This window comes from Natator depressus, chromosome 14 (genome assembly GCF_965152275.1).
Source record: "Natator depressus isolate rNatDep1 chromosome 14, rNatDep2.hap1, whole genome shotgun sequence".
NCBI lineage: Eukaryota > Metazoa > Chordata > Testudines > Cheloniidae > Natator > Natator depressus.
Window position 1 is genome coordinate 15,119,569 of NC_134247.1, and position 103,978 is coordinate 15,223,546.

Consider the following 103,978-nt stretch of genomic DNA (forward strand, 5'->3'; position numbering starts at 1 on the left):
GTGAGCATGTGGTGAGTCATGCCGTTTTTCAGGAGTGCGAAGGGATGAATGTATCCATCTGTGAACGTGCATGCAAAATGTAGTTGTGCAAATCATCGTGTATGAGGGTGCATGACATGGAGCCTGAGATGCCTTTGTGCAGGACTCTGTGTACTGTGAATGAATGTTCATAGATGAGTATAAGCATGTTCATAGATGAGTATAAGCCCACATGTGAGCGTGAGCCAAAGACACTAGCATGCTCGCCTCTAACCCCCCATCCCCAGCGCTCCCTGAGATGTGGGCTCAGTGCAGGGGGTGGTCAGGGCCAGAGGGGCCAGTCCAGACTAGGGGGGTTCTGTCTGCAGCTGAGGGTCTTGGCTCCCTGGAGGATAGTGTTAGGCTGTGGTGGCTCCCACAGGGGGCACCAGTGAGCTGGCTCGCCCCGCTTAGGGGCGCTCTAAGGCCGGCAGCCTGGCCACTGCGACCCCCAAGGCCGGCCCGGCCTGGCTCTTGGTAAAGCTCAGGAACTTGGGCCGCACTAGGACCCAGGGGAAGCGCCTCCTCGCCCGGTACCCGTGCCGCACTAGGACCCCGCGGAGCTCTGCCGGCTTGCAGGGGAAGACAGAGCGTGGCCACGCCGAGGTGCCGGATGGAGCCCGAGCGGGAGACCCGCGCGGGCCGCCTCTTCGGGTACAGGCAGGCGGGGGCCGGCCTGCGCTGGGCAATCGGGCTCCAGGGGCCCTTAACGGGGCAGCACCTCAGCCCCCGCCCCCGTGCTGCGAACGCCCCGGCACTGCGGGGAGGCGGCGGGTTAAAGGGCCAGTGTCGCGTCGCCCCCTCCCCGCCCCCGTGTGTGGACGTGGGGACCAGATAAAGGGGCAGCGCCCCTTCGCCCCCGCAGAGTGGGGCCCTGGTGGGGGTCCCCCAGAGGCCTAGGTAGCCCATAGAGCAGGACCCCAGTGCGGCGGCGCTGCCAGGGGGAGCGGGGGAGGGAGGGAGTCTCCTGCCCCGTGACACGCTAGTTTGTTTGGACCTTGGGTGAAATCTGTTGCCCCTTGGCAGTGGGCCTGGCCGAGGGGCCTGGGCAGCCCTGCAGACCGTAGCCCCAGAGCAGGTGCCCAGCGTGGGCAGCTTCCCCCTGCCAGCGCGCTTCAACCACGATCTGTGTGGCCATAGGCTAAGCTCAACCTCAGTGGCTTGGCCTCCTGGCTCCCAACGCCAGCCAAGGGGCCAGGTGCCAGGTGTGAACACTGTGACACAGACGTCTGCCTGCTGGGCACTCGGCTGCCGCACCCCCTTCGTGCACAAAACCCTTTCCCAAAGAGCTGTCACCTGGGAGCGTTTGGTTCCTGCTAGTCCCTTGGAGGAGGAAGGCAAGCTTGTTATCAACCTCCTGAGCCAGCCAGAGCGAGGTGGCCAGCATTCCCCTGCCCCCCTTTTGGGCCTGCAGCCTCAAGCAGCAGGAGTTGTTGGAAAGGAACTGCAGCCTAGATGTTCGCTTAACATTTAATCTCCCCCAGCCCAGCTGAGCTGCTGGCGGCTCGGACGCGTGACCGCAAGGTTCCTCAGTGCTCACACGGCCAGAAGGACTTCATCCCCGATAGCTCGGAAGAGCAGGCAGAGAGGCTACACCGGTGCCGGGAGGAGCATTGGCAGCTCCTGGCAGAGGAGCGTGTGGAGAGGCTGTAAGTTCCTTCATCTGGGCTGAGATCCTGTTCCTCAGTGGCAGCACTGCCCTTGGGGCTCTTGCTGACTCTCAGGATGATCAGAGTGCATCAGGGAGAAGTCGTGCCCTGGATGCTAATGATCTGTTAATGCTGATAGTACAGTGGGTTTCTATAGCACTGTTCATTCAAGGCTCTTGCAGGAATATATTAAGGCCTTCTAGCATCCCTGTGAGTTATCAACATCTTCCCATTTTACAGATGGAGTAGTTGAGACAGAGAGGTGACATGATTTATCTCTGCACACATGGCAAGCCCATGATAGAACCCAAGACTCCTGTCTCCAAGTCACTAAAAATGCACTTCCTTTTAGAGCCACACTCCTCTTGCCAAGTCGCTCTTTGTTCCCTCTCTGCAGTTCTAAAACGCCCCCCACAAGAGCATGTGCTTTGCTTTGTGTGTTGGAGACCGCAGTATAGAGTGATTTCAGGAACTGCAGAATGTTACTGTACATTGTACTGTGGGCTCAGATGGGCAGCCTTTCTGACAGGAGCGCTTTTAGCCTCAGAGAACTCCCTCTGGAAGTTTGCAACTTCCTACCCTGCTGCCTTCTCACATACTGATGGAGAGGAAGATTTGTTAAATCATTACATTGAGGGGGAAAAGGAAGGGTGGGCTGATGTCTACTGATATGTGTTGGTTTTTTTTTAACTTCTCAGGGGAAGTTTGGTGAAAGCTGAATGGAAGCCACGAGAGGGCATCGTGGAGCTGAAATCCCCTGCGGTAAGTGGCGATGTTGTATGAGTTTGACACTGTCACCTCCTGCTGGTAAATGCAGATTGTCTGTCTGATTTTTAATTTGTGTCCCAGTGTGGGAGAAAGCCTGGCTCTGGGTAGGGGATGGCCCCAGCACATCACAGATTTATTCTTTTGTTCCCAGGGGAAGTTCTGGCACACTATGGGGTTCACAGTGCATGGCAAACAGTGCCTACTGCCAGAGGAAGCCCTCTATCTACTGGAATGCGTGAGTAGGATGCCCAGGCTTGGGGGCAGTGGATTCTTTTTGAATAACACTGTTGCAGGAGCAATAGTAGCTGGGAAGGCAGAGAGAGCATTAGGGAACCTGCAGTGGATCCCTCATCCTTCTCGATAGTTCAAGATCCTCCACTTGTTTATACTCTTAAGGACACAGTCTGAAACCACATGGCACATGTTGGTCTCTACTACAATCTGAATAAACGATTGTCCTCAAAAGGCCTAGTTCCTGAGGGACTGGCTGTAGGTGATGAGACACAAAACCTTTCTACTCTAGGCCACTGGTTCAAAGAAGAGCCAGGGGGCCTGTGCCCTAAAGTAGCTGCCAACCCTTTCATGCTCTGGTGCAACATATCTTTCATTATTAGGGTTACCGCCTGCAGTACAAGGAAATAAATAACTGTGTAAAATGCACAGGGCACCCCTTTGCTTAGGGGCCAGCACCGCCCAGTGCTTTATTTGTGGAACAAAATCATATATTTTTATCCTGATGCATAATCGGTTATGTGGTTTTGGAACAAAATGTGTCCTTTATTAACTATGTAGATGATGTGGGATATTAGGCACCAAATCAGGTCCTTCTAGGTGAGGCAGCTGAGGTGTATTAGTGTGTGAGATGCATGTACATGTGTTTCCAGTGCTGTACTTGCTCTGTGGTTAAATGCCTGGCAGCCCTTTCTGGCATATATTGCCAAACAGAAAGTCAAAGAGGGATGAGAGCAAAGAGACCAGTTTCTTTTCCTTTGCCCAGAGAATTCTCAGCCCTGATGCTCCCAGTTAAGGCTGGGTTGGCATTCTCTGTTCTTGAGGGACCTATGTGTTACCATTGAGAAATCCTATCAGCTCAAGACAGTCTATTCAAGTCTAAAGATGCTCTTGTTTTGTTCTGATAAACTGTTGGATTCAGGACAGCAGATGGTCTCATTCAAACTCTGATTTCAAGGGCTTTTTTGATTTGGGGTTGTGATTTGCCAAGGGCTAGAGATCATAAGTGGCCTGATTTGAAAATGAAATTGTGCAGTTGGCCGCTGGACACAGAATCAAGTAGGTTTTAGAGACAGAAAAGACCTGCAAGATGCATCTACCCTGCGGGAGGCATATTTCCTAGTGCTTGGTAACTTGGTATTTTGTGGGCAACCAAATCAAGGTGGGAGAGGTTTAGCTTAAAATTAGCTAATGAGCAGGCCCCGATGTTAGAGAGACTAAGGCTGAGAGAAGCTGAGTGCCCATAGCCACCTCTGAGGTCATTGGGGATTGTGGGTGCTCAACATATCTCAGGAGCTAGCCCAGGTTATTGCCAGTTATTTTTTGATTACACAGCAGTGTATAAACAGTGAATACACAGCTTATGCCCAAATACATTTATTAGTCTCTAAGGTGCCACAAGGACTCCTCGTTGTTACAGCAATGTGTGTGCTTGCATGGGAAGGCCCAACTTAGTAAGTTTTGTGGCAGTGCTGACCAATGCTAACTCCACCCCATTAGACCCAATATAGAGGGAGCGTGTCACTGTGCACTTGAGAATAAGTTGGCATCACAGATTTGTAGGAGAGAAGTTACATTAAAATAATTTGATACTTAAGAAGCACCAAGCTGGAGTTTGAGTCAAAAGCAGCTGGATGCTGGGACCAGCTATTGAGACCACAAGGAAGGAATGGGCCTGGACCCTGCAATACTGGTTTCCTGCAACCTGTGGTTCCTAAACCCCAGCTTCTGTTTTTCAGGGCTCTATTCAGCTCTTTTACAGGGACCTGCCCTTGTCCATACAAGAAGCCTATGAGACCCTGCTGTCCCAAGGGACGGTGAGCCTGCTGCAGTACCAGGTGTGCACAAAGGATTTGACGCCGGTAGTTATCATAGTAGTGGGTAAGGGGTGGTTACAGGTCACCTATTCAGATGGTGGTGGGAGTCTACAATTTAGGGAGGGGGGTGCAGTTTAGTTAGTTATTTATTTATTCCACCACTGTATCACTGGAGGCCCAGGAGGCATTTGGCACTTTTTGGGTGCTGTAGCAAGCTGGGCATTTGTGCCAGTCAGATTCTCCATGTGGATGATCACTCCCACAGCCATGCTGGCTCTCAAGCCATGCAGAGTCCCAGCTAGGTTTGTGGTGCTTTGGCATCTAATGAAGTTTTACCCATATGATCTCTCTTGTACTTTTTGTGGGGAGAATACTGGAGTCTAGGCACGCTCTATGCTTAGCTGTCTTTGGTCTGAATCAGCCATTCAGATAGTATCTAACTCAGCTTGCCATATGATACAAAAAGAGAATGCTGATTTTATTTTATTTTATTTTATTTTTTAAGGTGATCATTTCACATTCTTGGTTTTCTTTGCTCTTTTAAGGTGTTCAGCCACTTGAAGAGACTGGGTTACATTGTGCTGAGATTCTGCCCCAGGTATCTGGCTTTTCCTTTCCTCACCCCTTCTTGCTGCTGTCTTTCAGAAGCCATGCTGGAATGTCCCGGATGCAGGGCAAAGAGGAGGTGCTCTGCTCTCCTAGGCTCCCCTTTGCTATAGTGGGCTTGCTTCTTCAGATCCACTGCTCCGGCACAGGAGGCCTAGGAATCTTCGTAGGGATCTGGGAATCTCTAGATGTGATTCTTAGTTGGCAGATGAAGCCTGAGCTGAGCCAGTAATTCCCTTGTATGGTGGAAGCCATGATCATAGAGTCATAGAATATCAGGGTTGGAAGGGACCTCAGGAGGTCATCTAGTCCAACCCCCTGCTCAAAGCAGGACCAATCCCCAACTAAATCATCCCAGCCAGGGCTTTGTCAAGCCTGACCTTAAAAATATCTAAGGAAGGAGATTCCACCACCTCCCTAGGTAATGCATTCCAGTGTTTCACCACCCTCCTAGTGAAAAAGTTTTTCTTAATATCCAACCTAAACCTCCCCCACTGGAGCTCTGCTCCAGCTCCAGGCAAAAACCTGCAGCTCCACTGCTCTGGAGCTGCTCCGCGCTCCAGCTCCAGGCTCTGCTCCAAAGCCCTGCTTTAAACATTCAACGGCTCCTCAGCCTCAGGGAAAGTATTGTCGTTTGCTTGGTCCAGTGGACAGGGCGGTGGACTGGGAGTTAGGAGACCTGGATTCCATTCCCAGCTCTGCCACTGACCTGCTGTGACCGTAGACAAGTCACTTCATCTTCCTGTGCCTCTGTATGTTTGTCTGGTCTAGTTAGACTAAAAGCTCTTTGGAGCAGGGATTCTCTCTTGCTTTGTGTTTGTACAGCAGCTGGCATGATAGGGCCCTGATCTTGTTTGGGATCTGTAGGCACTACCATAATACAAATGATAATAGTAAGTATATTATGAGGTAGCATTTACTGTGATCTGCAGCACTTACATTGTAAGCTCTCTGGGGGCACTTTTTGTTTGCTGTTTGTACAGTGTCTAGCACTATGGGGCCCTCATCCATAACTACTAGTGCCCATAGGTTCTCCTTCAATACAAATGATAAATAATAGTCACTGAGACCTGCAGGTGGCTCCCCGCTTCTTCTCCTTATAGAGATGTCACAGATAAATCACCTGGATGAATTGAGGCTTTCCAGCCCTCAGGACCCTAGAGGGTTTTTTTCCCTTTAACCTCTTGGATGCTCTAATTCCATGTAAGCATCCCACACTTGAGTCCCGAGACCTGCATCCCCCAAGATCATTGGCTCAGATGAAGTGGAGCGGTCTCTGAGTGTGCCTTGCATTCCGGCACTTCAAGGGTTCTGCACCAAAAACGATACAACAGACTTTCTTATTGTTCAGATGGGAAGTGGGTGCGTGAGTAATGGGACTGGACAAGTGACTCGGGGTGGGGAGATTCTTTCTGCTGCCCTAGTCCTCCTTGCAGCAGTTTCCATACCCAGTGAGAAGCTTTTGCTGTTACATTTACCTATGGCTTTACTTGGAAGAGATTTTCTAACACTGCCAATCTCTCTCTCCCTTAATCCCTTTGTGTCTCTGCCTCATTACAGTGCTGTCCCATCTCAATACGAGAGGCAGCTGAATCTGGACAGTTTTTGCAAGAGCGCTGGAAAATGCCATCGCAAAAGGAAGAGGAGCTCCAGCTCCCGGTAAAGGAAAACAGACACGTTGTGGCAAGCCCTTGATGGACGAACTCATTCCCCATGTTCTGGGCCACAGATAAAAATGTTGCTCGCTGTCCATTCCATCGAAGGGCAAGAAACAAACAGGTCCCCACCAGCCTCAGCCTGTTGGTCCCTGCAAGTTGTCTCGGGTGCTGGTTCTGAGTTTAGTAATCTGACTGAATGTCATTGGAAACAGCATTCAGGTGATCAGATCCCGATCAATTCACAACACATCTTTTACAATGGATGCATTCATGGCTTTTCTTCCCCTCCCCATGCCCTCTGTTCCCCCAGTGTTGTGTTGGAGCCCCGGCTCATACATCACTATGTCACTACAACATCTCCTACCCCTCGTCCCCCAGGTAAATTGCCTGAAAACAGCTGGTGTTTCACTTCCACCCAAACACTTCAGGGGTTGTAGTGACCCTTTGCAATGTATCCCCCTTATCACATCCACTGTTACAAGGGCTGAACTGAGCTTGGGGGCAGATTGTCTGGTTAGTCCCATCTGCTGATGGTGGTCGGTTTGTGAGATCCTTGAATGGAAAGAGAGAGGTCTATATATGAGGAGCAAATTGCAGGAAACTCCTCTCTCTCCTTTTCACATCTAAAGAAATAAGGCACCATTAAAGGAGCTCTGAAAAAGGACTGATCAGCAGCCATGGAAGAACAGAAGCCTTCTAGTGTTAATTCTAGTATGGTTAAGCTCTTTAGGGCAGGGACCAGTTTTTTTTGTTCTGTGTTTGTACAGCGCCTAGAACAATGGCGTCCATGATGGCAGCCCTGAGGCACTATCACAATGCAAATAATAATACATTATTATTTATTAACACAATTAGCAGTAGGTGGCACCACAGACTTAGAAACAGAGAAGGGCAGAATAATCAGTCTAGGTTACTCCTGGTGCAGAAGTGTTTTTCAAACACATTAGTGCAGTATGGGTTATGATGCAATTTCAGAAAGCCATTCGAGGTAAAACTGTGGACTTATGAACTAGCCTTTCAGGTCTGGAGACCTGGGATCAAATCTTGTGTAACAGTTTCAGCCCAAAAAGAAAAGGAGGACTTGTGGCACCTTAGAGACTAACAAATTTATTTGAGCATAAGCTTTCATGAGCTACAGCTCACTTCATCGGATGCTTGCAGTGGAAAATACAGTGGGGAGATTTTATACACAGAGAACTTGAAACAGTGGGTGTTACCATACACACTGTAACGAGAGTGATCAGGTAAGGTGAGCTATTACGAGCAGGAGAGGGGAAAAAAAACCTTTTGTAGTGATAATCAAGGTGGGCCATTTCCAGCAGTTGACAAGAATGTGAGGAACAGTATGGGGGGGAAAATAAACATGGGGGAAATAGTTTTACTTTGTGTAATGACACATCCACTCCCAGTCTTTATTCAAGCCTAATGTAGTGGTGTCCAGTTTGCAAATTAATTGCAATTCAGCAGTCTTTCAGCCCAGTTCCTGGAGAATTTTATATCTTTGTTTTAAATCCACTCCATTCCATTGGTACATTTGTCAGTGCCTGCTCAGGGCTGGAATAGCAGAGGTGGGGGCTGCCGGACGTGCTTGAGGGCATGGGTAGAACAGTGTGAGGAGGAACCAAGATGGGAAATAGCAGGGGGTGCCCTAGGTCAGAACTGTGGTGTGTTTACAGAGCTGTGTGGGACACTTGCATTGCATTTCCTGCTTCTGTGTTTGTCTTTAGCCAGCACTATCCATCCATTACTCTGAGAAGCACCAAAATGGTGCAGAATACTTCACACAAGCAAAAAGACCCTAGTTCTAAGGAAGAGCCTGTTAATGAGGGTGTGTAGGCTCCTTCCTGGGCTCCCAGTATCCTAGCCTTCTCCCCTTCTCATGCTCAGGGACCACACTGTTTTTGTTACTCATGGAGGGGGGCAAAATTTGCTGAAAGGACTTCGAGGGAGCAAAATTCTGAATTTTAGCCCCTTTTTCTGTTTTAAGGTTACAAGATAAGAAACCAAAGGCATCTGGGAATCCTCCAGAAGGTGAAGAGACCCCAGAAAAGGCCAGTGACAGCTGTGGCGGTCCCAGTCATCCAGCCTCTGGAGGGAGCTGTTTGTCAGAGAAGTCAAAAGAGTCAGATCCTGCCAGTGGAGATGGGGAGTCAGCCCAAGTTCCCACTGATGCAGTACAACTCAACAAGCCCCCCAGTCTCTCAAAAGCTCAGGCTGGAGACTATGGGAAGGCTGCTGGGAACAGCTGCAGTGACACCCACCTGCCCCGCTGGGACTTCACCAGAATCGCCTTCCCCAACATGGCTTCTGACTGCCCACACACCTTCCTGCCAGAGCCTGATGAGAGACTGCTCCCGGAGAATGTAGTTGGGCGGGAGGCCGACGCCACCCGCTGGCGCAAGCTGGTCAACCAAAAGCGTGAGAAGTTGTCACGGAAGGAGCGGGAGCAGCGGGAGAGGGAGAGCAGATACAAGAGCAGCATCAATGCAGACAGGAAGGTGAGGCGCTGCTCCAACTGGCAGGAGTACAAGGAGCTTGTGAAGCAGAGGAGCCAGCGGAGGGCAGGGAGGTGGCCTTCGCACCTGTGGGACCAGCCTGTCACCCCGCTGGTGAAGCCGGATCAAGTGGCCTCAGCAGGTATCTGACCTGGAAGAAAAGCACTTAACACATCTTGGCCAATTGGTGACCCACATGGGGTGTCGTGACCCATTGCGAGTATGTGGGGGGAGGGATTGCTCACCACGGACCACCTGGGAGCAATTAGTGGGAACAGAAGGAAGGGAAATGTAGGCTGAATATCAGAACAAACATCCTAACTGTGAGGGGGAAGAGTTATCTATGGGAAGCAGAGGAAGCCTCATGGCATCGGCCTGGACAAGCAGAGCATGGAATGGCCCTGCACTGGCCAGGGGAGAGACTAGACAGCACTTTCCAGCTCTCTTTTGTGACCCATTAGGCTGTTTTCCATCTGGAATTAGGTGGGAGCAGGGCAGTCCCTGCTGGCGCTGAGGCTGTGTATTTGCCCTGGCAAGTTACGGAGAAGGGACAGGGGAAGTAAAAATCATTGAAGTAGCAAGAGGATGGGAGGGTGATGTGGCTGCCTTGTCGAAGCAGGGCGGCTCAGAGGGGAGGTGCGGAGCGCTCCGAGTCTCACCTGGACTGGGCATGAGTGTAGAGAAGATCTCACAGACTGAACTAAAGAGTCTGAACCTTTCCTGTTCTTTCTTCCACCAGCTGCTGTCCTCCAGCAGATCAGCGTGCTGCAGCCTTCCCACATCCTGGATGGAGCCTTCCGGTTAGTATTGAGCCAGCAGATTCTAGGGAAGATGGGTCTAACTCAACAAAACATTGTCCTTCCTCATGTGATTTGTTCTCCACAATGGCTTCAGAACTGCCTAATGTACCTGCCGCATGGGAGTAAAAAGAACTTCCCAGTGCTCCTCCCGTGGGCTGGGTACATCCTTACTGCGGGGCTGGCATGTACATGCAATGCCATATCACCATGCAGGAGCTGCAGCAGAGTCCATCAACAAATCAGTTACGTTCCAGGCTGATTACAGCACTGGTGTATAAGCTCTTATTAGACTGCATGGGCAAAGTCCATCATACTGCAGTGAACCTTTCATCCCTTACATTCCCTCTCTGCACTGAGGCCTACTAATGTCATAGGCTTTCAGTGCTCTATCAATGTGTGTTTTGTCCCTGGGATGCTCTTCCATCCCAGCTGCAGGCTGTGGAGTTGAATGAGATTTTAAAATCGAATCCCCCGACCTTCTGGCTGTGCTCCTATCTGGGAGGAGTTGTGTGATGGTTGTGCACAGGTCTGTGGTAAACAAACATTGCACACTAGTAGTTTGCACTAGTGCTATGATGCAGATGGGTATCCAAGCAGCCTGCTTTGTGTTTGGATCTATTGGAGTGTGCACCTCCGCTTGGGGTGCCTGCACCGTGGGGCACAGAGAGAGTAGCATGCAAAGTGTGGGTGCTGGAGCTGGCCTATCAGTGCACAGGCCTTGCATCAGGAAGCATGGGAAGCTGTGTGTGGTTCTCCACTTCACATGGAAATGGTGCTAGTTGGTTAAGGAGTTGCTCTGTAGTGGGGGCTTGTTCCCAAGGGGGCTCATAATCTTTCAGGATGAAGCACTTAGGGTCTTATCCAAAGCCCACTGCCATCAGTGGGAGTCTCTGCATTAACTTCAATGGATTTTGGATCGGACCCTTCCAGAATAACTCCAGGACTGGCCGTTTTGCCTAAGAAGGAAGATTCTAAATGGTCCCTGGGAAGCAAAGGACCTAGGGTTTTAGGTAGGCCGACTTAAAGACTTTGTCTCGCTCCTTGCTCTGATGCATCTGCAGCCTGGGAGGTGTCAGAGTCCCGTGATGTGTCATGCCAAGTATGCATGTGTATCTCATCCTACAGGCTGCAGGAGGATACGGAGGGTATGAAGATAAACTTCAGTGTGTATCAAGCAGATGCGGTTGCCAACTTCAAGAAGAACGACCCTGGGAAGCCGTATGCCAGGATGTGTGTGCGGAGGTACTGGCCATGTACCCTGGCTGTTATTAATGAGTGTTTCTGTGTGCAATTATTTGAAGTGCCCTGCATTGCTGCTATGGAAATTTAAACCTAGTGGAAAGTTACTGACTGCAGGATCTTGTGTATTTGCTGGATTATCAGGCAGTTTTCATTTAAAATTGCCCTGCCAAGATTTTCCCACTATTTTCTCCCCCACCTTGTTGGAATCTGTTGCCTGGTCACCCTCCACCCCAGCCTCGGACCCTGACCCTACTTTGGGTTGTCATCATATTGCAGCTTAAATGGTGCTGGTATTATTATTTAGTATTTTTATTACTATAGCACTTAGGAGTCCCGGACGTGGCCCAGGACCTCATTGTGCTAGGCAACGTACAAACGTAGAACAAAAAGACAGACCATGCCCCAAAGAGCTCACTATTTAAGTAGAAACAAGAAGTAACTTTATACTGTTTATCTGAGATACCATGTCCTGGTTCACAGAGGCTGTTGGTAACTGTCCTCCCAAAGCAAGAAGCAGCTGGAACATAAGGACCACAATATTGACCCTTTGGCCCTGGTCCTGCAATGAGCCCTGTGCAGCAGATCCCTCAGCCTGTGCAAATCTCCAAGGGCTATGTATGGATATAGGGCTGCACTTGCCTAGAACTTATTGCAGGATCAGTACCATGCAGATTGGTTGAAACTGTAGTAAAGATCAGAATTATCAAACACATAGATGAACACAACATGTTGGAGAAGAGTTAACATGGCTTTTGTAAAGGGGAATCATGCCTCCCCCGTGTTGTATTCTTTGAAGGGGTCAACAAATGTGGACAAGGGTGATCTAGTGAGTGTAATGTACTTGAGCTTTCAGAAAGCCTGAGACAAAATCCCTTACCAAAGGCTCTCAAGCAAAGTAGGCAGTTCTAGGATAAGAGGGACAGTCCTGTCATGCATCAGCAAGTGGTTAAAAGATCGGAATCAAAGGGTAGGAATTAGGGCTGTCGTGCGATTTAAAAAAATTAATTGTGCTATTAATCGCACTGTTAAACAATAGAATGCCATTTATTTAAATATTTTTGGATGTTTTCTACATTTTCAAATATACTGATTTCAATTACAACACAGAATGCAAAGTGTACAGTGCTCACTTTATGTTTATTTTTGGTTACAAGTATTTGCACTGTAAAAAAACCAGAAATAGTATTTTTCAATTCACCTAATATAAGTACTGTAGTGCAATCTCTTTATCATGAAAGTTAAACTTACAAATGTAGAATTATGTAAAAAAAAAAAAAAAAAAACCAAAAAAAAACCTGCATTCAAAAATAAAACAATGTAAAATTTTAGAGCCTGCAAGTCCACTCACTCCTACTTCTTGTTAAGACAATCGCTCAGACAAACAAGTTTGTTTACATTTGCAGAAGATAATACTGCCCGGTTCTTGTTTACAAGGTCACCTGACGGTGAGAACAGGCGTTCTCATGGCACTGTTGTAGCCGGAATCACAAGATATTTACATGCCAGATGCACTAAAGATTCATATGTCCCTTTATGCTTCAACCACCATTCCAGGGGACATGCGTCCATGCTGATGATGGATTCTGCTTGATAAGAATCCAAAGCAGTACGGATGACACATGTTCATTTTATTATCTGAGTTGATTTTCTTTCTTGGTGGTTTGGGTTCTGTAGTTTCCATGTTAGAGGGTTGCTCTCTTAAGACTTCTGAAAGCATGCTCTACACCTTGTCCCTCTCAGATTTTGGAAGGCACTTCAGATTCTTAAACCTTGGGTCAAGTGCTGTAGCTATCTTTAGAACTATCACATTGGTACCTTCTTTGCGTTTTGTGAAATCTGCAGTGAAAGTGTTCTTAAAATGAACAACATGTGCTGGGTCATCATCCAAGACTGCTATAACATTAAATATATGTCAGAATGTGGGTAAAACACAGAGCGGGAGACATACAGTTCTCCCCAAGGAGTTCAGTCACAAATTTAATTAACACATTATTTTTTTAATGCGCGTCATCAGCATGGAAGCATATCCTCTGGAATGATGGCCGAAGTATGAAGGGGCATACGAATGTTTAACATATCTGGCACATAAATACCTTGCAATGCTGGCTGCAAAAGTGCCATGCAAATTCCTGTTCTCACTTTCTGGTGACATTGTAAATAAGAGGAGGCATTATCTCCTGTAAATGTAAACAAACTTGTTTATCTTAGCGATTGGCTGAACAAGAAGTAGGACTGAGTGGACTTGTAGGCTCTGAAGTTTTACATTGTTTTGTTTTTGAGTGCAGTTATGTAACAAAAAAAATCTACATTTGTTAAGTTGCATTTTCACGACAAAGAGATTGCACTAGTACTTGTATGAGGTGAATTGAAAAATACTATTTCTTTTGTTATAATTTTTACAGTGCAAATATTTGTAATAAAAATAATATACACTTCAATTTCAATTTCTACACTTTCATATATATTGTATTGTGTTGTAAAACATAAAAATATTTAATACATTTCAATTGGTATTCTATTGTTTAACGATGCAATTAAAATGGTGATTAATAATGATTAATTTTTTTGAGTTAATCGCGTGAGTTAGCTACGATTAATCGAGAGCCCTAGTAGGAATAAATGATCGGTTTTTCACAGTTGAGAGAGGTAAATAGCAGGGTCCCCAAGGATCTGCATGGGGACCGGCGCTGTTCAACACATTCATAAATGATCTGGGAAAAGGGGTAAACAGTGAGGTGGTAAGGTTTGCATATGATACAATTATTCAAGATTGTACAGGTTGACTGGGCAACAAAATGGCAGATAATTCAATATTGATAAATGCAGAGTATTCCACATTGCCAAGCATAATCCCAACTATACATACAAAATGGTGGGGTCTAAATTAGCTGTTGCCATTCAAGAAAAAGATCTTAGAGTCATCATGAATAGTTCTCTGAAAACATCTGCTCAGTGTGCAGCAGCAATCAAAAAAGCTAACAATGTTCAGAATCATTAGGAAAGGGTTAGATAAGACAGAAAATATCATAATGCCAGTATATAAATCCATTGTACGCCCACACCTGGAATACTGCATGCAGTTTTACTCGTTTCATCTCCAAAAAGATGTTGTAGAATGGGAAAAAGTACAGAGAAGGGCAACAAAAATGACTAGGCGTATGGAACAACTTCCATTTGAGGAGAGATTAAAAAAATCTTGGAGTGTCCAGGTTAGAAAAGAGACATCTAAGGGTGGGATATGATGGAGGTCTATAAATCGTGAATAGTGTGGAGAAAGTGAATAAGGAAGTGTTCTTTCCTCTTCACGTAACAAGAACTAGGGGTCACGCAATGAAATTAATAGGCAGCAGGTTTAAAACAAATATAAGTACTACTTTAGGTAGCGCATAGTCAACCTGTGGAACTCGGTGCCAAGGGATGGCCAAAGGATAACTGGGTTCAAAAAAGAATTAAATAAGTTCATGTAGGATAGGTCCATCAAGGGCTATTAGCCAAGATGGTCATAGACGCAACCCCATATTATGTGTTTCCCTAAACTTCAGACTATCAGTAGCTGGAACTGGACAATGGGATGTATCACTTGATAAATTGCCCTGTTCTGTTCACTCCGTCTGAAGCATCTGGCACTGCCACTGTTTGAAAACAGGATACTGGGCTAGATGAGCCATTGATCTGACCCAGTATGGCTGTTCTTATGTTCATATTAAATATGGAGCAAGCCCTTGGAGTGTGTTTTCGCCGCTCGGTGGGTGTCTCTGATAGACAACACTCACCAGGGTGGCTGGCCTTGTAAATATTCCTATAGTTTGAGAAAGACTGGCTTTCTTCCTTTTGCAGGTTTGACGAGCAGATCCCATCCCTGCGGGCACTGAAGCAGCTTGCCTATCAGAGCGAGGATGTCCCGGTGGTCTTTGCACTGGTGGACAATGGAGACATTGCTTTTTATTCTTTCAAGGAGTTCAAGCTGCCTGTTGATATTTATCACTGAACTTACCATCCCTTGAAGAACTGGCTTTTGGGAAAAGGGTGAGGGACTTTACTCAAGACTTAATTTCTTGATTCATGGACTATTATATCAAATAGAATCTCTGATAACCAGTCTGCGTGCAGGAGGGGTAACCACCTTATCCACTGCTGCAGGCCTCAGCCAGCTAGGAACTAGCTCATTCGTAAAAGCAAGATACACTCCAAACAAACAAGCATGATGTTCTGTGCTTTAGTAGGGCCCCTCCTAGTTGGAGCACGCACTGCTTTGTTCTTTAATCCACTGGTTCTTCAGCTCTTATCCTCTGGACCACTTCCCCATGACATTCTCTTTGTCCTTGTGGGCCTTTAGAACAAACTTCACTGGCGATCCACACGTGGTATTCTGAGAACCACTGGGCTAGGCCAGTCTGAATACAACATAAGAATGGTTTAAGAACCACTGCTGTAGATGAATCAGACTCATAAACTAACCAGGACAGTCAATGGTATAGCAAGCCTCTGTTACTCTACTGCACCAACACCCATCTAATAAAATCCTTAGCAAACTATTGGTGTGATAGAAATAAGGGCACTGCAACAGAACTCTTCTACAGAAATGATGATGCCGGCTTTGCCTTGGTATTTGTATGCCAGCAGGAGATAGTAGTCCTGGGCGAATGCTCCTTGCCAGTAATCCTCAACCTTATAGAGCTGCTTTGTAAGCTATTGGAGTCACAGAGAGCCATGTAGTCACTGCAGAGGAACATGCTAACATTGTATTATGGTGTTTGTGTTGAGATGTGTCATTGCGAGACGGCGTCATCCCCTATTAAAACTACAGCACACACAGTGTCACGACATCTCACCATCGCAGTAGTGTGACCCCATTTCCATTTGACGCCCTTTCTCCTGGATGCAGGAACACGTTTCTCACTCTCTCTTGCAAGTGAGAGGAGCTCTGATTAAACCTGCAAATTCCCCATGAGCTGAGCCTGGTAGTTCTGTGGGTCTAGTGCTCCAGGCTGAGGATCACTGTCCTAAGCATTTACGGTATCACCCAATTGCCTTCCACCATTGTCAGCATGGGAACCCTCCCCCTGAATCTCCTGATACCAAACTCTTTAACTTCTATGCAAAAATGCCAATGTGGCTAGTACTAGAAAGTCCTGGTCTGTGGCTAAAAGGGACTTCTAACACTATTGGGCTCAGGGTTCAGCTTTCTTAAGAAGTGTTACAGCAAATGTTTTAGATGCATTTTATTTGATACAGAATGTTTGGGTGTTTTGTTTTTTCTGGAGGATTGGAGGCTAAAGTAATAAAAAAGCCTTATTCCCACTGAGGGGCTTGCATTGTTGGAAATTTATTTATTAGTGTTTCTGTGAAAATTGATCAGTAGTGCCTTGTCCTGTGAGAGGGCAGCCTGCGGAACTGCGCTGTCGCTGAATGCAGTCCTACAGAGCCAGAGACCCTGTGAGTCCATGCACGATCCTTGGGGCATGGAATCCTAATGCTGTGCTGGTGTAAGCTTGGTACATCTTCCTTGTGTATTGCCACACGTGCCACAGTGAGATGGCAGAGGCTCTTGCCCTGATTGCTTTGTTTATCCCTGTGATTAGTTGACATGTTGGCCTAAATCATCAGCTGGTGTAAGTGGGCATAGCTTCACTGACTTCAGTAGAGAAGATGCTGATTTGCTCCTGCTGAGGTTCTGAATTAATATTTACCCTCTTTCTCCCTGTACCCCCAATGCACCTTCCTAGCCACTAGAAGGAAATAAGGGTGCCTCTGCCTGCTTGGGGGATGCGAAGGGCTGGACAAGGTTGGTGGCAGCTCCATTCTGCTTATTCAGCATTCTTCCATGTTTCAGGCAGTTTGGGGAGAGCTCCTGTGATCTGCCTGTTCTTAGATAGAGCAAAAAGAGCTCCAAATTTATTCCTGGAGTTAGGCAGACCCAACTCCCGTTGATGTCAAAGTTGCACTTTCTTACTCCAAGGCAAAATTTGATGGACTCCACAAGAGCTATAGGATGAGTTTCGCTGGGGTAGACAAGACTCTCTGACTCAGCACGAAACAATTACAATTTAATAATCACTTTGGGAAGGATTGAGAAACTGTAGCTGTATTGCTCAGCTGCTTTGGATGCCTGTACGAGAATTGGAGCACAAAGCAGATGGATATCCAGACTCTCCTCCTGCCCATGCCACTGAACAATCTGACAGACTCTCCTCCTGCCCATGCCACTGAACAATCTGACATTGCAGCAAGATGGCAGCAGAAGGCTAGAAAGGGGCATGTTAATTAAAATCTCTTTTGAAATACAGCTGAGAAGTGGTCACTTTGTGGAATTTGTCCCATAGGGTCAATGCCTGTTGCAGCATCATACCATGGCAACCTAGAAAAAGTTTTGACTGGGCATTGGAGTGCCATTCTGCAGCAGTGTGGCATGATAGTGTGTATTTTGGACCAGTTAATGTCCCCTCACGTTAGGACATGTGATGAAGCCACATATCTTGGTGTTTCTAGCAATCCTGGTGCTTCTAGCTATGTGATCTTTCCAAGGGTGCTGACTAGAATGTGTTCAACTTTCTCTAAAGGTTTACAAAACCAAAACCAAAAAAAGTGAATGATAGGGTCATTTCCTGTGTCTAGCTTTACTCTTCATGCTAACACATCAGTCCTCATACTACTGGAGCCGTCTGTAGGAAAACAAGATGAAAAGGGCAGAATCCCATAGAGGAATGGTCCATTCAGCTCCATCATTCTGTGAAAACTAAATTTCTCCATCCCCTTTATTTCTTTGCCTCCTCCAGGTCACCTCTGTGGCCTAGCTACCTCCAAGTCTGTGACTCATCACAGGCATAAGTATAAATCATTACTTAATCATCAGCCAATCAGCTTTGTCCACTTATGAACAATGCAAGAATCTTTTATGCAGGGATAGATTTGAACATATACCTCATTGTGAAGTAGGGATGTGCACCTGTGTGCCCCATAAATTGACTGTCCCTGTGGAGGGAAAGGGACATTGTTAAAATTCCCTTTTGTCTGACAATAAAAAAGAAAAGGAGTACTTGTGGCACCTTAGAGACTAACCAATTTATTTGAGCATAAGCTTTCGTGAGCTACAGCTCACTTCATCGGATGCATACTGTGGAAAGTGTAGAAGATCTTTTTATACACACAAAGCATGAAAAAATACCTCCCCCCACCCCACTCTCCTGCTGGTAATAGCTTATCTAAAGTGATCACTCTCCTTACAATGTGTATGATAATCAAGTTGGACCATTTCCAGCACAAATCCAGGTTTTCTCACCCCCCCACCCCACCCCCACACACAAAAACCCACTCTCCTGCTGGTAATAGCTTATCTAAAGTGACCACTCTTCTTACAATGTGTATGATAATCAAGGTGGGCCATTTCCAGCACAAATCCAGGGTTTAACAAGAACGTCTGGGGGGGGGGGGGTAGGAAAAAACAAGGGGAAATAGGTTACCTTGCATAATGACTTAGCCACTCCCAGTCTCTATTCAAGCCTAAATTAATTGTATCCAATTTGTAAATGAATTCCAATTCAACAGTTTCTTGCTGGAGTCTGGATTTGAAGTTTTTTTGTTGTAATATCGCAACTTTCATGTCTGTAATCGTGTGACCAGAGAGATTGAAGTGTTCTGCGACTGGTTTATGAATGTTATAATTCTTGACATCTGATTTGTGTCCATTTATTCTTTTACGTAGTGACTGTCCAGTTTGACCAATGTACGTGGCAGAGGGGCATTGCTGGCACATGATGGCATATATCACATTGGTGGATGTGCAAGTGAACGAGCCTCTGATAGTGTGGCTGATGTTATTAGGCCCTGTGATGGTGTCCCCTGAATAGATATGTGGGCACCGTTGGCAACGGGCTTTGTTGCAAGAATAGGTTCCTGGGTTAGTGGTTCTGTTGTGTCCACAAGTAACACCTGAGATCACTGTTGCAAAGAGATGTTGTTGCAGTTTGCTGGCTGCATTTGATACCCACTTTTGCATACATCCCCTTCTCACAATCTACCCAGTATAGTTCGTTTCCCCTAACGTTAGTGCTGGTAAGATGAGGGCAAAATATATATATATATATTTTTAAATAGAAAGATGTCCCTGGGAAAGCAGGTGGGCTGGTGGGTGCGAAGGGGCTGGTGTATTACCAGAAATGACCTTTACCTCCTTTTTGGAGACGAGCTAGATGCCAAGTTGCCCACACTCTGCCTGGCACCTTTCCTTACCCTAGCAGATGTGTGTAGCACCATGCAGTTAGGGCTGAGTTGTCCTGTGCCATGTAACCCCTGTGCTTTAGAGCCTGGCTCCGATCTCAAACGGGTGTGAATTAGGAGTTCCCCCGTTTACACTAGGGCAGTTATACTGGTGTGAGACTGGAAGGGACTCAGGGACCAGGGTCCGGTGCTGGGCTTTCCCCCGTCCGTGCTGGGCGGGGTGCAGCCTAGTGGCTATTGCTTCCCTGGGCGCGGATGGAAACGGGGCGAGGCTGGCGGCGTGATGCGGCCGGCAGGTAAGCCAAAGTGCAGCAGGATGGGCGGGGCCAAGGCTCATTAGTATTCATGAGCTCATTAGCATTCACCTTGTATCCGTATCAGTTCGCTTGTTAATATTTACCAATGTATTAACCGTCAACTCCGTTTGAACAGGGCGGCTGCCCTGAGGCGGTATTCATGAGCCTCGCTCGCCGCCTCCTGATTGGCTCTTAGAGGGAGGTGGTCGTGTGAATTATTCATGAGCGCGTGGGGGGCCACGCCCCGTTATTTGCATATCCGGTGAGCCCCGCCCACTCCCGGAGGTATCCGGGAAGGAGAGGCGGCGGCGCTAGCGGAGGAGCCCGTGGCCCAAGAGCCGGCGGCAGGGGACACCACGGCCCGCGGTCTCCTCCGGGCCCGGCCGGTCCAGCCAGCGCCCGTCAGGTGAATATGAGGCCGAGCCGGGGGGGGTGGCGGCACAAAGGACCGACACCCCCCTGGTCAGGGGGTGGGGGGTTTGAGGGCCGGGCCGCCACGCTCCTGCGGGGCCCTCACCTGCCTGCCAGCCCGCGGAGCCGCCCTGGGCCTGTGAGCTCGGGGCTCCGCCGGGGAGTGGGGGGGCGGGCTTGAGGCTGCCCCTGGTGTAGCTGTGAGGAGAAACCCTGGCTGCCCTGCAGTGGGGCTGGGGAGCCGGGGGGAGCGCTCCCCTGGGCCTGCCGCTCCTCTTAGGGAGGCCGGGTACGAGGTGATGGGAAGTTGCCCCAGCAGGTAGGCGCTGGCTGGCCCTTTGGGGCGGAAATCCCCCCCCTAGAACTGGGCTGCAATCGGTTCTCTAGCTAAACTGGGTGGATGTGTTTGATTTATACGTCTGTGCTCCTGGCACTAATCTCTGTACCGGTTTACACTACTTCAGAATACCTAACAGAAAGGAATTGCCACAATAACCCAAGCTCGCAGAAAGGGCTGGGCTCACTTGCATCATCTGCACAACAAAAGGTCTTGTAGCATGCCTTAGAGGTGAACGAATGTGTCCTCTGGCCAAGCAACAACAGAAGCAGATTCCAGAGCCCTGGGACTTTACCCCATAGAATACCCTACCTCTGCTCCCCCTCCCCCATAGTGCAAATCTGGGTTGACACAGACACAGTCACAGAGAATGGGGCTTAGGGAACGAAATGACTTCAAAGGCAGGCAAGACCCAAATCAAATAGACTCATTTAGTGTCAAGACTAAGACAAATTATAAGTATATCCTGTGTGAGGGAAGGTATAGTTGCCAGATTAGGGTAAAACTTCAGTCCACAAGCAGTTTTGTTTCAGTGAAAACCTGAATACTTTGAAGTCTGAGTACATTCTGCAGTTGCCTTGTATCTTACTCATCAGTGGCCTTTTAGCAGGCATATATTCCAGCCAGTGGTGTAATAGTCCAGCCAATGATGTATTAATGAACTAGGCAAGTAATTATTTTTGGTGTCCCTTTCCCAAAGACAAGCGGGTGTCTGTTGCATGACATCCCTGGGTCCATCCCATCTCTCTTCTCCTATCTCACTCCCATGCTGGAGTGAGGAGCTTGTCTCCTCTAGGGTATGTCTATGCTGCAATTAGACATCCACGGCTGGCCCATGCCAGCTGATTTGAGTTTGGACTAAAGTGCTGTTTAATTGCCGAATAGACATTCAGCCCCGTCCTCTGGGACTCTCCCACCACACACAGTGCTACAGCCTGGGCTCCAGCTCCAGCCCACATGTCTACATTGCAGTTAACAGCCCCTTAACCCGAGTCATCTGGCATAGGCCAGCTGTGAGTTTTTAATTGCTGTGTAGACGTACCCCTAGATTGCTAGCTTCTTTCTGCAGCCTGGTGCTCCTGTAGGTGGAGTCCTGAAGGACAGAGTCTTCTGGCTGGCCCCGCCTTGCCACAGCCTGTGTTCTTGGGATAGTTTGAAAGCACTGGTAACTTTTGGCCATGTGGCTGCTGCTTGTGGTAGAAATGCTCTCAGAATTGACACCCTAGGTGGTTGCCTACCCAGCCTATGTCTGAAGCTCACTCTGGATAATGGTTGAGGCTGGATGCATTTCAAAGTATTGGACATCAGCTTTCTCCAACTTCTGTTAAGATTTCAAGCTTTAGATTTTTTTCTCCCAAGAGGCTTAATTTACTGCATTTGTTCTTCGATAGACATGTAAGCAATGACTGTAAGCTTCTCTCCCAATGGAGTTTCTCCCTTGCACCTATGAGAAACCTCAGCGCTTTGCTGTAGCTTCCCTAGTTTAATTGTTGATTGATTAGAGTGATTCATGGTTTATATTTCCCTGAGGCACAAATATAAATATTGGTTTTGCTTGTGGGAGTAGGTCAAGTACAGTCATGTGCCTACTTAATTTTTCCTTCCAGGGGCTACCTGGCAGCAGATCAGGGGAGCATATAGTATCATGTCCTTAGGCACAGGTAATAATGTAATACATTAAATTGAACAAGCTACTTACACTTTAGAATGTCAAAGGGCAATTGCTGGTAGTAATTTTGCTTTGTAGGTCTTCATCCTTATTACCTAGGCTCTACACTCAGACTAAATAGAAATGCTAAATAACTACCTGTTCTTTATCCTTTGGCATGCTCGGTTAGTGTATTTGTGTGTTAATCCCTGCTTATAATGACTAAGTACGGCGTGTGTTGAACTTAATTTTTTTCCAAACTTGCAGTAAGATTTGTGACAGCTTTTGGAATGCATTTCACATGGTATAGGGCAGGTGCCCTGCAACAACCATTAGGTAGCACAATGGGAATCTATATTCCTGAGTTCTGTTTCATACTGTGCTACTGACTTCCTGTGTGAGACTGAACAAATCAAGTAACCACTCTGCTTCCAGTTCCCCATCTGTAATTGGGTTAGTAATACTTCACTTCTGTTTGATGTGGCTTAGGCCTGGTCTGTATTTAAAACTTAGGTCGTCGACACTAGTACAGCGCTCAGCGGTGTGAAAAATCCACACACGGAGTGCCATAGCTATGCTGACCTAGCCCCTTGTGTAGACACAGGCTGTGTCTACACTGTCACTTTCAGCGCTAAAACTTTAGTCCTTCGGGTCAAGTGAAAACACACACCCCTGAGCGACAAAAGTATAGACACTGCTTTATCACCGGGAGCCGCACTCCTGGTGATAAAGCTATGACCCCTCGTTCGGAGTGGTTATTTTTTATCGACGGGAGAGCTCTCGCCTGGCTACACGGCCCACGTGACTACACAGCCCACGTCACAGCGCTGTCGCGGCAGCGCTGTAATGTAGGCAGTGTAGACATACCCACAGCTAGATACAGGGAAGAAAGCTTCCATCAACCTTGCTACCTTTCCTACAGTGACAGGAAAAATCCCTTCTGTTGCTGTAGTCTGCATCTATATTATGAGGTTACAGTGCCATAGATATGTGGCTGTAGCATCATAGTGTGGACATGGCCATAGTGTTTGTAAAGCAATTGGAGATTCTCTGAAGCACCCTGTTACTAGAGTAGAGCCCTTAAAGTAAATTTCTCAGATTAGATTTCTGAAGTAGATAACAGTACAAAAAAGAGTTATGCTCATCTGAAGGGTAGGATGTGTGGCGGGGGGAGAATGGGTGAAATACCAATAACTAAAAACCTTTGAATTGTGACCCAGCTACTTCACTGGCAACCTTACCCTTACCCTCTGAGTAGCCAATTGAGAACGCTTCAGTCAACAGGAATGCTATGACTGAGGGAGTCCAGGATGAGGCTGGATGCCAGAGGGAGGATGTTTGGTGAAATTCCCTGGGCTATTGAACTTCTTGCTTCTGGAGATCAGGATATGCACATCTCACCTTTTACTTTCCAATGTAAGGCTGATGTCTTTGTAGGTCAGCTTTTCCTTCTCCCTACAAAAGACTACATGTAGTGTCTCCCACCTTTCTGCATCTTAAATGGCATGATTTCTAGAAACACAGTCTTGTCAAATAAGGATCAAAGATGGTCCATATGTACAGTGATTTTTTTTCTCAATCTCTGCAGATTGCCCAGATGTTATGATGATAGACTTTGTAGACATACCTAGATAGAACTGTGTACTTGATCTTCAGAATATTTACAAGATTCCTTCAACCATATTGTATGCAGTGGTGGTCCCAGAAGATTAGCGAGATAATGTGGGTGAGGCAATAACTTTTATTGAACCAACTTTCCTTGGTGAGTGAGAGACAAGCTTTTGAGCTTACAGAGCTCTTCTTCAGGTCTGAGAAATCTACTCTGTGTCACAGACAAATGCAAGATGGTACAGATTGTTTAGCATAGGTAGTTAACACACATTTCAAGTGAAATGGCTTGTTAACATCTTTCCAGCCGCAAGGGGAAAATGGGGAAGAGAAAAGGGGTGTGTGTTTGTCTGGGGGCATTAAATGGGTTACAGATTTTGGTAATAAACCATAAATCCAGTATCTGGTCAGTCCCTGATTTTTGGTATCTAGCCAAAGCTATGAATGTAAGCTCCTGAGTTCATTTTTTGAAAGTGTTGTGCAGGTTGTCTTTGAGGATGAGGACTGTGAGGTCAGATTAAAGAGTGATCGCTTTGTAAAAAGTGTTCACCCACAGTGGATTTGGTTTTTTGGACTTTTATAATTTTTTGGTGAGAGTTCATTTGAGAGCATGGTGATTGTTTGTTTGGTTTCTTCCACGTTGTTGGTGTTGGGGCATTTAGTGAATTGAATGAGGTACGCCACGTGTTGTGATAGGCACGTGTAGGACCCATGGATCATGAAAAATGTGGTGTGGGGGTGTTGACTATCCTTGCATTGGAGAGATGTCTAGAGGTTTTGCATCTGTTGTTCTGGCAGAGTCTGGTGCTGCTTTTAGTTCGTGTGTCTTGGTCTGTGGGGAGCTTGCTTCTGATGATGAGCTTGGAGAGGTTTGGGAGGTGTTTGAAGGCCAGAAGAGGGGGATCAGGAAAGATTTACTTCAGGGTTTTGTCATTGAGTATGCGTTGTAACTGTTTGATACCCTGTATGGGCTGCCGGATAGGGTGTGTTGTGGGTGTGTGTATATATGTATGAGGATTTAAGTCATCAGCAAGTAGTTAGAATTTTTTTCTACATCTTTCCTTTTGGTGCTGTTGTGATAATAAGGAGCCTTTGTGATGTCCTTCTCAATAGACCCACCATATTTCTGGCCTAAAAACGTTATTGCAACATGACTTTCAAGGTACCATACCTTCCTTCTATCCTTGAGTCACCCATTGTATTGGGAGAGTGTACCAAGAGCTCTTCATCACATCCAATAAATTTCTCTTCATAACATACTTTTCAAATGGAAAAGGCTTTTCTGTGCTATAGCACTTTGAAATCTCATGTATTCCAATGTTACCATGACATAGAGGGTACAAAGGAATCTTAATGCAAGAGGTTTGGACAGAATTTCTGGACTCGGAAGGATTCGGTAGTTTTTAGCGCTGTTCTGTGGTAGTGTATGAACTTGCATGGTTGACTTGAACACTTTTCCTTTACTTTTCAAGATTGCTTGGGAAACCCATCTTGGAAGCTTCAAACCGAGTGGGGGGGGGGGGGGGCGGAGAGGATGGGGCACTGCCTGCTGTTGCATTTAATGAGTATTTGGTAGGTTATACTTTTGACTGTTAACTTCTATGATTCTGCAGAAGCTAAAAGTAGACTTGGATGGGAGAACCTGTTGAATCCTTCAGTCCTTCTCCTTACTACTGCAGGATTGTTCCTTATAAGACACTTTTTAGCATTTTACCCAGTTTTTAAAAAAAAAACTCCTAAGTGATGGGACTCCACCACTTGAGTTTTCCTCACAGTCTAATAGATTTCAATGCCAGAAAAGTTTTCCTGATATTCAGCCTAAACTGTCCCTCCTTTGACTTACTCTAACCACTACTGGATTAAATATCTCATTCTGGGAAGGTGGTCTGGAAAATCCCTGTCTTGTGTCAAGAGACTTGTGACTTGTAGGCTAGAGTGGCATCTGTGAGATCTCCAAGCTCTTTACATTCTGCAACTTTACCTTTATTCAGACCTCTCTGCTGCTTTGTAATACTGCCCACTCTTCTGCAGTATCTCACTTGGCAACCAGTTGTTGCTGTAGCAGCTTGGATAAATTATAGCAGAGTGGATAAAAATAGATATATTTTTTTATCTAAAAAACTATTTTTATATTTTTTGAAATAAACCTATTTGAAACTAATACCATGTACGTTAAGGCCTAAATTTATTCTAATCTATGATCTACTCGTTCTGAAATCTTGAAAGACATTGTTTCTCGTCACAATCAGTTCATTTCACGAACTACAGGTAATACTTCCTTTGTTTAATAAATCCATTTTAAATGCCACACGTGTTTTGATACACTCTTTTATGTATTCAGCACATTTAAAGTAGATTTATTTACTTAATTAACCAACTTTGAAATGCTGTGGTGTTTCTGGCATTCTTAATTGGACTTGAATTCCCATCCAAATAGAGCTTGACACAAAGCATAGGTAAAAATTAATCTATTACAGGGGTTGGCAACCTTTTAGAAGTGGTGTGCCGAGTCTTCATTTATTCACTCTAATTTAAGGTTTCGCGTGCCAATACTACATTTTAACGTTTTTTAGAAGGTCTCTTTCTATAAGTCTATATATTATATAACTAAACTATTGTATGCAAACAAGGTTTTCAAAATGTTTAAGAATCTTCATTTAAAATTAAATTAAAATGCTGATCTTACACCGTCAGCCCGCTGCTGGCCTGGGGTTCCGTTCACCTAGGCCGGGAGCGGGCTGAGCGGGTCCTGCGGCTGGGACCCCGGCTGGCAAGGGGCCGGCAGCCAGAACCCCAGACCAGCAGCTGGCTGAGCGGGGCCGGTGGCCGGGACCCCAGACCGGCAGTGGGCTGAGTGGCTCAGCCCGCTGGCGATCTGGGGTTCCGTCCGCCGGCTCCTGCCAGCCAGGGTCTTGGCTGCCGGCCCCCCTCAGCCCGCTGCCGGTCTGGGGTCCCAGCCCTGTCCACATAGAGTAGGTACCTAGTTTCTCCCTGGTTCTGGCCCATTCTCTTCCTCTCTCTGCACAGAGATGAGGGTGGGAGTGCACTGAGAACAGGGCTGGGGGTGAAGGATCAGGCTGGGGGTTGGGGTGCAGGGTCTGGCCAGGAGCTAGAATGAGGGAGGGGGCTCAGGGTTGGGGCAGGAGGTTTGGGTGTGGAGTGCTTACCTGGGCAGCTCCCATTTGGTGCGAGGGGTGCAGGTGGGAATGTGTATGTGTGTGTGTGCATGTGTGCGTGCAGGAGCTCCCGTTTGGGGTGGGGATGTGGATGTGGGGGTGCAAAAGTCAGGGTGTGGGGGGGCTGGGTGTCTGAGGAGGGTGCAGGAGTCAGGGCAGGGGGCTGGGGGGGCTAGGTATGTGGGGGGAGCTGGAGTCAGGGCTGGGGTGTGTGGGGGTGAGGGCAGAGGGCTGGGGGTGTGTGTGGGGGGGTGCGGGGGTCAGGGCAGAGGGTTGGGGGTGTGGGCTGGGGTTGTGCGGGTGCTCCCAGCCCCCTGCCCTGTGCAGCTCACGGCAGGGGGCTGGAGGGGATATGCTGATTCCACCCCCATCCCCAAGGTCCCTGGAGCAGAGAGTGGGCTGGGGCTCTGCTTTTCCATCTCCCCCTCCCCCTCCGTAGCAAGGGTCCTCAGCTGATCGGCCACAGGGAGGGAGAGAAGGAGGGGCAGGAACCCAGCAGGCTGGGGGAAGAGGCATGGGGAGGGGGAAGCTTGCCTGGCCTGCAAGGAGAGAGCGGTGGGCGGAGAAGAGTGGGCCGGGCCAGGCAGGATTTTTAATGGCACGCTGCTGTCCCTGGCAGACTGCAGCGTGCCATTAAAAATGGGCTCACATGCCGTCGGTTACCGACCCCTGAGCTAATAAATAAAAAAAATGCATTATTCACCATTTTCTAACATAATAAAATGTAAAAATTGAGAATCTGAATAAATAAGTTATATGATTGCTTAAATACATGGGTAGAGATGTAATATATCTTGCTGGTTTGCAATAAGAAGCACCATGTTTAGTGTAAAGGCTATATTTAGTTGCAATTCACCATGTTTTTATGATTGAGTCTCATTAATTGATAACTATTCTTTAGGACAAGAAGTACAAATGCAAAACACAATTAAAATCAATGATTTAAATCAAGGTTTCCTGCTTACTGATTTAATTCATTGTTAAAATTGGTTATTTAAATTGCTTTTATTTAAATCAGTGCACCCTGAACTTAGATGGGTTTCAGAGTAGCAGCCGTGTTAGTCTGTATTTGCAAAAAGAAAAGGAGTACTTGTGACACCTTAGAGACTAACCAATTTATTTGAGCATAAGCTTTCATGAGCTACAGCTCACTTCATCGGATGCATAAAGTGGAAAGTACAGTGAGGAGATTTTACATATACACAGGTTTCAGAGTAACAGCCGTGTTAGTCTGTATTCGTAAAAAGAAAAAAGAAAAGGAGTACTTGTGGCACCTTAGAGACTAACCAGTTTGCTCAAATAAACTGGTTAGTCTCTAAGGTGCCACAAGTACTCCTTTTCTTTTTTCTTTTTACATATACACACAGACCATGAAAAAATATACATTGTAAGGAGAGTGATCACTTAAGATGAGCTATTACTGGGGGAGGGGAGAGAGAGAACCTTTTGAAGTGATAATCAAGGTGGGCCATTTCCAGGAGTTAACAAGAATGTCTGAGGAACAGTGGGGCGGGGGGGGGGGAGAGGAATAAACAAGGGGAAATAGTTTCACTTAATATAATGACTCAACCACTCCCAGTCTCTATTCAAGCCTAAGTTAATTGTATCCAATTTGCAAATTAATTCCAATTCAGCAGTCTCTCATTGGAGTCTGTTTTTGAAGTTTTTTTGTTGAAGGATAGTCACTTTGAGATCAGAAATCGAGTGTCCAGAGAGATTGAAGTGTTCTCCGACTGGTTTATGAATGTTATAATTCTTGACATCTGATTTATGTCCATTTATTCTTTTATGTAGAGACTGTCCAGTTTGCCCAGTGTACATGGCAGAGGGGCATTGCTGGCACATGATGGCATATATCACATTGGTAGATGTGCAGGTGAACGAGCCTCTGATAGTGTGGCTGATGTGATTAGGCCCTATGATGGTGTCCCCTGAATAGATATGTGGGCACAGTTGGCAACGGGCTTTGTTGCAAGGATAGGTTCCTGCGTTAGTGGTTCTGTTGTGTGGTGTGAGGTTGCTGGTGAATGTTTGCTTCAGGTTGTGGGGCCGTCTGTAGGCGAGGACTGGCCTGTCTCCCAAGACTTGTGAGAGTGATGGGTCGTCCTTCAGCATAGGTTGTAGATCCTTGAGGTTGCGTTGGAGAGGTTTTAGTTGGGGGCTGAAGGTGACGGCTAGTGGCGTTGTGTTATTTTCTTTGTTGGGCCTGTCCTGTAGTAGGTGACTTCTGGGTACTCTTCTGGCTCTGTCAATCTGTTTCTTCACTTCCGCAGGTGGGTATTGTAGTTGTAAGAATGCTTGATAGAGATCTTGTAAGTGTTTGTCTCTGTCCGAGGGGTTGGAGCAAATGCGGTTGTATCGTAGAGCTTGGCTGTAGACAATGGATCGTGTGGTGTGGTCTGGGTGAAAGCTGGAGGCATGTAGGTAGGAATAGCGATCAGTAGGTTTCCGATATAGGGTGGTGTTTATGTGACCATTGCTTATTAGCACCGTAGTGTCCAGGAAGTGGATCTCATGTGGACTGGCCCAGGCTGAGGTTGATGGTGGGATGGAAATTGTTGAAATCATGGTGGAATTCCTCAAGGGCCTCTTTTCCATGGGTCCAGATGATGATGTCATCAATATAGCGCAAGTAGAGTAGGGGCATTAGGGGATGAGAGCTGAGGAAGCGTTCACTCTCCTTACAATGTATATTTTTTTCATGGTCTGTGTGTATATATAAAATCTCCTCACTGTATTTTCCACTGTATGCATCCGATGAAGTGAGCTGTAGCTCACGAAAGCTTATGCTCAAATAAATTGGTTAGTCTCTAAGGTGCCACAAGTACTCCTTTTCTTTGAACTTAGATGATAACTGTGCCAGTGATGAATATTTGAGTTTTAGAATACAGCAAGGGATTGTACCATCAATTATATTGATCCCTTTTACAAGCTAAAAAGTGGGAAATGGTATGCTTAAGTTCAATTACCACTTTGCACTTGACCATCTCTAGCAGATTTTATTACCTGTGCCTGGAGAGTTGAGCTCACTTAAACACAGGTTTCAGAGTAACAGCCGTGTTAGTCTGTATTCGCAAAAAGGAAAGTGAGCTGTAGCTCACGAAAGCTTATGCTCAAATAAATTGGTTAGTCTCTAAGGTGCCACAAGTACTCCTTTTCTTTTCACTTAAACACAGTAACCTTAAACATTAGTAGCTGAGTGCAGCTCTCTTGCTCTCTAATGTTAAGAGATTCTTTTAGAGATAAGGAGTAGCTCTCCATGACACTTGCTGTACTGATGCAAATAATTTTGCTAATATTTACTTCCATTTGGGTAAGTTCATAAAATTTAATTTTGAAGAACTAGAAATCACTTAGACATACATTTTCTCACAACCAGTACTTGGCATTCATATGCGAGTAGTCCAAAGCTCTGTAAAGACAGAATGGATCCTCACAACGGCATGTGAATTAAGTGAGTAAGCATTATAGAGAAACTGAGACAGAAAGGTGAAGTGACTTGCCCAAGGTCACATCAAGTCAATGGCAGAATTGGGAGTAGAATTTACAACTCCTAACTTGCAGTCTGGTTCTCTTTTCTTCTGGGCATGCTTTCTCTCTCTAGGAGAATATTGCCGACAATAGTCTATCTTCTCTTTGAATTCCCCCTCCCAATAAACCACCCACTAGAGTTTATCTCAGGAGTCATTCAACCAGATTTAAACTCTTCTTTTTTAAAGGGGGCTACACACCATCTGATGAATAGAACTGTCATTAGATGCTGGAACTTGTAGAAAAAATCAGCACCTTTATTACAGTGGTGATCATGAAAACCTGGTCTCAGGCATATATACCCTAACTCTTACACCGTTCGTTCTTCCTGTTCATGCAGTGGCATAGGTGGGGCATGTTTGTGTTAGCCTTTCTTCCTAAACATCCTCGCACTTCTCCCACAATTGTGAGTAATGGCTGAACTGCTAGTGTAGACTGGCTGTTGTCATCTAACCCTTGCTGAGAGAGAGTCTTCTGTAGCATTCCCACCATTGCTACCACTGGCAGAGCTGTATTGGTCCTAGGAACACTGGGAAACTTTTGGTAGTGTAGAGAAAGTCTAGTATAGATGAGGCCTTGTTGGCAGTTGCTGCAATAAGAGTAATAAATCCTTGTGGTGTAAACAAAGCTTGGCTGGGGAGAAGGGCTTGCTGCTGCTTATCCTTTTTAACAGAAGCAATGCCTTACTGTTGAAATATCACATGGGAGGATCCCATGGGGTGGAGGAGAAGAGAGGGGAGAGAACAACAAGCAGGAGACCTAAAGCCTTGAAATCTCTAAATGGTCTTGATATGCCCTAGAGAGCATCTTTGAATCATTTGCCAAGCTTTGAACTATTGTCAAGGGGAGAAGTTGGAATGGCGACTCAACCTGAACAAAGGCTGTTTGGGAAGAGTACTCTCTCTGCCCTGTTCTACGCCCATCCTGTGTTCTCTGAGTAAACACACATGTAAGCTGCATATGAACATTCTGGCTTCTTCGCTTAAGTATCAGCCTGTTGTGAATTTTTGCCATCGAAAAGTCTGTTTGATTGTAATAGCTGTCTGTGTGTCTGTATTGAGTGGAAACAGGATCCTCTCGCAGCTTGGACTCGCCCTGCCATACTGTGTGAACAATGAATAGTAATAGGCTTGTGGCTGAGTCTAATTGCACGCAGCGGAGGAGGGCATCTCATAATATTTGTCTGAGCATAGAGCCAGGGACGCTAAAGGAGCTAGCTTTAAGTGGCCCATTATGAGCCTGGCTGCAAGGTGATTTGTCTGTCATATGTTATGTTTCAACTTGTTCAGTCAAGATGGACTGGAATCTGGGGTATTGTTACTTGCAGATGAGCTGACCTCAGATTCTCTTCAGCTGAGAGGCAGCCTTTACCCAGAGAAGATGTAGTGCTGCTAAGGAGCACATAACTTCTGGTAAGAGGCTGATCTTGCATTTTCTCGTAGGCTTTAATTCCCTGCAAAATACAACAGCATCAACTCCACACAAAGCAGATGTGGCTTCAGAGGCTCCACTCTGGCTACTCGTGGCCACAGCTATGACCACATGCTGTCTGCAGTGAATGGTATTTGTGTCTATGTTCTATAATTGCAGCACACGTTTGGCTGCAGTTTTATGTAAGACATCAGAAGGGCATTTCCGAGAGAAATTGGGCTGGCAAAAAGGAAATATGCACCTGTGAGACAAGATGATACAGATTATGTGGAATCTTCATTCTTTTTGGCAAATCTCCTTTGACTGCAGTGTGCATCAGTTTGCATGGTAATGTACCTTGGTGCCTGTTGCTATAAGATTCCTTGATGCCAGCTATTATTAAGGTTCCTTAGCTGGTTTAACAGGTCGTTGTGGGCTGGATTGTGAATGCTACCTCTCTTGGCATAAGCATATATAAGCAGCATGTGTTGGATGCAATTAATCATTCCTAAACTTTGTTACAGGACATGAGCAGCTGTATTTACCTATCCTTTGAAAAGAACCCCCCTCTTTCCTTTGCCTTCTTGCCTTTGTTTACTGTGAGTATTTGTCTGTGCTGCCTTGTTGGCACATGGAAGTCTCCTTTGCTCATACTTGTAAAACCAGTTACTTTGAACTAGTTACTTGAAGTTTCTGTGTGGGTTTTCCTGGTTTCACAGGCCCAGGATATTGATTGCCAGAGACACACCCTTTCCCATTTTTACTTTTCCTGTCTGGCTAAGGCCAAAGTTGCTGCATATGGGTGTGATACTCTTTCCTTGCATAGCACAACAGATGGTCGCTTCTAGAGCCGCGGCTCACTTCTTAGCGTATGCGCAATGTGCCTCAGGTGGCATGTGACCAGGACTCATCACCAGATTTGGTCCAATGGTTGGATCATTTGCTTCCCTGTCTTGGGCCAGGGAGTGCAAGGTGAACGCTGATCCATGGAGAGAGCTGTGTACAGATGTTTTACTCGTCTCTGAGAATTGTATCAAGCAAACCTGGTGAAAGGGTTTGTTACATGGGCTCTAATCTTAGATTTATTTGGTGTAGGTTTTCAGATCATCTTGCAGAGACTTTGGTTTTTAAATGTGTTCCTGCTTTTTGGCTATGCTCCTCTCCCCTTTTATTTTGATATTCCCTGCTGTCAAGGTTTCTGTGTCAGACAGCTAGGCATCATTTCTTCACACCTGCTAGTACTCTGATGGCTTTCATTTCCACCCCAATCATGCAAATATACCAAGCACCTCAGGTTTACTCTCCCTTCTCTGTCAGTGGGGAATGGATAGGGAAGAACGCATGCAGGAATGACAATTGGAAAGCTGTATCCTGTGTAGTTGTAGCTGTGTTGGTCGCAGGATGTTAGAGAGACAAGATGTGTCACGTAAACCTTCCTGATCCCCCCGCATCTCGTTCGTCCTAAGGGGATACCCCGTGGCGAAGGTACCTCTCAACAAGGCAGACAAGATCGTCCGGCAGCTGATGAAGAAGTCGCTGTTCCTTCCTCAGAGAGTCAGCAACGAGCTGGTTTATATCGCCCACAGGCATGGAGGTGCCAATGTCCCCCGCATGGGTGACCTGTGTGACATCGCGGTGATCACCCACGCCTTCCGCCTGCTGACATGTCCCGACGCCATGGTAAGGAACATCGCAGCAAATGCCCTCCATGACGCAACAAAGAAGGGGATCGGCAGAGCCCCCTCCAACCAAGACACCGCCAGCTTCCTGAGCGGTTCCCTGGATGGCGAATTCGGACGGGACAGGCGCGACATCGCTTCACTGTGGTCCTGCGCTCGCAATGCCACGCGTCGCCTGGGGAAGCGCATCGGCTGCCACTGGGAGTGGTGCGAGGAGCGCCAGGAGCTGGGAGTCCTGGTGCCGCAGATCAGGTCTGAGGACAACACCATCATCACCCTGAGCGCCAGGGGCATGCTGGAGAGGACCCTGAAGGCAGCCATCCACTCGCTGTACATGGAAGCCCTGAAGCGTAAATCGGACCAGGGTGAAGCCTTCAAAGTGACCAGCAAGTGGGATGCCAGCAACCACTTCCTCGCCGGAGGCGGCTGCACCCGTTTCGCCGACTGGCGGTTCATCCACCGCGCCCGGCTCAACTGCGTCCCGCTCAACGGAGCCGTCCACCGTGGGAGCCGAGACGAGCGTTGCAGGAAGTGCGGTTACTCCAATGAGACCCTGCCCCACGTCCTGTGCAGCTACAAGCCCCACTACAGAGCCTGGCAGCTGTGCCACAGTGCCATCCAGAACCACCTAGTGAAAGCCATTGCACAGCGCCTGGGGGAGGTCGCCGTGAACTGCGCCATCCCCGGTACTGACAGCCAGTTGCGACCTGACGTGGTAGTCACTGACGAGGCCCAGAAAAAGATCATCCTTGTCGACATCACGGTCTCGCTCGAGATCAGGACCCCAGCCTTCCGTGAAGCCCGAGCTCGTAAGCTGGAAAAATACACCCCTCTGGCCGATACCCTGAGAGCGAAGGGCTACAAGGTGCAGATGGATGCCCTGATCGTCTGAGCCCTGGGTGCTTGGGACCCCTGCAACGAGCGTGTGCTGCGGACCCGTGGGATCAGTCGACGCTACGCACGGCTCATGTGGCGCCTCACGGTCTCGGACACCATCTGATGGTCCAGGGACATCTACATCGAACACATCACCAGCCACCGACAGTACCAGGAGGTGTGAGCCGGTACGACGTCGTGCATCAACTATGGGAAAGGGACTGAGAGACTTTTTTCCATTGGACCATATGAACTGGAACCATAAACTCACTGAACATTAAATCCTACCAAATGAGGGTAGATCCATCCCCATCATTGTATCCACTCATTATACTCCACACCTGAATATAGCCATTGTATGGACAACATACCCCCATATCTCAATGTCTGTACTTTGACCGGTTAAACTTTTACCCCCAATCGGGGAGATTGCAGATTATGTATTCCTTACGCCACCCGTTCCTAAACCGAATTTCGCACCCCTTGATAATCTGTACCTTAATCCCTGATAACCAGAAACTTCTATGCTTGAACTCTGTACCGTTTTCTTTTTACTTCAACATTATCTTAATAAAATTATTAAATCTGTTCTTTTATTAGATCAACTTCCTGTTGGGGTGAGATGAGCTTTTGAGCCACAGAACTCTTCTTCAGGCCTGGGAAAGGTGCTCCCAGTATCACAGCAAAATGCAAGGTGGAACAGATTGTTTTGCATAAGTAGTTAGCTCATATTGTAAGGGATCATTCAAGGAAAGCTGATGATTAGGTGGTACCTGCTAATATCTCTAGATACTGGGGCAGCGAGGAGATCATGGTGGGTTCCTTTCCTTTCATTTGTGAACCTGAAAATGTACTGTGTGTTTGATTAGAGATGTTGCAGGTTGAGCTCTGGGATTGTTCTGGGGGTAATTGCTATAACCCTGACTTTCAGAAGTGCTGAGCATCCGTAACTCCACTGAAGTCAGTAGGAAGGAGGTGCAGGTGCTTGGCATCTCTGAAAATCAGATCCGATATTGCTGTAATAGTAATGATGCGCTGAGTTATTCATGGACTATCTGAGCCTGCTCTAAGCTCCTGTCAGGATCTTACTGCTACAATGGCCTGATCCATCCCTTTGCTCCCTCCTTCCTTCACCAGTCTAAATGGTGCTCCACCCAAACCAACCTTCTACATGCTAGTGATACTGAAGTATCCTAGCCCCTAGTGGCAAGTGGAGGTGCAAACCCAGGACTGTACATTGGGATTACACCTTGATATCTGACATGCAGAAAAGACAGAGCTGTTTGCTTACCAGAACTTGCGGATTTTGTCAGTGTTGTACTTTTGGTTTGCTCTTTAAATTTACACTTCTGCTGGCCTTGCTGGGAGGTATAATAAAACCCTGCAGGAATGAGTGGCTGATTTATGGCCTTTGGTTGATTACCTCATAACTGGCAGGAATGCAGAGATGGATTCCCACTTATTTATATAGAAGTGGGGTAATAGAAGCACCAAGATGCTGCAAAGGCTTTCTCTATTCTGCTCCTTCTCAGATCATTGTGGGTGGATAGTGCTTTAAATTACCTGTCCAGTCCAGTGATTTGAGTCAAATGTCCCAGGCCCCATGTAGGCTGGGGCACAGATATAAAGAATAACTCTCCTTCCTGGCAAGTTCTGACACTCATTTTAAACGCTCTGGAAACAATCACACTATATAAATTTCCAACTTGCTCCACATATGTACACACCCCTTCCTTGGGAAAAATCCACACCCTAGGTCTGAATCTTCAGGTTCTACCCATTTGCTGTACTCCTTTCTGTCCTGGAGAGTGACATAAGGTGCTACCTTTGCTGCACTGGCTGAATACTAGAATCCATATCCTGCTGTCCCAGGTGGTGTTGCTGGTATGCTAGGGCAGGGCTTTTTATTTCTGCATTAGGTGCTCTGAGTGGATCATAAAATGTTGGTGAAGTGGTAGAATTTACAAGGTACAGAGCACTATACTTTCTTGTAGCACTGCACTGAGGCACAGGTGTACTATTCTCTCCCCCTTCCCCCTTAGTAGAGGATTAAGCTTGATGATTTACAGAAGCAGGCTAATAATTAACCTAACTACGTTCCAGGCAACACCAGCTCCTTATGCTATACCCGTAATGCCAGCCTAAGATGTTTACTTTCCCCTCCTCAGCTCAGTAGCCATAGGGTTATCTGGGGTAAAAACTGATACTAGTCTATGCTGCCACCAACTCTGGAAGTTAGGTGGCTTTTTGAGCTGGTTTCTTTAAACATTTATCTGACTGCTGTGGTATCCTTTTGCATTCTGTCACTTGTCATCTTTCTTGGACAAGGCCGGGTGAAGAGATTTAAAAAAAGTGGCAAAGTGTAAACTGCATTGTTTGTTTTTAAAAGCCACAGGGATTCTAGAATTGAGTAGCATAAAAAAGGGATTATGCAAACCAAATCCTACTATCTGGGATAGTGTGCTGCAGTGGTGTTGCGTTTTAGTCCCTGTTAACTCCCCATATAGCTGTGCTGTCTCATCCAGGCCTGATGAATTCCGTGTTACTTGCTGAAACAAAATAAAGGACCCAATTCTGATTGGTTTTTTTTTTTTTACACTCTAAAATCCCACTTGTTTAAACATGATTTTGCTTTTTTACTAGGTTTCTGGTGCCAGGTGGTTAAAGAGGGAAAATGAGAAGATTTTTGAGACACGGACATGATCCTGTAAGAGAGAGGCTCAAGCGTGACCTTTTCCAGTTTAACAAGGTATGGTGGGCTCTTCAAATGAGCTTTAAGGGAAACAAGCATGAAAGAGCAAATCTGTCCATAGTCACTGAAGAGAAAGGAGGGAAGGTTCATTCAGGTATGTATGGAAAATCTAGATACAACAGAGGTGGATTGTCTTCGTATGTGGTAAATCAAAGCTGGGGTTTTTTTGGGGTTTTTTTTTTTTTTTGCAATCTGATGCAAACATGTTTGTACGTGTGCATGTCTTAAGCTCTCAGGCCAGTCCTGGGCTTTGAGATACCACATTCTTGGTTTTAGGTCTGTGTCCATGAGAAAACAGGTTACTAGCATTTTCTCTTTGAGGGAGTGAGGAGATTATTTCAGTGTGACCATAGTCTTGCTGTGACTAATACATAGGACTTTCACAGTGTTTTGAGTCTTTAAAGTGCTACACATGTTCTCACAACACCTCTATGAAGGAAGTAAATATTATTCCCATTGTACCAACGGTGTCACCTGGGAAAGGACTGAGATGGAGAAGCTGTGACTTGGCTGACACCACTGAAGGAGTCTCTTGTCAGAGCCACGATTAGATTTTAGGTGTCCTGTTCTCAGGCCATACTTCAATTGGTTAATGCAGAAGTGAGTACCTGGGATTCAAATAGGGGAGGCTATATAGGCAGCTCTTGTGGCAAATGTGACTGCGCTGTTGTCCTGCCAGTTCAGAAGCTGCACATCCAGGTTTTTGTGGAGGTTCCATTCTCTGCAAACAGGGAACAGCCCTCTCTGAGCACTGGTATCCACCCAGCACTTGGAGAGTTCTATTTAGTTAGGGAACCTTGTCTGCCTGTTTGTAAAATGCCGAGAATACCTTCACAGCTATATCTTTCTCTGCTTTGTGATGCTTTCTGACTTTGGTGGTGGTATTTGATTTAGTCCTACAAAGGAAAATGTGATATTTACAAGATGGTGACTTTCTGCCTAAGACACTACTTTTTAGTAATTTATTATTTGTAGTTAGTCACAGTATTTAAGCAAAAATGACCCCTTATACACTCTTCTTTGTTAGCAAGGGATTGATTGGAAACACTTACTGCTAGGAGAATCTACAGTTTGCTTTTCTAGCAAGGAATCCTTTGTCATTTTTTACACCTTTTTCCCAGCAAAGATATGGCTATAAATCTTGTTGTCTTCCATTATTACCGGTAGAGCGATAATAGAAAGGATTTCAGAGAAGCAAACTTTAGATATAATGGAGACCTCCATAAGACTGGCAGGTCCTAAAAAGTCAGACTTAGGGTTTGGCATGTCAGAGGTTATGACTTTGAGGAGCCAAGAGGTTAATGTTTTCTATTGCTCGTGAATGGTCCTTGTTTTCAACATGAAGGTCAAGCTTCATGAACACTTAAGTTTCTGTTCTTTAGCACTTTCATGAATTTATTCTTCAAAAGTCCTCAAATATAATGCCGGATAAGAACTTGTCTGGGAAGGGACTAGTAACAGCTCAGATTCTTTATCTAATTTCAGTTGAGAGTCTACAGTATCTAATCAGTGCAGTCAGGTTGTATCTCTTATGTCTGTTAATCATATTTGTTAAGTACTACTACACGTATTGCTTTTGAGGGCTAATACTATATAACATAAAATCTGGTCACAGAACAGACACAAGGTATTCCCACCATAGTTCTCTTATTGCACATTCTTGTATAAAGGTTAAATGTGAATCCATTTTGTACATATAAATTCATAGTGCTACTTATATGAGTGGGATATGCTGATGCAGTAACTACAAGTAAGGCTACGTCTACATGGCAGTTGGGATGGTGCTTCCCAATGCAGGTAGACAGACATTCACTAGCTCTGCCGCAGCTAACATGCTAAAAATAGTAGTGTCACTTCGGTGGCATGGGCTAGCTGCCAGAGTACAATCCTGCCCAACCCCCTGAGGATGTACTTGCATGGCTAGCCCATGCTGCTGCAGCCACATTGCTGTCTTTAGTGCACTAACTTGAGCAGAGCCAGTGCATGTCTGTTTACCAGTGCTGGGAAGCACCTACCCCAGCTGCTGTGTAGACCTACCTGCTTTCAGGGCCAGATTAATCTTTTGTAGGCCCGGCGCCAAACATATCTGTGGGCCCCCATGGAGGCAATGGAGCATGGCACACAGAGGTCAGTCCCCAGAGCGAGTGGCCAGCCAGGGGCATGGAATGGCAAGGGCGGCCCCGCTCCGCTCAGCTCAGTGCGAGGGCAGTATTTACAAACCAGAAGTTGCCAGACGCACAGTGGCCCACCCGGCCCTGTGCTGCCAGCATGCCCCTTCCCTTTGAGGACTGGCCATGCCGCACCACACAGCCCCCCTGCCCAACATGAACACCACCCCAACTCCCTAAGGCCACAGTCCCCCTGGACCCCCCCCCCCCCAAGACTCACTCCCCCACACCTTGCCTCCCGGCTGCACTCACCAGCCCTACTGGGACCTGACTCTGCCCGGCAGAGCCGGCAGCACAGCCAGGGCTGGTCCCAGGGCAGGGAATTACTCCAGCCCCTCGGGAGGGGTGGGATCAGTCAGGCCAGGGTCTGTCCCGGCCGGGCTCCCTCAGGACCCACTTGCCTGGAGGGCCTCAGCCAAGTCGTCCCATCCCGTCCTGTCCCCACCCCGGGTCTCCCCTGCCCCCACGATTGGCCAGGCTTCTGCATCAGTCCCAGGCAGCTCAGCTCCGGGGCGACAGGCGGGGCCCCACAGATGGTGGGAAGTAGAGACTGTCCAGAGCTGGAGGTGCACTGGGGTCTGGCCAGGGGGCAGAGAGGAGCCAGTGGGTGGGTCCAGGGGGTGGAGAGGAGCCCTCTGCCAGACGGGGGACAGGCCAAGCGGAGCAAGTGGTGGGTGGGGGGTAGCCAGCAGGCTGATGGGGTTTAGGGGCACAGTGCTAGTGGAGCAGGCCGGGGCCCCTTCTGAGCATGAGCCCAGCTCCATGGTGCCATTGGCACCATTGTAAACCCAGTACTGCCTGCTCTAACAGATTTGTACTACAAAAATAAACAGGAGCACTCCAGTGAATAAAGAGAAGGGGACAATTTCTTCTCTTGAGGCTGAGATGTATCCTCCTCCTTCACCCCGATACAGAGCTTGTCATTCTATCAGTATGGGCACAAGCTAGTCCTCAGTTTGTCTAACTTCTTTCCATGCTGGGATGTATGTGCAGTACGTCAAAAGTCGAGTAGTGTAAATACTGACTGATTAGTGTAAGGGAGAAAATTGAATGGGTAGTAGACAGAATCTTGGTGACAAAAATATAATGCCCTAATAACCTGGGGCACTGTCTGTTCCTATTTTGCTGACATTAGTATATCAATTAGAACACAAATTTCTGGGATTTTTCCTTGTACAGCATTTAATTGTTGGACTGTCCCAGAATCCTATGATGCAGAAACCAGGCAAATAGACATGGTCTCAGAAAGCATGATCTTGACATTTCCTCAAATGATGCTTCCTTTTCAGTGCTTATGGGATCTCCACACCTACAGTGTTGTGGTCCTCCAATTAAAATAGAGCTGTATATTCTGGGATGCTTTCTTCCCCTAAAATCTGTCTTGTGTAGCCAGTCATCCTTTGAATCCTCCCAGCTAGACTTCTCCGAGAGCCCTGTTTCATTTAGTGGGATTATTGGACTGTGGCTTTGTGCATTGGTCAGTATGAAAGATTACAGCTATGGAGAAGGATTTTTTTTTTTAAACATTAGCTTTGGCTCCTTCTCCATCCCAGTTTAGCTGTATCTCCTGAGGGTTGTTTCTCATTTTAGACCTGTATCTAACGCCATCAAAACACGGACCTGGCTGATTCTTGCTCTTTATTCAATATTAGATGTAAAATTCAGTAGTTCTGATGTTGGTAATTAGCAGTAAATCACTATAGCTACATACTCAAGTAATGAATTGGCTATGAGGGTGTAATCCCATTGAAATCAGTGGAGTTGCATCTTCTTATACCAGCAATGAATGGGGCTACTTTAAGGACATGCCTCCTGCCTAACTTGATGTAATTGTTCAATTGGGATTTTAAGCATTTTAAAGGCTTATGTCTCCCAGCTTGGTTCTGTCATCTCCTCCCTCTTCTGTCTGCACTCCAGAGTTTACCTGTTGTCAGAAATGGGACAATCCAGAAAATTTTGACAGACTGACCTGTGCAGCCAGGCTAGCTTTCCAGCCTCTCTTCTATTAAACTCTTGTAACAACATGTGCTCTTTAAATAATTGTCTTTCCACATTCTGTGTGGATGACTTGGCTTTGCATACCTCTCTCTGTATGACCAAGAACTACCCTTACTTGTATATACCTGTTGCAAGAATCTGTTTTTAGCTCAATAGGTAGCACAGAGTGAAAGGTTTGTGTACTTGACAATCTACTTTTTTTTTAAAAAAGTTCATCCTGCTTTTAGCATAATATCTGATACCTTTGGCTCAGTCCCAATCCTGCAAGACAAAGCATGTTTAGACTGGCATTGTCTGATTAGATGATAGGTAACACATAGGTGAACCAGCCTGTCCTGCAGCTGAGTTGCCAAACTGGGTTATAGTAGAAAAGATATTACTTCACCCGCCTTTTCTTATGAAATTGGAAGCATTCCATGTCATTTATGGCAGAGATGTGCTCTGCATTTTTTCCTTCTCTTTAACCCTTTTGCTAACTGGTGTGATAGATGGTTGATTTTAACTCACTGAATAAGGAACTATGTCAAACAGATTTAACACCCACTGGCCTCATTGTTGTCTTCAAAGGGAGTATTTAACAAAGATGCAGTTCCTTTATTTTGCATTGTCATAAAACGTTTGAATAGGAATGCAGGGGAGGGAAAGGAGGAGGAACGGCTATGAGCCCAATCCATTCAACTTCAGTTTGGGTTGAGTCAGCTGTTAGCTATATTTGCTGCAAGAAAGTAATGGGCAAAAGTGAAACACCTCTGTTCACAAATGCTGCTGACACCAGGCTTCCTCTTGCCCTGAACTTGAAACTAGTTTTTGCAGTTTGAGGATGAAAATGAAACCTCCTAGCTCACCTAAAAGAAACAAAAAGGTCCTTTTTGCGAAGGGGATAACATTGCTGTCACACCAGTACTTTATATGCACCAGTAAAAGGCTCTATTGTACTCTCATCCTCCCTTCCCCCACTAGAGGTTCACCTGCTGAACAGGTTAAAGTACAGGCTGCTTTCATCAGCCAGACATGAATGAGGGAAAACAGGGACAGCCAAACAGCTGCTGCTTTAGTTCTGGCTTCACTGTACTATTTGCAAGGAGAAAGAAATCCGCAGAGAGATCTTGGTTAATCAGTGGAGAGAGAAATCTGTATGCAAAGTCACAGTGCCAAAGCTGAACACAGCAACAAACCTGCCACAATGTCCTTCCTGCCCTCTTGCCTACAGTAGAAACAACAAACAAACCTGGAAGTGCACACCCCACACCAGTCATCAATGATGCATATTCAAATAACTTCATTTTATCCATTTTCCCCTCCTTTGTTTGTACATGGTCACACTTAAATTGCAGATGCCTTATCTTGTGTTTGTAAAGCAACAGGCACACCTGCAGTGCTGTTAAAATAAACCCATTCAACTGCAGCTAACTGTTTTGCACTTGTTGTGGGCAGGATATTCCTGTATCCTTGACATGCATTGGGACAGGGGTAGGCAACCTATGGCACGCATGCCAAAGGCGGCACACGAGCTGATTTTCAGTGGCACTCACGCTGCCTGGGTCCTGGCCACTTGTCCAGGGGGCTCTGCATTTTAATTTAATTTTTAAATGAAGCTTCTTAAACATTTTAAAAACCTTATTTACTTTACATACAACAATAGTTTAGTTATATATTCTAGACTTATAGAAAGAGACCTTCTAAAAACATTAAAATGTATTACTGGTACGCAAAACCTTAAATCAGAGTGAATAAATGAAGACTCGGCACACCACTTCTGACCCTTGCATTAGGATTTTTGTATTTGCAGCTGGGGGAGAGGAAGACACATGAACTGCATTTCCACTTTTTATAATCAGTGGCAAGCAAGTGTCTATCTTCCAAGCATTTCTTTGCCCTTGGGCCTTGAGCTCCATTAAGTGGACCATATTTAGAAACTGAACAGGCAGAATGTGCTGATAGAATCCTCATAGTTTTATTTCTTGGATCAGGAAAATTTGGGAACAAAGACAACAAAGCTTGTCACTGCTGTTTAGATGAACAGCATCTAAATGGTCTTCTTGACAACCTCTTTTACAGCACAAAAATTACTTGTGTTGTATGTAGCACAGATGGAAAAGAGGTGAATTGATTTTAGAGGTCATGGAATCCAGAACGGCATAGCTGTATCTTTTATTGCGAGGTTGAAATGAACCCATGTGATAGACTTTCATTCTAGACAAGGTGTAGATGTCAGTTTTACCAACAGTTGGAATCATTTCTATGCCTGGTGCCAGCTTATGCTTATCCTAAAGTTACAGAAATCCAGGGAAAAAGCATTTGTGGTATTTAGTGCTGTTTTAATATGGTAGAATACCACTGAGATGAATCAGCTTGCCTTCTACCTCCGTAAATGTGGGTTCAAGTGTGACCTATATCAGTTGTAGCATAAACATTATTAGCTTAGATTTGTGGTTGAATGTTACTGCACTCAAGATTTCCACTGAAGACACCTTCACCGTAGGTGGTGGTAAATGAAATAACTGTCTCTCTTGAATCACATGTGAGCAAACCTTACTTAAAAATAAAACACACAGTCCTGTTACTGAACGGAATCAGTAAACTGAGACTACACTATGGGGGGATATCGATCTAAGTTATGCAACTGCAGCTACATGAATAACGTAGCTGAAGTCAACGTACTTAGATCTACCTACAGTCGAGTCCGCACTACGCAGTGTCGACTGGAGATGCTCTCCCATCTAATCCCCTTGCACTTCTCGTTCAGGTGGAGTACAGAAGTCGACAGGAGAGTGATCTGCGGTGGATTTAGCAGGTCTTCACTAGACCCGCTAAATTGACTGCCAATGCATCGATCGCCACATGTCAAACCCTATTTCGTGTAGACAAGACCTTAGTAATTGGGGAAAATGGGAGAGTATTGTATATTGTTTCAAGGTATGGGTTTAAATGAAATCTTAGGAAATATCACAGCCCTGAGATGTCACATTTCAAGTGATAAGGATTCAAACTATCTTAAGCAGAAAGGAGTATTTGTCCTCAGATAATACTGAGCACCTATGTAGCACACTGTACTGTAAGCTACTTTATATACAGAATCAGCCCACTTTAGGGTGGAGCAATGTTTCCTTTCTTTTCTACTGGTATTGGATTAACCAAATCAGGTAATTGAGGGTTGGTAGAAAGTGTTGCAGGGACTCGCATCTGTGGTCCTTTTATTCCAGATTTATTTTCCATGGTCACTCTATGAAGCTAGTCCTGTAACAGGCTAAGGCCTTCACTGCCAAACTTGCTCCTTGTGCTCATGTGCTGTTGCCCACATTCCTCTCAGAAGGACATGTTTGCATTCCAGACCATTTGCCACCTAATCTTCACTAGTTTTTTAAAAAAAGAAAAAAAAAAAAACCTTGAAATGTTTTTCCCCTTTCCTATGGCTTGTGGTACCTTTTTTGAACTCTTGGTCACATCACAGAGGAAACTGACTGTACACAGAATAAACAAATGAGAGAGTGGAAGAGCTCTTCAGTTTGAGATGATGCTTCTAACACCAGGCCCCATCTACTAGAAAAGGTTTGTGTGTATACTATACCAGCGAGAATGCTAAAGGAAATGCAGTTTATACCAGCAAGTATAAGTATAAGCTTTTGCTGGTATAAATTACGTCTTTTCCCTGCCCTCAGAAAGGACCTTTTTGCCAGTATAACTGCATGTTCACTAGATATTTTACCAGCACAGCTATATCTGTTAGGGGTGAGATTCTCCCTCCCTCTCTTCCCCCCAATCCTAACTGATGTAGCTGTGCTGGCATAACTTCTAAATGTGGGACTAAGGGCTTGGCTACACTTGCGAGTTAGAGTGCATTAAAGGAGCTCCGGGTGCACTAGCTCACTACCTGTCCACACTGGCAAGGCACGTAGAGCGCTGTGACTCCGCGGCTAGAGCACTCCTGGCACTCCACCTCGGCGAGTGGAATAACGTTTTGTGCGCTCCTGCTGGAGCGGCGCCAGGGTGGACACGCTGGTCTGTTAGTGCGCTCTGATCGGCCTCCAGAAATGTCCCACAATGCCTGTTCTAGCCACTCTGGTCATCTCTTTGAACTCTACTGCCCTGCCCTCAGGTGACCAACCGTCAGACCCACCCTTTAAATTTTCTGGGAATTTTGAAAATCCCCTTCCTGTTTGCTCAGCAAAGCTTGGAGTGCTCTCTGTGAATCTTTCCAGGTGACCATGCCTCCATGCGCCAGGCGATCCCCAGCATGGAGCAATGGCGAGGTGCTGGATCTCATCAGTGTGTGTGGGGAGGAAGCAGTCCAGTCCCAGCTGCGCTCCAGCCGTAGGAATTACGATACCTTCGGGCAGATATCAAGGGACATGATGGAAAGGGGCCATGACTGGGACACACTCTAGTGCAGGGTTAAAGTGAAGGAGCTGCGGAATGTCTACCGCAAAGCCCGCAAGGCAAACAGCGCTCCGGTGCTGCCCCTGTGACCAGCCGTTTCGACAAAGATCTGGACGCGATACTTGGGGACGACCCCACCTCCACTCAAAGTACCACCATGGGCACTTTAGAGCCCAGTTCAACAAGGCAGGAGGAGGAGGAGCAAAGTGAGAGCGAGGGTGCTGAGGTGGAGGAAGACACCCCAGAATCCCTAGATGCATGCAGCCAGGAGCTGCTCTCAAGCCAGGAGGAAGGTAGCCAGTTGCAGTGGCCGGTGCTGGGGGAAGGACAAACACCAGATGAGGTTCCGGTAAGCAGCTTTTATTTTGGGAAGGAAGTTATTCGGTGCGGGCTCTTGGGGCGAGGAGGGTTAGGGCTGCATGCATGCCTAGATGCAGAATAGGGAGTTGATGTGCTCTCACATCGTGGTAATCTGCCTCAGAGATCTCTTCAAAGGTCTCATCCAGAACTTGGGCAATGCGCTTGTGCAGGTTTCTTGGGAGAGCCACTGTGGTCCTTGTCCCAGTAAGGCTAAATTGTCTGCGCCACTGTGCTGTGAGGGGCGGGGGGACCATTGCTGCACACAGAAAAGCTGCATATGGGCCAGGGCGGAAGTTGCATTGCAGTAGAAGACCCTCCCTTGCTTCCCAGGTCACCCTCAGCAGCAAGATATCTTCCAGGATGAACTCCTCTGGAAAATGTGGGGACAGTGTTCAGTATAGAGGCCCCCTGCTGCTGTTGGCTCTCCCCAAGGCACAGAAACCCAGAGGACAGTACAGCCATGAAACAATCAGTCACGTTTGACCCTGTGCTTATTCACCATTTTGGGGCTCCTGTGGGTTATGTGCACTCGCTTTGGGATGGGCAAATTTATGCTATTGTGTAGACTGTGCTTGCCCTTAAGTACGAGGGAATCATTGCTCTGTCTGGTGTGAACAATGCTGCCTCTGTTAAGTGTTGCATTTTGCCTTTACAGATGCAACGTTGAGATCTCAGCCATGCATGTTATCACCGGCCGAAGGACTCCAAAAAATCAGAAAGAGGCCACGTAGAAGCAAGGAAGACGTGTTGCATGAAGTAATGCAGCATTCAAGTAATGAAAATCAACAAGTGCAGGAGTGGCAGGACAGTGAAAGGAGGATCCACCAGCAGAATGAGGAGCGCCGGCACAAAAGCTACGACCCTTACCCACTGCACTCAACCCCTATCACCGTGTAGTATAGACATCCTGAAGTGCAGCACTCCTTGTGCAGCACTCCAGACGGGAACACTGAGTATGATAACAGGACATATGCAAATCTGTGATTGTACCGTTCCCCACCCCACCCCCTTGCCCTTTCTGTTTCCCAAGCAGTTGTGTTTCTTTTCAATAAATGGATTTTTTGGCTTTGAAAACATTCTTTATTTTTGCATAAAGTAAAAGATACCTTAGCCCAGGAAAGAAACAGGCACCGCAAGTCAGCGCAGTGCAAACAGATTCCTACTAACATTGGAACCACTGCACTTAACTCCCATGCAGGGCTCCAGACATTTACTGGAGGCTTTCAGCCTCAAATTGCTCCCTCAAGGCATCCCTAATCCTTGCAGCCCCATGCTGGGCCCCTCTAATAGCCCTGCTCTCTGGCTATTCAAATTCAGCCTCCAGGTGTTGAACCTCCGAGTTCCATGCCTGAGTGAATCGTTCACCCTTCCCTTCACAAATGTTTTGGAGGGTACAGCACACGGATATAACCATGGGGAAGTGGTCATCGACTAGGTCCAGCTTCCCACACAGAGTGCCAGCGGCCCTTTAAACGGCCAAAAGCACACTCCACAGTCATTCTGCGCCGGCTCAGCCTGTTATTGAACCACTCATTGCGGCTGTCAAGGCTCCCTGTGTAGGGTTTCATGAGCCACGGCATTAAAGGGTGGGCGGGTCTCCAAGGATCACAATGGGCATTTCAACTTCCTGTACGGTGATCATCTGGTCTGGGGAAAAAAGTCCTGGCTTGCAGCTTCCTGAATAGGCCAGTGTTCTGAAAGATGCATACGTCATGACCTTTCCGGGCCAGCCTGTGTTAATGTCAATGAAACTCCCACGGTGATCCACAAGCGGCTGGAGAACCATAGAAAAATATCCCTTCTGATTAATGTACTCAGAGGCTAGGTGGGCTGGTGCCGAAATTGGAATATGTATGCCATCTATCGCCCCTCTGCAGTTAAGGAAGCCCATTTGTGCAAAGCCATCCACAACGTCATGCACGTTACCCAGAGTCACGATTCTTCTGAGCAGGATGCGATTAATGGCCCTGCAAACTTGCATCAACACGATTCCAACGGTTGACTTTCCCACTCCAAACTGGTTAGCCACCAATCGGTAGCTGTGTGGAGTTGCTAGCTTCCAAACTGCAATAGCCACCTGCTTCTCCACCGTCAGGGCAGCTCTCAATCTTGTGTCCTTGCGCTGCAGGGTGGGGGCGAACTCCTCACACAGTCCCATGAAAGTGGCTTTTCTCATCCGAAAGTTCTGCAGCCACTCCTATTCATCCCAGACTTGCATGACGATGTGATCCCACCACTCAGTGCTTGTTTCCCAAGCCCAAAAGCGGCGTTCCACGGTGGTGAGCACATCCGTGAATGCCACAGGCAAACTCATGTCATATGCGTTACTTGAGTCAATATCCTCGTTGGAGCCCTCACTGTCACTTTGGATCATAAGGAATAACTCGACTGCCAAACGTGACATGCTGGAGAGACTCGTCAGCATACTCCTCAGCAGTTCAGGTTCCATTCCCGCAGACCGAAAGGGAAGACAACAAAAAATGTTGAAAGATGGCACCAAATGTGGACGGAAGCACAAGGATTGCTGGGATGCGAACCGATGCATCATGGGGCATTGGGACAGGACCCAGAATGCCCCCCTGCCCCCTTCCCATAAGCCACAGCGACAGAATGGGAAGAGGTGCTCTGTGGGATAGCTGCCCATAATGCACCGCTCCCAATGCCACTGCAAATGTGGCCACGCCAGTGCACTTGCAGCTGTCAGTGTGGACAGACTGCAGCGCTTTCCCTACTGTGCTCTCCGAAGGTGGGTTTAACGCCCAGCGCTCTACACCTGCAAGTGTAGCCATGCCCTAGGTAAAGGGGCACTCCATTTGTTCTCTGACTTGTCCTGTGGTCTGTTTAGAAATGACATCCCCTCTGGAAGCCCACAACCTACAGCTCTCTTCAGATCTAATTGTAGTTACTATCTTAAGACCACATAATGTTCAGATATCCAGGGTTTGGGCCAACTGTACACTGGCACTTCTGAAGACTAGAATCTGAGCTGTTTTCAAATTGCAGTAGTGCCACAGTTGCTGACTGCAATTTTAAGGAACTGTTTACTCTGTAAACACTTTACATAGGTGTTTATATTCAGTAAACTTTTTACGTTCCTAGATAGATAGTACATATCCACTCCAAACTGTGTTTTGGTGTAAGAATGTATTTATGGCAGTCACTAAAACCAAACAAGCTGCTTTTTGTGCTCTTATCCGCTAGAGTTGTGAACATCTCTTTATAATCAGTACTCTGAGCTAGTTTGATATGGCTTGATAGGCCTCTAAATAGTATGAATAAAACCCACAGTGTCCCCTCCTATGTTTGGGAATTGGATCCAGATTCACTAGTTTTCCCAACTGCCCTGTGGGACGCTGCCTTCTTGGCTGGTATGTTGAGTCCATTATGGGCACTTACCATAAGGCTGCTAACAGGAATTGGTATACAAGCTATACATAAGAGCATAGGTGGCGAGTTATGAGAGCCCGTCGTGCCCTTGCTTCACCAATATTCAGGAATGTGGGCCCGGCTCCACCAATGTTTGGGTTTATATTTTCAGAGCCATCCTGTCATAGAATCATAGAATATCAGGGTTGGAAGGGACCTCAGGAGGTCATCTAGTCCAACCCCCTGCTCAAAGCAGGACCAATCCCCAATTAAATCATCCCAGCCAGGGCTTTGTCAAGCCTGACCTTAAAAACTTCTAAGGAAGGAGATTCTACCACCTCCCTAGGTAACGCATTCCAGTGTTTCACCACCCTCCTAGTGAAAAAGTTTTTCCTAATATCCAACCTAAACCTCCCCCACTGCAACTTGAGACCATTACTCCTTGTCCTGTCATCTTCTACCACTGAGAATAGTCTAGAACCATCCTCTTTGGAATCACCTCTCAGGTAGTTGAAAGCAGCTATCAAATCCCCCCTCATTCTTCTCTTTTGCAGACTAAACAATCCCAGTTCCCTCAGCCTCTCCTCATAAGTCATGTGTTCCAGACCCCTAATCATTTTTGTTGCCCTTCGCTGGACTCTCTCCAATTTATCCACATCCTTCTTGTAGTGTGAGGCCTAAAACTGGACACAGTACTCCAGATGAGGCCTCACCAATGTCGAATAGAGGGGAACGATCACGTCCCTCGATCTGCTGGCTATGCCCCTACTTATACATCCCAAAATGCCGTTGGCCTTCTTGGCAACAAGGGCACACTGTTGACTCATATCCAGCTTCTCGTCCACTGTCACCCCTAGGTCCTTTTCCGCAGAACTGCTGCCTAGCCATTCGGTCCCTAGTCTGTAGTGGTGCATTGGATTCTTCCGTCCTAAGTGCAGGACCCTGCACTTATCCTTGCTGAACCTCATCAGATTTCTTTTGGCCCAATCCTCCAATTTGTCTAGGTCCCGCTGTATCCTATCCCTACCTGCCACCGTATCTACCACTCCTCCTAGTTTAGTATCATCCGCAAATTTGCTGAGAGTGCAATCCACACCATCCTCCAGATCATTTATGAAGATATTGAACAAAACCGGCCCCAGGACCGACCCTTGGGGCACTCCACTTGATACCGGCTGCCAACTAGATATGGAGCCATTGATCACTACCCGTTGAGCCCGACAATCTAGCCAACTTTCTACCCACCTTATAGTGCATTCATCCAGCCCATACTTCTTTAACTTGCTGACAAGAATACTGTGGGAGACTGTCAAAAGCTTTGCTAAAGTCAAGAAACAATACATCCACTGATTTCCCTTCATCCACAGAACCAGTAATCTCATCATAGGAGGCGATTAGATTAGTCAGGCATGACCTTTCCCTTGGTGAATCCATGCTGACTGTTCCTGATCACTTTCCTCTCGTGTAAGTGCTTCAGGATAGATTCCTTGAGGACCTGCTCCATGATTTTTCCGGGGACTGAGGTGAGGCTGACTGGCCTGTAGTTCCCAGAATCCTCCTTCTTCCCTTTTTTTAAAGATTGGCACTACATTAGCCTTTTTCCAGTCATCCGGGACTTCCCCCGTTCGCCACGAGTTTTCAAAGATAATGGCCAATGGCTCTGCAATCACAGCCGCCAATTCCTTTAGCACTCTCGGATGCAACGCATCCGGCCCCATGGACTTGTGCACGTCCAGCTTTTCTAAATAGTCCCTAACCACCTCTTTCTCCACAGAGGGCTGGCCACCTACTCCCCATGCTGTGTTGCCCAGCGCAGCAGTCTGGGAGCTGACCTTGTTCGTGAAGACAGAGGCAAAGAAAGCATTGAGTACATTAGCTTTTTCCACATCCTCTGTCACTAGGTTGCCTCCCTCATTCAGTAAGGGGCCCACACTTTCCTTGGCTTTCTTCTTGTTGCCAACATATCTGAAGAAACCCTTCTTGTTACTCTTAATATATCTTGCTAGCTGCAGCTCCAGGTGTGATTTGGCCCTCCTGATTTCATTCCTACATGCCCGAGCAATATTTTTATACTCTTCCCTGGTCATCTGTCCAATCTTCCACTTCTTGTAAGCTTCTTTTTTATGTTTAAGATCCGCAAGGATTTCACCGTTAAGCCAAGCTGGTCGCCTGCCATATTTACTATTCTTTCGACACATCGGGATGGTTTGTCCCTGTAACCTCAATAGGGATTCTTTGAAATACAGCCAGCTCTCCTGGACTCCTTTCCCCCTCATGTTATTCCCCCAGGGGATCTGACTCCCTCAGGGAACTGATGGGTAGAAGTCTGCTTTCCTGAAGTCCAGGGTCCGTATTCTGCTGCTCACCTTTCTTCCCTGTGTCAGGATCCTGAACTCGACCAACTCATGGTCACTGCCTCCCAGATTCCCATCCGCTTTTGCTTCCCCTACTAATTCTTCCCGGTTTGTGAGCAGCAGGTCAAGAAAAGCTCCCCCCCCGCAGTTGGCTCCTCCAGCACTTGCACCAGGAAATTGGGCATCCACCCTGGGCTCCACACTTCGGGGGATCCTGCACTTCAGGGGGATGCAGGCTCCAGGGCGGCCTGGGGTGTTAGCAGGGGGCCTGGCGCCAGCAGCAGCAAGCAACCTGGGCCTGCTCCACCCCCGCCCTGCCTCTTCCCGGCCCTGCTCTGCTCCCTCCCCTCCCCCATTCTACCCCAAGTCCCCTCCCCGCCTCTTTCCGGTTTCCGTCCCCTCCTCCAAACGACACTGGAAGCTGGCTGGGCTGGGGCCAGGTCACTCACTGCTACTGGCACCAGGCTCCCCGCTAGCCCCCCAGGCCATCCTGGATCCCACGTGCCCCTGAAGCACAGGCCCTGGGTTGGTTTCCCCAGTCTGTCCGAGAGACAGGATGGCTCTGCTTGGACCTGTTCTGGGCACGACCAAAAATTATACAAACCTGGCACCCATGCATAAGAGGATGTTATACAGGCTGACTTTTTGGAAGTCTAACTTGACTGAAACTCAAGCTGTAATTATCAGTCGGTTTCAGCCATGAACTCTGGAGATGTCCAGAGCTTGAATCATGATTTAACAAAGGTGACTTGGAGTGGAGTGGAGTTGATAAGAGGATTGACTGCGTGCAGTGTAGTGAGTCTTGTAGGTTGTGCTCAGGCGAATTTCTAAGTTTATAACCCTTATAAAACATGAGGAGTCCAACTGGATCCTTGTTTTGGAATATTCCTTTGCCATTTCTATTGTGGTAAAAGTTGCAGTATTTTATGCATCTGTACTGAATAACCAGGAGATCTTGGTAAGTAGATTTGATGGTTACTGACAGAGCTGAGCTGAGAATCAAACTTCTTCTGTTGGAGCATATTTTGACTTAAAACATTATCTTTGAACCTGCTATATTTGAAACAACTAAACCATATTTAATTTCTGGCTTTTCTGTCCATGTATGATGCACAATGCCCATGACACTACATGTTCTTGAGGTGTTTTTTGTTTTCACCAGACTGTAGAACATGGATTTCCTCACCAGCCCAGTGCATTGGGATATAGCCCCTCTCTCCATCTTATGGCTATCGGGACCAGATCAGGAGCCATCAAACTGTATCCTTTCTACACATGTGATTTAGAACTTGCAGTGTCAGGCTGGATTCTCACATTGTCTGGAGTTTTATCCCACAAACAAAGCAAAGAACCTCACCCAGTAACCTCAGTAACCCTTCTGTTTGAGCTCTAGCACTGCTTTTAGAGAGATGGTTAATTACTCTTGCTTAATTTTTCACCTTATTTTTGTCTGTAGTGGAATATATGATCTTCAGAAATGAGCAAAGTACATGGAACATGACTAATGAATCTTGTTTTCCCTTATCCATTTTTATATGTAATTGTGTTCATATAATGCATTTAACATTTGTATGTATTATATGGAAGCAGTAAAAGCGGGTAAAGTGATCTGATTCCTTTTAGAGAGAGAAGATGGGTGAGGTAATATCTTTTATTGGTCAGACCTGAAGACGAGCTCTGTGTAAACTCAACTCAAAAGCTTGTCTCTCTCACCAACAGAAGTTGGCCCAATAAAAGATATTCCCTCGCCCACCTTGCCTCTCTAATATCCTGGGACCAACATGGTTACAATAACACTGCATACAACAAATTCCTTTTAGCAAGTAAGATCGTATGTGGAGGATCAGACTAGATGAGCATAATGATCCTTTCTGGCCTTAAAACCAAATTGTCCCTTATTGTAAACTCCAAGGCTATCTTAATACTGTAAAGTGGGAGAGGGAGACTATTTTTTTTAATGAATACCATCTCAAAGGTTGAAGTTTAAGCCATGAAGACATTCTGCTTTCTGGATTAGAGTCCCCTAATGTTGGGCCAGAAGTAAAACTGTTGAAGGCAGTTTGTCCAGTCCCAGGATAGCGTGTATTGTGTATTCACAAAGGCATTGAGAGGCGGTTCCCATGACACAAGGCCAGCTGAGTTTGGAATGAAAGAGGCGTTCACTCCAACCCAGAAAGGAAAAGTTAGAGCTGTCTGCTTGCTTAATCATTTCCAGCACTGTTTGTGTTCAGAGAGGCTGAGCTCTGCAGGAAGGCGTTAGCCATCTGTCTCCTGGTTACAGATTGGTTAAGCAGGGATTGAAGTGTGTGGGAAACCACTAACAACCTTTGGAGAAAGCAGGGTCCAGCCACCCTTTCTACATCTCCCCCAAACTACCAAGTAAAAACTCCTGTACTTGCTTTCCATTGTTGTGTGCACACTAAACTTGAACTAGGCATGTATGGATTCAAAGGAATCTATGATCACCACTGATTCCACTCGGTTTCTAACTAAATCTCATCTCATTTGCTAGCAACTGCTCCTCAAGTGATTGTAGCTGTGGGTGATCTTTAATACTGTTGATCCTCAACAAACATTTCAGATATGGTGCTCCTGGGGTGGAGTTTATGGGTTTACATGAAGAGAATAATACCGTCATGCAGATACACTTTATTCCCGGCCAGGTGAGTGGAATTCATATACCTCATGGAATTCATATACCTCAGTTACTGTGTGTGTGTGTGTGTGTAAGAGAGAGCAGCTTTGAAAACCCATTGACTTGAAAATGGAGGATGGATGGACTCACCTCCAAGCCCTGAGTTCTAGAATCCTTTTGGGCTGTGTAATGTCTGTGTCCTAGAAATGCTGGGTCTGTGACAGGCCTCTGCAGTGTTGTTCGTTGTGCTGTAAATTGCACCCATTGTCGTGAAGATGTTAGTCATAAACATAGAGAGAGCACCTTTAATTGAGCTCAGAAAGCATCTGGTGGTAGTGGCAACAGGATTAGGATAGTTGCTGTTGCAAGAGGCTGTCTGAAAGGGCTCCCTTTTGTATTGCAACCTGCATTCCTGTAGTGGTGGTATATCCCTTTTCCTCTGTGCTATGTAGTGCTCGCCAGGTGACACAGCAGCTGCTGTTCAGCAGGTTTCATCATTCTTTGGCCTGACATGCTTTGGCTAACCTAGCCACTTTTAGGCTTCCTTCCTTTGCTCTTGCATAGTATGGCTTCACCACTAACTAAAAATGGAAAGATAAAATTCCCCAGATGCCTGTTGGCTTTCTAACTGCCCTCCTCCCTTCCTCCCCCACCCACGCAACCAGACCAGTGTGCCCCAAGTACTCCTTTTCTTTTTACTGTCTGACTCACCCATTTGGGGAGAGCAGTGTTGTATTATGAGAGGATGTGAATTCTCTAGATAGTAAACCACGCAAAATTTAATGGTATAAACTGAAACTCCCATGAGGGAGTATTGCATGTTGTACCAGGTGTGGCTTCAGCAGGCAAAAAATGCTTCATTTGAATGTACAGCTGGCAGGGCTGGGCTCATAAAAGGAGTCTGTGGCACCACCCTTGAGAATGAAGTTGGACGCAAAGAATGCAGGATGAGTGGTGAAGTGGAATACACCAGCAACTCCCAAAGCAGGGGTGTGGAGGGGTGTGTACCCACTTCAGCAAACCATGAAGGAAGTAAATACTGTGTGCTAGCTACAACATAGCTCTCTGAAATAGGTAGCAGAGTGTGGGATTTACCAACTGATGAAAGTGCAGCTAATATTGCATCCTTCAGAGGATCAGACCCTCATCCCTCCCTGCTGGTATATTGGATACAGAAGCAGACAATAAATGCTTTTAAGCCTGCAGGCCATTCTGTGTAGTCCCGAAGTCCCTTACTGCCTGAGTCAGCAGAATTCTGCTGAATAAAACTGTGTAAGCCCGCTGCTCTGTGCGACCGGTTCCTGAATCCTGGATTAACTGAGGTAATCCCCGAATAGCAGTGGTTTATTGCTTGACTTAGAATACTGCTTTTAAATAGGTTGCTTTCCTTATGATCATGTCTCTTGATTTTAGTGCCAGCTGGTGACACTGCTGGATGATAACAGCTTGCATCTCTGGAGCCTGAAGCAGCATAGTGGGGCATCTGAGCTGCAGGAGGAGCAACGCTTCACACTTCGGGGGCCTCCTGGGTATTGTGCTCTAATATTGCTCTTTCTCTCCTTCCTGTGCCACCCACACAGCAGTTCATGAAGTGCACTCTGACATGGCTTAGTTCACAGTGCCCTGATTTAGGGCCCAATCCACCTTTCGACTGAAGTCAATAGGGGTGTTTTCCATTGGTGTCAACAGGATTTGAATGAGGCCTCATCTGAATACAAAGGTGCACCAATTTAAAGGTCTATTTTTAAAATACATTTAGTTTAAATCTGTGCAACTCTGTATACTCACTCAAATCAATTTAAACCTGACATATATGTTGAGCTTACCCCTGTAACTACTCTTACATCAGTAAGTGTGTCCACGGATTTAACTAAATCATTTAAACCACAGTTTAAAATATTCCAGTATTTCTAGTTTAACTTTTTCCAGTTTCTGGACAACTTATTTATTTCTGCTCCTGTGGGTAGTTAGATGAGTTTCCCCCTAATAGTGACTAACACACACAGCTCTCTATCAATGCATTTCTGGATTATTTTTAGGTTTATTTTAAAGCTGGTGTTCTGCTTCCAAAAAAAACAAGATCGTGGCTCAAAGCTCCATTTGTCCAGCAAAATGCTTACTGAATCTCTTGCAAATGGCTTATGGGTAAAGCAGGGGTCAGCTTTCATCTGAGGCTCTGTTGGAGCTGTTTAAATGAATACGTAGCTGCTTCTCTCTAGAACTGATCTCCTTCACAGGCAGTTAACTGGTTTCTTTTTGCATTCACAGATCTCCTCCAAGTGCCACCCAGATAACGGTTGTCCTTCCACATTCATCACGGGAAGTTCTGTACCTTGGCACAGAGAGTGGCAATGTCTTTGTGGTAGAGCTCCCGTCCTTCAGACTGTTAGAGGATAGGACCATCACCTCTGAGGCAGTGCTGCAGCGGTGAGCAAACGGGTATATTGACCAATGGGATTGGTCATGTATAGGCATGACAGAAGGGAAAAGTTTGTGTGTTGCACTTAACCAATTTTTTATTCCAGTTTGTACACTGGAGCCTAACTTACATTAAATGTTACAGGCTGCAAATGTTGGATGGTGTTGGAGAGACAAATCCTTACTCTGGGCCCTAGTTTGTCTGCGTTATACAGATGGTATTCTCTGGACAGGAATAACCCAAGACACTTATAGCAGAGGTGCTGTAGAACACTGCAGAACTATTTAGGGGAAGCATGCAGTAGGTCTGCAAATGCTGTGCCTGTCTCATCTAGTGCTCAGTCCCTCATGATTAAGGGTACAATTTTGTCATGGATATTTTTAGTAAAAGTCATGGACCGGTCATGGGCAATAAACAAAAATTCACAGAAGCCATGACCGGTCCCTGACTTTTACTAAAAACATCCCTGACAAAATGAGGAGGCAGGAGGGTCCGGCACCCTGTCCCGTTGCATGCAGTGGCTGGGAGCTATGGCCCCCCCACTCCTGCAAGGGGTGAGGAGCTGCGGGGGGATCCCCTGCCATCAGCAGCGGCTGGGAGCTTGGTGGGGAGGGAGGGGAGATCCTCCACTGCCCTGTGAGGCTGGGGAGCGCCAGGGTCCCCCAGCCACTGCGGCAGTGCTCCAATGTCATGGATTCTGTCACTTCTGCAACCTCAGTGACATAATTGTACCCTTACTCATGATTATGTATCCAAGTCTCGCCAACAAATATTTAATTAATTTGAAGGTTCCAGAATGTTTAACAAGGCATTTAATTTTTTATATGGGCGATGGGCAAAGTTGCTACCTCTTTCCTATGTCTACAGAAACTCAGGGTAACATTTTCAAAAATGCCCAAGGTTCCTACGGTGCTTTGGATGCTTTAGAAAATTTTGCCCTGATTCCTTATGTACCTGTAACCTTTTGAGGTGGGAGTCTCACCAAAAAACACATTTTGTGGAATGCGTTGCTTCCAGTGCTGGCTGTAAGCACAAACGGTTGGCAACAGGCTCGTGTCAGCTTCATCCCACTGCCTGTGGCTCTCCTCTCCACTCTTTCCCTGCCCCTGTCAGTGGGACTGGAGAGGGAGATAGCTCACATCCTTTCTACTCCCCACTTTGTGGGCTTCCTGCTGTAGATTTCATCACAGGCATCTGATTTCCCCTTCTGATGGTAGGACTGGGCAAGGAGGTCCTCTCATTTAGAGCCTCCACAGTAGTTTCCTTGCTTAATGCCCTGCAAATCGTAAGGATCTTGGCTGAGTTTTAAAAGATGCCATGCTTGTTCTCACCCTTCTAAGAGTTTCACCTTCCCTGTCCTTCCCAGCATGTTTCTCTCCCATACTTACGCTGTCAATGTGGCTGTCATAGGCAGGTGCACGTGGATTAATTTTTCTCCGCATTTTGCCCAGGGTGCCAGAAGACTATCGTAACAGGCGGTCGTTTGAATTGGTTGAAGCGTTACGGGAGCATCCCAGGAACCCTGGCCAGATTCTGATTGGATACAGCAGGGGCCTCATTATCCTCTGGGACGTGCATAACAAAAGAGTGTCGCACCACTTCCTGGGCAGTCAGGTATTAATGAGGGCTGAAATCATTGGGCATGAGGAAGGTGAGCCCCCCTCTCTCCAGGGTTCTCTGAAGAAATAGATCCAGGAGGTACAGGGAGAGCTAACTCCGTTATTTCGCTCTTATGAATGTATATTCCGGTTCTGGAAGGGTTAAAGATTCTCTGGATGTCGGTCATTCTGTGTCTCTTCCTCCCTAGCAACTGGAGAACCTCTTTTGGCAGAAGGATGGCCGTCAAATCATTAGCTGCCATTATGATGGAAGTTATGCCCAGTGGCCAGTATCCAATGATAACAGGCAGCCTGAGCCCCTGGAAAGCAAAGTGCCTTATGGTCAGTATGTGTGATAGAAACAAACTGCTTCTGTGCTGAGGCTTAAACTGCTTTTGTTGAACTGCTCTTAAATTCAAAGTTGCTTCAAGCCCCTCTGGGATCTCGGAGACAAGCTCTCCCCTGGTGTGTAGTCATGGCAGCGCAATGCAGAGCTGTTGCCCCAATGGGCATTAAACATCTTAACTCAAAAGGGTCTCTTAAATCCAGTTTGCTTTGGCTTTGAACTCTGCTGAAGCAAGGATGTCTACCTGAATGTCTGTACTGAGCATAGATGAGCAGGAGGTAAAAATCTGCGTACAGAAGCATAGCTCACATGATCGGGAAAGGAGCTAGGGATTCAGTTTTATTCCTTGTTCTGAGTCAGGTGTCCAGCTTGTTGCTGGCACGCAGTGCCGAGAGGCAAAACAACAGCAGGGGTTCGTTACCCGGTGTGCTTCACTCAATAATTACAACGAGGTGGAGAAGCAGAAAAGTTTATTTGAAGCTTCAAAAAGGTACAGGGAGATTAGAATCTCAAATCCTGTACCCAGAGCAGGAAGTTACACAGGCTTTTATACATATATACATTTATACTTATGTAATAGCAAGCTGCCCTAAGTATCCATATAGCCAGCCAATCCAGTTACCAGCTAGTTGAATTTCTTCTCTGGTCTGGTACTTCAGTGCTAAAGAGGAAGTGATGCCTCTTGTTGGCTGAAACTCCTCAAAAGAGGATGACTTTTTCCTTTTGCCATATGGAGGCCTCCATATTGGCCTGACCTGGCCTTTAGAGCTTACTATCACCCCTGCGTTAACCAGAAGAGAGTGCTGGAAATTGAGGCACTTCTGGTTAATGCAGAGGTAATAGTAACCAGAACTGCATTACTAACAGCAATACAAGTCAGCTACCCTTTGGCCTTAGCCTTCTTTGCACTGAATAATACTACTAGAAATGGCATCTCCTAGAGAAAGTACTGCTTCTCTGAGTTCAGCACAGTGAGGTGCCACTGCTCCACATACTGTTCAGCTCGTGTGGCCCTACCATGTATTTGGCACTTCTGTCACTATCAAGCAGAATAATTAAAAATGGCCTTCAATTTCCACTCTGCTTCCCCTTGCTAGAAATATGAACGCCACCTAATGGAAGATGCATCTTACAATTGTGGTAACTTTGTAAATCTGTCATCCTAGGTCCTTTCCCTTGCAAGGCCATTTCCAAGATTTATTGGCAGACGACAAAGAATGGGTAGGTTCTCAGTTATTCATTTCCCTCCCACCTACTGTTTACAAGAGATGCTTAAAATAATAAAGGGGTTGGGGGTAGGGAAGCACAAGTTTTCTTGTAATCCGTTGCTGACTACACTGGTCTCTCACATGTAGCCCCTTTTGAGTAACACTGTAAGGAGCCTTTGTCAAACATTGGGGCCTTAGACTTTCTCAGTTAATAAGTTTTTGGTGAAATAGATGGACTCTAAAGAGAGCACAAACGTTGTGTGTCTTTGTTTTTAAGGCTACCTTACATTATATTCCAAGGAGGGATGCCCCGGGCTAGCTATGGTGACCGGCACAGTATCTCTGTCATCCATGGCAGCCAGCAGACTGCCTTTGACTTTACATCGCGGGTGATAGACTTCTTTGTCATCTGCAATGCAGATCCTGCTGCAGGTATGTGTTGAGAAGGTGCCCCTTCTCTTCTGAAGAGTCAGGGGCAGCCTGGAGTTGCTCTATGGGTGGAGATTCTGGACATGACAAGTAGCAGCTTAGATGCAAAGCACTGTTTTGCTTGTGTTGAGTTGTTTTGTATCATTTTAAATGTCTAAAGATGCAATTTATAAGTGAAGTGTGAAATACTGGCAGCAGTGATGGATCAGCTACAAACTTCGTAAGCACCCACTAAAACCCACTTGTTGTATTATTGTTCACACTCTTATCAGCTCATGGAAACAGAGCAAGGCTGGACATGGGGCATGATTAAGTTACAAGATCCAGTTCTGAATATTTCCATTAAGAGACAGCGCATCAAAGGGGACTGTAATTAAAAAAAACAATCTCAGACTGGGAGTGAGTAGCTTTCTTAATTAGTGTCTGGGTTTCTGACATGAGGCTCCATATAGCATACGAACAAAGGGTAAGGTTACAACTAAGGGTCGGTATACAAAGCATTTTATTAATTCTCTGCTGGCCAGCACAAATGTTTACATTTTTTTATACAGCTTAGAAATGACTCAATCGTATTTGTTCCACCAGCTCCCAATCAGCATGTCCCATAGCTTCTCCTTTTCCTGCTAGCAATGTGGAGCCTTTGCTACCTAAGTTTGCAATACCTGGAATCACTTCCTCTCTTTATCCATCAGATCTGAATGTGTCAATGATCCAACCCCCACCTGACTCTTTCCCCAAAACCTTTCTGGTTCTCCTGCCCATTTCACTATTGCTACTGATCTCGCCTTCAAAACAGATGTCAACTTAGTTATTTTAAGTTACAGAAATACACTGTTTAAAAAAAAATAAAAATGGTTGAGTGAATTGCAAAACTAAGTGCCTCGGGGGGTTTTGTGAGCAACTCTCTCCTGTCATGTGCTATTTAGCCTTGCTAGGTTTTTCATTTATGGTGGTCTGTAATACAGAGAAGACTTCCAGTTTTAATAGATAGATGTCTTGGAGAAGCAGACATCTAGTTTGGAAACTAAACACTGTAGCTGTTTCCATGGCTTTAAAGGATTTTTTTCAGTTGGACTTTAATTGCTTCTTTTTGATGTATGATGAAAGCAGGAAGGATGTTTGTCACTATAACCTTGTTGACACTATACTACCTATTACAGATAAGGTTACAGTGTCTTCCAGGATAGACAAGACCTGAATTTCTTATTTTAAAAGACAAGCTTTCGGTCCTCCTTTATACGTCCTATAGAAGCACATGAGCCAATTTTTTTTTAACCTTGCAGGTGTCGGCTCTGAGATGCTGACAAGAGAATATATTTGAAGTTGGAATAATCAGTTTTATGATCACACTTGACACTTCTAAACACAATTCCTGGATGTGAATTAAGAGGCTTTAGCCTGAAATAACTTCAAGCTACCTAGCTTGTACTGCCCAAGAATTGAGCAATCCAGTTTGCCTGTGTTTCTAATGTGTGCACGCAGGAGCTGTTAGAGGAAGCTGTAGCTGCAGCACTTCAGACCAGGAAGTTATTTACAACTAAATGTCGTGTCTGTGGTCAGCAAGCTTCCTTGTGGCTGAGTGCCTAATACTAGTGGATCTGCCCAGCTCACCTTACGTGCCCCGTAGAGTGTTCTTCATGATGGAAGTAGCGAGGGGTGGCTATATCCCAAAGCCACTTAAATGAATGAGTGTGAAGCTTGTGTATAGCAGCATGATTCTAGAAGGCAGCTCTTCCCCTTCCCCCATCTTTAGACTGAGAATACTTTTAAAAAAATAAACATGCAGATTGGATGTTCCTGTTTGTTTCCAGCTGTTGGTGGGTGGATGGATGGGAGACACATGCGTAACACACTATTGCCTGTACTGTTAGACTGTGCATCTACAGTGTACTGCCCATACTATTAATGCTGTACCAAGGTGCAGTGCCCACTATATTTATATAGTGCTTATAGCTGCATGGTGCTCTATGGATGTACAAGAGACTGGGTCGTTGCCCTGCAGAGTTTATCTCAATTAGGCACAGTGAAGGACAGCAGACTGAGGAGCAAAATAACAAAACACTTAGTTCTTTTTATATTGTATCCCCACCACCACTTTATATATGGAGAAACTGTCACAGAAGTGACTAGACTAGGGTTGTTCAGCAGGCCAGAGCCAGAAGTACAACCCAGATCACCTGACTCCTAACCCAGTGTGAGGTAGAGAAATAATGCACTTAAAGCAAATATTAATACACTGAGTATCTTGTAGGGTTTGTTTAGGAGATTTTGTTACTTGTGAGTCTTATACTTCAGATGGTCAGACAAGTGAGCAGGAGGTGAATTAATGGTGGAAAACTAATCCAAATAGAGTTGTGAGCAGAGAGATGGCCAAGGAGATCTGTTTGGGGTATGATAAGTGGGCTGCGTTGATGTGAATGCAGCTGTGTTCACTTTGTTAGATTTCCCACTGAAATAACGTGCACTTATGTAGTTTTTATATGATGCTCTTTAAAGAGCTGAAAAACCTGCATTAATAAATAATTTAGATGATGGGTAGAGCCCAACTTTGGTTTTCCCGTCAGTAACATGGCCGCCGTGCAACATATGTAAAAGCATGAATATCAGGGTGCAGTGAAGGGAGAGGGGCGCAGAGGGCCCATGACGAGATGACAGAGTGCTGTCTGGCCCCTACTTAAGTGAGTGGCATTGTGACCCTGTGCACCAGGACGCAATGCCACTCATTCAGATTTGGCCTAGCCAGCCCCCTGTCCTGAGGACGGGCTGTCCAGGCCAAAGTTGAGTAAGTGGTGTTATGGTCCTGGTGCGCAGGGTCGCATTGCCACTCACATTTGGGGCTGCCAGTAATCTGAGCCCCCTCCTGAGCAAAATTCTGGTTGAGCTTCTGAGTGTTAATACCATATACAGTAATACGGAATTCTATAAGTCTCAGCTTTGTGGTTGCATTAACGGCTTTTTGTACGTAATTGATAATTGTAGTGCTGTTACAGGTATAGAGATGTTCTTTTCAAGCATTGCAGATGGCACAGCACACCAGAAGCAGGGAAGCTTCAGATGTCTGAGAGCTGAAATGTAAACATTTGTCAATTCCAAGTAGCGCAGCATTTCCCAGAACCTGCTGCATTACTGCTTTTAAGCAGCTTAGCCTTGAGGGACTGAGGTCTTAACAGAGCACTGAAACAGTCATTGCCGGGGTGAATACATACCAATCCATCCCAGCCATTATTAGCTAACTGTAGGTCAAAGGCCTCTTGGGTATATCTACACTGCAATAAAAAAATCCACGCCACTGAGTCTCAGAGCTTGGGTCAGTTGACTTGGGCTCACGGGCTGTGGGGCTAAAGACAGCAGTGTAGCTGTTCAGGCTGGGGATGGAGCATAGGCTCTGAGACCCTGCAAAGGGGGAGGGTCTCAGAGCCAGAGCCTGAATGTCTCCAGTGAAATTTTAGCCCCACAGCCTGAGCCCCATGGGCTCGAGTCAGCTGACCCAGGTACAGCCACAGGTCTTTTATTGCAGTCTAGATGTACCCAAATGACATTAGGAGTCAGATTTGGTCAACAATGTGGCTGACCCTCTGCAGGACTTTCTATTAATGCTGCTGAGGTTTTGTCACACTTGTTGAGAGCTGTTGTGTTGAGTTTCTGGCTAAATATGCAGGTTAGTCCAAAAATAGTTGAGGAGTATTTATTTACTGCTGTTCACAATCATGTTTGTGGGGAGAAGCTTCATGGGAATATATTTTCATACCTATTCCATAGGAAGCATATTTCTATTGTTAGAGCATATGTAGCTAATTTTGTGATTAAAGCACTAGGTGCATCATCTTATCAAAGCACTATCAAAACCCAGTGAATAAGCCAGTTGAATAGTTTCAATGAATTTTCTTTGCACAGAGTTTGATGACCCCTCTGCTATGGTGGTGCTAGCCGAAGAAGAGCTGGTGGTAATAGACCTAAAGAGTACAGGCTGGCCAGCAGTCCATCCTCCGTACCTGGCATCTCTCCACTGCTCAGCCATCACCTGTTCACACCACGTCTCCAATATCCCACTGAAACTGTGGGAGAGGGTGATCAGCGCTGGAAGCAAACAGAACTCTCATTACTCAAATATGGTACGGCAGCTGTAAGCATGCACCCATTCACATGCACATAAGAACATTATAACATACTCAGTAGGTATCTTTTCTGCCCGGCTGGCTGCAGAATGCCAAGTGAAGCACTGTTGTGGTTGGTGGTAGTACTGAGAAGTCCTGCTCCCAAAAGACCACCGATTTAGTGAAGACAACTATTTGGAAGTCAAAATACTTAGTTCTCCGGCTTTCAGCAGCTCTTAGTAAAAGTGAGCTCCAGCTCAGATTGTTTCCAGCAGTCAGTGCTAGCAAGCAAAGCTGCTTCTAAACCAGGAGCTCTCAGCCACAGCAGCTTCTTAAAGAGGAAACTTGAATATAACAATTCCTAACGAAGAAAGTACAACTGATGAGATCAGAACTAGTACATCTAATCTTAATCCAAACAAAGGCTAACAGAATACGCACAGACAGATGCACTTTCCTTGTAGCTCATGCTTTCCTGTTCTCCTCCCTCTCTATGGCATGCTCTGTTGCACTCTCATTTCACAGACAGTCATGGTGTGGTCTTCAAGAGTGTTTTCTTTTTAGCCCTGGCTGATAGATGGTGGCACCAACCTGGCTCCAGATCCTCCTCAGAGGGACCTGCTTCTTACAGGGTAGGTGCTTAAACTGATAAAAATCAAGGCTTCCTGCCCAGGATTTACCCATTTTTGAATTGCGTGTGTTCCTGTCATAAGTGTGTAACATGAATAGACTTGACTCCTGAGCTCTCTTCTGCAGAGAGTAGGTCACCACTTCTTGAAGCTGGACTGCTGACATTTAAAGCTAGTGACCTATAGCATGTCAGAGCAGTTAAGCCATAACTTTTATGACAGGAAGTCATCCTGTCTTTGATCATCCTGAAAAAACTATTGACCCTTCCCAAGATTGACTAATTCCAGCGTTGAAATTTAGACTAACAGTCAAGACAAATTATGCCAGTTCAGCAGGAACAATATATCTGCAGGAGTGTGTCTCACCCTCACCAGTATAAATCAAGAATAACTCTATGGGAGTTACAGCAGTTTTACATAATTGATACAAATGAGCACAATCAGACCCATAGGGTCTAGACATTTCAGTTTCTGGTGTTACACTGGGTGCTAGAATGAGATGATTTCCCTGTCCATGTTGTACAAGAAGTCTGCCCCTCTACTGCTTTTCATCTGGAATTTCACAGCACTTTTCAAACATCCCTGCCAGGTAATTCTATAGGATTTTCAGTGTCAGGATTCTTGACACAACTAGCTCTTCTTAGAGGTGCAGGGGTGCTGCAGGAAAGATCAAAGTTGCATTAGCAGAGCAGTCACGCATGACTCAGAATGTTGTTGTTGCTACGGACTAGGAGTAAGGGGATGGAGGTGAACTGAAGGTAATATTCCTTTCCTATTTCTGGCTCTATCAGTGTTCGTAAATCCTTTATTTTACAACATCAGCTTCATAAAACCCAGTAGGAGTGCAAACTAAAATTCTCCCTAGGATTCAGGGATGTGTAAAAGGACTGCTTTCACACCTTAGCATGTATGTCTCAGGTTGTGCCTCCTGTCCTTAAAATAGCTGGTATCTTAGAATGGGGGATTCTGCTTTCTCTTTCTGCCTCTTTCCCTCCCGCTCTCTCCCCATGCTGTGACAGCTATTAGTGACTGACTTGTTTCTGACTCTTCCCCATCAGGCATGAGGATGGCACTGTGCGGTTTTGGGATGCTTCAGGTGTTTGTTTGCGCCTCCTTTATAAGCTGAGCACTGTGAGGGTCTTCCTCACAGATGCAGATCCCAATGACAACATGAACCCGCTGGGTGAGGATGAATGGCCTCCGCTGCGTAAGGTGAGATGGCAGTCACTCAGGTAAACTTTCTGAACCTAGAGAGTTTGCATTCCTACTGTTGCCTATCCACTTTGCAGCTGCAGTGCTAAGGCCAGCTTGTGTTGATGTGACCTCTTTACATTCCATCCACCAGGTTGGTTCTTTTGACCCTTACAGCGATGACCCCAGGCTCGGGATCCAGAAGATTTACCTGTGTAAATACAGCGGCTATCTGACCGTAGCTGGTACGGCAGGGCAGGTACTGAAACCGTAAAACTGATTTTTTGGTGGTCTGCTTTTAAGAGTGCTTCTTGACTAGCATTGGAAATACAACACAAACTAGAAATGGAGGACAAAATTGATTCCCCTCTGGGGGTGAGTTTTCTTCACTCTGTAAATAGAGCCATTTTGTGGAAGGTCCCCCTATCTGTCAGCTCCTTCTTGTCTATACTGTATTCTCCCCCTTCTGTCTGATTTGACCCTTCAGCCCTGAGGTAGTTGCCAGCTACCTGGGTTTTTATGCTTCAGCTTTTTAAAACTTTCCCCCGGATTTTCTCTGCCTGTTGTCTGTACGCCTTCGCTATTTGCATTTTGTGCAGGCACACTGCCTGCTAGCTAGCCAGTTGGATCCTGGTGTTGCTGGTGCCTAATCAGTAAGTGGAACCACCTTGCAACATTCATATAACGGAGAAGCTTGGAGACAATTTAAAGTGGCTGGGTCAGTTCGCAATCCTGCTGACAGGAGGAGGTATTGCTGTGCCTCTGGGGAGCCTTTGGGGAGGCAACCGGCCTGAGGCTTTCTCGCTATCTAGTGCAACTGCAGCAGGGGGCTGATGGTTCTTTGCCCTCCCTGTTCTCAGAGCTTGATGCTGTTGTAACCCTTTTCTGTGACTGACACCCATGATCCTTATGTATTTCAGCCAAAAAAGGTAAACTACCTCTGCTGTCTCCCTTGTTCCTGCTCTTTGCAAGAGCCTGTGTTATTGCTGTGACAGAAGACCCCATTTTGGTGTCTGTATAATGTTTCCATCAGCCTGTGCTACAATCCTCCTTCCGTGAAGACATAACGTGTCTCCTCTCATGTAAACTGACCATGAGCGCCTGTGCTTTGCTTTGTCCCCCAAGCCCTCTCCTCTCCTTAGGAAGCACTGAATGAGTTAGGATGGTCTGATTTGAAGTAACCAAATTTGGTAGCTAGAATGTCATGCTGCCACCATAATTAATCAAATTAAGAAATTTTAAAAATGGGAGGCAAAAGTTCTCATGGAAACTTTGCCAAATGGGTGTCCATTTGTCATAGAAGTCAGATGGGGAGGCATGTGGTCATGCTGGAAACAAGTATGCATATTGAAGCCATCGAGAGATCAGGTGGAGTCTAAAAGCTCTGAGGATTGCACAAAGCCTCTAAGCTTATTCCTGTTCCCTCAGATACTGGTGATGGAACTGAATGATGAAGAGTCAGAGCATGTTGTGGACCACGCTGAAGCAGACTTACTACAGGACCAAGAAGGCTATAAGTGGAAAGGTCACGAGAGGCTAAAGGCCCGAGATGAGCCTGTCCGATTTGAACCTGGCTTCCAACCATTTGTCCTGGTTCAGTGTCAACCACCTGCTGTGGTCACGTCACTGGCCCTTCACTCTGAATGGAAGCTCGTGGCCTTTGGTACCAGCCATGGCTTTGGGCTCTTTGATCACCAGCAGAAACGACTGGTCTTTGTCAAGTAAGTCTCTTCCTTTCCGGCATGATATGGGTACTTCCCTAGGTATGGGAGCTGGCTGGCTAGCACTTCCAGGCAGTCCTAGTAAGAGTTGGTATTTCCTGGTTTATGGAGATCAATGGGTATAGAGAAAAGTCTTCTCCTGCTGGGGTGAGTGTCTCTCCTGTGCTTGTTAGTAAGAGTTCACATACCTAGCTACCAGTTGCTCCCGTACTGCCAGCCAGCTGGTCAGAAAAGCAACTGAGCTCACCTGCCAAATCTTTTTTTTGTCTTAGATGTACGTTGCATCCCAGTGACCAGCTGGCCTTGGAAGGCCCTTTGTCTCGGGTGAAGTCCTTGAAGAAATCTCTCCGGCAGTCGTTCAGGCGGATCCGGAGAAGCAGGGTGTCTAGCAGGAAGCGGCGAGCTGGTGGTGGGGTCACTGGGGAGGTGAGTTAGTCTGTCTCTAAGGGCTTGTCTATATGGTGGGTAAGCTCACAGTAGCTGGTGCACACTAGCTATTCTGCACTAACTCCCCATGTATACACTCTTGCTGCACACTGAAGTGCCTTTGTGTGTGTTCACTTAATACACTTTGGAGTCGTATTAAGCTAAACTGCCTCAGGGCACCCTTCATGCACAGTAAGTGTGTGCACTTGTGGGGAGTCTGTGTGCTGTAAGCTAGTGTGTGAATTTAAAGCACACTAACTTCCCTGTGTAGACAGGCCCTAAGCCTGAGCCCTGTAAAGTCCTGCTTGGACCACACGGTGGGGAGAGCAGCGTAATTCAGATGTTCTTAATATTCAGTCTTAGGTCTGGTCTATACTACAGAGTTAAGTCAATGTAAGACCGCTTATTCTGACCTAACTCTGTAAGCGACTACACTAAAATGTATCTCCCACCATTGTAACTCCTCCACTATACCAACTTTACTCCACCTCCATGAGAGGTGCTTAACTCAATATAGTTGGGTCAACAGTGTCAGTGTAATGTCAGTTATATCGACTGTTGCTGCCTTTCAGATACCATCCCACAATGTCCCACATTGGCAGTTAAATTGGTGCACTCGCTCCTGGTGAGGACATGCACTATGATCAGAAAGAGCACAGTATGGACGTGGTAAAACCAGTTCAATTCTGCAGTGGCTGTACGTCGACATAACTCAGGTCAACTTATTTTTGTAGTGTAGACTTGCCCTTACTGGACAAATTGCAGCTTGACATAATAGCCTGCACACAGGGCAAGCCTGCAGAATTAAGTTGACCTAACTTAGGTCGGCATATAGCCGCCACAGTAATTGTGCGTTCTAGACTTAGCTCCTAGTGTTGACAGTGCGCATCCTCACCAGGAGTCCCTGTGTCAATTGTACTGTCAGTACGGGGCATTGTGGGATAGCTGTTGAAAGCTGGTAACAGTCTATATAATCAACGCAGTGTCTATACTGATACTGAGTCACCCTAACTACATCGACATTGACTCTATGCCTCTCATGAAGGTGAAGATAAGTTGGCATAGCAGGGCAGTTACATCGGCGGGAGTGAAATTTTAGTGTAGACACTTACATAGTTAGGTCAACGTAAGTTGCCTTGCATCAACCTAACTCTGTAGTGTACCCGGCCTCAGTCTTGTCACTCCTAACATTGGTAACTATTTACTCCTGGGGGAATTCTGTGCCAAAAAAATTAAAAATTCTGCACACAATATTTTCAAATTCTGTATATTTTATTTGTCAAAATAACACAGTATAATCACACCAGTTTCAGTTATTTTTGGTCATTTATTTCAAAATACCAGTCAGCAAATATTTCTGTAACAATACAGGAAAAAAGATTCAGGAAATGTTTTTTGACAAACAGATTCCTTACTAGGCATATTAGTACAGAACTGAGTAATAAATAATTTAAACTACAATATGGAACCATATTTCCTGCACCCCTGAGAAGCAGTGCAAAGGCTTGGGGGGGAGTCAGGGGTAATGGAGGAGCTGAGGGAGAGGGAAGTAATTGCTGGGTGTGAACTTGGAGGATTGTTTGGTAAGGGTGGGAAAAGTATGGAATAGGTTTGGGGGGGGGATGGGAAGGGATTGTTAGGAAGCTTTCCCCCATGTAGACCCTTGCTAACCCCAGCCTCTCCCATTCAGTCAGGCACATGTGTCCCTGTACCCCCATGTGTCCTTGCACCCCCTGTCCCCATGTGTTCCTCCACCCCCACTCAGACACCCTAACCCATCTCCATGTGGTCCTGCACCCCCTCCCACTGTCCCCATGTGTCTCTGTGCCCCCATTCAGTCACCCCCCTGTCTCCATGTGGCCCTGCACCTCCACTCCCGCTCAGCCCCTGCCCCAGTCTCTCCTCCTGACTAGCCCTTATGAGCCCATCTGACAACACCCCCCCAACCCCCGCCCCCGCCCAGCAGCCCCACACTGTCTGTCTCCCTACAGCCCCTGCCTCTTGACCTGGCCCAACAGGCACTGTGAAGAAGACAGGCTCTTTCTCTTCCCTTACTTGCTGGGACGTCCTGCTCTGTTCTATCACCACAGCTCTTTCTGGTGGGTGAAAGGTGGAACTGCAGTTTCTTTTCTTGCGGGAAAAAAAATGTGTGGCTCATTAATTATGTGCACACACAGTGGTGCAGAATTCCCCCAGGAGTAACTATTAGATATAGAACACTTGACTAACTCTGTTTTGGATCTTTATCTGGCAAAACGCTCTGTCCGGAGTTGAAATAAAAATATTAATAAAATATAGAAATTAGTCAAGGACCAAAGTTGGGCATTTTCCTTCACTTGCTTGCCACTGCCTTTCTCCTCCCCTACACTATAAACAGATAGTGTAGGGGAGGAGAAATCTTCCAGGGGAGATTGAGGGAGGCTTTATACCCAAAGTTAAATTCCCCTCTAGAGAGGAAGACTCTCTCTAAAGGTAACTACTTGATGTCTTTGAGAGACAAGGTAACTGAGGTAATCGCTTTTATTGGACCAGTTTCTGCTGGTGAGAGGGACAAGCTTTCAAGCTCCACAGAGCTCTTCTTCAGGTCTGGGAAAGATCATCAGTGTCACAGCTAACACAAGGTGGAACAGATTGTTAAGTATAAGGAGTTAACGTTGCAAGAAACCATTCAAAATGACGTACGCAATTAATACTTCTGCAGTCATAGAACAAAGGAGAATTAATGAGTTACAGATTGTTGTAATGAGATAGAAAGCCAGGTTCGCTACTGAGTCCATGATTTTTGGTGTCCAGCAGAGTTATGAATTTAAACTCCCAGGCTTGTCTTTCAAGGTGTTGTGCAGGCTTCCTTTGACAAATTGGACTGAGAGGCCAGATATGGAGTGTTCATTTTGTGAAAAGTATTCACTCCCAGATATGATGATGATGATTTTTGTCTTTTATCCGAGGTCATTCGAGAGCATAGTGATTGTCTTGTTTCACCCACATAGTTGTTGGGGCATTTGATTCACCAGATAAGGTGCACCACATGTGATAGGCATGTGTAGGCACCGTGGATCTTGAAAGGTGTGTTTTGTGGAGTGTTGATCATTATAGCAGTGAATATAAGACTGCAGGTTTTGCATATGTTAAGGCAGTGTCTGGTACTGGTTTGAGTTGGTGTATTCTGGTCGGTGAGGAGCTTGCTTCTGATGAGTTGTTTGAAGGTCAGAAAAGGGGATTTGGGAAAGATTTTTTTTTTTTTTTTTAGGATGTGGTCCCCATCAAGTATGAGTGGCAATTATTTGATACCCCATATGGGTTCCAGTATGGGGTGGTATGTGATAACTAGGGATGTGCAGTCAGTGGCTTTTTTTTCTAAATTGAAGCAGGTGCTCTCAGGGAATTAGGGTTACCCTGTTCCGTGGTGTGATCTACTTCTCTGATAAAGAAGTTTGGTGAGGGTGATTTTAAGTGTGTTAACATGTGTATCCTGGATTTTCCCATCAGAGCAAATTCTGTGGTACCTGAGTGCCTGGCTGTAGATAATTGATTTCTTGGCGTATCTGGATTGGTTGCTGGATCTGCGAGAGGGTTCTGTTGAAGCTGATAGTGGTGTTCAGGAAGTTGATGCTGGTGCGGGAGCATTGTAGAGTTGGGTGGGTGGGTGGTGGTGGTTCAAGTTGTGGTGGAAATCTGAGGTAGTTTAGGTCATCTGTCCAGCAGATGAAAATATCATCAATGTATCTCAGGTTTGTCATTGGTTTTGTGGAGCATGGTCCAGAAGTTCTTCCTCAAGGTGGCCTATGAAGAGGTTGGCATATTGGGGAACCATCCTAGTACCCATGGCTGTTTGCATGGTTTGGACAAATTGTTTTTTGTTGAATATAAAGTTGTTATGGGTGAGGATGAAATGGATGAGTTTGGCAATGTGTTTGGGGTGGATATTTGAGTGTTGTCCATTTTCTTGTAGATATTTGAGGCAGACAGTGATGATGTCGTCGTCATGAGGGTTGTTGGTGTATAGGGAAGTGATATCCGTTGGCCAATATGATGATCTGAGAGAGCTTGGTGGTGTTGTGGTGTTTGTGGAAGAAGTAGGTTATGTCCTGGAGGAAGCTGGCCCTTTTGTGTGGTGAGTGGTTTGAGGATGATTTCTATGAGTCCTGATATTTCCTGAGTAAGAGCGCCATGGCCAGATATGTTGGGTCTGCCTGGGTTCCCTTGTTTGTGTTTCTTGGGAGGCATGTATAAGATCCCTGGCATGTGTTCATGGGGGATGAGGTGGTAGTGTTTCTCTTGGAGTTGTCTGGGGAAGGATTTGATGATATCCTTAATCCTATGTGAATTGTGGTGTGGGGTTGTCTTTGAGTTCTTTATGGGAAGTGGTGTCAGGGTCGTCAGTTGGCCTTGTTTATGTAGTCGTCATGGTTGAGGACTATGATGTCATCCCATTTGTCTGCTGGCTTGGTCACTATTTGGTGGTTGGATTTCAGGGGCTGTATAGCTTGTCTTCTCAATAGAGGTTGGTCCAATAAAACTTCACCAATGGAAGTTGATCTAATGAGATATTACCTCCCCCAGCTGGTTTCTTTCATATCCTGGGACCAATACAGCTACAACACCACAAGCAAAAATGGAAGTCCAGTGCTCCCTCTGCTCAGCCTATTGCACTAGCAAAAGTGGCCAGTGTTGGAGAAATGCAGTTTTCTTTGAATATGCAGGAGGGAGTTAAGGAAATGAAAATGTAATTCTCATCTTTCTGTAGGATTCAGGTAGACTGAATAGCCTCTGCACATTCACACTTATGAGATGCACAGGCCTGGGCTGGAACATCCTGCTAGTGTGAATATGCAGAGTCCATTTTGAAGAACTTGGGTTACAAGTAAGTAACCTTAATTTACCAGCATCTGTTAATCCCTACTTGCTGCCTCTCCTATGCTAGAAGGGATTGTTGAGGAGGAGGAAAGAGAAATGTTATGTCTGAGAGAACTTGCCTCATCCCCTCTGTTCTTCATGTGAAGGTGCAAGAGGCGAATTCCAGGTTTGACCAAGATGCATTACAGGAGATGGAACTGGCTCCAATCCAGAGGAAGATCGAAGCGCGGTCCGCAGAAGATTCCTTCACTGGCTTTGTGCGCACCTTGTACTTCGCAGACACCTTTTTGAGAGACAGTGAGTAGAAGGAGCGCTCCGCCGCCACGCTCTGCACTATGTTCGTCTAGATTATAGACCCAGCACTCCCTTGGTGTACTCCCTGTAGCACTGAAACTATTCAGTCTAGAGCCAAAGTAAATGAGTGAGAGCAGAGCTGTTCTGTATGATCACTGCCAGCTGCTGATTGACCCATGACTAAACAAGTTCACCTTCTTGGGGGAGAATTTGAAGTATGTGGTTTTCAAATAGGATGAAGCTTCTTTGGCCTTAAACACCGTTCATAGTCTCTTCACCTCTGACTGCCAAAAGTCAATCCCCTGGCGAGGAGAGGATGTGGTTCCTCTTAATCCTGCTGGGGATGCATCAGATACCAAACTGATACTACATTTGAATTTCCCTCTCATCACGTATGCGCTTGGGTTACTGTGAGCATACACATTTGCATACAGACAGTAGAACCATTCCATCACGTTTGAAAATTCCTGGAAACACGCTGCTCATGGGCTTTATCCCTGGTCCAGGTTCTCGCCACTGCCCCTCCTTGTGGGCAGGCACCAATGGAGGCACGGTCTATGCGTTCTGTTTGCGTGTTCCACCAGCGGAGAGAAGGATGGATGAGCCTGTCAAGGCAGAGCAGGGTGAGTATCACTCACTGGTGGGAACTTGTGAAACAGCCCTAATGGGATCAGAGAGGCTGCTGTTATGTACTGCTAGAAAGCTGCAAAGCTGTTAGTTATAAATGGAGAGCAAGATGACTTGGAAACATTATGGTTGGCCAGGAGGAGAGATCGGATTACGTTTTGACCAATAGTAGCTCGGAGTTCAGCTTTTGATTATACAGTAGAACCTCAGTTATGAACACCTTGGGAATGGAGATTGTTCGTAACTCTGAACAAAACATTATGGTGGTTCATTCAAAAGTTTACTACTGAACATTGACTTAATACAACTTTGAAACTTTACAATGCAGAAGAAAAATGCTGCTTTCCCTTTTTTAGTAGTTTACATTTAACACAGAACTGTACTGTATTTGCTTTTTTTTTTTTTTTTTTTTTGGTCTCTGCTGCTGCCTGATTGTGTACTTCTGGTTCCAAATGAGGTGTGTGGTTGACTGGTCAGTTCGTAACTCTGGTGTTCATAACTCTGAGGTTCTATTGTAAATGGGTTCTTCTGTCCCCTGAACCTCTTTAGTTTTCATTCCCATTAAGCTGATAGTGAAGGCACTGCCCCTATACTCAGCCACTGAACTCTGCCAACAAGACATTTTCTCGCCCCCACCCCTCACTTTCTAGTTTATCATTCTGATGGGGGGCCCATTATATCCTTTCGCTCCACCATTAATAGTACATGTGTATCGGTTAAAATGAGCCAGTTCTATCCAACACGGCAACAGTGGGAATCTGCTGTCTTGCTCATTTAAAACTCATTTGACCTTGTGCACTTAATTAGGAGGCAAAGACCCTACTTTATAGGCCAGAGTCGTCCATGGACTTTGCCTAAAATTATCTCTAAAAGGTGACTCTTTGGAGCTTCCATACACTAACTGTGACTGTTTTGAAAACAACTGTATCACCATTGTGTGCTTTTGCCTGTGGTGCTAATCCAGGAGGTGTTAGTTCGGAGCAAAAGTACATTAGGTGACCAGCATCATTTAATTATTCCTGCTTCAAATACCACTTGCTTGGATGGGTGCGTATCAGTAGTGGTCTCAGACAACATATTGATGGGTGCTTTGGGGAAACCTACAATAACAGCCTAATCCATTTATACATTTCTTAAACCCTTGTCAGTTGGAATTTGGAAACAATGTTTGAATTCAGTTTAAATGCCCATTCTAGTTAAACTGGATTCTAAAGCTGTTTGATCACACAGTATGAAAGCAGTTGAATTATTAGACGCATATTCTAGCCTAGGATGGCTTTAACATGGCTGATCAAAATGCTTTAGAAACTACTCTTGGTAAAGTGTCATTTCTAGAATCATGGCTTTAGGGCAAGCAGTTAACTAACATTTCTACAGATACTGGTGCTGGTGCATAAGCAAAGGAAGCAAACACAAAGAGCCATATAGGGGTCTCTTGTAAAAAAAAAAAAAATTAAAATAATTTGCTAGATGGAAGACTCTAATGGGGTGTAGAAATGCAGCATTGTCTCATTTCAAGAGGATGTGTGAGAGTTTTAACACTATGCTTGTCACATCCTCTCGGCTGGTATCATATCTGTCTGTTTTCTCACCCTTCTCCATGTCTTGTCTGTCTAGCCAAGGAAATTCAGCTGATGCACAGGGCTCCTGTTGTGGGGATACTTGTCTTGGATGGGCATGGCACGCCCCTCCCAGAGCCGCTAGAAGTAGCACATGACCTTTCTAAAAGTCCTGATATGCAAGGCAGCCATCAACTTCTTGTGGTGTCTGAAGAGCAGTTTAAGGTAAATACAGTCCACATGCATCTCGTCTGATATAAATTCCCTTTTTTAAGGTATTGATCTGTACTCCTAGGGATGGATTACAGTAGCTCTTAGGAACTGCAGTCTAGGATCAGGCTCCCTTGTGCTTGGCACCATACAGACAAATGAAGACTCTCCCTGCCCCACAGAACATAGACTTGGTGTCAGGGCAGTACTGGCACATGAAATGGACAAGTGGAAGTGGGAGTTTAGTATAATGCAGATGGAGAATATAGGAATGTTTGTAGATTGATTTAAAACTCTTTGACAGCTGCAGTAATTGGCCATTGGGAGAAGCTTTAGATTCTGCAGATTATAGTTTAGGGGACATGACTCTTTAAAAAGGACACTGAGAATTGGCAAGTGTTCAAAAATTGTCCTCACTGCTTTTGCCGAATAGCTACATAACCATGACTGGTTTAAGGAAGGAGACTCTAGGAATAATTTATCGGGGATCTCCTTGTCGTTTTAATGTGGTAGAGTGGGCTGTTGGGTTCATCCCAGTTTTTCCCTGTGGATATCCTTTGTGGCTGGAGGGGAAGGGGTTTGAGAGGACAAGAGAGAAGTCGTAATGAGGGTCTGCGATTTGAAGCATTACATTTTCTTCCAGTGATGTCAGTGGCAAAGTTCCCATTGACTTGAGTGAGAGCAGGAACAGGCCCTGAAGTTGAGACCATGGCTGGCTACACTTATGCCTGTTCAGTATCCCATGATATCCAGGCCTCATTTTAAGCAGGAGGGCAGATTCAGACCTTCATTTCTGTGCATGCTGTTGGGCAAAGGTTCCTTAATGAATCAAGGCTTTGTTAAAGCAGGAGGGAGCAGCACCATTCCTGAGCTGGGGTTGTTGGCAGTGTACAGCGTGGAGGTGTATTATGTGGCTTTTTTTCTCCTGGCAGGTATTCACGCTGCCCAAGGTTAGCTCCAAACTGAAGTTCAAGCTGACCGCTCTGGAAGGCTGTAGGGTACGAAAGGTGACAGTCGCTAACTTTGGCAGCTACAAGACTGATGATTATAGTGAAAATGACCTGGCCATCCTCACTAACCTGGGAGACATTCAGATCATCTCTCTGCCCTTCCTCAAGTTACAGATCCGCTACCCCTGTATCCGTAAGGAAGATGTGAGTGGCATTGCTTCCTGTGTCTTCACCAAATATGGCCAAGGTAATGGCACAAACAGCGTAAGCTCCCCTAGATCACCTGCCTCTGCCATGTCTTCTGAACCCTTGTTTCACTGTTCTTTAAACTTCGCATTGGTTTTGCTTCCATAATGAGCATGTTGAATGCTCTTTGTAGCCATTCAGATCCAAAGACATCAGGGGCTAACTCACCTCACTGTAGAGGGTGGTGTCCGTTGTGTTCCATATTTCTTCTCAGGCCTCAAAATAAGACGTCTCTGTATTTTGGCATCTTCTTAGGCTGCTGGATAGCTCTTCCTGTCACTGGTGCACAACGCTGTCACTTCAAACTGGCATCTGTGGAAGAGCTCCTCCCAAGCCACTCACTTTCCCCTTTCACATCTCCAAAAGGAAGGGAACTAACCCATAGTGTAACTATGGAAAGAGAGGGTGCTGCTCAGGCTCTTGTCCTGGGGGTTGTAGCTGAAAACTCTCAAACTGCAGGGTCTCGGACACATGTCGCACAGCTTTAAAAAGAGAACAAAGCAATCATCGGTTGTTCAGTTGCTGGGTTGACCCCTTAATGAGGCAGGTGCAATACTCTTCTCCAAAGCCCCAGTGCATTGGTTTGGAGGAAGTATAAACAAGATGCCTTTTCTGTGGAGAGTAGAATATATTTAGCTCTCATTTCCCTTTGGACTGTGATTCTGGAATCTGGCTCCTTAGCATGCATTCTTTTGTGAACCAAACGCCCTTTACGTTTTCCCCTCTAGGTTTTTATCTGATCTCACCATCAGAGTTTGAGAGGTTCTCCCTGTCTACCAAATGGTTGGTTGAGCCCCGATGTATTGTGGATACACCAGAAATTACAGGAAACAACTACTTGCACAACAAAGCTGGCATGGAGAAGGCTACAAGAAAATCCAGGTAGGACAAGCTAAAAAGCTCTCTGTAGGAGCACCTTACCTCTCTCATTAGCTTTTCCATTATGGCTTGTGTTTGAAGGGTGTTCTACTTCCAAATCTAGTCTCCCTGGTTCAGGGGTGAAAGTAACTTAAAGGATTTACCAGTATGCCGGAGTCCTGAGTGGGGGCGTGGCCTCAACCGGAAGAGGCGGGGCCTTTAAAGATTTAAAGGCCTCGGGGCTGCGGCTCGGAGCACCCCTGGAGCCCAGGGCTCAGGGGCGATTTAAAGGGCCCAGGGCTCCTGCTGCTGCAGGGAGACCTGGGCCATTTAAATTGTCAGCCTGGGGAAGCTGGTCCGGTCCAGCATGGCATGCTGGTCCGGTCCGGCTTACTTTCACCTCTGCCCAGGTTAGATCTAGACAGGACCATGCTACTGTGAGTTCTATATGTTCTTGTCTGCCCTCCTCCCCCTCCAAGCTCACTGTGATATATTATCTTGTGGAGCCAGAGAACCTTTTCTTTCCAAAAAGGACTGGACAGGGCTTCCTTTGGAGACTGTTAATATCACTCCAAACTGATTGCCATGATGTAGAGCCCTGCGTGGGACTGTTCTTCAATCCTGCTCCCGCTATTAATGCAGAGGGTCCTGTGGGACTAGGAGGATTCCAGTCCTGCTGCAGGGCTCTATCATGAGGCAATGTAACTTTCTCCCTGGTCTTTTCCCTACCAGCTGTCTTACATTTCCCACTGCCAACTTACTAAGAGTGACATCTTTTGAGGGCATTGCATGCAACTTCCCACCTCTCCACCCATTTGCACTTTGTCATATTACTTGTTTGCAGTCTATTATGTAGCAGACTTGACTGTTGCTTTGTAGTTTGAACCCTGATGTTCTTCCTTGTGGAAGCAGATCTTCCCTAGAGGTGTGTTTTAGTGCAAGTCCCCTGTGGCGGGGGAGGGGTGTTGAAGAAAAATTGAGGAATTTTGGCCGCTGGGGAACTTCCCTATCACCCACCATCCTAACGCTTCTCTCAGCTGCTTGCTCAGGATACCTCTCTGCATTCGCATGCATGCTCTGATTGACCCAGAGGAATCTTTCCTTGTCTGATCTGTCAGGTATGTACAAGAATCTACTTGCCCCTCTAATACGTGTGTTGTGTTTTGTTTTGTTTTTTTTTACCTTCTTCCCCAGGGAATCAGGCAGGAGTTCTGGTGACCCCGGAGAAGATGATGGTAAGCAGGCAACAAACTTTTATGTATTTAACTTTGTGACATGTATAAACATTTTTTTTAAGCCTTTGCAGTTGGTGGTCATATTTTCTTCAAAGAAAAGGGGTGAGGAGCTGTAGTGTTGGGAAGAGGGGAGATTGTTCTCTTTGTGAGAAGTAGTCATCTCAGACTAAGGCTACAGGGGCAGAACCTTCTGGTGACCTGGACGTGACAGGTTCAGGTTCTACAACATGCTGATCTTGGACTGTTTTTAGAAAGGGAAGCCCAGTCGTGCTAGGAAGAAGGGATTGTGGGTGTGAGTATGGAGTCTTTTACCATTTAATGAGCACTTTGCTGTGATGCTGTCTCTAGAACAAGCCAAACTGGGCTTAAGTATCCACCTCTTTTATATTTGTGACGTTTCCCATAGTGCCTATCCCTGTAATGTTCTAAGTGCATAGAACATGAAAAGTAGCTGGACGTCAACTTGTTTTCTGCCTTTCAGAGAGGAAGTCTGGGAGGTTGATGGAACATGCCTTACTCAATGATGAAAGTGAGTGAGAGACAACTGGAGCTGCTGGAGGGGCAGCTGCACTGGTTGGTGAGGGGAAGAGGGTTGATAGGTAGCCTTCTCTGGTGGAGGCATGGACTGTTCATCCTCCTGGTTACAATAGACTGTTGCAACTCCAGAAAGTACATAATGCCAGAACAGAATTATTTATTTGCATTACTGTAGCCCCTAGGAGCCCCAGTCATGAACCAGGACCCCATTGGGCTAGGTGCTGGGCAAACACAACAGAAAGATAGTCCCTCTCCCTAAAGATCCGTACCAGCTTTATTTCATGGATTGGTGAGGATGGGAGTGTCCTAAGGAAGGGAGATGAGAAAGCTCCGAATAGCTGCCTACCTGCTTCTATTGTTACCTAGCCTTAACATACACAAGGAACGTCACTTTCCAGCAGTACCCAAGAACAAAGGGCCGGCTGGAACTGGCTGTCTTCCTGGACTGCTAGCATGTTGGTGCTGGCAGCACTTCCTCTGGAGACACTGCTTCACTGCTGTGCGCCAGCCCCTTAGCCAGAGTTTTATAGTTCTGTCAGACACTAGTACTGCAGAAGAGGCAGTGATATTTAAAGGTCTGACAGTCATGGAGGAGGCAGGAAGGCAGGTTTTAAAGGCCATTCTGAAATGAGGTGCAGCAGAAGTAGCATGTGCAATCAAGCTCTTAATGTCACTGTAAATGTTTACTGATTCAAGCAGAGGACCTTGCCCATCTGCTCCCACTTCTCACTGCTCTTTAACGGTTTGCTTTCCAGAAGTTCTGAAGGAGATCCAAAGTACACTGGAGGGGGAGAGAAGGTGAGTACCCTGTGACCAGCCTTCCCTTCTCCCTGGTGGGTTGGTAAAGGTGGGAAAACGGGGAGACTATCCAGCACAATGGCAGATATTGTTGCAGTGAAGCACTAGCAACTGATCAAATGTGTGTGTAGAAAACTGGTCCAAAGAGAGACTTTTTCTACACAAGAACCAATTCCCTTGAGTTTTTATGAATAATCCTTTGTCTCTTTCTCTTGGCGAAACAGAAGCGATCACATTTCCATATCCCAAAGGAGCAGGACTCTGAGTACTCGCATACAGGTTCAAATCAACCCACATTAATCTATGGGCAGGCCACATGGGCTTAGTTGGCTGAAGATGGGACTTGGGACAGGAACTCTAGGGATCTAATCCTGGCTCTGCACTGACTGTAACTTGGACATGTATCTTTCTGCTCCAATTCCCTATCTCTACACATAGGCAATAAGTTACCTCATGGGTGCTGGGCTTTAACTCCTGTCCACAGAACACTTTGAGCTGTTCAGGTGACGGGCTACAGAAGTGCAGATGAATGACTGATGTTACAATTGATGCAAAATACTTTAGTGCTTGGTGGGATGGGAAACCCAAGGTTTCCAAGGATCTGCGGAGAGGATGAATGACTGCCTGACACACCTGCATGTATCTATCCAGATAGGGTGATTGCATTGCACTGATGGACTTTGCTCCCTTGTCATTGCAGGAGCTATGGAGAGAGAAATTCAAGAAGAATTCACGTAGGACATGGACTAAGTAATGGAGGAGGTAAGTGAAGCCAAGGGTACTTCCAGGCTCTGGTGCAGCAACATGAGGCAAGAAGTGAAGGGTCGGCATTCCTAACAATCTGGTGTTTTATGTTTACATGGCACTCCAGAGTGCGGTGCTCTTCAGCAGTGGCTCTCAACCAGGAGTACATGTACCCCAGGGTGTACGTAGAGCTCTTACAGGGGGTACATCAACTCCTCTAGATATTGGCCTAGTTTTATAACCGGTACATAAAAAGCACTAGCAAAGTCAGTACAAACTAAAATTTCATACAGACACTGACTTGTTTATACTGCTCTGTATACTATACACTGAAATGTAAGTCCATGATTTATATTCCAGTTGATTTATTTTATAATTGTATGGTAGCAATGAGAAAGTCAGCAATTTTTCAATAGTATTATGCTGTGACACTTGTAAATTTGTCTGATTTTTTTTTGTAAGCAAATAAAGTGAGGTGAAACTTCGGGTACACGTGACAAATCAGGCTCCTGGAAGGGTACAGTTGTTTGGAAAGGTTGAGAGTCACTGCTCTACAGATCACCTCATCTGACTGGATGGGAGCCTACTGGCTGCCTGATATGTCTCAGTGTTTGAGCAGCCTGGGTGCCACCTGAACAAACAAGTGCTGCCCCAGTCCTGGATGGAGTGACACAAGCTCCTCCTAAAACCTGTCTTGCATTTTAAGCTGTTGAAATTTGCTGTGGGTTCCTCTGGGGAGAGCTGTTGGCAGAGAAGGGCTCTGGGAGCATTGGAGCATGTAGAACTCCTTTGTATGTCACTCCCCTCTTCCTACCCTCTTCACCTCTTTGTAATAAACCATGAGCAGGCTAAGCTATGGCAGGCCTACACTATAGCATAGCTGCTTGTGCTGCATTCAGCATGGCCATGGGGAAAAAACACCTTACAGGGTATGTATGTCTAGCCCGAGGGATAAACCAACTTGTCTGACGTGGATGTGCAGGCTGCCTGTCTTCTCTAAGGGAGTGTCTGGCAGCCAGGGCATAAAGCCTGTTACTGGGGTTTCCATAGGGATGTGAGCTGATCTTGTGAGCACTGATGTGAACCCCAGACCAAAGATCAGACTGGGATGAGCTCCACAAACTTTATACCCAATATGTTCCTGAATCGGGAGGGGGTTGGAGGTGTGGAGGAGTTATCGGTCCAGAATGATCCTAATATGGTGCTGCATATTCTTTCCCTAAGCAGAATGATCAGACCTCAGCAAAGCCGCTGTGATATCCTGGCATTGGATTGAGTGCCATAACACTACTGACTGGGAAAGCAGTCCCATGGAGAGGAGGCCTCTACTTCTCCCTGTACAGCAGGAGAGAGAGCTGTGACTCACTCGTGTGTCTGCCTCCGTCTCCCCCTTGTGCCTCACCAGAAACCACCTTCTCCTCTTCGAGTCTTGCACAGAGGCCAGAAGCAGACTGCCTGCTCTGAAGCACCACGAGCCTCTGTGTACGTCTTTGTAACTATTTTTAATGTTTGCACAATTATCTCTTTTCTACTGGGCTGGGTTTTAAATTATAAATGTTACTGCCCTGGGTGCAGAGTTTTAATAAACACACTGTTACCTCTGAGTGGTTTAAGATTATTTTTTGTACAATTTTTTAAATTGTAAGGGTGTTTGTTTTAATGGAAACATATTTTTAAAATGTACTTTTTTTTAAGAAAACAAAACAAATGAAATAATATATCTGTCGTTTTAGATCCCTGTGGCTGCTGTAACTGGTATTTGAATGAGGCATTCCAGTTAGGGTTTGTTTGATGGTACTGTTAACTGGTTTTACGGATTTGGGTAGAATCTATTTTTGTAGCTGTTCAGATTGGAGGAAATTTAATCGAACTTGATTCGTGTCTCAACACTACGTTGCTCTTTTGAAATAAATGAAAACCCTCAATTACCTTTGTTGTCATGGTCTGCTCCAGTATCTGTCACTTCCGCAAAAGCAGGGACTCGTTCCTCTGCATGATAGAAGCAGTGCAGCTTCAGGCGTCAGGACTCTCACCAGCATCTGCTGAGAAACGGACATGAAAGGCCAGTTCTAATCAGTGCATGTGTCCGATTAGCGGGAGGAGCTGTTAGCCTTCACCTTCACACTTACCTCCTTTACCTACAGATTGCGGGGGCTTATGAATCCACCCCGAGAAATCTGATCTAGAAGCACTTCTAACACTATCCCATGGTAATTCATAGCATAATTAGAAAATCCTGGGGACCATCCTGTGCTAGTACTGAAAACTAGCTTGGGCACGGGGCGGGGGGGAGGGAAAGGGAAGAGGCTGTACAGTACATCGAACCAGCTGTGAGCCTTACGGAAAAGCTTTGAGTAGGAGAAACCCTTTTATGAGAAATCTTTCTCTTCCTCTCCATCCCAAATCATGTGTTATCAAGCTAAAATTGATCTCTTGTTTTCATTACTAGTCTGTTAATCTCTTCCCCACTCCACTTCTGTTGGAGGGTGGGTGTTAGTAAGGAAGAGGTAAATGTGTTGATCTACTGTTCCAAATCTACTCAAAAGACCTATGAAGGAGAAGCTGGACTTGTTTAGACTTCCTGGTACTGGGAGCTGCACAGCACCTGTGTTTGAAGCAGTAACTCAGCTTTTTCGAGTGCTTTTGTTCTTGTCCACTCGTGTTAGGGGTGGGTGAGTGCCACATGCACCAGTGCCGGAAGTTCTTCCCTCAGTGGTATCCATAGAGGACCAGCTCTGGCACCTTCTGGAGTGGCGTGTGTATGCCACAGTATAAGGGGCATTGCTGGTTCCCCCCACCCTCAGTTCCTTCTTACCAATAGTGATGGTGCTGGAACATCCTTTGCTTTGGCAAACCTCCCTGTCCAGAACTGTTCATTGTGAACTTTTTCTCCTGTAAATAGTTATTAAAGTTGTTAGTTTTCCTTAGTGTGCTACCTAGTTGGACTGCTTGTCCTCTTTCCTCCTTCCCTGAACCTCTATAACTGCAGACCAATAGGTCCTCAGTACTGTGGCTCAGGATTATATCCTCCAGTTTATTTCTGCTCCCTCCCTCCCCGTCCCTCTTCAGGGACCCCTCTCACGAGAGCCTGTTTTGGCAGGCGGTGCAGGCAGGAGCCATGGAGGAAGTCCCTCTACACCACAGGGGCTAGGGGTTTTTCTCCCATTACTTTCAGATCCCAAAGGCGGTCTAAGACCCATCCTGGACCTGCAAGACCAACAAATATCTCAAGAAGTTGAAGTTCCACATGGTCTCCCTGGCCTCCATCATTCCATCCCTGGACCCGGGAGACTGGTATGCTGCCCTTGACCTGAAGGACTCATATTTCCACATAGAGCTATTTCATGGACACAGACGCTTTCTCCATGTCATGGTGGGCTACCAGTTTGCGGTGCTGCCGTTTAGGCTGGCGACAGCACTGAGGGTGTTTACCAAATGCATGTCAGTGGTAGCAGCTTACCTCAGATGTCACGATATTCAGATTTATCTGTATCTCGATGACTGGCTGGTCAAGGGCCACTCCAGATCCCAGGTCCAGTGTGATGTCGCAGTACTGGAAGCCACATGCCACACCTTGGGCCTGTTGGTAAATGAGATTAAAATCAATGTTCGTTCTGGTGCAGAGTACAGAGTTCATCGGAGCCATGCACAACTCCACCTGTGCCAGAGCCTTCCTGCCACAAGACTGAACATAAGAACAGCCATACTGGGTCAGACCAAAGGTCCATCCAGCCCAGTATCCTGTCTGCAGACAGTGGCCAATGCCAGGTGCCCCAGCAGGAGTGAACCTAACAGGTAATGATCAAGTGATCTCTCTCCTGCCATCCATCTCCACTCTCTGACAGAGGCTAGCGACACCATTCCTTACCCATCCTGGCTATTAGTCATTAATGGACGTAACCTCCATGAATTTATCTAGTTCTCTTTTAAACCCTGTTATAGTCCTAGCCTTCACAACCTCCTCAGGCAAGGAGTTCCACAGGTTGACTGTGCGCTGTGTGAACTTTTCAGTTCAATGCTGACCATTAATTTCGTTTGGTGGCCCCTAGTTCTTTAGATTATGGGAACAAGTAAATAACTTTTTCCTTATTCACTTTCTCCACACCAGTCATAATTTTATATACCTCTATCATATCCCCACTTAGTCTCCTCTTTTCCAGCTGAAAAGTCCTAACCTCTTTAATCTCTCCTCATATGGGACCCGTTCCAAACCTCTAATCACTTTTGTTGCCCTTCTCTGAATCTGCCCAATCACTTAGTTTTGTGAGATCTTTTTGAATTTCTTCACAGTCTGCTTTGGTTTTAATTATCTTGAGCAGTTTAGTATTGTCTGCAAACTTTGCCACCTCACTGTTTACCCCTTTCTCCAGATCATTTATGAATAAATTGAATAGGATTGGTCCTAGGACTGACCCTTGGAGAACACCACTAGTTACCCCTCTCTGAATAAATTTACCATTTATTCCTACCCTTTGTTCCCTATCCATTAACCAGTTCTCAATCCGTGAAAGGATCTTGCCTCTTATCCCATGACAATTTAATTTATGTAAGAGCCTTTGGTGAGGGACCTTGTCAAAGGCTTTCTGGAAATCTAAGTACACTATGTCCACTGGATCCCTCTTGTCCACATGTTTGTTGACTCCTTCAAAAAACCCTAATAGATTAGTAAGACATGATTCCCCTTTACAGAAACCATGTTGACTTTTGACCAACAATTTATGTTCATGTGTCTGACAATTTTATTCTTTACTATTGTTTCAGCTAATTTGCCTGATACTGATGTCAGACTTACCGGTCTGTAATTGCTGGGATCACCTCTAGAGCCCTTTTTAAATATTGGCGTTACATTAGCTATCTTCCAGTCATTGGGTACAGAAGCTGATTTAAAGGACAGGTTACAAACCATAGTTAATAGTTCTGCAATTTCACATTGGAGTTTTCAGAACTCTTGGGTGAATGCCATCTGGTCCTGGTGACTTGTTACTGTTAAGTTGATCAATTAATTCCAAAATCTCCTCTAATGACACTTCAATCTGTGACAATTCCTCAGATTTGTCACCTACAAAGGACAGCTCAGGTTTGGGAATCTCCCTAACATCCTCAGCCATGAAGACTGAAGTAAAGAATTCATTTAGTTTCTCTACAATGACTTTATCATCTTCAAGTGCTCCTTTTTTATCTCGATAGTCTTAGACAGAGTACCGCTCGACAATCCCTGCCCCTTGGCCTCTGATTTCGGATGCCTCCGATCTCGGCTGTGGGGAGCACCTCAGCAAGATGCAGACCCAAGGGATGTGGTCCCCAGAGAAGCTGGGGTTGCACATAAATGTCAAGGAGCTCAGGGCAGTCCAATTAGTCTTCCTGCCACATCTGACTGGTAGAGTGATGTGGGCGCTGACGGACAACACGGCCTCGACTTTCTAAGTCAACAAGCAAGGGGGAGCATGCTCGTTGGCTCTCTGTCAAGAAGCACTCCAACTGTGGGACTTCTGCATCCATCATTTGATTCACCTGGAGGTTGCCCAGCTCCCCGGCGTGAGGAATACGCTGGCAGATCGTCTCAGCAAGTCCTTTTTCTCTCACCATGAGTGGTCGCTCTATCCGGGGGTGGTCCAGATGCTCTTCCAGAGGTTGGGATGTCCCTGAGTGGACTTGTTCACCACCAGATAGAACAGGAAGTGTCATCAGTTCAGCTCCCTGCAGGGTCTCGGCAAGCGTGCCCTCTCTGACCCCTTTCTCCTGCTGTGTTTGGGGGATCTGATGTATGCATTCCCACCAATTCCACTGATCAGCAGGGTCCTGTTAAAGGTCAAGAGAGACAGAGCATGAGTCATCATGATCGCCCCAGCGTAGCCACACCATCATTGGTTCAGCATGCTGATGGACCTGGCAGTAGCTGCCCTGTCTTTGCTACCTCGTTGCCTAGACCTTTCTTAGGATCACAGCAGTCTCATGCACCCAAACCTCACCTCTCTCCACCTCACGGCATGGATGTTACATGGCTGAACCCAGAGGAATGGACCTGCTCTAGTGAGGTACAGCAGGCTCTCCTGGAGAGTAGAAAACCTTCCACTAGAGCAGGGGTCTCAAACTCAATTTACCTTAGGGCCAGCCCCAGTCCTCTGGGAAGGAGTTTGGGGATGGGGGTGTGTGGGGATGGGGTGCAGGCTCTGGGAGGGGGTCAGCGGATGCAATGCTTACCTGGGGCTCCAAGGCCGGGGGGCTCCATGGGCCGCTGCCCCCAGGCACCGCCCCTGCAGCTTCCCATTGGCCACAGGGGCGCTCAGGGGGTGGGCAGCTTGCGGAGACACAGCCCCCCTGTCCCGGGCCCGCAGGGAGGGACCGGCAGTCAGTGGAGCGAGCAGGCAGACGCCACTCAGCTCCACTGTGCTGCTGGGCCCCCTGCGGGAGGAGCACCTGGGGGCAGCAGGTGGGGCCAAGGGAGAGAGCCAGCCTCAAAACTGCTGGAGCCCTGTGGGCCACATGGGGGAGGTTTGCAGGCCGCAGATGGCCTGCGGGGCACGAGTTTGAGACCCTGCACTAGAGCAACTTACCTGGCGAAGTGGACGAGGTTCTCCCACTGGGCAGCAGAGTGTAGCATCTCCCCGATGCGTTCATCCCTGCAGTCCCTCCTAGACTATCTGCTCCACCTGAAGAACCAGGGCTTAGCTCTCTCTTCCATCAAGGTTCATCTAGTGGCCATCTTGGCCTGTCACTCACGTACCATGGGAAAATCGGTGTTCTTGCATGAGATGTCTGTCAGCTTCCTGAAGGGCCTCGAGAGTCTTTTCCCACCGGTTTGGAACCCAGTCCCACAATGGGACCTCAGTCTGGTCCTCGCCAGACTTACAGGCCCACCCTTTGAGCCTATGGGCTCTTGTTCCCTTTCCTACTTGTCATGGAAAGTCGCCTTCCTTGTAGCAATTACGTTGGCAAGGCAAGTGTCAGCTGAAAGCCCAGACCTTGGAGCTGCCATATACCATGTTCTACAGGGACAAGGTACAGCTGCAACCCCATCCGACCTTCCTGCCGAAGGGGGTGTCCTCTTTCGACGTCAACCAGGACATCTTTCTCCCAGTATTGTGTCCCAAACCGCACTCAACTGCTGAGGAGAGGCTGCTGCACACCCTGGACGTTCGGCGTGCCTTGGTGTTCTATCTTGATCGTACCAAGCCCTTCTGCAGGTCAACCTAGCTCTTCATTGGGACACCAGATAGGATGAAGGCTCTTTCGGTGTCCTCTCAAAGGATCGCCAACTGGATTATCTTCTGCGTCCGGACCTGTTACGAGCAGGCATGGGTCCAACCGTCACCTATTGTGAAGTCCCACTCAACTAGAGCTCAAGCGCCCTTGGCGGCCTTCCTGGCACACGTCCCTATTCAGGACATTTTGCAGGGCTGCGACACGGTCTTCGGTGCACACGTTCATGGGCCACTACGCCATCACCCAGCAGGCCAGAGATGACTCTGGGTTCAGCATAGCTGTGTTAGTCTTCACATCCATGAACTCCTTCCCGCCTCTGGTGGCACTGCTTGGGAGTCACCTAACGTGAATGGACATGAGCAAGCACTTAAAGTAGAAAAGACAGTTACCTTTTTCTGGCAACTGGTGTTCTTTGAGATGTGTTGCTCATGTCCATTCCATGACACGCCCTCCTTCCCCACTGTCGGAGTTTCTGGCAAGAAGGAACTGAGGGTGGGGGGAGCCGGCAGCGCCCCTAATACTGCGGTATATGCACGCCACTCCAGAGGGTGCCAGAGCCAGTCCCCTATGGATACCACTGAGGGAAAAACTTCCAGTACGGGTGCATGTGGCAGGCATACCCACCTCTAACATGAATGGACATGAGCAACACCTCTCTAAGAACACCAGTTACGCATGCATCCGATGAAGTGAGCTGTAGCTCACGAAAGCTTATGCTCAAATAAATTGGTTAGTCTCTAAGGTGCCACAAGTCCTCCTTTTCTAGTTACGAAAAAGGTAACACTTTTTTTTCCACCCATGTGTCTGGCTTGCAGTGCTAATATATTATGTGCAAGCATTCCTTAGCCCTGCTGCTCTGGGGCTCTTGCTGTAGTATCTGATAGGGAAGGTGGTCAGTAATTACTAGCTAATGTAGAACCAGTTACTACAAGCTCTGATTGGATGTGGCCCATTTCTATGCAGTCATGGCTCCTGGATTTTGTTTATAGAGCTGCTGCGTTCTTGGCTTATAGGTCAGCATGTGGAAACTTACACTGATTTCTGTCACAGATGAAGCGAGACTCTTTGGATGACACACAGTGAATGGTGAGATGGTTATTGTGTTGGTTGAGGTTTGACATATTATAGACCGTTCATTCTGAACTCTTAACCCCAACTGTTTACTACAGAGAAAGTGGCATCAACTGCCAATTTTTGCCCTGCAAACCTCATTCTTTCCCCATACCCACTTAAGAAAAATCCCCAGCCCTCCCCTCTACAAAGCAGCTGCATTTAGCCTTCCAGGTGCAAGGACAAATGGTGAATTTATTAGCCTTGTAGGGACAGATGTTTGAGATGGGAAATTTTGAACTTTCTTTATGGTAATAAAATATTTAGAGCCCCTGTCAAATGGTTTCATAATCCATCAGCTTCCACTGCAAGAGAGGAAGGTCTGTTTGCCTGCATTGCATTTGCTATAAGTGCATTGGAGAAGAACATTGCTGAAGGGAGATATGAATAAGAGCTCAGTGATGCAAGATGCCACCCACTCTTTCCCCTACTGCATACCTATGGCTGAGTGTAGGGGGATAAATGGCAAATAACTCCACTGTGTCCCATTCTTCTCTGGTACATTTGGCATGCTCCCAAAAGGACACCATCAACTCAGATCACATCTGTCTGAAAGCTTTTTTTCTTATTAATCTGCCCTGTAACTCCTTTAGATGTCAAAAAAAAGGGGGAGGTGGACTTTATCTGGCAATGTTTTGTACCTAATCAGTGTCACTTTCATGTTTGGTCTGTTTCACTTCCTTGTCTCTGTACTAGCCAGCTGAGAAACTGTACAGGTGCTTCCCCAGCCATTCCAGAGATGGGTTAGCGCAGCAGTAGCTGCTGCGCGTCTGCACTGAAGTCCTCTGCTGCTTTAGGCAGAGGAATTGATGTCATTTAATATTTCTAAATGTGAAGTGTCTTGCTAACGGTTCTGGGGAATGTCTGGCTGGGGGAAGGAGGAGATTGTATCCCAAGTTATCTCCCCATGGCCCGCCAGAGAACACTGCACGCAGCCATGGAGGGGAGCAGAGGGAGAAGATTGATGGGACCCCTGCACCAGCTAGGAAGAGGAGCAGCCAGGATGGTGTCCCCCTCGCCGCAGGTTTTGGGCAGAGCTCCAACCGTGAGTTATGGGAGCTGGGGAGGAAAGCTGAACCCTGCTGGGCTGAGAGAGACCAGGGCCTTTCCCCTTACCTCCCCCACCATCCCTCCTGGGATAGTGCTAGAAGCCTGAGCAAGGGGACTGGGCCACAGAACAGGGTAAATGGCCTCTCAGGTCTCTCTGCTCCTCCAGAGCAAGGGCGAGAGCTGCTTTGTTCCCCAAGACTAACTCCAAGGGGAGGGTGACTAGACAGCAAGTGTGAAAAATCTGGGGTGGGGGGGGGTAATAGGAGCCTATATAAGAGAGACCCCAAAATCGGGACATCTGGTCATCCTAACCAAGGGCAGCCTTGCAGCTCATTCCCTGCAGGAGAGGAGCTGCTGGTAAAGGAAGAGAGCAGCATGGATGCCTGCATTCCAGACCACCCTGGGGGCTGCTGCTCTCTAGCCCAGGCCTGCTCTCTTGCTTGTGATTCCAGCAGACGAGGATGAGAGCGCTATGCAATAATGTGGCATTAGGGCATAGCATAGTTAGCCACAAGGAGTTTTCCTTAGACTGATCCTAGCTGTTGCCTGTTCACTGAAAGGGTATAAAGAAACTGTCTACTGCCCCTGGGGTATTGTCTAACAAGGCCCACCTCTGAGCTGGTTCTAACTCGGCAACTATATCACTTCTGTTGCTATTGCTGTACCAGCCAGAGGCTATGATTGAAAATGGGGGGCTGTGTTGCTTCTCCAGGGCACCCAGAGTTGAGTGTCACTTTGGCAATGTCTACGCTTACAAGCTTACAGCGGTACAGCTGTACCAGCCCTCATAAGCTGCGTTATGCCGATGGGTGAGAGCTCTCCCGTTGACCTAATAAAACCAGCTCAATGAGCAATGGTAGCTATGTCTGCAGGAGAGCGTCTCCCGCCAGCATACCCCTGTACATACGAGTGTGTATGCTGGCAAAATTTGTATTGCTCAGGGGTGTAGTTTTTTTTCACACCCTGAACGACAAAAGTTTTGCTGACATAAGTTCTAGTGTAGATGGGGGCCTTAGTTGCGACCTGACTCCAGCATGAGGAAATCTGTGCCAGCTGAGTGTTCCCTCCCTAACACCACCAGCCAGTCAGTCACCCACTCTCCTCTGGGCTACACCAACCCTGCCTTTGCCCTGAAGTTTGCAAAGAGATGGACTCCGGCCCCAAGTCCCTTCCAAGTGTGTCCCTGAGGTGTCCAGCCCCTGATCACTAGATACTCTCAGAAATTCCAGATCTTGTTCTCAGAGGAACCGTGTCTCCCGGTTTTATCTTAGCCCACCACTCCAGTATCTCACACAGCACTAGAGGTTCAATTATAATAAAACAACAAAATTATTTTAGAACGAGTAAAGATTCAAAAAGAAATGAGTGATTGGAAACAAATGATTACACACAAACCAATTATAAAACACAAAGGCAGGCCTATGCTTATTAATGTTATGTTACATTTCCTAGCTAATCAAGTGGATTCTTATCCCACAGAGTTCAGTCTTTTGCAGGGCTTGCTGGTCTTTCATGAAGCACCCCTGTTCATCAAAATACCTCTTCAGTAAATGGATGCAGTGTGTCTTTCTCCACCCTGTGATATCCTGAATCAGTCTTCTGTCTTTATTCACAGACAGGCACACCCTTTGCTGTCCTATCTTTCTTTTTTACTTCCAAGTGGTTTCGATGTTTGTGGTTTGTGTTTGATGGTTTTCTATTGACTTTTCTGAAGTGGTGCAAAGTGGAGCAATATGTTACATAATTGTTAGCCAGGGAGGGGTGACAACTCCCTCCCACTTGAATGAGCCATCATCCAGACACATCATTCTCTGGTGACTCACTTTCACTTCAAGACCTTAAAGGCATGATTTTCAATATTAACTTATTCCTTAGGTATTACCCATACACCCATCTTGCAGTGATTATGAGTATTGATAAGTTACAGGCTTTCAGCAGAGTCCTTACAGGTTACCCTTTATGGACAAAAACACCATGAAAGCAATGTGTTAGGTGTGGTGAGAGGTGGGAGTTGCTTGGGAAGAACAGTGACCCCTTTGCCAGTTAGCACCAAGGGGCCTCTGTGTCACAGTGCTCCCCTGATGTTGATACAGTGGAGTCAGCCGCTGGCTATTCTACAAGCGTTGGTTCTGGACTCCTTCCTGGGCAAGGCATCTGTTTTCTTTCTCTTGATATGCAGAGTTTCCATATTAGGCCCCTGTAGTGCTAGTCTGCAGCATAACTGGCCGGAGTTTGTACTGTTTGTGCTGTGTAACCATACTAATGGAGAGTGATCTGTCACAAGGCCCTCATTGTACTAGGGGCTGGACGTACAAGGCAAGGTCTCTGCCCTGAGCAGCTTACAGCTGCACGTGGTCACATGCATCCCTTGGTATAATGCTCACACCCAGGAGGCTTTGCTGCTGACAGATCTGCTGTGGGGGCCTGTGAGTAGGACCGCAATCTGCCAGCCTTCTACGGGCTATGTTCCATAGCTGTGCTCTGATTTCAGAAAGGGCAGTCACACCAAATGCCTCCGTTCCTCCTCCTGCATCCAAAAAAATAGTGAATGTGTTCCTCGTGGTCTCTTCCCACTCCCACCCACAGCTTGTTTGTAATATCAACAGCTTGCGACACATTAAGCACCATGGGTGTTTGCACAGCTAATAGTTGTGGGTGGTGTTTGTGCGTAGGCTGCTGCTTTCATATGGCCACTTAAAAATAAAACGCCATTAAAGGTCGATGTCCAAGTTTGTCATCCGCTTGGTGGCTTTCAGTGACATGGAATGAATCAAGGCTGTCCCTCTGCAGAAGGGTTTTAGAGGACAGTGTTTCACTAGTGTTCCATGGTTTGAGTGTCTTCTCCACGTTCATATATTGGGCTCCCCTTCAGTTTTCATTGGTGCAGTGTGTAACGGCAATGCCTGTGTAAGGTTCTGATACAGTTCCCTGTGATCCATAGCTTACGTGGCAGGGTGAAGCCGGGCGGTCAGTCTGTAGGATATGCAATCAGATCTTGACCTCACTGTTTTCTCAGAGCCTCTCTCACTTGTCTTTTGGGGACAATCCCGAGGTTTTGCGAGCTTTGGCCAAAGGACATGGGGTTCCTGGACTTAAGACAGCATCTCCAGGGGTGGAGGGAGGGAGTTTGGAGATCTTCATAGATGGGCAACTGTGGGTTTGTTGTTGTGCAGCCGTATTCTCATATGTGCATGAGAGGAAGATGGCAAGCTTCATGCAGTGCATCCTGTTAACGGCTTTGGCTCAACCAATGCCATCACCATGGAGACAGACGGCCGATCAACGGCCTTGCAGTCTAAAAAGCAACTCAAGTGACCGTCTCCAATGAAATGGCCTTGTGCAGACCAAACATCGACAGAGAAACATAAAATGTGCATAGGCTGAGACCTCCATAAAGTGAGGTCAACGCTGAGAGTGCCCAGTGAATAAGACTTGGCATATCCTCATGCTTCTAGCCTACAGTGCTCTGATGGGAGCCTCTCTGGTACTCAGCAATTGTTCAGTCCCTGAATGCCCTCTCCCTGCCAAGTCTCAGCTTCTGTCAGCACTGGCGCTGGGCAGTGCTTTTGGAAAGGAGATCAACACTTTCTCAAGACTATGTATCCAAGCCCGACTAGAGGGCTGGGTTTGTCCTGAGTCTCCCTCTACTGCACAGCCCAGTCCATGTCTGTATGAACCAGGTGAGTTAAGTAAGTACTGCAGCCCCCTCTGGGGGTTAGATAACAGCCTATGTTCACTGCTCATTACTCTACCTATGTTGCAGGGAGGTGGCGGGCCTATGCCTGCCCAAAACTAAAGGCCTCCTCAGCTGAGGCAGAGGGGACCAATGACCCCCCCAAGCCACAATAAACAGGGTCTGGAGTGAAGGTCAAAGGGAAACAATCAGGGAACCAGAAGGGGACACCGAGCCCCTTGCTCCTCAAATGTGTCCAAGGAGTCAGTGGACACCACCCAGAGGAACTCTGCTTGGAGCAAGGAATTGGAAATAGGCCCCACAGTTGCAGAGCATCCCGCCCCCATCCGGCTTCCTCCTCTTGGAGTGATGGATGGCCATCCTTGCCAGCGCCAGGAGGCGGCTGATGAGGTCTTGCAACTTTGTGGGGCTATGGATGGGGTGTGCATCAATGAGGAGCTGCAGGGAGAAGTGCAGCCAGAATCTCTTACTGAGTACAAGGTTCTGGAGGAGTTGGGAGAAGGGCTGAAGTCTGACACACCCTATGTAGATGTGTGCCAGGGTCTCCCTCATTGCAGAAAGGATAGTTGTTGGGGGAGTTCATGACTTGTGCTAGGTACACGCCCATGCTCACTGCTCCTTAGATGAATTGCCAGCTAAGAACCCTGGTGGGCTGTGGAGCCAGCGTACACTACACAATCATTACTTCAGCTCAGATAGCAGAGGTATCATTTCTAATGCTGGAGGTGCTAGGTCCAAAACCGGCTGCTGATCCTATGCCGGTGGCCATTTCATGCGCCCTCTCAGCCACAAACCATCTCTGAGACTGACTCCTGCTTCTAAGGTGGGATGTGCTTTTCCCTGCTTGTTCTCCCCTCAGGCCAGCCACTGCAATGTGACTGGCATCAGGGTGAACAGCCTGAGCACACTTAACCAGGTCACAACCAGGGACCACCTGATCAGTGGTGTCTTCACCAGTGCTGTGGAGGTATACGAGGGCTCACCTAGACAAGAGATGCAGAGCTTAGTGACTGATATCCAGAATATCGGCCTAGGGCTGACCACTGCCATCTCTGTATCCTGGGCTGGGGGTAAGGTGCTAAGCCAGCAGGGGCTGTATGGTGATGGGATTTCAGGCTCTTTCACTCTCTTTGGATGTTAGGACAGCCAGCTCCAAGGCCGAGATCACATGGGAACTGCATTAAAGAACGAATGCCGATGTGTAAAGTGTCTGAGTACCTTTTGATGAGCTCCACGCACCTCAGCGGAGGAGGTTCCTATCTGCTGTTCTAGGCTTCTTGCCTTCCTGGTCCCAACACAGTCACCTGGTGCTCTAGTACTCGATCTCCTGCTCCCCATCCTTGCTGAACCTCCTCCCCAGAGCTGAGAACGTACCCATGAGTGTGCCCCAACATGGAATTACTTCTTGATGGCTGGGATTGAGCTACCTCACGCATAGGGATAGGCAGGGATTCCTGGAGAGGGCCACATTCTAACTGTTCTCTTGTGAGCCTTTCCATGAGGTTCTGCATCTGAGCACAACCTCTTCCTTACACCTGCTTCCAGATTCAGTATTTCATAGATGCAGAGATAGGAGAGAGTGAGTAGGAAATGGAGAATAGACTGCCAGGCCTTCTCTCTCCTTCATGTTCCAACATTATCCTGGTGCTTGACCGTGCAGGAGAAACTTTCCCTTCCAGTGGAGAGTCTGGTGTGACTTAGGAATCCAGATATTTCTGAATTAAGGAGTTTTTAAGAAATGTGACTGACCAATGCTGACTAAATCCTGAGCAGTCTCTTCTCCTGTATTAGGTTCTGTCAGCACATGGGCTGGGCAGTGCTTCTGGAAACAGGATCAGGAAGTCCTAAAGACCGTTTGGCTTCTGAGATCCTCCATGCATTCAGAGGCAGGAACAGGGCAGGCAACCCAGTAACAGAAGGTCCCCTGCTCCTTAGAGAATGGCTAGTTCTACTCTGTAGCTACTTTCACAGTTCAGGGCAACTGCACCTCTATTCCCCCTCTCTGGTCTAGCAAGGGTAGCGACTCTAGGCTTCTGGCTTCCCAGCTTTCGCCTCTCTTGGGTGGAGACTCGCGTATCTCTCCAACCAGAAAGGAGTATATCCAGGCTGAACAGTTCCCTGCCTTCACTTTGTTACTCCCAGCAAAAGACAGGCTGGCTAAACCGGCCTGTTTGCTCTCTTCAGAGACTAATACCAGTGCGATTGCCCAGTTATAAGTTACCACACACAGCTCTTTTTAAGCAAGCCTATTTTATTCTTAAGATAAAAGCATTACAAGGGAAAACATTAAAACACCAAAAACCAATGTGCATGCTAATAAGCTTATCAAAGATCACGCCCCCAGCACCCTCAAGTCCACAAGGGTCTGGGCAGTTTCCATCCTTCCCCCCAACCCCTGGACAGAAGGGTCTGTCTGTTTGCTGGATTGGAATGAAGGCCCTAGAGTCAGTTTAAACTTTTATTCAAAAATCCTTTCTGTGTTGGTCCCTGGAGAATCCAGGTTGGGTCTCTGAACTATCCTCATGTAACAGGTGATCAGCAGACAAAAGGTCCTTGCACTCAGGACAAAGATATAAAGGCTGATTTAGTAGGTTGGGGTTTTCTATCCCCTCCTCTCCAGGGCTTCCCAGGAATTGCACTTCACGCACACTGTCTCAAAAGATCAATCGTGTCTGCTTGCATTGGTCAACATAGTCTTTTGAAGTTCATATTATTTCCTAGAGATTGCATTAATCCTCCTTCCCCGTCAACAAGCTCCATACTGTCCCACAATAGTACACACACAGTTTGCATTTTCAATACAAGGGACCCCAAAGATATCACATGTAATTCAATCAGGTTTAACTTAACTAAGGCTTGCCCAGGATATTGTCATATCTGCCACAGCTACAACCACCACTTGCGGGTGCTCTGACACTGTGGTGATGGGAAGAATAGAAGATTGAGCATAGTGGAGCCTGTGTTCTCCCTTCCAGGTAGGACCCACTTGTATTGATACTCTTTTATTTCCATTACAGAATTGGGGAGGATGCCAACAAAGTGGCAGATTAAGCCTGAGAGCTCCACCATGCTCCCTCTCAGTAAAGCACACCTGAAAACAAATGACTTGAGATCATGTTTAGTCTCTGTCTTCAAAGCTAGTCCAGTAATAGGGTGATGGCTAAGGTAAAATGGAGGGGAGGCTCCTACGTAAAACAGGACAGGGTGAGGGTCTTGCAAGCAGGGCCAATCTGCACCCTACAGAGGAGGGACTTCCTGGAAGAAGCTGCCTGGTTCTCTTCTCTGTGGGGGGAGGCAGTGATAAGACTCTCCTAGGGCTTACATTTTCCATCATATGGCAGAAGTGGAGGAACAGCAGCAGCCGGTGAGGAGGCAGGAGGAGGAGTGAAGTGCTAGCTTCTGCTATAAATTGCATTGTGTCCCAGGCCACTGCAACATCTTCCTACTGCTTGCTTTCTGTATAGGGGAGGCCTCTCCCACCTGCTCCTATACAAAGTAAAAGAGGCTAGAATTGTTTCTCTGGGGAAACAACTAGTGAAAAAAGTACACTTCAAGATGGGTGAGATGCTTATAAAAAAGCTAGATACACCTCTTGATATGGGTGTCTGTAAGCAGCTCGTGAATGTAAGACGAGACTGCCCCTTCTGCATGTCTGTCCCGTTCAGCCTTGCCTCTGATGCAAAGTTCCTCTGTCTGGCTCTTGATGTTAGATGGTATGTCTGCTCTGGCGTGGTGCTAGCCTGCTTCTGAGCTGGGCCTTTGGGTCTGCCAAAACTTCTCCTGGTTCTGTGCCCAGCTCTTCTTTCTAGGTATCTTATAGAATTTGTTGCCCATTTATGCCCCAATGTTTTCTGGAAATTTGACTTCTCAGAGTCTGGCAAACTTATAGCAACCATTTCAGATTTGGCTTAATTCATTTTAAATCCAGATGCTTTCCCAGAGTTTCTTCAGATACTAATCTTTCCAATCACAAGCTGGATCTTTATTTGCAGTGTGCTCTCTCTCCAAAATTCTAATGCTTTCCAAGTGTTCAGACACTCCATTGTACTAGGGAAATTCTTTATAAATGTATTGCCATGGCTACCACTGGTTCAGTGCTAGCTGTATCAGTGCTGTACTCTAGACAGCTGCTGGAATCTAGCACCATGTCACCTAACCCAACTCTGAGCAGATCTAACTAGTGTATTCTGACAGTAGCACATCACCCTGGCAAGAACTGATCTGCTATTAGCAACGGCTGCTAACTTCAGGATAAAATTCCAAGTTGCTAGACATGCTTTAAGGATGTGTCATACCCCTCATAAACCCTGCTGCTCTATGGGATGGTGGGGAAGGGGAAATAGCAAAGAACAGTTTGTGTACTGGAGTAGAGGCCAGTGGAAAAGTCTTGGCCCTCAATTGAAGAACTATGGCCAAGGTTTTCCAAGAATGAATAAAGATTTTTCGGTACCCAACTTGAGGTACCCTTTTTTAAGGAGCTGAAATTCAGAGAGCAGATGCTTGGTGGATCCCTTCAACATGCCTCAGGTTGGGCAGCCAAAGTCCTTAGTCTCTTGGAAAATTTTAGCTCATGGCACTTTTCTTTCTTAAGCTTTCTTCAGCCATTCAGCAGTTGACTTAGGGAACACAGCTGTGCTGATTTTTGCGCTAATAATTCTATTAGAGACAGAACAGCATGGTATTAGGAGCAATAGGAAGATGCTTGTATCCATCTTAGCCATAAGCCCGAGATCTGTTTGGCATGTGTGAGAAGAATGGGATTGATGGGAGTCTGGCACTTGCCATTTTCCCTTTATTACAGTTAATCTAGAAAATTGTTTTCTTGACACCTGCCTGGTTGCAAAGTGCACATGGATCCATCACCTGCTGCTGGGCTAGACTGGCCCTGTTGGAGCTGGCTTTACTTCACAGATTAATTTGTCTGGTTTTCAGAATAACTGGCTTGTATCTGTTGGGGCTTTAACACAACTGTGTGATTGGGTCACACTCCTAAATTCAGCCTTGTAGAGCATGTCATCTCACACAGGGTCTGAGCTGGGACCTGGCAGAGTCAGGTGGGGGTTTCCTGTTGGCTTTAATGAGAGCAGGATTAAGCCCTGGGTAATGAGAAGTATCAGTATGGCTAACAAGTTAGGCCAAGGTTACCATATCAGGGCTGGTGGGTATTGGTAGGAAGCTTTTGCCATCTCACAAACCCAGTCTATAACATTATTTGTCCTTTGTGATGGTGCTTTTCATCCATGGATCCCCAAGCACTTTTCTTAGGATTCTCTCTGAGACCTTTCCACTTGGCTTATTCAGAACACATCATCCAGTTCTCTGGGATCCAAAAAAACTCAATTCGACGCCAGCTGGTCACCCAGGTTACTTTATTAGGCATGTAACAAACAGCTCTTTGTCCACACTGGCTAGGCGCAGACACAGGGGGTTGAGGTACAGGGTGATACCACAATTGCAATTCCTGTCACACACCACACAGTTAATATACATCTTTCCTAGCTATTAACATCTCTGCTTCTTGCATGCAAAGACCAAACGCTTTGCAGATTGCATAAGGACCAATCGCTTTTGTCTGATAAACCTCATAGACCCTACAGAGGTACGTCAGGATTATTCTTCCCTTGTTACAGGTTGGGTAGCTGCAGCACAGAGAAATTAATGCACCTGCACCAAGGACACACAGCAAGTCAGTGGCAGAACAAGGACTATAAAGGAGGAATTGTCCATATGCTATTAGCCTCGTGTCTAATATGAATACAGGTGTTTCCGCTCTAATACGTCTCAGCCTCCATGTCCAACCTTCTTTCTTGGAGGAATGTTTATACTGAGCCATGGAGGTAGACAGAAACTGGTGGCAGTCTGCAGCCTGCACCTGGCAGGTGAGCTCTGACTGCCTGCACCATTACAGTGCCATTGGTCTGAACTGCCAAGGGCCACTCAGATGGTTAATTTTGTCAGTGCTATTAGAATGACATCTGCCAGGTCTCCTGCAAACCTCCCTGGCTGGGCCTCATCACTTGAAAAACAGGCAGTCAGTGATCACCTCTCTCTCCTATACGGCTCTGCCAACCCACCTCACTCCTGACCAGCCTCACCCCCTATTATCCCAGTCCTAGGTCCCTCACATCTCTCCCTAGGGAGTTCACTCCTGTGCTGACCTGCACCCACTACCAGGATCCCTACACTAGTCTGCCAATGCACTTTAGTCTTGACTTGTCCCACCCCTGCGATAACCACACTACTCTGCTCATGTACCTTGGTCCTGCCCTGGCTCTTCTACTGTGTTACTGACCCCTCCCAATTCTGTGTGTGCATCTCAGTCCAGATCTGCATCAGTTCCTCATTATTCCACTCCTGGGTGTCTCTCAAGCACCAGCTGATGTGTCATATTGGGTGTTGGTTCAGTGATGTGTTCAGAATGGAGTGGGCTACAACCCACACTGGTACTTGGGAGGAAAAATCTTGGTGCTTTAATCCACAGGGTGTCACAAGCCCTTGGTGTCTGGGTTGTTTCTACTCAGAACATCATCACCCTCTTCAGATACTGTGGTGATTTGGGAGGGGCCTGTAAACCCCCAGATGGCTTAGATCTCTTCTTTAAAAGAGGATCTGAATGCCCAGCTTTCCCATTAAGAAAAAGTTGGTGTGTTAACAAAACAATCGCATTCATCCCCATCATCTACCCTTGATTAACTGAAGCAGGGTAGGTATAAACCGTCAATTCACAAACTGAGCTTTTAAGGCTCAGGGGTGTATGAGTAGAGCTCTCTGGGTTTAAAAGGAAATGATTTGTGTGTGTCTCGTGTCCTTGCCTTGGGCAGGTATTGCTGAATACAAATGGCAGTCTCCTGCTGTTTTCAGTTTTTTCTCTGATTTTGATTATAAGTTCACCAGCAGCAGTAAGCGGTTTATAACATGGTCTGGTGTTTATGGGCTGGTATAAGTGGTCAGAGGTTTTATCTTTCTCCCCCCTCCACCCCATTAAATTAATCTGTAGGGGTGATGTGGGAAGGAACTGGGCAGGAGAAGCAAAGCCAAGGAACCTAGAACAAACTAGCTGCTCCTCAGAGATTCTTCCTTTTGAAAATGGGTGTGGAATCGCTTTGTTCTGTGTGTGTATAAATGTGTGTTCCAGCAGACACTGGAGTTCTGATTTGCCAGAACCTTTTGTGATAGTGGTGTGTCTATTTCCCGCTTTCTCCCCCCTCAACAAACAAACAGTGATTTTAGCCCAAATATCTGACTTAGACATACTGGGAAAGTGGTGCTTTGGGTGTAACAGGGCTATTCCCAGGTGTCCTGACTAGGATTAGGGCACCTGTTGTGCTAGGTGCTGTACAAACACGGGGAAAGACGGATTTTGCCCTGAGGCACTTCCAGTCTAAGAAAACAGCCCTGTTTCTGCTCTAAGGACTATCTGCAAAGTCCAAACATCTCAGAGGTGCTAGGTGTAGGAATTTGTCCTGTGTACAGAACATTTGAATGCTCATCCTGAAATATCACTTCTGTCTAACCTAATCTTTAATGTGACTCTTAGGAGTTAGAGTCTGCGGGGGAGGTGGTGCAATTGCCTAATTCCTAATCAGCTTCTTCTACGACAAGTAAGGTGACTGCATCTGAGAAGACATGGCCCTTGGGAGGGCAGGTGCTGGGTGCAGCATTCTAGCTGGTTATTAAGTCTGGGAGGAGGTGCTGAGAAGTGGGGAGAATGGAACTCCTTCCTTTCCTTACTCCAGTTTTGCAGGGATTAATCTCTTCAAGGAAATATTGTAGCAAATGAGTTGGGTTTGCTCACCTCCTTGAATGCTATAAAGCTTCTAATCTCAGTTTGCTCTCCTCCATTGCCTTCTCTGTAGGCTGGTAGGAGGGCCAGGCGCTGTGGGGGCTTCAAGAGGCAGAGGACAGCAGTGGACTGGAAAATTCTTTGTCTTTAGGTTCAGCTAGCACTCCTACACTTATGTAGTACAAAAACCTGCTTTGGGGCCTGTTCACATAGGGGCACTCAGAAGAAAATGAATTAACTAAAGGTTGATCCTCTGCATTAGCTACAGTGAACTAAAACCACTCTCATTCTAAGTGACAGTGTCCACACAGCAGGGGTTTAGGTGCATTAACTTAACCCCTGTAGTTAATTCATTTTAACTTTCCAGAGTGTCCCCACATGACAAGCCCTAGATTGGTATACATTAATGCCAGATATGAAAAGGAGTGAGTTCCTCTGTAAAGAGACAGAGAAATTGGGCAGTAGGCACTTGGCTTGGGTTTCTGGGAGTTCTGATATGTTTGCCCTTAATTAGTCTGCTGCCCCTTTCATACTCTCCCATTCCCCCTCCTGATGAGGGCCGGGCAGATACTCTGATGCACCCATAGTACATGAGAGCAGCTGAGGTTCCTAAGCAAACTGTGATCCTAGTTCTTCTTGTCCATTCTCCATGCAAGGAAATGACCTAGTTATAACTTCAGCTTCTCCATTGCTGAGGCAGGCAAAATAAACTTGGGTGTTCTGAGGTATGTTTTCTAGCACAGCAGTGCTAGCTTAAATCAGCTCCATCCCTTCCAATCAGGTTCCGTCAGCATCTGGGCAGGGCAGTGTTTCAGTATTTTTTTTTTTTTGTGTAAATTTTTTTTTAACTTCTGGATACCAGACCAGCAAATCCTGCAAACTATGACTCTGGATTTCCTCAGTGCATTCAGAAGCAGAGAACTGTGCAGCCACCAGGTAATGGAAAGCCAGAGAATAGTCAGTTCCATACTACATCTACCCTACCTGATGTAAAACCTGCATTCTCATCTATGCGTGCATCTCTTACTAATGCTTTTCTTCCTGTGTTACAGGGTGGGCAAGACTCTTTCTATAAAATGGCAGGTGAACCTCTTCCTCCTCACTGGACAAAATTAAGCAGCCAATACATTCAGATGTGTGCTATATACTGAGGAAAATAAGTGTCTTAGTGGCTGGATTTTTAGGAGTTCATAGCATCCTCATAGGGTACAGATGAAGTGGATTTATGATTAAAAGGCGGATGAAGCTTGGAGAGTGAAACTATCTCCTTCCACTAAGTCGGGATTTCTTATCGATGGGGTCTGGAGTGGGGGAGGGGAATGGGCTGGCCGACAGTGGAGGTTCTAGGGCACTGATCAACTCTCTGGAGGCTAATGATACTAAGGCCGAGAGCACTTTTGGTGGGAAATACCCACAGTGGCCAATAGCATATTCTCTAGCCTTCTTGTCTGTTCTCTAGGTGTGGTTATTGTCACAGCCATGGGCCCCAAACACATCATGTAGACTTTAAAAAAAAAAAAAAATTAAAATTGCTGCATAATCCTCTCTCAACCCCAGAATCTCACTGTGTGTGGCTTCAGCATTACCAAATACACCAGGCTTGTTCTAGCCTGGGCCAGGGACTGAATTTTAAGGTTAAAAAAATATCAAACCCTCACCTTTCAAAAATTGAAGCATTC

General features: G+C 46.5%; 2 protein-coding genes across 5 annotated transcripts; both read left to right on the forward strand.

The window, feature by feature from the left end:
• Nucleotides 1-591: 591 nt before the first annotated feature.
• Nucleotides 592-16,647, forward strand: TSEN54 (tRNA splicing endonuclease subunit 54). 2 transcript variants are annotated; one of them, XM_074971168.1, is made up of 11 exons: nt 592-672; nt 1,503-1,667; nt 2,366-2,429; nt 2,587-2,670; nt 4,406-4,504; nt 5,029-5,081; nt 6,650-6,748; nt 8,735-9,384; nt 9,982-10,042; nt 11,168-11,284; nt 15,122-16,647. In XM_074971168.1, the coding sequence occupies exons 1-11, from the start codon at nt 632-634 to the stop codon at nt 15,270-15,272; spliced, it is 1,584 nt and encodes a 527-aa protein (XP_074827269.1). In that variant the 5' UTR covers nt 592-631; the 3' UTR covers nt 15,273-16,647. The 2 variants fall into 2 exon arrangements, with proteins under 2 accessions (XP_074827269.1, XP_074827270.1); XM_074971169.1 differs by having other exon boundaries at nt 629-643; nt 1,525-1,667.
• A 3,425-nt stretch (nt 16,648-20,072) lies between these two features.
• On the forward strand, nt 20,073-83,333 carry LLGL2 (LLGL scribble cell polarity complex component 2). Of its 3 annotated transcripts, none has more exons than XM_074970769.1 (26): nt 20,073-20,203; nt 37,117-37,222; nt 53,011-53,108; nt 54,430-54,511; nt 55,897-56,012; nt 56,752-56,910; nt 58,354-58,516; nt 58,710-58,842; nt 60,013-60,067; nt 60,332-60,486; nt 64,378-64,595; nt 65,142-65,209; nt 66,265-66,418; nt 66,552-66,656; nt 67,826-68,118; nt 68,391-68,544; nt 73,548-73,698; nt 74,202-74,318; nt 75,940-76,106; nt 77,024-77,288; nt 78,016-78,169; nt 79,340-79,380; nt 79,862-79,909; nt 80,673-80,715; nt 81,416-81,477; nt 82,684-83,333. In XM_074970769.1, the coding sequence occupies exons 2-26, from the start codon at nt 37,148-37,150 to the stop codon at nt 82,689-82,691; spliced, it is 3,084 nt and encodes a 1,027-aa protein (XP_074826870.1). In that variant the 5' UTR covers nt 20,073-20,203; nt 37,117-37,147; the 3' UTR covers nt 82,692-83,333. The 3 variants fall into 3 exon arrangements, with proteins under 3 accessions (XP_074826870.1, XP_074826872.1, XP_074826871.1); XM_074970771.1 differs by having other exon boundaries at nt 82,687-83,333; XM_074970770.1 differs by lacking the exon at nt 20,073-20,203 and adding an exon at nt 31,906-31,920.
• Nucleotides 83,334-103,978: the final 20,645 nt, after the last annotated feature.

Excerpts from the sequence above, each read along its gene's own strand:
- LLGL2 (XM_074970769.1), top strand. The coding sequence starts at position 37,148 with ATGAGAAGATTTTTGAGACACGGACATGATCCTGTAAGAGAGAGGCTC. Across the intron at positions 60,487-64,377 it reads CAATGCAGATCCTGCTGCAG|AGTTTGATGACCCCTCTGCT; the intron begins GTATGTGTTGAG and ends TTCTTTGCACAG. Across the intron at positions 74,319-75,939 it reads GCCTGTCAAGGCAGAGCAGG|CCAAGGAAATTCAGCTGATG; the intron begins GTGAGTATCACT and ends TTGTCTGTCTAG.
- TSEN54 (XM_074971168.1), top strand. The coding sequence starts at position 632 with ATGGAGCCCGAGCGGGAGACCCGCGCGGGCCGCCTCTTCGG. Across the intron at positions 4,505-5,028 it reads TGAGCCTGCTGCAGTACCAG|GTGTTCAGCCACTTGAAGAG; the intron begins GTGTGCACAAAG and ends TGCTCTTTTAAG. Across the intron at positions 5,082-6,649 it reads GTGCTGAGATTCTGCCCCAG|TGCTGTCCCATCTCAATACG; the intron begins GTATCTGGCTTT and ends GCCTCATTACAG.